This window comes from Arvicanthis niloticus, chromosome 2 (genome assembly GCF_011762505.2).
Source record: "Arvicanthis niloticus isolate mArvNil1 chromosome 2, mArvNil1.pat.X, whole genome shotgun sequence".
Taxonomy (NCBI): Eukaryota; Metazoa; Chordata; class Mammalia; order Rodentia; family Muridae; genus Arvicanthis; species Arvicanthis niloticus.
In genome coordinates this window covers 82,164,526-82,294,688 of record NC_047659.1, presented here as the reverse complement: position 1 = coordinate 82,294,688, position 130,163 = coordinate 82,164,526, and the positions used below count along the sequence as shown (strand labels likewise).

The following is a 130,163-nucleotide window of genomic DNA, read 5'->3' as shown; positions in this document are numbered from 1 at the left end:
GATTACGTGAAGAAAGTAAATATTCTTATCTCTTCTATTCATGACTCTGTAATTCTTTAATTAGAGAGCAAGCTTGTGATAGGCTGAATTTTTTATTGTACATTTTTGTATGCATGTTTAATTAAACCTACATCCTGTGTAAGTAGGAAACTGGTAGTGAGTCCTTAATATAACTTTGCATAATTGAGTTGGTTAATAAGTCAGAAGTGGAGGGTAGATTGTGCAAAAGGTGGAGTGAACTGAAGTAAATCCTTGTTCTCTTCTTTGGCCAGATAGCTATTTGAATTTATCAACTGTCATTGGTGAATGTCCCAGGGAAAAGGACTGAGGCAATGTGTTTTGAGCCCCACAGTTCAGTCTCTAATTAAAAGTTGGAGATGTCTGGGGCAAGGGGACAACATGAAAATGAGCCTTGGTCTTTTTTTTTTTTTTTTTAAGATTTATTTATTTATTTATTTATTTATTATGTATACAGCATCCTACCTGCATGTAAATCTGCAGGCCAAAAGAGGGCACCAGATCTCTTTACAGGGCTGTGAGCCACCATGTAGCTGCTGGGAACTGAACTCAGGACCTCTGGAAGAACAGCCAGTGCTCTTAACCACTGAGCCATCTCTCCAGCCCAAGCCTTGGCCTTCTAGTTGGAATAAGCACTATGGAAACCTTGCTTTGGTCTATGCTTTCAAGATGTTGAGTGTCTAGAGAAAAATGTAGAAGTGAGGCTATCATGAATATGCTACAAAAAGTCTGTGTGTGTGATTTCACATTAAAAATAGTCAATTGGGCTTTTCGTTGTCTTCTAGGAGTCTGGATTGCCTGTAAATACAATAAATAAATAAATAGGAGTAAAGACAAGTCTGACAACAGGGCTGTGTGCATCTGTATGAAAGCTATCCCTTGTGGTGCAGAGGGAGCCTCTTATAGAACAGTAGACACTCAGTGTGAGTGGCTCAGTTGCATTTCAAGGCAGAAATAGCGAATAGCTCTGGAAATAGAACCTTCCTGCTTACATATTCTTTCCTGTTTCTTTTCTTCACAATCCTGAAATTATTCAATATACAACAACGTATGCTTGTTTAATTTTACTTTAATTCCCCCTGCACTTCCCAGATTGAAAACTTTAGGAAAGGCGTAGTTTGTTTCTAGTTTTCTTCATTGTTGTAGGCCCAATACCAGAAACAGAACTTGGTGACTAATAAATGTTTAATAAATATTCGAATAAATGGAGGGCCTATCAAATGACTCAACTCATAAGTCAAAACCTAAAGTGGTCTTTTGGAAAAAAGACGAATTTGGAGGTTTTGTTTGTTTGTTTTTAGGATCAGTGTTCTTTTTACTGTTTCACATTTCAGGACACAAGAACAGCACTTAGGATACCACATGGAAGCTGAAATCACAAGTCCTTGATGTCCATCAGATCCTTCAGAGGAGAGCTGCACCCAAGGTCAGCACTGAAGCTCAGCTGACAACAGCAGTCCCATCACCTAGAGTTCAGAAGAACAGAAATACCTGTCGTCGTTTCCAAAAACAGAGCCGATAGATCACATGGCAGGTACTATGTCCAGGGTGGCTGTAAGCTCCCCTGTGGGACATACACTGGGTTACTCCATCATTGGTACTTTAGTGGCCATGGAAGTGCTGAGCCCACAAAACATTGGCATCACATATCAGAAGCCTAAAGAAACCCAGCAGGCACAGCAGCCATCTGGTGGCCCTTGCTTTTATGATACAAAACAGTTTGGGAAATATGCCCACGATCCAAGAGACAAACTCTATAAGGTTTCCCTGAGGCACTGAAATAGTATAGACTTACAAATGGGTTTGTTCAATCAAGAAGTACAAGCTGAAGAACTTGGCTGTGATAGACAAGTTATATGAGTATTAAAAAAAAAAGAAAAGAAAAGCGTTGACAGAGAATGTGTAGCGTATGAACCCACAACTTAAACACTAGTAGGAGCTTCGTTGCTTTGGACTGGCCATGGAACATGGTGTTCTGAGTATGTGTTTATGAAGATGTTATAGAACTGGCAACTAGACAGATGTTTGAGTGGCTTTTTAAAAACCAGCTGTGGTAATGTTACTATTTTGAATTAATTAAAATAAAAATATTTTCTTTTAAAACAGTACACTTTTTCAACTTTATTTTAACCCTTGTACCTTAATGGCTGAATAGAATCTAACTATGAGACAGTAACAATTTGCTTAATGTTCTAATTGTGGATAAATATTCCAGCCTTGTAAGTGTCTGACAGGAGGCCCCAGTAGCCAAATACTAGACAAAAGACTTAGTAAAGCTCACGGGGACGTTAGCTAATAGATTCCACAGAGGTCTCAGTTGTCCTCTTACTGATTAAACTGGAAACTTTTATTTTTATTAGTAACTATGCAGTATGAATATAAAAAATCAGTTATCTATATTTATTTTGTTTCAAAAGATTGATTTTTCAATAAACCTGAAAGCATTTCCAAACAAAACTATTTCCAATATTTCAAACTTTGTGTTTAAAAAATAACATTTTGAAAATGAGTAAAAATATATATATATTCACCCAGTATTTAAATGTCTGAAATGTCATTTCTCTGAATCAATCACCTCTTTTCCAAATATGCTGATAGCAGTTGGATTGTATATATATAACCATCCTCTACTATCCCTGTTCAACTTACGTCGTATTGTACAGGATCTCCTCTTTCAATCTTCAAAAAGATACCCTGTACCTTTAATAAGAGAACTGGTGAAAGTTTTCTTTCCAAACTTGTTCCCTGGCTTCCAAGTGACGAAATGAGCTGTAATTTGAGAGTCCTGCAATCCTCAGGATATCTTTAGCCAAGAGGAAAGAAAGCTCTGCATTCCCACCCAGTCCAGGGGTTGAAATAGTGTCAGAACAGTTTCCCTTAGCTACTAGCTCCATCTCTTTGGAGCCAGAGGGAACTCCGAAGGTGACCGCAGAGCCAGCGCCTGGAGCAACAGGTCCTCACTCTGTGGGTCTGGCTGTCCTGCTGGAAAAGCAAAGGATCAGGTCCAGGTAGAGAGAGGACTAGAAACGCTGAGGAGCCTGGTGCACACCGCTGCTGCGCAGAGCCACATGAAGCCTGTGGAGGAACCAGGATCACAGAGCAGCAAGCGCGCTGCGCCTGAGGAGGGCGCCTTCACCCGAAGCCGCTGACTCCCGAGTGACTTCTTTCCTTGTTCCTGGACTAAAACGCTTCTCCCGAATATCCAGAATGGTGTTCCTGAAGTTGATCTGGATGACTTTCTTCTGCCACCTGTGCCGAGGCTACTTTGATGGCCCCTTGTACCCAGAAATGTCTAATGGGACTCTGCATCATTACTTCGTGCCTGATGGAGACTACGAAGAGAATGATGATCCTGAGAAATGCCAGCTGCTCTTCAGGGTGAGTGATCGCCGGCGCTGCTCACAGGGGGAAGGGGGCCAAGCCAGTAGCTTATTGAGCCTCACTCTTCGAGAGGAGTTCACAGTACTGGGCCGCCAGGTGGAGGATGCTGGGCGAGTCCTGGAGGGCATCAGCAAAAGCATCTCCTATGACCTGGATGGGGAAGAGAGCTACGGCAAATACCTGAGGCGGGAGTCCCACCAGATCGGGGATGCCTACTCCAACTCTGACAAGTCCCTCACTGAGCTGGAAAGCAAGTTCAAGCAGGGCCAGGAGCAGGATAGCCGGCAGGAAAGCAGACTCAATGAGGACTTCCTGGGGATGCTGGTCCACACTAGGTCCTTGCTGAAGGAGACACTGGACATCTCTGTGGGGCTCAGAGACAAATATGAACTGCTGGCACATACCATCAGGAGCCATGGGACCCGCTTAGGTCGACTGAAAAGTGACTATCTGGAGGGTGGGGGACAGAAGACAGGCTAATATTTCCATTGTAACTGCTTTATTTTATCCAAATTTGCACTTTCAGAATGTGTCTGAAGTCATCTTTTTTTTTTTACAAAAGGAAAACTTTAATAAGTTTAGTTATTCTGAATTTGGTTTGGTTTTGTGCATTATTTATGTTATTATTAAGGATTTTTCATGTGCAAAAAGCAATTTTAAACTAATCCCTGGGTAATTTCTTAAAGGGTTTCATTGCTCTAACAGGATCACCTCTTTCGTCCCCATCTAAAGGATGCATTTGTATGGAAAGACTGATTGAACTTCCTCATCCTGATGATTGTCTGCACATACCTAGTGGGGACGAGGTGGATGGTTCCTTTGCATCAGCAATCTTCTCTTTGGTCTCTGGAGGCTCAGATGCCTGTTTTGCAGATAAGGTCCCAGGTGTGTCACATGCCTGCCAGCCAAGAAAGCTACTTGATTCTACTTTTGCTCTTATTTATTTACCATGGTCGTAGTTGTTGATGCTTTGTTGTAAGAGTGTTATTGGGAATTTGCATGCAAATCACCACCAGGAAAATATTCAAGGTTCCATTGGGGGTTTGTGTAAGTTGAAGATGCAGCATTTAAGATAGGAAAGCTTTGGGGCAGTTGTCCACTCTTGATGCAGTCTTACTGTGTCTTTCATTGCACCATCAAAGAAACAGATTGCTTAAACACTCCTCAAGTGTCTATGATTTAAGTTGCCAGCACATTTTTTCTTCTAGGGCTCGGGTAGTATTGCTTATTTTTGCTTATCGTAAACTTATATTTCAAGAAGGAGGATCTGACTCTAGAAACCCCTTACATAAGTTTTATTATTCAGCCAATAAATGTTTTCATATAATACTGGCTTGTTTTCTAATTTACAGTCATAACTCTCATATTTCAAAGAGGGACCAGTGCAAAGGAAAGAGGAGATAGGATTGAAGCCAATTTACCAGAATTTATGATATGGATGAGATTTTTAAAAGAAAGAAGGGGGAAAGGGTGCTATATTTTTGAGTACCTTACCCTGTCTGCTCACATACACCATCCGAATAAGGGGGTGGGGGTGGGGGTGGGATCTAGAACCTGTACCAGAACTGTACATTTGATTTCCACTCTTCTGATGGAAAAATCTTAAATTTCTCCCATTTTTCATAGACTCCATTGGAAATGTGTAAAAAAAATGGTCCATACCTTCTGTGCATTCATTCTAGAGAGGCACCACTACATACATTCTGTGTTAGTGATGTCAAACAATTTGAAAACTACTTCTGTGCTCTTAAAATAAATGAATTAAAATGTAAAAATGCATTTTATTTCAATCTTTTCCTGGGCTAATACTCATCAGCACCTTAAATATACTCTCTTTTCACATGCATCCATACACTAAGTATGTAAGAATTCACATTCTGTTCATCAGAGAGCCTATTTTTCTATCTTCTATATAATGAAAGGAACAACATTTATCAGCTGTGTACATTTTTTTCAGGGGAAAGGTAAACAGTTATTTTAAAAAGCTTCCTTTTTTATTCTGCAAAAAATGAGGAAAAACTTAATCAGAACAAATACAACATTTGGTATTTGCATGTACATAAAGTAACGTGGTTTCCTGCCTCAAAATGACAATATTGCCCCCAAAGCACTCAGCTACAGCATACAGACAGACAAATCAAATGGAATCTTCTTATTTTGCCAGTTGTAATAGGATATTGGAGTGTACTGAGGCTGGAAAATTGTTTTTCTTCTGCATGTCAGTCTCAATCAATTGGTAATGGCTGCCCACCAGATTATGTTAAGAATGATCACATAGGTACAAATGAGTGCTATTCAACTTTAGAGATATCCCCATGGGAGGAAGAAGAGGCACCATGGCATGTCTGCTACAGATCTGAAAACTGGAATAGACTTCAGACTTCAGACAAGCTTCTTTTTAGTGCTAATATTCTGTATTCAAACAAAACCAAAACATTCCATTAGGGGGTAGATAAACAGTCCATGATACCCTGAGTCTTATGGAGATGATCTCAGACAGAAAATGGTAATTTCCAGGTGAGAAAGAGGTGGTGATAAGAGACCTTGACAGACAGTCCAGAAGATGACATCACTAGGCACTGTCTGACCTTATGGCAGGGACCCCGGCTCACAGAGACCTCCCACCTACTTTGTCATTAGACATTTTACTTGATTACTCATACACTGATAAACATTTTCTGAAAGCATTGGGCTTTATTTCTTAGACAATGAAATGTTTGAGAATCAGGGATAAATCACATACTCTCTTCCCTGAGAAATCTACTTACAAACATATCCATGCAACCTAGAATATTTTTGTTTGTTTTGTTTGTTGCCAGTGTTTGTCAGCCACATATTCTGTTCCAGGTACTGAACTAGGTTGTGGGTAATTCTTGGAAATTACACAACCTCTGGACTCCATCTATGAATCAAACGTTTTTGGAAGTGTTATTTAAAACAGAAAGCAACCTCATTGTTGTTGTAGCTACTATTAGGCACAGTAAAAACAAAATAGCTAACATTTTCGAAAAGTCAAGATTGCTAGTAAGGGCCATCACTAAGAAGTAATTTATTTCTTTTCTTTGTAACAATAAATGATGTGAGGAATTGTATGCAGATAAACAGTTAAGTTAGTTGTGTTACATTGCTGTGATAAAATACCCTGAGAAAAACCACTGAGAAATGAAAGGCTTTAGATCAAGCTTTCAGAAGTATCATCCCATGATCCTCAGGCTCTGTTGCTTCTGGGCACTTGGTGAGGTGTAGAACAATGGCAGGGTGGAGATGGTTAAGTAAGGCTTCTGTCCTCACGATGGCCACAAACCCAAAAGAAAGAGCAAGAGAAGGACGTGGAGACTGTATATAACATCAAGCCCCCATGATCACATTTGCTAAGGCCCCTTCCCTTTAACTAGACCTCATCAAAGTTTTCATCATGTTCCAAGTTTTCTTCATGTTCTGAGTCCTCAAGATAAGCCTGTCAAAAATTTAATCTAAGGCTAGACTCCATAAGGTCCAATTACTTCCCCAGTCTACCTCTCATGACTCTTACATTACAGATGAATCCTTTAACCAGTGAGACTTTGATGGCTAGTTCAAATCTAAACCATAGCAGGAAATTATATACTGTATGAGAAGTTGTAATGCATTTCAAACAGTACCTGAGGTTGTTCCTATTTCAGCTATTATCAAACATTTTATAACTGAGGCCCAGAAATCCTAGGTACTTCCTTAAGTTAAAACTGTGATTTCATATAATCAAGTATGCTACTGCTTTCCATTGATGATTATGTAATTGAATATGTGATCAAGTACATGATCATCTAGCCATCTACTCCAAACACTGTCCTTAACAGTTCAAATAGTTGATGCCACATGATGTCAAATGATGCTAGGCTCCATTATATATCGAATCTCAATTCACTCATTGATAATTTTTTTGTGAGATGTATTGTCCCATACCACCAAGTCTCACGCTCCCAATCTGACCATTTAAACAGTTTCATATACTATTTTGAAGCATTGTGTAGGTGTTTATGAATCTGGGGTCTGATAATGAAAGAAAACAGGTATTTAGCTTCTGCAATTACCAAGCTAGACAGATAGAAGTAATCATGACCATTAGAAGTCATAGGGTACTTTGTGTGCACTGCCAAGATGTTCAACAGCTTACATGCTTAACCTTATCTTTTAAACTCTTTTTTATGGCCCACTAAGGAAACAGGCGCAACACTTTGTGACAGAAGCTTCAAAAATAAGATTATAAACTATTTTAATGTCATAAAGGCATTCATAAGATCTATCTGCAATATGAAATCACCTTACATGATTGTGTGGCCAAACTTCTTTGCAACATTTTCAGAAACTAAGTATTAAACTCCTCATGATAGAAAATGTTGCTTGGGTAGAAAATAGAAATGGTAAAAATGCTTTATAAATCTTTTAATGCAGTATAGAAAACTATGAGACGTATCAGAAGTCTTGGTTCTATATAGCATTCAAAAATGTGTAAGAATAATTCACCAAAACAGAGAACAGAATTCTGTAAATTATTTTTGTAATTTTGACATTGGGCTAATCTTTTGGGAATACTGTGTCGAAAGTGAAACTGTTCAAGGGTATGTTCCTTATCAAACTGTGCAACAGTGTGAGATAACCAGGATAGAAATTGCATAGATACAGGAGGAAAAGAATCCTTAAAGATTTACAGTGTAACGACAAGGGGAATGAAGAATGCACCAGGATGTAAGTCAAAATTATCTGTAAATATGAAACTTTGTGAACAAAATAAAGATTTGTCATAACTATACATTTAACAGATGCATGGATTTTATTATTGCTGTTAATGATTTTCTTTCATCTTTTATTATTTTTTTCTGATTTTGAGAAATCATATATTCTCAAGTTGATCAAAGACATAATAAACACAAAGAAGACAAAATCATTTTTACCCCCAACATTTCTCCACACACATAGTATTTGCATTATGCTGTATATCTCTTAGGTTTTCTCTGTACACAGGTATGAAACTTCAGCCTTATTGATCAGTGATTGTACTGCTGTAAAGTATTCTCTACACTACTAAAGGAGGAAGGTAATCATCAATATCTCTCAGTGCTAAACTGTACAACCTACCACAGTGACTTGTCTACATGATACACTGGTCAATAGTAGCCCAAATGTTATGGGAGTAACCAACCACTTTTTAAAAAACCATATATAAGACCCACATTATGAGATGGAAGCCATTCCTAACATTGCCATAGTGGCCAAGAGTCTGAGACTAGATAAGTCATAGTCCATGGGAAACCCTAATGCTATTATTCTGTTGATGGAATGTAACAATAAAGTGGCTCCTAATAATATACTGCTATACCCATAGATCAGTGGCTCAGCCAACCCACATCACAAAGACTTCATGCTTTGTTAGATGAGAGTTAACACAGAGGCCTAAAACTAATCAATGTGCAGAGTGAGGACTTTCAAACACTCACAAGACCCACATAAGTTCATGCCAGACAGGGTCCCATAACTGGAAAGAGGGAGTGAGCATTGAGTTCAACTCATAGCCAAGAAGCTGTCTGTAACTGATACCCCATGGATGAATGGATATATATATATATATATATATATATGCAAATGAGAAAAACTCAAACCCAATTTTTATCAGAGTTTTTTTTATTGTTTTGGAAGCTGGAGGCCTGGCTTGCATGATGATGATGATTCGTTTGTTGCTTGTTTGGTTGGGTTTTTTTTTTTTTTTTTTTTTTGGTCTGTTTGATTTTATAGTGGGTGACTGTACATTTCTTGCCTTTCCTGGAGTTACTCTGTGATGCTTACAATTGCATTAAATTTTACATTCTTCAAGGACTTGCATGTTTACACCCACAGTGTGACCATAGCATACTTTTATATATGTGGAACTGGCAAGGACACTCTATGAGCTTGTCCCAGTGGTGCTTGGGATTCCAACATGAATTTAAAAGGTTGCATTGCCTTGGACTCAGGACAGGCAGGGAACACTATCTGAACTTCAGTTCACATTTGCTTAGACGACTTATGTATCTTACCATCAGCCTTTTTTGAAATATTTCTTTGAAAACTGAAGGCTATTTTGTATGTCAACATTCTCCTGTTTATGGAAAGGAAGCTGACTGCTATGATTAATGAGGTGAAGTCTCCTTACCCTAGGGCTGTTGGCATGTCTTGCATTTTCCAGTTGTAAAAATCTCATCCTGCAAGCAGTTTTTTAAAAAAAAAAAATGTGTGTCCCTGTGTCATTTCTTGCTTTGATTTTGGCCCAGCTCTCATCTGAAGACCAAGAAATCTTTGAAAGTGTAAGTTTTGCCCTTGACCAAAGTCAACCATTGACATTTTCCATAAGAGTCTATGACAGTTTCCATCAAGAAGAGCATAAGATAAGCATTGTATTCCCTCTGAATTGTATTTTTCCTAAGCAACAGGTGTCACTTTGATCCCATCCCAGTTCGTTCTCCCCTTCCCTCCTTTCAGGGTCTTCTCCCTAGTTCCTCCTAACCTTGCATTACAGATTCATTCACCCTTAGAATCATGGGAAGTCATGGCACAGTTCACATTGCATCTCTGCAACATGTCAGCTGGGGAATCTAAGCAAATTAAGAAATCTTTTGAAGCCTTTTATTCCTCCACCACTAAGTGGACACTTTTTAGGTTCGTGTGAGGATTTGATAAGCCTGTCTGTGAAAAGCATTTGCAATAATACCAAGCAAACATGACACTATTCTCATACGATGTTGAAATGGATAGATCACTAAGAAAACTTGTTTTACGAAGTCACTTTGTGTTCTTCAGTTAAAATGAAAACATTTTAACTTCATTTAAAACATTTTGTGTGTTACAATCTATGAAACAGCCTTTAACTCCTCATTTTAAGGAAGATTCCCAGAAGTCAAAGACATCTTTATGCCCAAATACATGAGAGAAGTTTTCATACATGGGCTTACATTACACACATTCCTACCCCACTGGGCTACAGAGAATGGATGTACTGTAGGAAAGAGCAGTTGGAAAATTGCCTTGCCATCCACTTCCAGATGCTTTTTCTTTATGCTTCATTATGGCGACTCACATAGAAGAAATTCTTCAACTGCCCCCCTCGAAAAAATGCAGAGTTAGGAGAAGAAAATCCCAAGCCTGGAAATCATGACAACAAAGGGACAAGAATAAGAATCATAATATCCTGGCTATAAACAATATCCTGGCTACCCTAGAAAACTCGAGTTTTTGCCCCTCAAACCTGATCTCAACTGAGGTGACAGTCTCTATATGCTGTCAATATGAACAGCATTATGGTAACAATATGAACACCTTTCTAGAACTTTAGGCTCTCATGGTGGGATTTGATGCACCTCTGAGTCTTGCAGGCTTTGTGCCCTCCAGGCCTGACTCTGCCAGGACTTAGGTGACCAATTCAGCTTCATTTCAGCTCTGATGACAATGTTCTTCACTGAGAGGACCTGGACCAGTGGATCCCTGTTCCACACCAATGGCAATGATTTCTGATGAGGGCCTGGAGGTACTGATATGAAGTTATGCAGACTTCCTGCATTAGGAGGCTGTCCAGCAGATCTGAAAATTAGCTGTTTCTATTTGCACACCCTTTGGGCTGCAAGGAAAGAGGCCATGATTTAGTTAAACCAGGACTGGGGACAGACACATGGTTTCCCTAACATAAGCCCAGAAAATGTCTGAGCCTATACTGTGATTAACATAAGGGCACACAATTTGGCCCAGTGAAATCTAATATGCGCATATATTTAACTGCAAATACAAGGAATGGAGAAACATATTTCTTCTCTAAATTAAAGGCATTTGGGTCACTCGAAACACTTTCAAAATAGCACAATTTTTAACTGTTTGGCTAAAACAAAAACTCATTCAGGCTTAGAAATTGGAAAAGGCTATGCTATTATAAATGCTTATTCCATAATCACATTTTCCACAAACCCTCTAATTTTCAAGAGTTTCACCACAGAAAAAGCACAGTCCACAATCTGAACAGACAGCCCACAGTAGTAATACAACATTAACAGGCGGCCAGCCTTTAGAGGGTTTTCTCATTTCCTCTGTAAAAAGCTTACCATTACAAAAACATGCAATGCCACTTTTGCCTTTAAATTGTTGTGAAAAGATTATTTGTGAAAGAGGCTATTAATTCATTTCCATGTTCATTCAACAAACATTTACTGAGCACCTGGTACTGTAGTCATTGTGCTGCATACAGATGACAGTCACTATTAGTGAGGATAAAATAGTCCTTTTATGGTACATAGTATTTTGCAAGAGTGTTGCTCTAAGCATGCCACCCACATTAAATGCCAGCAGTCCGTATAACAGCAGTTTCCAAGAGTTGCTTATACATGGCCAGGCTATTCATGGAGAAGGTTACCAAAGCCTAGCTAACCCTTTAGTACTCAGTGATCTGCAGTCATGCAGTCTCATCACTGGCCTCTGCTAATATGGCTTATCCTATCCCCTAACAGAAACAGCTTCCCAAAATGACTGTACATCTTCAATTAGAATTCAGGAGTACATGGTTTGTCTTCAGTGGTCCCAGAAGCTAAATAAAACAAATATTGGGTTAAAATTAGAATGTGATAAGCTAGTTTTCAGTATTGACTCAATCAAACTTGGGGTGGAATGGAACATGAGCATTGAGATAACCCATGAGAGACCAAACCTCTCATAGAGATAAAACCATAAATGTGGAGATAGGAGAAAGGCAGGGGAGGGAGGGAGGAGAAACAAAGAAAAAACTTGTAGTGTTTACTTGCATTCCTTACTAGAAAGTCAGAAAGAATGACAAAGAGAGAAGCTGGAGCATAAGAATGAAGAGACTCATCTTAAATCATAGAAAAAAATCAAAGTAGGAAGGAGAAAGACACAATCACAGAATCAGACAGTGAACACACCCTGTCCTCAGTGCCTGGACCCTGTCTGGGTAGCACAGACTGCCACATGACCACAGCCCAGAAGTTCTTCAAGTTAGAAGACAATTTTCTCTAGGTTAGTCGACTCATTCATTGTTTAGGAAGTTCAACTCCTAAGGGGATATTTTACACTTTTACTAAAAACGTATTTTCATTGGTACATACAAATAAAAAAATTAAATATACTTATGAGATACAGCACAATGTTTTTATGTATATTATTTAACATTTAAATCACTTTAAACTTATCTATATCCTTGAATATATTTTCTTTTTGCCAAATAAACACATTTAGGACAGTTTTAGCTTTTCCAAGTGTATACCATCATATCTTCTATCCACTTCTGACTGCGCACACAGAACTTCTCACTCCTATGGAACACTACCTAGCAACCCCTGCTCAGCCTTTGCCCATCACTCCCTCTCTACTCATAACCACCACCACGCTCCTCTAACTTCTACAAAGTCAGCTGACCTTTTGTGGGTGTGGATCATGTGTAACACGTCATTCTGTTCTCTGCTTGGTTGACTTTATTTTATGAATTGACCTTCTGTTTCTTCCATGTTAAGGCAAATAAGAAGACACAGGTCTAATTCTTTTATGGCTGAATATTATTCCATGTATGTGTGGATGTATGTGGCCTACCTTCTCTTTATCCATTTGTCAACAATGAGCACCCAGAGTGTTTCCCATTTCCTATCTACTGTGAACGGTGCTGCAATAAGCATTAGAGCTGAGATGACCTTTCAACATTTAAAATTCATTTTCTTTGGGTTTATGCCAGTGGTGTGTCAGTTCACAGTTTAAAAAACCTATGTTTTTAAAGAACTGCCATTCTGTTTTGCAAGTGACTACATACATTTAAGTCACCATGAACCGTGTGCCAGAGTCCTCTTTTCTGCATCTCCTTAGCCTCCTTGTTACCAGTCGCTCCTCCTCGGAGGAGGTGAAATCCAGCTCTGATTAGCATGTCCAAGATCATCTGTGATTTGGGGCCGTGCATTTGCTTTTGTCATTTGACTATTTTCTTTTGAAAAGTGTCTGTTTAGGCCTCCTGGCTACTCCTTTGTTTCTCTCCATTTGAAGTTATTACTGTTTTTCCTTCTGTATTTTGCATGTTAGTCCATTTTCAGGTATGCCATTTGTAAATATTTTCTCCCGTGACCTGACCTTCGTTCAGATGTTTCTTTGTCCTCTATTTGATTGAAACCCCATTTATTTTCATTTTTGTTTCCCAAGCTTTGAAGGTCTTGCCAAAAAGAAAGAAAAAGCAAACAAATAAAAATAAGTTTACTCAAAGAAGAAACAATTCTTTGTTCCTTCTAGTAACTTCCTAGTTTGGGGGATTATATGAAAAGCCTTTAATCCATCCTGAGACAACTCTCTCTCTCTCTCTCTCTCTCTCTCTCTCCTCACTCTCGCTCTCTCTTCAGTTTTCTATATAGCTTGAGAGAGATCAGAGTCTGGCTGACTTATTTGGACATAAGCATTCAATATTCACAGAAGCACTTATTGAAAGACTCTCCTATCCCTGGGGATGCTACTGATGCCTTAGTCAAAAGTCACTTGGCTACAGATACACGAGTTTCTATCTGTATTCTGTACTCTATTCCATTAGTCAGTATTCTGCTTGTGTGTTAATTTCCTCAATATTAATTTGCTCAAAATTTCTTTGCCTGTTTCCTGGTTTTATACTTTTTTTCTAATATTGCAAAGAATATCATTGGAAAGTAAAGATGATAAAATTAGCTTATGGAAACTATGAATTGCTTTGAGCAGTACAGCCATTTTAGTAACATTGAATCTTCAAGAGTGTGTGGTGGCACACTGCTCTAATGCCAGCACTCAGGAGTCGGACACTTTCTGAGCTTTCTGAGTTCGAGGCCAGCCTGGTCTACACAGACCATGCTGTCATCTGGGGGGGTTGGGGGGAGACATTAAATCTTCAAAACCACAACTGTGTGTGTGTGTGTGTGTGTGTGTGTGTGTGTTCTTCTTAATTTCCTTGATTGTTTAATTGTCAATAGTAATATCTCTTCACATGTCTTTCACAACTCAGGGACCCTCAGCTCGCATTTATTCCTTTCCTGTAGGAACTTGATCAAATACCTGGTATCTCCTTCCCTGAGTGTGACAAGCGTAGTTCCTTCAAGCTTTTTTCATTATGTATGTTACATAAGCAATAACAGCCCACCAAGCTCTGGCTTACTGTCAGGATGAAAAGCTTTACCATGTGTGAGAGACTTACAGGTATAGTAACTCCTAGGCTCGGCATCTGTTCTGTGCTTATGTTGATGTCCACTATGGCCATATTTTGGGTTGCTTTACATAAATCAGCCATGATTTATGTTTAGAACTCTAACTCCTAGTTAGGCAATTTGTATAAACTCAGTAATAAGTGAATTTTTTAGGCTGAACCGAAAACATAGAAAAGACCCTGTGTGCTAGACCGGTAAGGAAATACCAAATGGGAAAAGGTCGGAATGAGAATCCAATGCTGTCACAACCAATGAGCTTTGCTTTTCAGAGTTTACCAGCTACCTAATGATCTCTGGGATGCAAACCTAGTGTTCTACTTGGACAGGAAAAACAACAGATTTCTAAGTGTATGTTGATTCAAGCTTACTAGGGACATTTTCATAAAGGTCTGTCCACATGCAAATTTAAAAGCTCAAACGCTGCTTTATTTTGGGAAACGGAGAAAAGGTACTATGTATCTTTTTTTTTCTCCCTCTACAAAAACAGCTGAATAGACTTTCCTAATGCATTCCCAAGTTTGAGCTGAGCCTGAGCCTGGTCAGGAGGGTCTGAGAAACTCATTAAAGGCAAGTAAGAGCTCTGGAGAGGAAATGCACAGAGACCGTGGAAATTCCATTGGCTTTTGGTCCCAGGTGATCCATCTTTCAATAACAGGAAGATGAGAGCAAGCGAACCACCTCAAGGTTGACAGCTAAATCAGGACAACTTTAAACTTAGTGGAAATCAGGGCTGAGGACTCAGACCATGGAGCCTTGAATGATGATTCCTCTCTTGACTTTCTGCATTGCAACATGTGAGTGACACTCCCAAGGCCTGTTTCCTACTCTGAAATCTAGAAATAACAATCATCAGTTTATATGCTCTTGAGGCCCAAATGATACAATCTAGCTTGTGGAACTCCTAGTACATATATTAAAACTGCTGCTCCATTTTTGACACAATGCATAACAAACAGTATCTGTCCCATTAATAAATCACTAATAAATTATAAACTCTTAAAGTCCACAATTTTTCCCGCCCCCTTCCTTGTTTAGTCTACTTCTCTTCCTCTCTCTCTCTCTCTCTCTCTCTCTCTCTCTCTCTCTCTCTCTTTCCTGGGCACTTGAGAGAAAGGGAGAGACCATATTAGCTACCCATCTCCTAAAGGGGGAAATGCTTATTCAAGAGGAAAAACCACATAACACAGAAAGGATAGAACATAATGTGAAAGTGAACGGAAGCCACCAGGAACACTGCTCAGTATCCTTTGGTGCATAAGAAAATCACCACCAGCAAAGAATTTGAAATCTGGTTTCAAATATATAAAAGACAAAGGTAGTTATACTGAGGATCTTGAATATCTATATGAAATTTATTCAAAAGATAATGAACACATTATACCATGAATGAAGAAAATAAAATCTGGGGAAGATAGATGTTACAAAGTGTCATTAACATGTTGAAATATGAAGGGCCAGGCATCTTCATGAAAACTCACATACCTAATATAGTAAAGCAGACATAGTGCACGAATATCTAGATTAAAACTGAAAGCTTCTACAAATGGGTTAATTTCATCTCCCTGACATCAACAAACGAAAAATCCAAACTTCCCATTGGTTAGGGCTTTCTGAACACTTCAGTAAGACAATTAAAGGGATGTAGGGAGTCAGTTTAGACTACATGATAGTTGCTCAAGATGCAGACAAAACATCTGGTTGGCTGGTACTTTCATTTTTCTCTTAGTGGTTTTGACATGGACAAACATAATTATTGCTATGTGCCGACTAGTCACCACTGTAAACCCAGCTGATGACATAGAAAATTTAACTGGTTCTGAAATTAAAAAATAGTTGTAGGTACCTATGTTCAACACAGAAGACCATTACTCAATGAAAAGGAGTTCTAAATTATAAATTATTAATATAAGCATATACTTCTTCTATGTCTCATTATAATGATACAAGATCAGCTTTTTTATTTTTATCAAAGCTGCCTAATGTCCCTAGAACTATGTGTTCTCGATACCTCATAGCATTTGCTCAAGTTATATCAGCAGACTGGACATATATCTTAAAGAAAGGGAAGTTCTGAATAGTCACAAATCCAACTATGTTAAAGAGATTGCATCTAACCTAAAAATGAAACTTTGTATTTTGCCTTTTAAATTTACCTGGCCACAGGTTGTCATATTTTTTAAAAATGTTGTAAAGGGACAATACCAGGCAATGAAAGTCTTGGCCTCCAACCTTTCAAATCCTACATATGTTTCTAAGCTTTCTTGTCTCATCAGCCCAGGGATACAGCCAACAGTGATATAATACAAGATAGCCTTAGTAAAATCTATTTGATTCTATGAAATAGAATCTTGAGCTCTTCATCACAGCTCCATGAGAAGGAGCTCGATAGTGCCTTAACACTGCTTTCCAGAAGAGTGACTCCATGAGAGGGTGCATGCGAACCAAGTATGAGCTTTCTTCACTCAATCTTGAGCTTTTACTGCATTTCCAGTCTTTAAAAGAAAACATTTTATATATTCATTGTACACAGTGACAGGTCACATAAAAAACATTTTTATACAAATGTATATTATACACTAAGCATGTCCCCCAAAACTCCTGCCACCCTTTCTCTTACCCCTCCCTGTCATCAGTCCATTTTGTTTCCCTAGATAGTTTTGTTTTTACTATTATGTCATATATTTATAAAGGATTTGTATATAAAGTATTGGAGAATCATATGAAAGAAAATATATGATGTTTACCTTCCTATGACTGTATAAATTCTGGAAGTATGACTGCCTACAGTTGCATCTATTTTCTGCAAACCACATAACCACATTATTCTTTATGGCTGAAAAACCTTGTGTGTATATATAACACATTTCACTTATCTCTCTCTTTGTTGTTGGACATCTACATTCCATACTTAGCTATTTGAATAGTCCTGCAATAGTGAATGTTTCTCTGTGCTGTGTTGACTTGGAGTCCTTTGGGAACTCAGGAATGCTACAACTGAGTCAATCTGACTGGGGCAAGATAAAATCTCACTTATTTTAGTTGCCAATTCTCTGATGAGCAGTAAAGCTGAACATTTGTTTAACTTGCTTATTGGTCATTTTGTTTCATCTTTGTATTTTCATTTAATTAGCACATTTATTAAATAGGTTGATTAATTTTTTGTATAGTTCTAGGGTTTCTTTTCATGTTTATATGTCAGTTCTCTCTCAGGTATATCGTTAAAAAAAAAAACATATTGGGGCTGGAGAGATGGCTCAGTGGTTAAGAGCAGTAGCTGCTCTTCCAGAGGTCCTGAGTTCAATTCCCAGCAACCACATGGTGGCTCATAACCATCTGTAGTGGGATCTGATGCCCTCTTCTGATGTGCCTGAAGATAGCTACAGTGTACTCAAGTAAATAAATAAATAAATAAATAAATCTTTTAAAAAAATATTCTCCCATTCTACAAGCTGTCTGTTCACTTAACCTATGCTGTCACTTAATTCAGATGTTTATTTGTATTTTGTTGGGATGAACTATCCATTGATGAAATGTTGAAGTCACACACTAACATTATACTGAGGTAATCTGGGACTTTATATCTAGCAACATTTGTTTATGAAATTAGATGCACCTGTGTTTCTGAATTTAAAATTGTAATGACCCTTTGGCATATTCTTTCTTTAATCAGTATGAAGTGATTTTCCTTGTCTTTTCTGACATCTTTGGTTTCAAAACAATGTGACAGATATTAAGACAGAAACTCATATTCACTTCCTAGTGCCATTTACTTGGGATGATTGTCCATCCTCTTAGCCTAACGTTGCCTTTATCTTTAATGAGGAGGAATGGTTGGTAAGTTTCTTAGAGGCAGCCAAATTGATGGTGCTCAGCTTTTTAACCAAATATGATAGTCTATGTCTTTTGATTAATAATTTAGATTGTTAATATTTAGAGTTATTATTGAAAGGTGACAGTTAATTTGTGTTGTGTTGCTGATTTTTTAGTGTTTGGTATTTCCCTCTTATTCTTCATTTGCTGAGCTCTTATTCCACTGGTAATTTTTGTAACCTCATGCTCATGTTTATCTTTCTCTTCAGTCCAAGGGATTCCACCAAGTACCTTCTGATGAGCGTTAGTCATGAGTCCATTAGCCTAGTGTTTATCTTGAAAGGTTTTTTTTTTTTTTTTAATTTTTCTATCTTTCAAGGGGGACACAGAGTTTTGCTGGGTCCAGGCTGGCAGTTGTGGTTTTTGAGAACCTGAAATAAAAAACTATATATTGCCAACCCCTCTGGATTTTAAAGTTCTCTTGAGAAATCTGTTATTATTCTTAAAGCTTTATATTTAAGTATGATTTGGTATTTCTTGCACTGTATACTTAGTGTTTTGATAATAACATGACCAAGGGAGGTTAGCCTAGTATCCTTGCTCTTTTATATGCCTCCTGTATCTGGATGATCTCTTTCTACAAATATGGCAAATTTTCTGCTATAATTTTATTGAAATTATATACCCAAGATTCATAGACTTAATCTTTTCAGTGCCATGTGGATTGTAACTGTTCTACTCCTACCTTCTTATTATCCATGTCAGTGTCTGAATGTTCCAATTCTTGTGCCTAATACTCATGCCCTGATAGTCTGCCCTCCTGTTGATACATTCAGTTAGTGAGGATTTCCATGAAAGCTGTTATTTGAATTACTGAAATTTTTCAGTGTTTTGGTTTAATTTCTTGTAGGGTTTCTATCTTTATTGAGATCAGTTTTCATGGGCTTACCTTATTCAACTGTGTTCTCTTAGAAGTCACTCAAGTTTATTTGCATCCTCTTTAATTTGAAGTTTTGCTTGAAATTTTGGGAAGGATTTTATCTATGTTCCCTGTCATTAGAGGTCATTACTGTGGGATGGTAATTTTTCCTGGAGATATTTCTTGTGGGTTTGCCTTGGTACTCAAGCATCTTTGGTTATTGACTTTGTAATCATCTTATTCTTTAATGTTTACTGTTTAAAAGGAACTGAATTATACTAGGTTGAGGAGACATTGTTCTCTGGTAAGCTAGTGTTCACAACACCAGGCTCAATCTTCAGTATCTTCTGAACGTAGACTACTGTCTGAATAATCACTGTCAAAGGGTAGGCCTGCTATGATCATACAATAATAGTTGAACCATCCTTTAAATTCCAGTCATTTATGAGGTAAGGAAATCACTGACTTATGCTGAGAAGTAACATTATTAGCTATTGGGAGTATGAATACACAAGGGAAAACAGTAGAACTGGTTAGCATTTGGTTGATAGTAAAAACATAGTAAGAGAAAGGAAATGAAAGAAGAAACAATAGAGACGGGAGCTGAGATGAGACAGTTTTAGCTAAAGATAGAATAAAAAGAGAGAACTAAAGAAATGCAGCTGGGTAACCTAAGATTTCCAGGTCTCAGGAAGATAAGCAAAGAGAGACACTGCAAGAAAGGCTATCAAAATAATAAAGAGAAGAAATGATAAAAAATAAAAGACACGACAAGAATGTAACAGGGCAGAGCTATCTTACAAAATTGACATTTGGGTAATGACAGAGAAATAAATCTGAAGGGGGCACTGAATGAAGGTAGAGAATCTGAGGGAAGCCATGTCTGCTTGATGGTTTCTGCCTCAACATTCAGTGTTTCTTCTTTGGCTCCCAGAGACTTGTAACACCCATAGATGGTCCTTTGTAGAGGGCCGGTCACAGATGCTGGTGAGAGCTCAAGGCAAGCCTTCAGGACTCTAGTTGTGGACACTGGTCCCTGAGTATCCTTCCAGATGTTAGATATACTGCATGAACCTGTCTCTATATTCTACTGAAGACACTGTCTCCCAGCACCTGCCTGAATATTGCACAGTTGTGATTTAAAGTGTCTATTCTAAAGACACTCTGCTGACCATGCTCAGAGTACAGCCACATGACACTCACTCTGAATTTCTCAAGAGAATGTATGGTTCCTGAGGAGTCTGGGTCACCAACCTACCAACTCAGCAAGCGTCATCACCTGCCTAGTACCCAGAAACATAATTCCTGGTCTTCCGTTCCTCTGTTGCTGCCACTATGACTTTGGACTACATTCATCACTATTTTTTTCTCTATAAACTATCTGTTTCTGAAATAATAGTCCTGAATTTTTAAGCTGTCTATCTTAAGAATGGCTTCAGTCACTCCCTCTAACTGGGACAGGGTTATATTCATGTGAACGAAAATGAGAACAGGGACTAGTAGAGACAATATCAGTTTCAATGTGTGTGTAGTATGTGTGGCATATGGGTGTGTATGAGTATTTGTGTGTGTGTGTGTGTGTGTGTGTGCATGTTTATTGTGTTCATATGTGTGGATGATGTGTGTTTTGATATGTGTGTGATTGTCAAAGAATAAATTAGTTGTTTAAAAAAATAGCAAGTTCTTTCCGCCAATCTCTCTGAAACAGGTGGCATATTCCTTGTTCTGCTTTTTTTTATTGCTCTATTTTGCTTTACTATTAGATTAAATTTTTCAAGCATTACCCATCTCTTCTAATAGTTGTTAATTGGGTTTCCCTAGTTTATTTATAGGAGATTCTAAGAGACTGCCTGTGTGCTGTCACTCTCCTGGATCATCCTATCATTTTTCGTTGTTGTTTCCAGTATATAACTATATAAAAATATCAAGAGGCAATAAATATACCTGCTTTCATAAAGCTTAATGTCTAGCGAAAAAGCTCATTAAGCAAATATCATATAATCTGAGATGAATTAAAACAGGCACTGACTGTTGCACCAATAAAGAGATGCCATGCGCTTTCTTTCCTGGAGTCTATATTACCTGTGGCTTGTCTAACAAATATAATGTTGGGAAAGTAACACTGGGTCAATTCTGAGCCCAACTTTAAAAGCCAAGAAGTTTCCATTTCTACTCCGTGGATGCTAGCCAGTAAGGTGTGAGGCATGTTGGTTTGGACCAGCGAATGGAAAGGTTCACATGCAGATAGACTCTGGAAAGACAGAAGCCATGTAGGACATGCCAGAGCCAACAAATCTACCCCAACATTGGCATGTAAGTGACCTTCATCTTCAGAATATGAAGTAGGGACATTAGCCAGCTGTACTAAACAAACCCAAGGAACTGGGGAAAATTTAAATTATAACTGTTTTAAGCCATAAAATACAGTGGTCCTTCATAAGTAACAGATATCCCCTGTTCGCCCTTTCTCTTATAGTATCCTGTTCTATCTTCTCCATAACATTCATAGTCCGACATTACTTAATTGTCTTTTGTCTATGCTGCCCAATAGGAGAACTTTTTTGAAAACAGGGACCTTACTGAGGAAGATTTCCTGTTGATATACCTTGCCTAGAGTAATGTCTGACATGAATAAGAAGAGATGAGTGGAGCAGAGGTAGCAAGTCAAAATTAGATGCTGCTGTAACAGTTCATCATGAAGAAGTTGTCAAGGAGAGCTGGAGGAAAATGTTTCTGTGGATGAAGGCTGTCTAACTCTTGGATAAATACAAAGAAAATGTTTCTTCTAATTACCACTCCATTGACTCTTCTCTTACAAATTACATTATTTTAAATTTTCTGTGGTTGTAGAACACAATTTATTTCAAAATCTTTTAAAATAATATACTAAGGATCTAACTATTAATTGATTATTTAAATAATTAACTGAATGCAGAATATCCAAAAATTTTAAACATTAGTCAAAAAAAAATTTTAGAAAGGAAAATATGGACTATTCTATGCTTCTGCCAGAACTCTACACCAGACAGATAATTCTTTCATCTCAATCTAAAAAAGTAACTCTTTGTATCAAAAAAAGAAAAAAGATATAGTATTTTGTATTTCCTAAGTACAAGATCCATTAAAGTTCTTAAGGGAATAAGCCACTGAGAGAGAAACCAAGTGGAGTAGGAATTACTTTCCAGCTCAGGCAAATCCTTTTTTTTTCTTAATGGGAAATAAAAAAGTAGAAAAGATTAACACAGGGAGACTAGCAGCTAGACACGTTATGAGGTTGTGAGAGTCACTAAGTAAACAACTGAGATTCTCCCTTTTAGCCAAAGCACGAAGATGAGAAAATGAGTGCTGGCAACGGGTAAAAATGAGAATGAGAACAGCAACTACCAGAGACAATATCAGTTTCGATGTGTGTGTGTGGTGTGTGTGGTATATGGGTATGTATGTGTAGTGTGTGTGTGTGTGTGTGTGTGTGTGTATTTGTTTTCATATTGTGTATGATGTGTTTATGTGTGTGTGATTGTCAAAGAATAAATAAATTTTAAGAAAGAGTAAGTTCTTTCTACTAATGTAAGAAACATTTAAGAAGCTTTTTTTCCTGCACTACGTAACTACCTGTAAAGTAAATTTTAAATGTACCTATAAAGTAAATTTTAAGTGAGTTTAAAAACCCCTAGAAAAATCCTTGATATGCAAAGATTCCTTTTAGCATTGTTACCATGAGCTTCTAAACCAATGCATATAAAATCCCAGGCTCTGTATTTGCACAGTAAGTGTGTAACAGATTGAAGTTTTCCAGTCCTTTGGCATTGTAGCAAACAGAAAATTAACACCCAATAAGTCCTGGATTTCAAAAGTTGCTACTGCGTCTGCTTACTCTCTTGCAGTTCTTGTGCTCACGTAGAGATACTGAATGCCTGAGTTGATCCCTCTTCGTGCTTTATTTCCAAATAAGAGCACAGCTTTCTAACACTGACTGCTCTTGAATGTCCAAGACAATGCCTCATCTTTTGCAATCTCATGAAGAGCAGAACAATGCTAAACAAAATATCAAAATGCCAACCAACCATAAAACTCCAGACTGCTATTAGAAAAGCACTGGCCACACACTTTCCCCCTGTAAATCACAAGATCCTAAATGTCAGAGTCCTTGTCATTAAATGGATTCTATAACCCTGCTTCCTTCAGAAAGTATTCACATGAGAGAGCTAAAAAAATGGAAATGCTCAAAAAATGATAAAATGCAACACAACTATAAAGAATAGTAAGACACTTCCATGTTGTAAGCTTCAGCCATCCAGTTTTATCCACAAATCTGTTCTCAAAGACTCCTCTCAAGAGTTACTTAAATATATCCTAAACAAAGCAGGCAAAGCACTTTGCTGCTAGAAAATCAGCCCCTTAACTATCAAGAGGCCTCTCTTTGCTATTTACTTTGGTGGCCCCAATAAAGTACTGACCCTTAACATAGCAGCCCCATAAACTAGAAAATAACAGTTTAACAATTTTACAGAATAAATTATACATGAGATGAGGATTCATGCTACTAAGGGTGTCTTATGTTTACAAAGAAGAAAAAGAGGAGGAGGAAGAAGAGGATGAAGGGGAGATAATGATGGAGAGGAAGAAGGAGAAGGAGAAGGAAGGAAGGAGGAGGAGGAGGAGGAGGAGGAGGAGGAGGAGGAGGAAGAGGAGGAGGAGGAGGAGGAGGAGGAGGAGGAGGAGGAGAGGAGAAGGAGAAGGAGAAGGAGAAGGAGAAGGAGAAGGAGAAGGAGAAGGAGAAGGAGAAGGAGAAGGAGAAGGAGAAGGAGAAGGAGAAGGAGAAGGAGAAGGAGAAGGAGAAGGAGAAGGAGAAGGAGAAGGAGAAGGAGAAGGAGAAGGAGAAGGAGAAGGAGAAGGAGAAGGAGAAGGAGAAGGAGAAGGAGAAGGAGAAGAAGAAGAAGAAGAAGAAGAAGAAGAAGAAGAAGAAGAAGAAGAAGAAGAAGAAGAAGAAGAAGAAGAAGAAGATATTAAGCTATTTCTCAGTTGTTCATTTTCTCCTAAGTAAAAGTGATGCAGAAACCAGAGGGCATTTCGATTTTCAGAGTCATGACAGGTTAAAAACTTGTATCTATGCTACTTAATTCTGGGGACTACAATACTCATTGAGTCTCATGCCCTCCTCTGTGGGATAAGAACAAGCTTCTGTCTGGGGGAAATGTGTGTTGACCTCTATCTATCAAGGCACTCCCTCTCCTGGCTTGTGTCTGTCTTCTTGTGCTAACCAAAGTAAATAGCAATTTTTTTCTTTTAGTAAGATAATACCCTGATTCTTGTTTTATCCCATCTTACTGACCTGGAGAACATTCTATCTTTCTTGAGATTTTCTTTCTTTCTGGGCTCTCTAACCTGAAGTGATCATTTATAGTTATAGCCATTGCTGTAAGGAGGATATTCTCCAGAATATCTGGGGAACCCTGGAAGCAGATGTCTGGTTCTGAAGCTACTCACTTTCCACTTTCTTATTTAGATCAGAATTCCAGACCATTGAGTGCTGTCTCCCAAATTCAAGATGAGTGTTTCATACTGAGTTAAACCTCTCTGGATAATCCATCCTAGACATCCCAGAGATGTGTCTTCTAAGACACATAAGATTCCAAATCCAGGCAAGTTGACAATGAAGATTGTATATATTACTTTTCTGCTAGTGTGTTACAATATCATTCGCAGAAGTGACCTATAGAGAAAGTTTATTCAGCTTACCTGTCCAGGCAAGAAGTCTGTAAGGGCAAGTAAGCATAGCTGTGAATGGATGTAACAGGAAGTGGCAAATCATATTTGCAAGTACAAGCAGAGCAGAGCAAGAATTAGCTTCTCTATAAAGCTATTACCTCTCAAAGACAAATCTAACTGTGTAGAAGTTGTATAGGCTTTGAGTCTGGATAATTATTCTGAATACTGTTACTATTTATTTGCAAGGTTTTTTTTAAGAGAAATGTTATTTGGGGGAAAAAAAAAAAAGCCTCAATGCTTACCTGCAGTGATGTACTTTCTCCAACACGGCTGTACTTTCCCATATCCTCCCAAATAGTACATCAGCTAGAGACCTTATACTCAAGTATGCAAGCTTATGCAAAACAGTCTCACTTAGATCATCATAAAGACAAATCGTAATGTGTCACTACTACCTTTTGATCCAGTTAGCCCCTGAAGTTCCACCATTAAAGCAAATTCCTTAACACAGTCAAGTTTAATGCCCATTATCAAGATTTTCCTTCCTAAGTAGATTGTAAGCAAAAAAAAAATTTAATTTCATCATCTCTTCTCAACTAGTACTTTATATATCGAGATGCTTTGTAAAGCCTGTATAACTGTACAATGAGACATTAAGTATTTACAATCTACAGTTGGGTTGAACTTAATTTACCTGAATGAACCAGAATTTTTTTTCCTACTCAAATAAATCTACAACATGTTTTCACCCTTCAAACAATTGTGGTCTCAAGATAAAATTCTGAATTCTTGACAAATAAGATTTCAGCAACTCCTTATTTAAATACATCCTAGAAAAATAATGTGTCACACTGTATTACTAGACATCTTGGCAGGTTTCTGCAAGTAAAATACTCAAAAACAATTGATTGCATTTGTAGGTGGTAAGTCATCAAGGAGGGGCTGGAATTGTTTGCAGTGTTGGGCCAAGCCACCGAGTTACCCAGAGCCAGCCAATCAGCAACCACACTGGTTTGCAGAGTAAAATGCAAGAATTCTTACTAAATAACATCTACAGACAATGCTGAAAGTTGGGATGTTTTTTCTTCTGGGGAACAAGAGGAAATCTGTTTTCTTGCTTTGTCTCTGGGTTCTACCACTTTCATTCTAAATTAGGTCAGTTCTATTTGGCAGTTATTGAAGTCTGTTAAGTAAAGTGAGACACTATAATTTGTGCTTCTGGGCAACTCTTCCTCTCTAGCAATCTATTGAATAAGATGATCCTTAAATAAGTAGGCTGAATTCTGATTTTAAGTAATAGCTGTATTTATGTGGCTTAAAGGGTTAACAAAACAGAAGTAAAGGCTTTGTCAAATAGTAAGCCTATCTGTGGGGAGGCACGCTATCGAAACCAGGAGTTACTGCTAACCACCGTAAGCATGGGTTTAATCGGTGAGCTCACAAACATCTACTGAGCAAACCTCTCGCGTGAAGAAAGGCCATTTCAGCAGTTTTTTCCATTGACAAAGTTTGCCCCACTCCACCATTGGAGAACACTCAATCCTGGATCATGTATGGCTTCCGATGGGGATACCATTCTGAGAAATGTGCTGATAGACGATTTCATCATTGCACAAATATCACAAATATACACTGACACAAACGGAATCACCTCAGCACAGGGCAGTGTCTGTAGGGGCCACTTTCTGATTTATATACAGCACTTTTTTGCCTCCTCACATGGTAAAATGCATAAAGGATATTCATCTTTATTTTCTATAAGGGCACTAACTACCCCAAACTGTCTGACTTTCTAATACCAACACACAGATTGCCAAGTTTCAACATATGAATTGTGAGGAATACAAATACAAGACTGTAGTGGTGCTGATTGCAACAAATAGCTCAGACAAGTGATGCAGTGTGTGCTGTACCACACAAGAACCTTCATCTAGGTGGAATACCAAACGTACATCCCAGAAATCCTTTGATATACAAACGAAATTGCTGTGAATTAATAATCTACACGGGGTAAAGTAAAAATTAATTTCCAGATGTTCTAAAAATAAATCAATTTGACACGAACTAGAGGCCTGATGTGAGAACAAAAGGTTCTAGTAGAAAATACAGGCAACTCTATTCTGACCTTATGATGCAAATAGATATTTTTAACTTTATACTGAGTTTATATAACGTGATACTTTGTCCTGTATCAGGAGAAAACAATTTGATTTTGTAACATATATACAATATATCTCTATAAATATATTTTAAAACTATAATATTTTTATCATACATTTTTGTTATAAGAGCATTAAAAATTATCAAAAAGCTATGCAATGTGAAACGTTCATGTGGATTCATTGTGCTGCAATCCCTGCTCATGAAAGAACTGAATAAAAAGCAGGGTTACGGGTTTTTTGTTTATTTTTTGAGATTGAATTTTAATTACATTTCTCCCTTCCATTTTTCTCCCTCTAAGCCCTCCCTCCTCTCCTTCAAATGTATGACCTCTTTTTTCATCAAGTGTAATGGACAAAAAGTGCTTGTGTACACAGAGAAGCACTGGAGAAACCAGGAAGGTTAAACTTTCAGGCACCCTTCAAAGGAAAGATGTATAGCCTGCCCTCCTCCTGGAATGCTGAGAATGGATGTAGTTTACAACCTAGTGATACTTTGCTGTCTTATGAGCTGGGTTCCACTGATAACTTCCAGAATTTATGTTTTACTTGTCCCAGACCCCTTCCCCCTTAAACTTTGAACATTATTTCTAGGCTATAAAACTCATCCTTGTGAGAGATGTCATCTGTATTTTACAACAGGCTAAGTGACTCTGTGTTACCTTGGTGTCAGAATACCTCCTGACCTTCACAGGGATTCTGTTTACCTCCATCACTCTTCCAAGACCCTTATCTTGAGCATTGTTTCTAAGTCAACAAGAACCATCTTAGGGATGAAGCCATATGTACTTTGTAAAGAGCTTCAGTGTAAACATGTCTTAAGCTTTGTTGAACTCATAGGGCTGAGTTGTTATCTGAAATTTTTTTTTCCAAAATTGTGCTGTGCTTAAATATGACAAAAATATATGATCTAATGTCAGATTCCAAGATGTCTTGGCCCAGCACAGGATACCTAAATCAGGGCAAACTGAGTTTCATTGCTCCATCACTGGAATCCCCTGCTAACTGTCCCCTACAGGGACCTACCACAATCAAGCAGTCTCTCAAAGGTGTACCAAAATCTTTCAGAAGAACATCACCAGCTGGAGACAAGAGTTGCAACCTGAGACCCTGTTGGAATAGTTCACTGTCAGGTCATAAAACCTCAAGAAAATCAATGGGAATTTTCTCCTGATTATGCTGACATCCATGAAAGCCCATCAACACCTCCATTATCCACACAGAGGTAACTATTCTTCAACTGGTAATCAAAGAAAAGAGGGATGTGATGGTGTAGTGTGTACTCATTAGGATGAAGAAAAGAGAACAAATTGTGGGAGCAACTACATCAAATATCAGCATATTTTGGATGTTGTCCAAAATATTTGCTGGGCCTTACCTCCCAAAATAGAACACTTTCTTTTACTTACTTTCTATTTTGATTAAACAGCTATAATCCAAAACATGAATTCCCTTACCAGATTCTCTGAAACTATGACTTATAAAAAGCAACAGTTATTCAAACAAAGAAGTTTCTGCAGAGTCTAGGTCAAAAATTGCAGTAAATATTTTCTAGCCAAGCATATTTATAACAGAATGACCCCCATAGACATACAGGTGTGGCCTTGTTGGGGTGGGCCTGGAGATTTTTAAAAGCCTATGCCAGGTCAAGTCTCTCTCTCTCTGTCTCTCTCTCTGTCTCTCTCTCTGTCTCTCTCTCTGTCTCTCTCTCTGTCTCTCTCTCTGTCTCTCTCTGTCTCTCTCTCTCTCTCTCTGTCTCTCTCTCTCTCTCTCTCTCTCTCTCTCCGCCCCCTCTGTCTCTCCTCGTACTCAGCCTCAGCTAATTCTCCACCACACCTGCCATGCTCCCAACCATGATGATAATGAACTAACCCTCTGAAACTGAAACTGTAAACAAGCCCCCTAGCTAAATGCTTTCTTTAATAAAAGTAGCCATGGTGTTTTTTCACAGAAAAAAATTATATGTGTATGTGTGTGTGTGTGTGTGTGTATGTGTGTGTATGTGTAAACTAAGACAAATAGCTATTGAACATCTACTATGTATTTGCTTAAAGATGGAAAATCATTTATATATTTATTTACAATGAGACTATAAATTAGTTATTGGGATTCTCAATTCTCAGATGAAAACATAGAAATTTGGAGCATTTAAACTGTCTATGGGCATGTACCTAGGAAGTAACAAAACAAATTCCTCTTCCATCAACACTTTTCCTCTATATTATTATGAGCATCAGAAGTCTATCCTAGAGTTAATACTATTATTTACAATGTCAATAAGAATGGAAATGTTCTGAATTTGACTAGAACATTACCCCGAGGAAGTCAGTCATCCCAATATTTAACCCAATTTTGGCTCACCACATCACAAGTGGCAGATAGCTGAAGTTGTAATACAGAGGATTAAGATTCTCTTAATTTAGTCACTGTAGACATATTCCTAGAATGCCACCTGTTTAAAACAACATAAGGGTGACCATTTTAACCAAGGCAGGCCACTTGCTTTACACCCTTTAAACATAACAGGTTTATTAGTAGTATGACTGGTCTTGGCTGGAAACTCTAGTTAACTACATACTATATAATACTGATCTAATCTGAAGCTCTATCTTATCCTCTTCAAGTTCACTCTTGTTATCTAATGCTAATGTGATTTGTTTTTGTGCTTGTTGTGTTTTAAAGGCAGAACAGCTGTGGGCCAGAATGTGACTGAAGCTTATTTAGAAGAAGTAGAACTGGATTTCGTGTCTTGTGAAATCATGTCTCAATAAGCTTATTTTCTTCCCCCGTCCCAATCTCTAATATATGTAAAGAGGAAGTTAGAGAACCAAAAGGGCCCTGGAGCGGTGTTCAGTGGTCCGGAAGACTTCTCTGCCTTTTCCTTAACCCCTGCTTCTTGTGAGAGGGAGAAAGATGCCCTTAACTCCAAGTCAAACACAATGAACAAAGACTCTCAGTGGCCACTTGAAGTTGTCAGAGCTGTCTGTACTAGCCTGGCACCTCCATTTCATTCCATAGTTCAACCTGTACTTAGGGAACACCAGCACTCATCTTCCTTTGATGACTACTGAAGCAGGAGGGAAGGGACTGGAGGAAGGAGGAGCAATGGCGAACATAGGCAAGGTGTTAGATTGTGCCATGAAACTGCAGAAGGTACTTAAACAGGAAAGGTCTTGTTAAGGACACACCCCAGAGGCTCTGAGTATACAGATATAAGTAACAGCATCAAGAGAGTATAGGATGGATAACTGAGAGTATAAGCTGACGGGATTCAAGAACATCAGGCTAGGAAGAATTTAGTATCGGTGAATCTGACAATAAAAAAATCTTACAGAGTCCTATTGTATCCTACAACAGATATAGCCTGTGCTAACATGTTAGTCATACAGTGACATGAGCAGTCAGTCCTAGTCTTCATGCACAGGCTGCCAAAAGACACGTGTAGAAATGTTGTGGCCAGCTAAAGTAGAGATGATTGGCTTAACGTTTTCATTTTCATAATAGAAAAAAAAAAAAAAAAACAAGGAAAAGAGTAGAGAGAAGAAAGAGCATATGTTTTTATGCTCTGTCTGAAGCCATGCCTCAAATCTGAAATTAGATGCAGGAGATTGGGATGTGAGCCGTAAAATAAGGATACAACTTTGAAACATTAAATTAGAATGGATGTTGGTGAAATGCTGATGGCTAAATGCCCTTATATTATTGACAAATGGTTATCCCTTCCAGTCAACCCTGAATTCCTCCATAAAGAAGAGTAAACTTCTTGCCTATTCCTGTTGACCCTGGTCATATGGTTTGTTTTGACACATAGGATATCAGGCCTGATGTAATCAGGGGTTTAATAGAACTTGTTGGGTTGGTGATCCCTCTGGCTGTCCTGACTTTCACCATGAAAGAAACATGATTCTTCCAACAGTCTCTGGCACAAGGAAGATAAAAGTTATGTGGAGTAAACATAAACCCAATTCACAAACTTCAGCCATGCCCAACCTAAAACAGCTGGATTCCAACCATTGCATCACATGTATCAAATGCACAGGCAGATGTAAACTAATTTAGTCATTCTGTCTTATTCATAAGTATTAGATTATCTTTTCCTTTTTGTAACAGTGCTATGGTGAACATATTTTTATCATATGCCGTTATGTACATGAAAAACTTACTTCTATTAGATTTTTAAAAAAAGAATTTCTGGACCAATGACATTGCACATTAAAACTGGACTAATGGCTTTTGTCTACTAGTGGATTCTCAGAAAACATTTCTGAGAGTATCCGTGAGGGTGCTTTTGAAAGAAATAAACATTTGAACCAGTGCACCTAATAAAGCTTCACCCTTGCCAGTGTATACTGGCATCCTCTGATGCTGTGGGAGCTCAAGAGGAGAGGATGCAGGACAGGAGTGAGTCATGTCTTACTTCTTGAGCTGGGTATCCACTATCTCCTGTACTCAGACATTAGAGTTTCTGGTTCTTAGAATTTTAGTCTCCAGACAGCGCAGTTACCTCACTTTAAAACCACCACCACCAATGTCCCAGATGTAGCCTCTTTGACAGTAAGTCCTGAACTATACTACAAGGTTTTCCTGGCTATGTAATTACAAACATCCTTTTGTGAAACTGCTCAGACACCATGATCACAGAACCAGTTCCAAGACAAATTTCTCATGCATTGTTTTGGCATCTTATTGGCTCTCTTAGGAAACCATGACTAACACACAGAGTCAATTCCCTATAAAGATCTTATAGCTGCTTATACCATGACTATTTATACCCCTTACTTTCTATATGTAGAGTTTGTTTCTCTTTGTCCTTTGAGAAATAAAACTAACAAATTTAAATTTTACCAAACAAATATTCATTGTTCTAATATCAACAGGTAAAAAAATAGTAAAGTAAAAAACTGTAGACAGGAAAAATAAGCTCTAATGCTAGACAGCATTCTAAGGTGACTATAGTTTGCACAGTAGGTACATTTCATCTATGAACATGTGTGTCTGCATCATTGTTTCTTGTGCTTTTTTTTTTCTTTTTTTTTGACTCTTATGCTTGGTTGGTTTTTCCTACTCAAATCTATTTGTTCACTTTTATCTTTGTTATTTAATTGCTATGCTCTAGATGCCTGTCTGTCTTGGGGAGAGAGAAAGGGTGTAGTTCCCAGTAGGAAGTGAGGTCATATGGATCTCAGAGGAGGTAGGAGAGGTGAGATCCGAATATATTGTATGAAAAAAATATTTTTTCAATTAAAAAAAAGAAGGATGAGTTGAGTCTATTGGAATGGGGCTGCCATCCCACAGTCAAAACCTCTGACCCATAATTGTTTCTGTCTGAAAGAACTATAGGGACACACATGGAGAAAAGCCTGAGGAAAAGGAGGTCCAGTGACAGGCCCAAATTGGGATCTAGCTCAAGGGGAGGCCCCGAGGCCTGACACTATTACTGAGGCTATGGTGTGCTCACAAAAAGGGGGCTAACATGCTTCCAAAAGGCCCAACAAGCAGCTGAAAGAGTCAGATGCAGGTACTAAGCACCCAATCAATGGACAGAAGCTGGTGACCCCTGTGGTTGAATTAAGGAAAAGCTCAGAGAAGCTGAGGAGTAGAGCAACACCATAGGAAGACTATCAGTCTCAACTAACATGGACCCCCCGAGATCTCTCAGACACTGAGTTACCAACCAGGAAGTATACACCAGCTGATATAAGGCCCCCAACACATATACAGCAGAGGATTGCTGGGTCTGGACTTAATCAGAGAAAATGCACCTAACTCTCAAGAGACTTGAGGACCCAGGGAGTGGGGAGGTCTGGTGGGGTAGGGGTAGGGGTGGGAACATCTTCTTGGAGACAGTGGCAGGAGAAGAGGATAAACAGGGCATGGGGAGAGAAGATATGGGATGTGAAATCGTCAGAGGGTGGACCCAGAAGAGGGATAAAGTCTGGACTATAAAAAAAGATTAAAGAATAAATTTTTTAAAAGAAGAAAAATATAGAAAGAAAAAATTAATAAAGACAAGTTCAAAGGCCCTTTGCACAAACCAACTACAAATGTTTGCTGAGAAACACTCATTACCATGATTTGATAATTGCATGTTATATATATATTTATCACACTGTACTATGTAAATATATATAGTTATTGTGTGTCAATTAAAATTTTAAACAGGAAGACTAATTCACCATTGAAATACAACTGGAATTGTAAATGCAAGAATATGTATAGTGCTCTCGTTTCTTTTATACAAACATATATGCTTCATGTATAAGTGTGTGTTTTTATGGGCTCACACCCTTGTGTAACCTTATATAAACATTAAAAGTCTCAGAATACACCTCCTAAACTGTTACCATAATTTTCTCAGACAAACTAGTTGACAGATATGATGAGAAGAACTTTATTTACTTCTTATGCCTCTGAGTTGTTTACATTTTTATGATCATGTAATAATTTATATTAGAAGAAAATGAAACAGATACAAAACATTTAGGTATAAATCAAAGATGTTTACTATCTCAACTTGTATCTACCTCTTGATATCTCACCTATATCTCCCTCTTAACTTTTTTCACTTCCAGTTTCATCAAAAATAATAAATTGATGTGATGTTTCATATTTTATATGTGTATAATACCATTACTGCTACTTAGTTCAGTAAAATCAAATATTATAAGTTAAAAATTAAAAAATTCAACATCATGGTAATAAGGCAGATGGTGATAGTGCCTCTTACTAATTAAAGAGAAAAGAAGAAAATGTTACCACCAAATATGTCCATCACTGGGTTCAGCGTCAGTGTTCTCTAAAACAAATGCACTCCAAGTTTTCATTAGCATTTCATGAGTTTCTCAGTCTTGGATGTCTATGCTTATCAATTTATCAGAGACATTAATAGGCCAGCCTAAACCCTCTTAAGTAATTTTTTAAGAGAACAAACAATTTTCCCACTGGGATAGTTTCTTAACTCCAGTTTCTCTCTAAGGAATCTCAACATTAAACTTTCCTATTGCAGGTCAAGTACAGACCTGGATGAACCATCTCTGAGTGGCTTCTCATTTTCTATATAGAGTGGTTGTTCATTTGGAAAAAATAAAGAATAATTTTGAGCAACTTAGATGTGGCTAGACAAATAATGAGCTCATGGATGAGCCTTTTTAAATTCTTTATATAAAGTGTGCCAGCATTTGTTCCCACTGTTAATGTTATGGGGTGAGGAGTGAGTTACTCTCTTTATGCCAAGAGCTCTGGGCACTTATTAGAAAAACGACCAAGAGAGAAAAAGGAGAAGGCTACAAAGCCCTTTAAAACTAAGAGCAAATAAAAAAAGAATTGTAAATCTATCTAGGAGAGGAAAGAATGTGAGATTTAGGATATAGCTTCTAATGAGCAAAAGGCATTAGCATGTTTCACAAATCTACTGCGTGCAATGAACCATGTTTGTGAGACTTCACTGTAGAGCATATTTTCTTGTCACTTTCTAAATTCAACTTCTACATCTTATCACCAAATCCTAAATATAAGTCTTTTTTGTTGTTGTTAATCCATTGGACCTTTGAACCTTTAAACTTTTGGACCTTTGCCTGAAGATACACAAGGAACTGATTCTTGACATGATCCCATATATGCCAGGCAAATATTCCAGAGCAGACTAAGAAACTCCTTAGAAGATTACAGGAGGCATCATGTCCTATAATTAATTCACAGATAACATTTTTTCTGCCTCGTTCCTCACATGCTGAGTTTCCTGGGCTACCAAATGGTAATTACATATCTTCCTGATGGTCAAAATTTTGTACACTGGCTTCTGGAGACATATGTGTGTTGGGTCTGCTAACGTCATCTGCTGCTGAGAAGGCATATCTGCCACAACTGCAGACTGTTTGACAAAGAATGGGTAACATTGTTGTCAAAGGGGCTAAAAAGAATGCAGTAGTTTTCATAACAAAAATTAAATCTGTATATCACCAGGTCTTGGAGAGAATAAAGGGTAGAGTAACTTGGGCAGAGAAAACTCGTGGAAAAAAGTTAGGAAGAAAAGTTTCGGTCTTTCAAAACTGTTTAATGCCCCAGCCTTCCATATATTTTTAAATTCAAGGATAGATGTCGGGGTTCCCTTTTCGTGTTCTACTAGACCTTAATTGATTTGATTTTTGTCTACGTTAATCTCTCTCCTTCATCCAATTGTCTTCATGGCCTGTATGTTCCTCACATATGGCAGGCTGACTTCTGTTCATTTTTGTTTGGCTCTACCTTGAAATGTTCTCACCCTCTCTCTAATCCTGCTGTTCTCTCTGCCTGGAATGTTTCCAAGATTCCAAGACACGGTCCTTCTCCATACTTATTTAGCTCAGCATTTTTATCATTTAAATTGATTTAAAAACCAGATTGTTCCATCCTGGAGCCTTATAATTTGTATAGCATCCTCTAATTGAATTATCCAGCTATATGCTCATTTTTTTCTCAATGTTAGTGACAGAACACTTTCTCTTTCTAGGGCAAGTACTCTAGCAGAGATATACTCTGTATTGTCTGTGACCCTCAGTGGCACAGAAGCACCATAAGGAGTGTCTCAAGGGTATGTAGTGTTCTCCTGTACATGTCCATTGTGTGTGTGCACATGGATATGATAGGTATTGTTGTCCTCTGTTGCATAATGGTGAAGGGGGCTCAGGTTTTGAAGCCAAAACTACCTTTGTATTCCAGCCCCATTTATTACTAGCTTTGAGAATTTGAGAAAGTTACCCAACAGCTCCAAATTTTAGTTTCCTTGATTTACATAATAGTATTTACCTCTGGGTTATATGAAAATTAAACATGAAAAAAACACACTACTGATTAAAATATGTGTCCCAAATAAATGCTCAAAAAAACAGGTGAAAGAAAATCCTGCTTCTCTGGAAGATTACATTTGAAACCATCTTAGGGAGAGACCAATCCTTTCCTTATCTGTTTTTCTTTTGTTTAGTGAGCACATAAAACAAGGAGCTCCTGATGGCATTTTTCATACACTTGTCATTATGATTTGCTCATATTCACCCATCACCATCTTCCCTTGGTTCATTTACCTCCTCTTACCAAATAATCTTCCTTTTCCTCTCATGTCAACTTTAAATCTAGGTTCCACAAATATCAGTACACTTTTGTCTTTTTCTTCAGATTATCCTCTTTTAAACTTACCCTTTCTTAGACAGATTTTTCTACTTTTATATGTACATAGTATCATACATACATAATCTAGATTCCACATATGGGAGAGAAATGCAGTATTCAAGTACTGCATTTGAGTACTCAAGTACTCAACTCTATGGCTCATTTCTCTTAGTATGCAATTTCCAGTCCAATTCATTTTTCTGTAGATAACATAGTATCATTCTTTGCTATGAATGAATAAACTATATGAGGGGAGTGTGTGTGTGTCTGTGTGTGTGCACATGTGCGGGTGTGTGGACATCACTGATTATCTCTATATATTTACATGTTGATGGTTATCTAGAATAATTTCAACAACGTGGCACTTATGCATACTATTGCAATGTACGTGAGTACACAAGCATCTCTATAGCACATTGTTGAAGACTCCTGGTAGATTCCTTCAGGTAGGTACCCAAAAGTGATACAGCTATTATCATAGAGTAGTATGTCTATTTTGGTTTGGTGGGTATTTGTTTGTTTGTTTGTTTGTTTGTTTGTTTAGCTTGTGTTATTGCTTCAATATCCATATTCATTTCCATAGTAGCCATACTGATTTACATTCCCAACAGCAGTATATATAAAGATTCTACTTTCTCTACAAACTCAATAGAGTTTGTTTTTTTTTTTTTTTCTTTTTTGATGATAGCCATTGGAATCAAGATGAGATGGAATCTCAGTGCAGTTTTAATTCTCATTTTTCTGATGTTTTATAAGTATTGAAGATTTTTCTTGTCTCTATTGTATATTTGTATTTCTTCTTCAGAAATCTAATCAGTTCACTCACCCATTTATTGATTTGATTATTCAAGTTTTCAGGGTATACTTTTTGAGCTCTCTGTATAGTCAAGAACTCATTCAAGAATTTATCTAGCAGTTGTGATTCTGATTTTTAAATTTAACTATACTAATGAAGAAGGAAAGCAATAAAGACCTTTGGCAGGGTGATAGAGGTCAAGGGTCACCAAGAGAAATTCCCCAAGCTGAAGAATGGAAGTACTTGTTCAGTAACCTTTCCTGGGTGAATTTATCACAATCAAGTACTGTCTATGCGAAGAATGGAAAATGTTTCTTTCCTGGAGTTGACGACATTTACTGGGGCTGCCTTACAATATCTGATTTAAAGTATATAAAGTTGAGAAAAGTGTATTCAATTGTGGTGATAATACTAATACACAAATGTCAAATAGTCATAGTAAGCTGGTGAGCTCACTTTTCCCTTTGATTTCACCATCAAATCCAAGTTGGATTTGAACTCAGTAATGGTATAGTCAAAACAAACTGCCATTTGGACCTGTCCTGTAAAGAATTCTTCCACCTGTACTGCAAGGTTCTTGCACGAATACAGCAGAAATGATGTTATATTCCTCCAACTCCTTTTTTGTTAAGTCAATGTTTTTGCAAAGCCTAACTGGACCTTTCCTTAGATATATAAATATTCTATGACAACATGGTTCTTACTAATTTAGCCACGTAATAATGTAGTCTCCAGGATAGGAGGAATATTTTTGACTACTCAGTTCTGATTCTGTAATGTATTTTCCATAATCAAATTATCTAACCAAATCATCAATATAACCTTAAAAATAATTCAATAGTTCATTAATTCTTTGAGAATTTCATACAAAGTGTAATGATTATAATCAACCACCCAACTCCCCCAAATCTACCTTCTCCTCTCTACTCCCCCCCCACTTTATGTCCTTTTGTTTTTAGAAGAAATAAGATGTTATTTCACAATCCTTCTAAGCCCTCTTGCATGATGTTTTCTGAGCCTTAGATGTAGGGGTTGCGTTAAAAAATGTATTAATTTGAGTGAGCATTCCATGATAAGTTGGTGACTGCACTTTGACAAGCTATATCTTTCAAATGATCAAAGCATCTTATTTTTAAGGTAAATCTTACTATATCTCACCGTGTTTCATGTTTCCTCTTGCTATCTATGACTTAACACACTTGAAGTCTGATCATGATTATATGATCAATAAGGGTTTTCAAATATTTGGACCATTTAAAAATATTCCAGTTTTCTCCCTTCTAAAAATACAAGGAAGAGTCTTAATCTCCTTCAAGAAAAGCATGATTAATTGAGGATGGATCTGTGATGGGTCACTTGCAAGTATGAGTCTGTAAATGTCATGCATAATTGTCGATGCTTACTTTCCAAGCTCTGTCACAGGTGCTGAGAGTTCATCAACCTTGGGTATCATGCAGGTTCTCCAGGCTTCCTGTGTTGGAAATGAGGCTTATGTGAACAAAGTCTTCATTGTGGTAAGCCCCTAAGCTGTTTCAGTATTACTGTTAGCATCGTATCCAACCTATTCTAAGTAGTATCAAAAATAGAAATGTCTTGATTTTCCCCTGATGGCATCTGGTTTTATGCTAGCTTGCAAGCGTCCCATGTTCACCATTTATAAGATCAGATCATTGAATCAGACAATGTCTTAAATTTTTCCAAGTCACAAATCATATTTGTGAACTTGCTGATGATTTCCCCTGACTCTGTCTTCAAAATGATGTTCATATTTACAAATCTGTTTTTCCATCCAGCCATCTATCCAAATGAGTTTTCAATACATTTATTTTTCTCACCATAGGTTCTCCTTTTTTGGAACTCTTTTAGAGAAATGACCAGTTTTTGCTAGCAAAGTAAGACTCACAGACAAGATCTTTGACATGTTTAGAAGCCATTCTTCTCCTAGATGTCAGGTAAAATATCGAGGATGAAGAAGCTGCCCCTATAAGGTTGTAAAAGTAGCCATGAGGCAGTAGTTTAGGAAGAAAAATCTCTCTGAGAGCTGGATACCTGCTGCCACAAACAACTAAAAAAACAGCAATGCTTATGAAAATCACCAACCAATGGGATACATTCATGAGATGCAGAAATTACACCTAGAAATTGCTCCTCACCAAGAAAGTTTTATGGAATTAGATAAATTGCTGCGAGCACTACTGAATCTTCTGTACTTCCTTGATTTGTACACATTCATATTCAAAACAGAAAACATTCCTCACTTAGGACGACATACGGAATAACTAAATCTCAAGTTTTAACTCAGAGCACTTTCTCTGTTACTGTCTTGGGATACAAAATACAGCTGAGAACAAAGTCAGAGCATAAAAACAAACTTTCCTTCCCTGGATTCGGATAACAGACACGTAGCCAAATGGAATTTTACCAATCTTTCTAAAAGGAGAAATGCAGTGTGAGCACTATTCCCTTGGGGACTTCATGAAAATGAGATGTCTACCACTGGAGTTCTCTAAGAAAAAGCTCCGACTTAAAGACAAATGCAGAAAATTGCAGACATCTAAGAACAGCTTAAATGGAAAAGCTTGAATTTTCCCCAAAGATGATAATAAAAAAAGAAATTAAAATTTATTGAATGCCTGTGATTCATTCTTTCAGCAACATTTATTGGTTATAAATAAAGTGCCAAGAATTGTGCTAGATGCCTTCACATGCTTTCTCTCCTTTAGTCAAGCAAGATGTGAAGTACAGATTAAATTGTAGATTGTTGATGTGCCCAGAGTCACACAGTTAACAGACCTTTTATACAAGAGGTATTTAAAAGAGTGTGCTGTGTGCTGGTACTTTCTATACACTAAGTGAGATCATTAGGAGCTCAGGATAGGAGTACTGATTAAGGTCATTATATCATATAGACAAAAGCTTACAATTATAAACATTAATGTTCTGGAGTCAATTCTTACATGCTTGAGAAAACTAATTACATACCAATCTTACCAAATTTCCATTTAGTAACATTACGTTAGTAGGCTGAAATAGGTCACCCTAGCTTCGTTTTGTCCTTTGATCACAATAAACAGCAAACACTACAGTGGAGTGAATGTTTGCTTTCATGTTTATTTTCCAAGAGACTCTCGTTAAGTGTTTACTAGTATAGCATTGCTTATATAACATGACTATTGAGTATGTTCCATCCTTTAAACTTGAAAATACCTTCGTTATAGCTTTTATCCCCAGATTCCTTTTTGTTCAGAGTGGTGAAGGAGTCACTCTCTGTAGATCTCAGTCCCCAGACTGCAGCCTGACATCCGAGATTCTTCCACATCTCTTCACATTCTAGTTTTCATCATACACTAGAAAGTTCAAATGAGGTCATATGGATGTTCTTGCATTTTCCTCTAACTTCATCCACATAACACATAAATATAGATGGGCCCTTGACCATCCACTTATACAAATCTACTAAAGGTACAGAACTTCAGTGGACAGAAGGAAGGGAATGAATTCTCACAGACTAGGGAAGCAGACACAAGTCTTTAGAAAACCAATGTTATCTTGTTCTGGATTCTATAACATTACCTAAAATAGAGGAATGGTGTAGACTCTGGATCAGGTCCTTTGGTTTGATAAATAAACCAGCCTTTCTTCTGTGGTGTGATGAAAGCCTGCTGAGGCACAAGGTCCACAGCACAGGTAGCTAGTGCTTAATGTAAGAAAAGTACCAAAGCTGCATTTCCAAGGCCCTTGTGGAAGTCCGAATCCACTGACAAATGATCTAGACAAACATTTTTTCATATAAATAATACTATTTTAAACATCAAATTGTCTATATTAATCATAATATTAATAATTTCATTTACTAGCAGCTTGCTTGGCTTTTTTTTTTTCTCACAGAATTCTTCAAGGTTAAGTGACTAAAATTTCAGAACTTGCCTATTAGTTTTAACTCTCAAAATAAGTACCAACAGTTATTGATCACAGAGTAATTATTATGAGAAAGACTCAAAGGTGTTTAAGGTAAGTGTTACAGCTCTGAGGCTTCCCTGGGAGAGCTCTACTCCAGCTGAGGAAGGTTTCCCCAAAGTATTACAACTCTAAAGGGAAAAGTATCCTACAATCACAAGCCAAGAAATACTACAAAGTCACACCACACACCAAACCTCATACAAAGGACTTGTTGGGAGAGAAGAACTCTGTAGGGTGGCTGTCTCTGCTTGGGCAAGAAGCAGCAGAGAACAGAACAAAAGGCAGGGTTTATATAGGGTTTCCTGGGTGTGGGGGATTTCCAGGGAGGGGATTAGTAAAATTTTAAGTTCAGACCTAGGGGCAAGCATAGGGATTGGTACAATTTCAAATCTTGAGTTTGGGCTTTTTACTCTATGGGGTGGGGGCTGGGTCCAGCCTTTAGGGCTGTTATTGTGTTCTGTGTGTGCAACCTGGTGGTCGGAGGTCTTCGGGGTTGTTAGGGGCTTATACTTTCCTTTTGGCAGAACTGCCTCTTCCACTGTCCCAGCAGAATCCTTCGGCAAATTCTGGATGGCCTTACACTTCACTTTTGTCCCATGGCAACTGAGACCCCCCCCCCCTCTATTTTCCTGGTAGAAGCCTGTGGATAACTCGGCAGCTGTGCTGCTGTGATTCCTATGGCAGCTTTTACAGGATAGTGTTCCTCCTTTAGATCAGGAACCCTGTGCTCGGTCTCTTCTTCTGAAATTCACAGCACTAACATCAGAAGAGAAACTCAAAGGCACATATGAAGTCAAGCTAAAGACTTAAAAGACTTAATGCAGAAAAGACCAAGTCCTTGAAAAGTAGGTTTTTTAATCCCAAAAACTACTAATTAACTTATCTTAGTTAACGTATTGGTTAGAATACAAATTGTGTGTGTGTGTGTGTGTGTGTGTGTGTGTGTGTGTGTGTGTGTGTGTGCGTGCGCTCTTGTGTTTGTTGTTGTCTTGCATATTGTTATATGCATATATACATATATATGTATATATATAGATATTGATATTGTGAAATTAAGCTATCTACTACCTACCATATCTACTTTTTACTTGTGAGAACATTTAAGGTTTACTGTCTAAGTTATCTTCAAGTAGATAATTTTATTAGCCCTTTATTAACTAGGGTTACCTATATGATAGTTGTCCTGAACTTACTCATGCCTCCTAAATATAACTCTGGTAAAGTCCTAACTACATTTTGTCTACTGGCAATCATTATTCTTTATGTTTCTATGGTCTTGGTCATTTGGGGCTCCAGACATGAAGATTCTGCATTATTTTTGTGTGCCCACATAACATCATTTAACACAAAATTCTACAAATTCATTGACAAAGATCTCATTTTATAGTATTCTCTGGTGTGCATGGTACATTTTCTTAATCTGGTCATCTGCTGACAAACATTTAGATTGATTTTCTATCTTACCCATTTTAAATAGTGCTGCAATGCTATATATACAATATTTTTTTGGTATAACACAGAAAACAGTCAACACAAACAAGAATATTCAATTGGGAGTATATCAAACTAAAAAATTTCTGCACAGCCAAGAAAACAACTTTTAAATATGAAGATATGACAAATGAAACAGGATAAAATATTTATAAGCAGGTCCTGGTTAGCTTTTATTGTCAAGTTTACACAACCTAAAACCTGAGAAAAAGAATCTCAACTGAATAACTGCTTGGACAGAAATGGCTAGTTCCCTCATGTCCCTGTTACTTTTCCGTCAACTTCATACAAGGTAGTCATCTGGAAAGAGGACTCTCAACTGAGATGTCCCCGTAAGATCCGTCTCTAGGCAAGTGTGAGTTTTCTTGATTAATGATTGACATAGGAATTAGTTTCCAGCCCAACTGTTTGAGAGGCCACCTCTAGACAGTTCTCCCTGGATTATATTAGAAAGCAGGCTGAGCAAGCCATAAAGGCAAGCCAGTAAGCAGTGTTCCTTGGGGGTCTCTGCTTCTGTGTCTCCCTGCAGGTGCCTGCCCTGCTTGAGTTTCTGCCTTGGTTCCCTTCAGTGACTGACTGTTGTTACCTGTCAGTAAAAAAAGGAACTAAACCTTTTCCTCCCTAAGTTGATTTTGGCTAGTGTTTTACCACAGCAATAGAAAGCAAACTAGAACAGTGTGTGTTTAAGAGATTATCCTGATTGATGAGTGATAAGCATAAGGCCCAGCCCACCATGGGGTGGGGCCATCCCAAGGCAGCTGGGCCTGGGATGCGTAGGAAAGTTGAGCATGAGCCACAGAAGGAGCCAGCAGGCTTCATTCCTCTGTGGTTTCTGCTTGAGCTCCTGCTCTCATTTCCCTCAATGAGGAACTTTTCCTGTAAGCGTACACTGAACTACACCAGGTTGCTTTTGATCATGGTATTTATCACAACAAAAGAAAACTAGACCAACATAGTCTACTTAAGGATTAATATCCAAATGTATATGAACCTCAACTCAAGTTCAACAGAGAAAAGGCTGAATAGATATGTCTATCAAAAGAGGACACACATGGACAATAGGCAGGTGAACACTGCTTCAAAAGTGTCTACTAATTAAAGATATAATAATTTAGCCACAATGGTATGTCACTTCTTGTTATTAGACGGGTTTGTCCAGAAGATTTAAAAGTAAGTGTTTGAGAGCCTGTTGGTAAAGGGGAGCTGTTGTACACTTTTAGAGAGGGTGTGAATAAGGTCAACTATTATGGAAAACAGGATAGAGGGGCTTTTAAGATTAAATAAAGAATTGTGGTGTGACTGAGCAATACCACTACTGGGTATATAGCCAACTAATAAGAAATCATTAAGTCTCAAAGACGTTTGGACTCTGGGTTCGTTTGGGAGAACTCCTTTAGGGAAGACTGATGTTTCATTTGCCTGCTTGTTTTTGCTCATCTGCCTATCTGCTTCTGGGAATTAATTCTTTACTTGATTTTTTTTTTAACTTTATCTATTGACAGATTTGTTGTTTCCTTTGTTTACTCATACTATTAGAAACCATGGTCATGTAACTTACTGGTTTTCAATAACTTTTTTCATATGTAAGTATTTTTATTGTCATAATTTTAAAATTATTTATGTTTTGAGATTGGTATCATTATATCATTTCTCCCTTTCCTTTCCTCCCTCTAAACTTCCCCATACTACTTCTTGATCATGGCCTAGTTTTGCATTGACAGCCTTTTTATTTTAAGCTAGGGCTGAATTTATCAAATTAATTCCAATAATAGTTACAGGAGATGAAAAAGTTGCTTGTGTCCATTTTTATTTGTGTCATGAATTATTAAAGTATAATTAGTTGGTTGTTTCTGGCATGTTATAACTTCTGTTCCTGCAGTTTTCAAGGCTAACAGCATGTAGTACTGCACCCCACAGTTATACCGTCCTGTGTATGAAAAACCAAACCTGCTGTTATTTCCCTGGACACTGGGGTTCAGTAATATAACTTGTAGACTTGAAGAAGGAAGTCAGTGGAGGAGGTGACACAGGGACACAGTTGATATTTTACTACTAAATCAGCTGACTGCATCCCTAGGGGATGTGAGTGACATTGCCATTCCATAGGTCACCTGGGAGCTGGGCAGCATGACCTTTCTCTTTGATAAGGCTTTTGTTTATTTTTGTTTCCCAGCACTGAGTCCTTGAGGCAAGAAGAAACAAGTTGCAAGCTGGGGTGTGCTGTATCTTCTTGGGAAGGGTGGTGTTGGTGGAAGGAGGCCAGCAGACTCCTGATCACTTTCTAGATTTCAGTTGCTACCCAAAGACTCTATTTTAACAAAATAACTACACTGTAAAGAACTGGGTTTTAGGAACTGCCCAACAAATTCTCCATGTACTAGGCTCTCCCGCAAGTGAAAAGCCTGTCAGCCAAGCTCAAGATCCTTGGCATGCAGCCTGCCCTGGTCTTTCCCTTTTGTTGCCCTAAGGCCTGTGTGTTTCGAGTCAAATCACTGGGCAACCGAGTATCTTCAGCAGAGCCCGAGGCTCTCTAGCAGCTACTGTTTATTCCAAACAAAACTGGAGAAAAGGGAGACTGTCTAGCAAAGGGGAGCCAATCCCAGCCTTCAGAAAAGACCCCTACAAGTAATCAAAAGCTCTCTAAAGACATTTCCGTTGGAATACTCAATATCTGAGTAGACGCCATTGCGCCTCTGCTCAGGTGAGAGCCGACAGCTCCTCCCTGCAGAATGCATAGGCTTCTTCAAGTGAGTTTTGCAATAGAAGAGCTGTCAGTGTGAACAGCTGGAAGAGAAGTAAAAGCTCTTGTCTCTTTGTTCCTGTTGCAGCAGCTGGCTCAGGCACAGGAGACAAGACAGGTGAGAAATGCTTTTCCTCCTCTCTATTGATTTGGAAATGGGACAAAGCAGTTGCTTGTGCCGTGGGGTTTTATGGTTTCCAGAAACCTATTAGAGTTAGAGTTCTCTTTCTTGCCGACTGCTTCCCCTGGGGTCCACGAGAGCTCTTTATTTTGCTTTAGTGTTGCTGTTATTGTTGTTGTTAAATGTCCAAACAAAGAAATAGCGTTACCTTCATATCCAGCCTCAACTGTGTATAGGGGCAGAGCTGCAGGAGCGTAGTGGCTTCCAAGGAAAGTGCATCAGCAGACTGGAAACTGGAGGCAGATCAGTCCGAAGATGTGTCTGGAACAAGAAGGTTTCTGCTCCAAAGAATATTCAGGACCAAAGAAAGCTGTGGTTTCCTCTATTTTGGTGTGTTTGTGTGGTTTGGTGCCCAGAGAATGTATGGTAACAGGAATGACTGAACTCAGTTCTCTTACCCCAGTGGCCCCTGGATTAAGTTCTGTGTACAGGGGAAGGAAAGAGCATCTACATCAAGCTCCAGACACATGTCATTCACAGCCCTGGGCTGCTGTAGGATGAACCATCAGGCATCTGGAGTAGGCTTGATTTCTGGAATGTAGTGGATCTGATTGCTTCTTGGCAGCTGGTCTTTTCCAATTATGTTTGGCTTAGTCTGATTGTCAAATTACTTTGCAATCCCCAAAGTGATCCAGAATGTCTGTAGAACGGATAGAGTCAGCTTTGTCTACAAAGCTGATTGCCCATGATGGAAGGAAAGTTCTAATGAGAATTTTTTTTAATGTTCTTTGAATAATCCACAACCCAGTCAAAAGGAAGGTGATACATATTATTCCTTGGCCTTTTGTTGAACCAAAAGAGCTGAAATTAGCAAGTGTCTCTAAAATGTTGGTCAATTCAGGCCAGCCTGCACAGTTTTATTGTGTTCCCTTGATACAGCTCAAAATATATTGTATGCAATTTAAGTAGATTTGAATAAAATTTTAAGTTTTTTTCATAATCGGTGTGTAATGTGGCTCAGAAAGTTTAGATTTTTTTTTTGTACTTATTTAATCAGTAAACAAGAGGCTTCATAATTCGGTTCTTACTGAAATATGGTAACTCCACTGTGGTAAAGTTAACATTTCCTTTTTACAAAGCATGAAGGAAATTTTTGAATGAAATCCAGCAGGCAAAATAGTGAACTTCAGGAACACCAAGTGGTTTTTCTAATGGTTCCATGGATTCATTATTTCTGTGGGAATACCTTCAGGGATGACCATATGCCTCAGCCACTTATTCAACCAAGTTAAAACTAAAAATGAATTTTAACAACTTTGAACTTAAGTTAAAAAAACAAAAGTCTACAGGTAGCAGATATCATGAGCTAGACAGAATGTGTTTTCTAAAATTATTAAGCTTTAATATTATTTAGGAACCATGAGCACAGCCCAGTCAGCGACAACCTTTCCAGATATAAACTGTAGGACTTAAAGTTTGAATTATAAGTAGGTAATATTTTTTTAAGACTCAGTATCATAAAGTTTAAGAAACCCACTTCTTCATACTCTTTTCTCCAAAAATAAAATGTGAGGATAATTAAGCAAAGACCTCGAGAACAAGTCGCTGTTTTAATAGTATCATGTTAATAAACTGAAATTATTCTCTGGAAGATGATAACAAAAATCTTCCATGATGCAATAGCATGTCAGAGCTACCATGAGGGTGAGCAGATGGAAATTAACAGAGATTGACATGTGATGCATCTATGATGCTCTCCACTGATGTTACTAAACTGATCTGTGGACTCAGCGGTCCACATTACTCCACTGTAGTTCTAATTTTGCGTATGGTTACTATGAAGTCCCTGTATCATTTTGTCAATCCTCTCTAAAAACTATTACTTAAATTAGTTATTCCAGAGTAAACATTTTTCACATAGTGTGTGTACATCCTGCTGATAATCACAGGTCTGAGGCAATCTCTCCCACTAACAAAGTGGGTGTGGACAAATCATACAGATGATCTCCGAGCCTCCATTTTCTTGTCTGTTTCTGTATCTAACAAGGACACTGAAAGCACAATGTTACAGATGGTTTCTCTCTGATTCTAAGAGTTCTAGCTCTAGCCTTCATTTTTAAGACCAGTACACAAACTAGATTTCACAGCTGTTTTCTTTTCTTATTGGTGATAAATTTCAACATGTAAAATTAAGAAACAAGAAAAATGACAAAACTCACATGTATGCCTGAAGTAGGATTGCATCAAAAGCAATCTAGTTGTGCCAAACAGAGTTCCCAGGTAAAGTCTGAAGAGGGAAACTTCAGCAGACAATTAAGAAGGGAACACACACAAGGTAACACTGTGGAGTAAAAAGAAAACTCGATCAGATAAAAGGCTGCCAAGACCCAAGGGCCGTTTTACCGGCCAGGCAGAACTGCTCTTTCCCACCACACCCAAAATAATGTTTCATGAGCTAATAATTCCTTTTAAAAAAACAAAATAACAATAAGCATAAAACAAATATTTTCACTTTCCAAGTGGGGTGTCTACTGTTTTCCTTTTCTTCCGGAAAACATAAAAATGTGTCACTTAAGTACATTCCCACAATACCTCACAACGTCCACTTGTGAGTTGGGTGAGTTAGAAATGGAGGTCAACAAATCCAAAATGTATAAGAAGTGTGTGACTTTTCCGGACATTTTCTTTCAATATTTATGATCCTTGATGGCTGTTTCTTTTAACTTTTTTTTTCTATTTGCCCCAGTAAAAACTTGACGTTAGCAAAGCAAAGTTAAAGTCAAGAACAAGTGTCCATTTCCCCATTGTCTCTGTTTAAATCGTCATTTACATTCACTGGGAAGCTAAGAAAGAAACTATGAAGAGTAGCCATGCCCCCAGCAAGTTCCTACATAGACATTCAAATTATTGTATTTAAGGGAAACCTAAGTCTTAGTGCCTCTTCCAGTGCTCCCCAGGTAGCCTCCTTTCTGCTCAGTACTGGCATCTGGGCCTCTTATCTCCCCAGGTTATGTCCTATTTAACCAGATGGGGTCTGGGGGAAAACCACTTCAGTCCAGATGATCTAAGGAGAGGAGAAGGAAAATGAATTTAGAAAGAGGTAAATGAAAAGCTCAAAATAGGCTGGAAGGAGATTACTGTGCAGTGGGCCAGATGTCTACAGGGATGATCACTTCTCCAGTAGGTTTTCTCTTTTTGTTGAAGTTGACAGCAGGGCACAATGCCATTTTCTAAGTACAGAAACCATGTTCATCATGATGGAAAAATCTGCCCTACATAAGTATCCATTAAGTAACAATGTTTCAAGTGCCAAGTGGAACACATAGCATTTCAATCAGAAAATTTTAAACAGAAGCTCCAGACAGGATTTGGCACATCAGATGGCTTACTGATCTATCTGAGGACAAGAGTTACATCCCAGGACATCAGACAACTCACAAAACACCTATAGCTCCAGATCCAGAGGATCTAAGGCTTTCTTCTGGCCTCCATGGTATCTATACATCCATGTACATAAAAATAAATCATTTTAAATAAAGATATTTTAAACAATCATATAATAGAGATGAACTGGGATTAGAATACATGCCAGCACACATAAAACCTAGATGATAAAACAAAATGAGAAAATTTTTGTTTCATTCTTAAGGCAGATTCCACTATCATGCAAGAGGGGCCAACCTTTTGCTACATGACGTGACATTTCAATCTGCTGGTTGTTTGTTTGTCAACTTAACACAAGCTAGCATCACCTGGGAAAATAGAACTTCAGTGGAGAAAAATGCCTGTGGGCAAGTCAATGAAGCATTTTCTTGATTAATCATTGACGTAGAAGGGCCCAACCTACCTAGGCAGCAAGTCCTGAGTTATACTTTTAAAAAGTAACCTGAGAAAATCATGGAGAACAAACCACTAATCACTGTTCTCCCATGGCTTCTGCTTCAGTTCTTGCCTCTGGGTTCCTGTCTTGAGTTCTTGCCCTAACTTCTCTTCATGATGGACTAATATGATAAAATAGACTTCTCTTTTTGATTCTCTGTTCTATGAGGTCTAAACACTTGAAGCAAGGCAGCTTGTCCCATCAGGGGTATAGGTAAGCAATGGTGGGTCGGGAACATATGTCCAATATGGCTTCCAAGTCCCTATTGTCAGGGCACTCAACAAGCTCACAGGTCAGCATCATTCTTTGTCCTGGCATCAGCATGTCTCACCTATCACTTTGGCAGCCACCATGCTCCTTCAGCATCCTGCAGGGGAAAAAAAATACCCTCTTCCCCATATTAAATACCTGATTGGGATCATGTCCTATGCCAGTAAGTGGACCCTTCCCTTTCACCTACACATAAGTATGCCTAGTTGTAGAGTGCCATGGACACTCAGAATAAAGTTCCTACAATTCTGAATGTGTTAGAGCTCCTGGGAGTCCAGCCTTCTCTGTGTTTGGGGAGATTGGGTGCAGAACTGATGCCCTAGGACTGCTCAAGGCACAGGCGCAGCTCCAATAAGCTTTTAAAGGGCTTTGGTATTTTGATTACATTACCCTTTAAGCAAATTAACTGCATAAATATTCCTTAGGTGGTCATTGTGAACCATGGAAGCAATTTTTGTTTCAAAAGCCAGGTGCCTCTGTCATTGGTTAAAACAGCAGAGACGTGAGCTAGGGCCGGAGCTCAACAGTAGAGTACCTGCACCTGTGTAAAGTCCTGGGCTCAGTCTTCAGCGCTGAAACACTGAAACAGAGAGGCAAACGTTACATTTCCTATTTGCATAGCGGTTTTCCCACCGTGTTTATGCAAACATGATTATATGAATGTGTGTGCCATTGTTTCTTATTTTATAATCTAAAACGTTTGTTAAAAGAACAAGAAGTTCTCTTGGTTTGGATTCGATGTGGCATTTTTATCTTACAGCTAGTCGCTGTACTTCTGTTTACAACATGTGAAATACTCTAACCAGAACAAAGGTCCCAGCATCGGTCGAACCGTAGGCTCACACTGCTGAGTGGTAGGCAGAAGCCAGAGTCCACTTGCAGTTTTGTAGAGGTCAGGCTCAGGTACAGTCTGCCAGTCTATTACTTTTAACACTGACTTGTCATAGCAGGTAGCTGGTAGGATTTATCACCAAAGACCAGAAACATGCACTGTGCCATCCTAAAGGCAGAAGCAGTGGACGGGGCTCACTTGCTGCAGATCTTTTGGCACAATGGAGCAGAGTCCCTCTACCCAGCGGTGTGGCTGAGAGACAACTGTCAGTGTTCGGACTGCTACCTACATTCTGCAAAAGCTCGGAAACTTCTCCTAGAAGCTCTCGATGTGAACATTAGAATCGACGACTTGACATTTGACCGGAAAAAGGTAAAAATGGTCTTTCCCTTCTCTGTTGAGTTAAATCAACGGGTTAGTCTATAGTAACGTAACTCTTCTTTAATGTGTCATATATAAAACGAACCTTCTCCATGGATATGTTTGTATAGTGTTTGGTAGAGCGGGCATATTCAGTGGAAGAATCTGCTGTTGTTATCACTACTGTTACATCTTTCTTTTCTTTTTCTTTTTAATCGATCTACTTTTTATTTTAACTGAAATTTAATCACATCACTTTTTCCTTCCTCCAACCCCTTTGATATCCTCCTCACTCCCTCCCAAACTGGCGATCTGCCTTTCTTTAGTATTGTTACATATACACTAATAAATATATAAATGTAGCCTGCTGATATTCTCTGGTTTCTCTTCAGAGAGGGTTTTTGGTTTTTTGTTTTTTTGTTTTTTGGTTTTTTTTGCCTTTTAAAACTATTTTAAATACCATTTTAATGAAGTATGCAAACTTTGCTTTTATATTCTTTTAGGGGGAAACAGCCTTGAAACACAGTCATGCAATTGACAGCATGAAGATGGAGCATCTGACACTCAGTTTACTGCTCTATCAAGCTAGGAACGTACAGAATTTGTTCATAGAAATGTCAGGGGTCAAGGAGATAATCCGGGTGGAAACATTTATCCTACTGCCTGGCATACAGCACTCGATCAAAAATCTTACTGATTAGTACTATTTATTCAAACTATTGAGTATGTGCATCCTAAAATCACATCCTAAAATCATCAATCTCAATGTCAACCTCATGGGCTATCTAACTTGTTTCTCTATTTCTTCTTTTCAAATCACCAGAAGGACAAACATGATAGAAAAGCCTGTCTTTCCCCATTCTTCTGTCCTCTCAGCTTGCTTCTCTAGTCTCAATTCTCACTCTTAGTAGTCAGACCTTCTCAGAGAAAGTTTGAGTATTACATATCTAGTGTATGTAATGCAGAGGTGCCATGGTAGTAAAAGTATATTTCTAATCGCTCTAATTCAGTAGCATTCAAAAGAAAAGCAATTGCTGAAGACAGAAATGTATAGCTGAGCAACATGCAAACAGATGGTAACTGTCTCGTATTTCTCTCTTATAAGGTTTATATAACATGGCCCAATGACCATTACAGTGAATTCGAAGCTAATTGGCTGAAGAAAAGATGCTTTTCTCAACAGGCCAGAGCAAGGCTCCAAGGAGAACTATTTTTACCAGGTAATATTGCAATGATTTTTAGTCCATTATACTTATAGTGAAAGTTTTTATACCAAAAACTTATAGTGAATATTGATTAAAGAGAATATTATTATTTAAATTGACTGTATTTGCAGGACATGGTTTATTGAGTTAACACACACACATATATATTAATTACAGAATGGTCAAATCAATGTAATCAATATTTATATCTCTTTCTCATTTTCTAAGGATGTGCTTAAAATAATGGTTAAAATAATATTATCCTTTGTGAGAAATGCTTAAGCTGCTAGCAACACAGATCGTTTGGTCAAAACTGAAATGGAGAACAGAGCAGATGCTGATATTCTAAAGAACTGGCAGAGAAAGATACAGCAGGCTTGAGCCTGTGTCATCTGAAGTAAAAGCTGAGAGTCCAAGATGTTCCCTCCACACTCTCTGCAAAGGAGTGGCATCCACCAGAGATAGCTCACCCTCCTTAATAATATCTAAAGTCAGAACAGAACAAAGCACAAATTCCTATGCTGGTATCAGATTATGTGAGTCTCCAGAGATTCTATGAACAGAAAAATCTTTAGAGATAACTAAAAGATTAATTCAGTGGCAAAAGGGGATGGTAACATCTCTCAGATAATAGGCAAAATAAATGGGCAATTAAAAATAAAAGTTCAAAGAAATACACAATAATACAGGCAAGTGTAAGCACTTGTGAGGGTGGGAAGGGCTCTGATTTGCTCTATATTGTTCTACAGGTTATAGTTGATTGTGTGGTCAAAGGCAAACTCTAACACACATGAATTTTGCCTGCTGATTAGAATCTTGACTCACACAAACCAGGCACATTTCCTGAACCTTTTTTTCCACGGTCAACCCCATCTATCAGACCACTACCCCTTTCAGGAAGTGGCTACTTGGCTAATCCCCTGCCACCTCTCTCAGGAACTCTGAGTCATATACTAAATAAGGTTCTACTTTACTCCTTCCAAACCTGAAACTCCCTCATGTGTAATAACTGTCTGGGATTTTCAAACTAGTCTTCCAGCAGCTCACTAGAGGTGGAGATATTACTCAGTAATCAACTTACCAGGCAGCTTTCCTGTGGATATCAATCACAAGGTACCAGAGTTTCCCCTTCTCTTTAAGTGCAGGCCAGTCTTGTCAAGAATTCAATTCCTCTAAGTGTATGGTGTCACCACTGTGACAGCTGATAGGGTTTGTTCCATGGCTGTGTCTGAATCCCTTTATCTCTCTGCTAGGTGGTTGGAAATAGATAAGTATATTGGGAAACCATTCACCCACATTCCTTCAATATGTTTCTTAATTCTTTGAGGGGGCAGTCTACAATAACATAATTTCATAGCCATTATCTGGGTCAAATAGTAGTATCTTGAATTTTTTAATTTTAGATTTCTTCTGGTATTTAGGATTTCTTTCTTTAACTCTGCCCTAGTTTTGCAATCCATTTGGATTTTGCTCTCATTGCCTCTAAGTTCTTCTCTGTGTCATTTCAGGAAGTAAAAGTCAACATTTTTATGATCACAGCTTAGGCTTCTAAATGCTAAAGGAGGAACAGCCACATCTCCTCCATTAATATTTCCTGACAAGTGAAGCTTTTTCTTTTTTATAGCTTACATTCCTCAGTACTATCAAGTAGTAGCAAAATGGAAACGATAGTACACTCCATTGAGTAGTGGAAAAAGCTGGTCATAATGACGGACTGCACACATGAGTAACATAAGTAACATAAGAACTGGCTGCTAGGTAGACACAGGAAAGTATTTTAATGCTTTAAAACAAGGTTCATTTTTAAATATATTTCCAAGCTGTGCAGTTGATGGGCAAAAGAAGAAATTGTGCAATTTTTGGAGTATTGGTTGGATGATTTTTTTCCCTATAGAATTTGATACCCTAGTCCAATGCGAGTTTTCAAGTATTAGTTCTCTAAAGCCTGTAAACAAAGTGAGCTCCACTGGTAAAAAGCTCTTTGCATTTTTAGCCCCAGTAGTGGTCTTCCTCCTCTGCATCTCCCTTGGAATGAGGGCTACGGGGCTTAGAAAATCTGGAGTCCAGATGCACACCACTTTCCTTCTCTTGGCACAGGCTGCCAAACACAAAATGAAAAGATAAATGACAATCAGCTGTGCACAGGACCAGACTGTCCCTCGGAGCTGAAAGAAAGATGTGGAGAATATCATTTCTTTCATGCATGTCCATTCAGCTGCACAGAGGTCTGGCTTCTATTTTGTACAGAGAACTACGTAAGGAAATACCAAGGTGAAAAAGAAGGCCAGGACACGTAATGCATTAAGTACATTGAGCTGAAGATGGATGATGATGTAAAGCAAAGAATATGAAAAAACTGAGAGGTTGATATCCACACTGAATTTTAAGGGATAGTTTGTCAGGAGGAGATAAAAAAGAAGGAAATCCTCACAGAGAGAAGGACATGCAGGGAAACCACAGATGTGGAAAATAGAAGGTTGAATTTCAGAAAGTACCATGAGCTAGATATTGGGAGGTTAAAATTGCTAAGAAACAGAGGAGACTCAAAGGCCAAGGCAAGAAGTATTTTGCATATGCTGCTTGGTAGACTACAGGCAGGGATGAGGTTTTTTTTCAACATAAAATTTCAGTATAGCATTTCCCTCATCTCTTGGCTTATTCTCTATTGGCAAACCAAAAGAAAATGTTCAAAACCTTTACGGGTTTGAGATCATTGTTATAAGTTTTTTCTCTGGGTTGTATATTTTTGGGGTTTTCTGGCTGGTTTTGATTGAATGAATATATTATCATAAGTGCCTCTAAATCCATGAACACCTCCTACATACCCTTTGACTTTTCTTTTACTGTAACTTGCCTCCTCTACAAAGAGAAGTAGAAAGGTCAAATTTATCCTGTAGAATGTCCTTGGTCATGGATGTGTTGACTCTTTATTGAGTGGACCATATGGGAAGGGAGTCCCCACTAAGTGGGTCACATGGGAAGGGAGGGGAAGAAAGATGGCCATAAGATGCTCTATAAAAATTGTATGGAAGACAATGGGGGCTTATGAGACAGAAAAGATGGGGATAGAATTTGCATTTAAGAAAAGTATATTATGTCTTAGTAAGATAATCGACAGCAGGCCATATTCTCTGATCTCTGTCATTTTTAAAACTTGACTTTCAGGGCCTGGGATGTGGCTTTCGCAGATAAATAAATGACAAATTTTGAAACAAAGTTTAATATTTATTAACATCAAGGTTGGGCCAGTAAGATAGATCAGTGGATAAAAGCACTTGTTTCAAGATCTGAGTGCAGACCCCAGCACCCAGATGAAGGTGGAGAAACACCTGAGTCCACAAGTTGTCCTTTCACCTCCTCCACAAGGGTGCTGTGCTGTACACATTGACATACACACTGTGTGCACAGAAAATATTAATAAATTTAACTTTTAACTTTTCTTGAATAAAATGTGAAGTTTTGTGTAATCATATCTTAATTTACAAGTGAAATTTTGCATAATTATACGCTCATTTTTATTTTTGTAGATTGCAAAATTTTCAGTTGACTGAGATAAAATGGAAAAAACACTACATAGTACAAGCATATATAGTAACCTAGTATTTCTTAATTTTACAATTAGTTTCAGCGTAAATGAATCCTTGCTTTTTCTATCTCTTTGTTGCTAAAATATTTTATATTACTCTCTAAATTTAATGACTTTGGTAATTAAAAACTGATTTAAAAAAACGAGAGAATATAAAGAAATTCTAGCCATTGAGCCAGTTTATTCACTTTTCAACAATGAAAACTGAGAACGTTGCACACCCAAAATAATTTACTCTCAACTACATGTGCCCCTTTAGTAGCAGAACCATTCTTTGCCATGCACTTCATCAGATTGTGACTTCTCTGCTCATAGCTAGAATCCCCACTTTGTTTGCAAAGCACATGCCTCAAGAAGTGAAAACTCACGGGTAACTGTCAGAGTCTCACAAATCTATTTGCCTTTCATATAGAAAGAGATTTGTACAGAACTGGTTTTCTCAAGGAGAACTGTGTGTTTACTCAACTTTCTTATAATCCTGGAAAGCTAGTTTAGTGTAGAGAATATATTTACAAACCCTTGTCAAAAAGCAAGAAGCATGTATGTGTGATTTTCTTTTTCATTAGCAAAAAAATGCTCATAGTACAGTTGCCTAATTCATGTGATACAAGCCAAATCCATTCTCGACCAGATGTGAGAGTCTGTGATGAAATATAGGTATTTGAACCATTGAATTTGCTTCATCATCAAAATAAGACATAATGGCCACATCTTACCAGATCTACTATCAACCCTATATGGACTCTACTGCCACCATATTTCCCTTTTCCTGTACCTCACCTCCCACTCTCAGGCTTCTCTTTTATCTCCTTGTGTTTAAGCATTTACCATATGAATCACTGAGATTGTTTATTAAGCATTGACCTATTTAATCTCAGCAATAAATGAGGTTGATAAAAATTTAAAACTAGTTCAAAGAGTAACAAAGTGCAACAGAGCCAAGAGTTAATTTAAGAGTATCTGCATTAATGAACACCTTCCCCCTCTTTCTGTGCCCTCTGTGATCCATGTGTGTGCACCCGTCTGCCACTACAAATGTTGCCTTGACTGGTCATTATCTACTCCACTAGACAATTAAATCCTGATAAATAACCATTTTGGTCACAGACTTAGCTGATTGCGTATCTACCATACATTGGGCATTCATTCATTCATTCATTCATTATCCTGATGGGTAACTATTGAATAACAGCCACCATATACTAGGGTTGAAAATGCAATAGAGAGAAAAGCAGGAAAAGAATTGAAGCCCTTAGGAGTTATTGTGGTGAAAGAGGCCCCCAAAATGTACTGACTTACCTGCAGTTCCTTGGAGTGATAAACACACAAACATAAGCAAGTTGTTGAAGGTGAGAGTGGATGGTTCTTGCTATTTTTTTTTTTTACACTGAAATAAGTAAAATCATTTTTTGACATGAAAACAGAGGAGGCTGTGTGGAAACTTGAGACTAAAGACTGTGATAAAGAGCTAGAAGAGTCTGTCTATTTTTAACTATAAATGCATGGCCTTGGAGTGAGACCAGTTACTCTGGTCTCTTTTCATCTAGACATATTCGGTACTTGCAGCACAAAGGCAGATTTATTTAGGCAGTGGAGCCGCTGCATTCTTCACTTGTGTTATCTCATTCTAGTTCCACAGCTTGGTTGCTTATTTTTACACCATGTTATTTAGACAGAGGCCAAACATAAAGTTTCTTGCTTCCCAAAGTCTACGCAGATGGAAAGCATTGGATCCAAAAACGACTGTTCAAATCTCAAGTCATTGGCTTTGAAACAATGTCCCTATCAGGTGGGACCTGCATCCTCATGTCTAGGTGAACTTGTGGACTTTTCAGTGAACCTTTTACAGAAATAAAGTATGTATGTAACGGGAGAATACTCAGAGAACACTCAATTCTTATCTTTCTTCTTAACAGGAGAGCAAAGGTGAACCAATAAGGTTAAAGCTGCCAAAAAGATTTATTTTATTAAAAAAATTTTATTAAAAAATTTATCTTATTAGTAAATATATAGCAGTGAGCTCACTGTAGGGGCTTGGACCAGAACAGTTATAATTGCATTCCACTGAAGAAATCATGGGACTTTTGGCACACTAAAACATAACACCTGAAGGAAAACAGATAATGCTGCAGATAGGGTCTCACAAACCATGAAGTTGTATGAGGAGAAAGGAATTTAGTCACATTAGAAAAATAGCACAGCAGCTAACCTTATGACATGTCCATGATGTCTGTATTCAGTGTGATTCTAAATATACAACTGGAGTCCTTAAAGAAAGATGGCAGCACTGAAGAGATGACATAGAAGTTAAGTGTGCATCCTACTCTTCCAGAGAACTTAAGTTCAGTTCCCAGCTCCGAAATTGAGCAGCTCTCAACTGTAACTCCTGCTCAAAGGATTCAGCCACTCACTTGTTGTCTCTGTGGGAAGTCATACCTCTCTCTCTCTCTCTCTCTCTCTCTCTCTCTCTCTCTCTCTCTCTCTCTCTCTCACACACACACACACACACACACACACACAGAGAGAGAGAGAGATGAAAACATATACACATACATGCATGCATGATTAAAAAATAAATCTTTTTTTAAAAGGTGACAAACAGATTGTACCTCTGCATAAGGATGAAGTTTGTGAAATTTGGTATTATCTTCAGTTAGCTGCTCTATGCGTATGTGCATGCCAGACAATTAAGATCAAGAAGAACAGTGTTCAGTAACCTTATTTTGGATATCTTCCAAGGTAGGCACAGAAAGGGCATAGAGTAAAATGGAATTACCTGTTTTCTCTGTCTACTTTAAATCTTGGATAACCATCCCATTTCCTAAAATTCTTCTGAGCAGATTTCTCTTTAGTATACAACTCTCTCTTCTCAATGTCTGCAGTCTGAGGGGCCAGCTGCTCCAGTTTGGACAAAAAAAGTTATCTGTGTGATGTTGGGCACTTATCTAGTGTTCATGTCTTCATCTCTAAACTGAAGAAATGATATGGAGTTGTTGTAAAGGTGTCATGAATTGATTGATTTCTAGTGCTTAGAAGAGAGTATGGAATCCTAAGCGCTCCTTCATCTTGAGAGATCCTACACATGCCATTTGTATGTTTTATGTGTTGCATTCTCCAGACAGATAGCCATTCTTGTCACAGAGCTATGATACACAATATTCCAGTATCATAAAAAAAATTAAAATATGTTTCTCTTCTTCCAGAAAGATTAGATTTGTTTAGAAGCCACATTTATATATTCACATGCAATCCACTCTAGACTTTAGAGTTGGGCTGGAGAGATGGCTCTATGCTTCTGTTCTTCCAGAGAATCAGGGTTTGATTCCCAGAGCCCATATGGTGGCTCACAACCTTCTCTAACTCCTGTTCTAGGGAATCTGATACCATCATCTGACCTCTGCAGACACTGCCAACATATGATACACTTACATACATGGAGATAAAACATCTGTATACATAAAATAAAAATAAATAAATTTTTAAAATAAAAAAACTGAGATGTGCCCTGAGTCGAATTCAAGTGAAGAAAGATTAAAGGTACAGAGCACCATTTGTTTTGTAAAATCTACTTGATACTTTGCCTGGCATGCCTATTAGGCAGAAGGAGAGGGAAAGGCATTATTAGTAGGGAAATAAAGACAAATAGCATGGTCTCTATTGTTTGTGAGGCTCTTGCTATCTAGTGGAAAAGGCAGAGATGAAGTACTGTGTCTGAACTAGTTCACACTCCACTCCCAGCAGCTGCTTACCATTATTACAAACTTCATAAGCACTTGGCACAATAGTATTATTATTATTATTATTATTATTATTATTATTATTATTATTATATATTTATATTTGTTTCTTTACCTATCTACCCAATTTTCCAAAAAGGAAACTCAATTGTAATACTTATTCATTCTTACAAAGACTATATACATGTTATCTTTATGCATGAGTGAAATATTTATTAACTGATATTAAGTAAGATTTCAACATGAAGAGATAAGCACTGTGGTATGTACCAAACTTGAGCCAAGAAGAAAACACCTCACCCTTGCTTAGCAGACCCAGCACGTTTCCAGAAGCAAGCCATTTCAGAGGCTATTGCTACATTTCAATCTGTAAATGCCATCATTGTCTTACTATGAAACTACAGTCTCTTTCCTGAAAGGATATTCCTATCTGGAAAGACCCAGAAGTGGATGCCAGGAAGAGAAGCTGTCAGCCAACCAAGAGTGCTATGATATTTGCTCCATGGCCAGGACATTACAGAGGTATACAGAAGTGTCTCCACAAGGTCCCACACTGGTGGACACTGATGCCAGCAGCAGAGAGCCACGGACTCGTTATCAGTCCCTCCAGAGGCTTCCCTCTCTCTTAGTACTTCCAGGGTTTCTACCACATTACCTTCTTTCTTCAAATCTCCATCTCAATCTGAATGTTGAGAGGACAAGTGAGAAGAATCCTGAAAACCATCTAGAGTTCACTGGACAAGAATAGAAAAGTACACCATTCATCCAGTGAAGGAAAGAGACTCAATTCCCGTTTCTTTCCTCTGACTTCTCTACTCTTTTAGGGCTCAGAATTGTGTTTTAGGGGAACCCTTAAAAGTTATTCATAAGAAAAAAAGCCCTGAAATATAATAAAATGATTGTTATATTATTTTATTATACATTATTATAAAATTAAATATAGTTAACATACCATGAAGATATTAAGAAAAGAGTAAAAATTTAACTGATGCTGTGTACATTATAGAGGCCATGTCAGAGCCAAAAGCCCAGCATGGTGCAGGTGGACAGGAGGTCCGAAATTTTTGAAATAACATTCGAAAACCAGCTTTCTGTGCTCATGAATCTTTAACTAAAGACCTTCTTTGTGTCTTTTCCTTTCTAAAACATAACTCAGGGCCCAGGAATGTGATGTTTAGCCCTCAGTAGGAACGCTTACACAAACAGTTCCTTGAAACCCGGCATGGAGCCCGATCATAAATTTTATGATGTGTGAAGCGCATGTTCAAGGAAGTATTCATTAGTAAGGCCATAAGTTAAATGAGGAAGGGTGGCCCATACCTTATGTATTCCATCATCTCTGTTCTGTTTATGTATGCAGACCCAAGTGTGAAACTTACATTTGTTGTTAATGTATTCTCCAGACAAATGTTTGACTCTAGTCAAATGTATTTTCTTTTGCATCCCCTGACAGTTCTCCATTGCAATTGGAGGAAAATGGGAACATGTTTTGAAATCACTCTCTGGATGTTGATGTTTAATATTCTGTGAGGACATCACAGAATGCACTGTAAGGCACATTTAGTGAAACACAGAATTACTCTTCTCTGATAATTAAATTAATCTATATTCAAGACCATAGGTGGGATTTGGCAACAAGCTACTCATAGCGCTATCTCTGCAAATCATATTTTAAACAGTGAAGCGTGTTAGTGGCTTATATTCTCTTACCAGTTTGCGGTTCCCTTTGGCCTTTGGTCTCTGATTTCAGCAAGGCATTTATAGATTCTTCAAAATGAGAGATCTGATTTTAAACTTTTAAACTTAAAAGTTAGATGAAGCATTTGCCTGTCCTACAAGAGCTCTTTACTTCATTGCAACACCACAGGAAAAATGAAGAAACATAATCATCACACTTTGATAGTAAATGTAATTATAACCTCAAAAAAAAGTTCATGATGAACATTTCGAAGCATCAAGTTATATGTTCAAGTCACCACTGGGATCTGTCACGTGGGTTTAAGCAACTAGCACTGAAAATTGTTAGCTGCATCCCTTGGGCTGTTCTTCCTCCCTTTGAATTCAGCAGTACTAAAAGTATCTACCCCACATGTTTGTTATGGAAATTAGGAGTAATAAAACTGTAAAACATCAAGCTCCATGTATGACTCCTAGAAATCATTAGCAAATGTTAGCTGCTGCATTATAATTATGAATCACTATGTGTCATTCGCTATAATAGAGTCTCTCTATGGTCTCATGCCACAGTTACAAATGGGCTGCAGAGAAGATGTAAGAATTTCTGTTTAGGAAGGTAAGCTGAAACTCCAACTCATAGTAACAAGCTGGTAAAAGGCAGAACAATGATTCAAAGCCAGGACATTCTCTGCTTTTCCTCCTCAGATGCCCTAAGACAACACCAGTTGTATACAAGGGTTCAAATTTTAGCTAAAAATTAAAAGCAAATAAATGAAAAAAGTATTTCTTTATCCTATTGTCCATATATCAAGTGTCAATATGTTGCTAGTAGCTGTGGTTCAGGACCACACAGACATTTCCATAGCTTTGGAAAGTTCTACTGAACATTATCATGCTAAGCATCGACTTTTGCTGCTTTAGTAACAATACAAAACACATTAACTCTAACCCCAACCCCAACCCCAACCCCTACCCCAACTCTAACTATAACCCCAACCCCAACCCCTACCCCAACTCTAACTATAACCCCAACCCCAACCCCAATCCCAACCCCAACCCCAACCCCAACCCCAACCCCAACCCTAACCCTAACCCTAACTAGCACAGTAAGTGGCTCTCTACATTGGTATGTATCTTCTCACTGCTAAATCTACTAACCCCTAAAAAAGGTTTCTGTTACAATAGAAATAGCCATGTTGACATTGAAAAGAAAAAGTACCACTGACCCATTCTTCATTCTTAAACTAAAGGCTTTGGGGATGGATTCCGTAAATAACACGTTTTCTAGTTGGAGAAATAGCATTGCTCAGAATGATAGTAAGACTCTGAGTTTGTTCTCATCCTTTTACTTGCTCAGAAAGATTGCTATGCTAAGGCTGTTTCCTTCCCAGTAAAGAAAGAGCACTAGTGGGTCGAGCAAGCATGCCCTTTGAGTTCCACTTCCCTTAGGAGACTATGGTTTGCACAGTCATAATTTTTATGACTATTTTCTCAAGTAAACATATTTATGAGCACTTCATCATCACAAATGATAGAACAAAAGAAAGACATCCCAGCCTTATCTGCTTTGGCACTGCCACCCAAGGGTCTGTGTATCCCAGGGACACACTTTCATCATGCTTACCCTAAGGAACAGCTTGATCACAGAGACAGTTTCCAAGAAGAAAAACTCAAGAAGAAAAAGAATCTTTACCTACTCTCTCACCAGAATAGTAATAATCTTGTTCTAGTGCAGAAGCCTAATTTTATCACTATTTGGAGTCAGATAATATAACTTGCCTATTGTGCACACAGTATCTCATGGTTGCTTTTAGACAGTGACTGGGTTGAGAAGTCTTAAGGATACAGGTATCAAGGGCCATCGTGTAATCAGCTAATCGATACTTTTTGAATACATGGGATATACTGAATACCATGGAAGGCCAGATACATAGTAGGCAAGAGTCATATAATAGGCACACTGTCAAGGAAGAATAACTTGGTGACCAACATTAGCAAACACTGCAAGTCAAACATCAACTTCAATGAACTCTTTACTGTTAGTGTCTTATGTAAAAACAACATAATCTAGGGTTTGTTTTTTTTTTTTTCACTTTTTTAATCCACAGAATGTCAGTACTGGGGCTCAGAGCTCCAGCTGCCTACCCTGAATTTTGAAGATGTATTAAATGATGATGACCATGCATACAAATGGCTTTCCAGTCTCAAGAAAGTAGGCATTGTGAGACTCACCGGAGCAGCTGACAAACGTGGTGAGATCGTAAAACTTGGGAAAAGGATTGGCTTCCTGTACCTTACATTTTATGGGTGAGTTTTTAGGTGGTTTGCTCTCTGCCATGACAAATACAGCTGGATCTATTTCAAGAGGGGGTACGCTTTGATTGCAAGATAAATAAAATTATTTTGAGCTTATATTGTAGAGAGTGTTACAAGTGAAAGAGATCTTCACAAGCTGAAGTTTACACACTAGTAGCACACAGGCATATTTAGATGTAGTTGGTTTGGCCCACAAGGTGTCGAAATAAAATAGAATTAGTTGTCAACACTTTAAAATTCAGAGGTTTGAAATTTATGTGGCCTTATCTTTTCTTGGAAAACCAAATCTATCACGACTAAGCCTAAACCTAGCATGCCAACAATCTACTGAGCAGAAACAGGCTGGCTGCACCTTCAATCATTTGCTGAAGTCTCCCTCCTCAGACCTGCAAGGCTGTGATAACATAGAAGGTTGTCCCTAATGTAGAGTAAGATGTACAAATGATCGAGAACATTAAATCATCTACCTTTAATCATTTCAGTGAGTTTATTCAAAGCAAAAGTCTGTCATGTTTGAACATAGACAACCTATTCCCAACCATTAGCATATGAATTTACTTACACTGGTAGTAAGTTTCCCTTATATAAAATGTATATAATAGTTCTGTCTGCACGAATTAGCACTTCTATAGATTTTGCAATAATAGTAGACCAATAAATGGGAATAAAATATTTGAAATTATTAAGAGCCTTAAGTTCATATTTTTTAATTCTTTTAAAGTCTCTAAAACAGAGATTATCTTTCGGCTTATGAGTAGATAATATGAAGCACAAAGAATCGATTTGTAATCCAAATTCACACAAGTAATAATAAAGGAGACAAAGTATAAACCTATGTTGCCTCTTTATGATCTAACTCTACTTCACTGTTAACATGAGAAGGTACTTTTGAGACTGAACCAAACAGAACTACTCAAAATAAATTTTTATAGGCTGTATTGCTTAGTTTCCATTTACAAATAACAAACATTTGAGTTTATTCCAATGCACTGCACATTTTCATAACAATTACCAGTTTTGTGTTTTTTGGAGTTTCCTAGAAGAGCCCAAACCATATATCCATCTAATTGAGGGTCAGAATCTTAATCCCAATTTATACTTTGACATATGTTTCAGTTTGTTTCTGCAGTTCCTATAATCGGGCTTAACAACTTGGCCACTGATCTAATATTGTGGAAATTTTTGAAATAAAAAGTAAAGGACCATAGTCAAAACAAATCAGACCTGCTACTCCTCCTGATTCCATTTATCCAAGTCTTTACACTCAGCCAGAGTGGCTGATGCTATCCCAACACATTTTCCCCAGATGATGGAGACTTGCCAGGATCCCTCACAGTGTACACGTGTTAATATATTCCTTTCTTACCACCTCACCTCAACAGTCCCCATGTAGTACCAGAGTTTCTGCCACCTTTTCTGCAGTTTTTAATTCTATAAGCTGCATAACTAGCAGAGGGTTTTGCTGCCATGCTGGTTTTGTTTTGCTTGCCTATTTTGGACATGGCTATTACTGTTGGTGTTAGGGAGAATGAAATAAACTGAATAACTTCTTTGAAATTAGCCTTCTTTTCTACTCTCCATCTCCAAAATGTTGATATATTGAAATTCAGGTTACATGAGATTTTTTTTTTAAATATTCGGGGATTTTATTAGTGTTGTAAGAACACCTAAAATAGCATATCACCACCAACAACATGTTGAAATAGGCCACGGAACAACTACAGGTGTCTGGGGCCTAACTTCAGAGTGTTTCTTCATCAAGAGTGACATTTAACCTCTGCATTGGGTCTTTAAGAACTCAGCAGAGGATTCTCATGTGCAACCACAGTTGAGAAGTTCTGGTTGAGAGGATAGGACCCTGCCAGACACACAGGTCTCCAGAGCAGCAGAATTTCAGGTGCTATATAAGCTCTGAATTCTCACAACTGTCTGTCACAAACATCTGTTATACTCCTAGGAAACAAATATCCACTTGTTATTTTCCATTTAAATATAGTTACAAGCTTGGAGAATTTTAAATGCTTGAGATGTCAGAATAGCTATATTTAGTTCTTGGCTAGCACCTCAATGGTTGATTGGTTTGTAAAATTAAAGAGAGAGAGAGAGAGAGAGAGAGAGAGAGAGAGAGAGAGAGAGACCAGATTTTCAAGCATTTTTCATATATAATAGGAAGAGATAAATGCTTACTGAACAAATGCATGCCTAGATGTGTTTAGAAGGTTACCAAATAGAATATGAGTACAGGAATTAACAGAGTATTCTATAATTATTAATTTATGTTCAACTAAATCAAAATGGTAATTAGAGGACAAAGTACACTTCAGTTTCCATATCTGTACTTTCTCAGTTACTTGTCATTATTCTGCCAACCCATCTGCCAGGACATCTTCTGTACAATATTATTTTATGCAATTCAACAATTCTAATGTCCCAGTGATGAAAGCTCTACTGTAATAAGGACTAAGAGCTTGGAAAAACTCCCACTCTCAGTTTTATCAATTATATATGGATATGGAAAGAAGAATTCAAAAATTGTAATTTTTCAGGATTTAAATCTTGATTTAGAGCAATGAACTTTATAGAGAATGGAGAAAAAGACTCATTCCTACCCACCAACAAAAACAAAATAATGAATTTTCAGAAGCCCCATGGAGATATTGTTAGAGAGGAAATTATTTTAACTTCATGATATAATTTAACAAAATCATTCTAAGCTACTCTTTTCCTCAATGGTGCCATTTCCATGATTACAAATTAGATTAAATTAGAATAAATCATAAAGAAACAATTGCTGTCAATGAAACAAAATGTTTTCACATTCTGTTACACATATTAATATGTGTAAGGAACTGTGCTTTGCATTTTGTTCTTAACTGGGCTTGAGTTTGTATCTTATAGAACGTGAGGCTTGCTGCTTAATATAAACATTGATTTGGCTTTCTCTAAATTATCTAAAGAAATTAGATCCCACAAAGATCAGACTGTAAAGAATCCAGGGACATTTCACATTGCAAATGAGGTAATATTTTAGTTCAGAAATGCCAATAGAAGTTTGAAGTTGAGGGGTCAAATTCTCCCTCAACATAGTGCAAAGTAGGGTCAAAAGGGTGCAGTATTTAACTAACAAGATGGTCTTTAAAGAAACTACATTAAGGAACAGAAAGATGGCTCAATAGTTAAGAACATATACTGTTCTTGAAAGGACCAGAATTCAGCTCCTGGAACCTTTGTTGTTAGGCAGCTCACAACCATCTCTAACTCCAGAAGATCCAACAGCCATTTCTACTGATATACACAAACCCACAGACACACACACACAAGTATGCATAATTTTATTTTTAAATGAAAAAATGTGTATGATATATATATATGTATATGTGTGTGTGTTTATGTGTGACATCATAAATATCTATTTAATTGACCATGCTATGTTAGAGGCATCTCTTCCTTACCCCTATGTTAATTTAACTCAGACATACACCATTACCTCTCATGCCTGTCATAGACTAGTAAAACTGAGACATCCGTATCTCATTACCACTGTCATTCAGAAGTCCTGACTGCTGAAAATGTTGGGTAATCAAGTTATGGTTTTAGGACCAGCTTAGTGCCTTTGATGGAGTCAGCATGGAAGAGATGATGGTAGTCATAGCCGTTCCTTCGTTGTTTGCTCAGAATTGCTTCATTCTCTTCTTTCTAAATTCTCTCTTCACAGGACACATGGTGCATGCTGTCCATCCCTTGCCATATTTTCTTTTGACAGACAAGTCATGCCAAGCCTATTTAGGACTGGTTTTATTTTTGTTTTGGTTTGGTTTTTTGTTTGTTTGTTTGTTAATTTTAGTCAGCTTTTGGGTTGGGTTGGTTGGTTGGTTGGTTGGTTGGTCAGGAAGTTGTTTTGTGTGTGTGTGTGTGTGTGGTTTTGGTTCTCTTTTCCAACAACTGTTCTTGGTGTATGAGCCTTCATCTGGAAGCCTTTTTAGCTGCTGGAAAGGAATCTCCCTCAGCCAACCCTACTTTATGAGATTAGAATCTGTACTTTCTTCTAAAGTCCAGGCATTATGATAGAAAATAACATCTCATTACTTCTCACAAATATAAACAAATTTTGTATTCTCCGTGGCCAAAGAGGAAAAAAGAAATGTAAATTCTCCTCTCCCCCATTAGTTTATAACATAAAATAGTTACTTCTTTTTTGTTGAATATTCTGACTTTATTTATAATAAGTTCAGTATATTAAAACACTAACACAGCTGTAAGCTATTCCTACTGATTATTTGCTAGTTTGTGCAGTGTTTAAAACTATAATTTTATTAAGACAATATTGAGAAATCTTGAATGATCTCAAATAAGGAAAAATATCAAACCCTCAAATTTTCCTTTTTTTACTAATTGTGTGACTTCATAAACTAGCTTGCTATGCCAGGGCAGAATTATTTACATAAATTCACTTGTGTGTCACAAAGTGAGAGAGAAGAATTAGGAGGAAAGTGGTCCAGTTTAAGCAATTAACCAGTCACCCTGCTGTAATCCTTGAAATGCATAGATATCACTGTCATATTCATATTGAGCCTTTCTAGTCAAAGTGGGGACCTGATCAGAATCATACCATCAGTATCAACTAAATAATCCACACACAAGTTCCTGCTAAGTGAGTTTTGAAGCCTAAGGACCTCCATCAAGTGAAGACTTTAAAAACTTCTTTCTTAGTATTACTAACAACTGTCTTGATTTCAAAAATTAACCTCATGATGAACTCGTAGCAATTCTTCATCAGAAAATTAAGCACAAAAGGCAAAGGCTTGCAAGCACAACTGCCTAGTTTACTTTTTTTTCTAGACTAAAACTAGAAATGCAGCTTTATATTTTGGGTTTTTTGTTGTTGTTGTTGTTTCTCTAAAAATGTTTTCTTCACTGAGGTAAGCATACTGCACAGGTACACAGCCTGAGGGTTAGACTATGTGAGGAATGAACTGAAAGTTAAAGCATTCCGAAATTAACTTCAGAAATAAAATTAAGAAGATGAGGCACAGAGAGAAAAGTGGTTAAAGAAAATAAACACGGTCTTGATGTTTATCCGATGCTACCTATTGCCAAGTAACACTTACATGGACCCCATCAAAATTAAAATATATCAATTCTTTGGCATACTTTTTCTAAAGACTTTTGAAACAAACTAAGATCTGAACACTGTAGGGCATCCATATTAAATTAGTCCCCAGAACAGAGAGTTTAATCATAGATTTGCTCTGGGCTACTTGTAAGTGAGATGTCCAGCTAAGCCTGTTGTATAATTTCCCATAGCTCTGTTTCTCCTCAGCTGAGGGCTTGGCCTCACTCTTCTGGAGTGTTTTAATCCCTACCATGCCTTCTGAGATCCTAGGATGAAAGTTTGCTGGAAAGAGAATAAAACACTGCTAGCCCTGCCCTGTTTCACATCTGTACAAGTGCCTTGCATGCAGACCTCATCAGATGAATAAAATCAAACAAAATTAGATGTTTCTAGTGGGCTATCTGTCAAGTACACTAGCCAGAGAGCTAAGAACTAGAATACTGAAATAGCATCTAGGGATTAAGACTGGATAGCCTTCCCATCAGCCATTGGACTTGTGATGGTCCTTCTAAAGCTGTCTGTAAACCAGGCCAGCAACATGTCATACACTAAGTTGTCTTAGAGATGTGGATGGATGAGTGAAATAGTCACAGTCCCTGGCATCCATCCCGTCAGAAATTGTTCCCACCGTTAGCACTCCCTTCAAGTCTGACTTTGAAACACCTACTTGTTTGACATGCATATTACCAGAAAATATTGCTGAAGTGTGGGGACAAAACGGGAAAAGAAAAAACAAGCTAACCCGTTTTGTTGAAATGTCTAGCCAAGAACCAGCTTGGGAGGGGTTGGGGGGACTGGACTACATAGCCTGTCTTGAAGAAAAATTGTTTGTGGAGTATGGAAACCAACCTAGAAGTGGTTCAGACTTGAGAGAAAAACAAAGAAGACTTGTCTGAGTTCTGAATTTGGTCGTAATCTTAACCTATGTTGAAAAGACTGAACCACTGAAACTTCATAATGAGTTGTTTTAAATGCACCACTGACTGTAGAGTTTGAGGTGGAGGAAAGCCTTAAAAATGAATATTCAAGTAAATACTGGGGTTTCCTGGGCAGTGTAACGTGGAGTTTTGTTCCTACAGCCATTGTTCATGTTATCTGCCAAGAGCCAGTCCCTGGGGTTCTTTTTGTGGTATTACGTTTCAAAGTAATTAATGCTGCTGCCAGTAAAAGCATGTGACTATGAGATCATTTCATGAATGGAAGAAAAAGTGATTGTTGTGCCTCATTCTCCCTAGAAATCATTTGAGAAAATAAATGAAGTATTCTGTTTAGGCAGCAACTTCTCCAAAAGTTCTCTGGTGCCCATGGCAAGCCATTGTCTCTAAGACAAGAGAAGTGATTTTGATAAGACATCTTTTATGGCTTAAATATTAAACTCAGAGTCTCTGCAATCAGTATTATGAATCTTCACAAACCCAATAGTAGTCATTATCCACATTTTGCAGGTATGAATCTGAGCCAAACAGGGTTACTTGCCTCAATATCCCACCCTGTTTTCTTTGCAACACTTTAGTTTGGGTTATTTCCTGTATAGTTTATAATGCTGAAATTTTGGACTGTCAAGTCTGCTTTCTGAGAGATAGCTCATAAGTAAAACTTTTGCCGAACAAGCATGAAGAGCTCAGTTCAGATCCCAGAATCCACATAAAAATTCAAAGATGAAAGCATACACCTATAATCCTAGCATTGGGAAGGCAGAGACACAAAGATGTCCTGAAGCTTGCTTGCTCACACATACATGCTCATAGACACACACTCACAGATACACACATACCACATTTTTTTGGAGGAGTTATCAAAAGTTACTCCTTTTTTGCAGTCCATTGAATTCTTAATCTTCGATAATGAAGGCCTTTCGGAATTCTTTTAGAGCAATATTTTGTAATTCATTGTGATGGTTTGTATATGGTTGGCCCAGGGAGTGGCACTATTAGGATGATGTATCCTTGTTGGAGTAGGTATGTCACTGTAGGTGTAGGCTTTAATACCCTAGTTCTAGCTGCCTGAAAGTCTTCTCATAGAGGCCTGAAAATGAAGATGTAGAACTCTCAGCTTCTCCTGTACCATGCCTGCCTAGATGTTGCCATGTTCCCTCCTTGATGATAATAGGCTGAACCTCTGAACCTGTAAGCCAGCCCCAGTTAAATATCACCCATATAAGAGTTGCCTTGGCCATGGCATCTGTTCACAGCAGTAAAACCTAACTAAGACAGAAGTTGGTACAGGACTAGAGTATTGCTGTGATAGCCTGACCATGCTTTTGTGTAGAAGAATGTGGATTTGGGAACTTTGGATTTGGAAAGCTGTGTCATGCTTTAAGTGTAGCTTAATGGGCTATCCTAGTAAGAATATGGAAGACTTTACAGCTGAGAGTGATTTGAACTGTACAGAGCTGGCCCAAGAGGCTTCAGGAGAGAATTTCAGTACATGGCCTAGAGACTATTTTTGTGGTATTTTTGGTAAAGAATGTGGCTGCTTTTTCCCCTTCTCTGAAGAGTCTACCTGAGGCTAAGGTAAAGAGATTTATATTAATTGCACTGGCAAAGAAAGAAGTCTCAGCAAAGCCCAATAAAGACCTTCTTCTCTTATTAAGTCTCATGAAGAACATTTTGAACAAGCCTAGCAAGCTGAGAAAGAAAAAATACAAAATTTATGGTTTAAGTATTAAAGGGGCACCAGGAGGTAAAATGAAACGGAATCCTATGTTCTAGGAGATAACAGATTAAGAAAGTGAGACTTTGGGGCAAGAACCTACCCAGCTAAGTTTAGATTCAGGCATGGTGGTACACACCTTTAATTCCAGGAGGTAAAGCCTGAGTTCAAGACTAGCCTAGGAGAGAGCAAGTTCTAGGTAAAGAAAAGCTTACATACAAGTGTGATGGTACACACTTTAATCCCAGGAGACAGTTATGCAAATCTCTGAGTTCAAGGTCAATCTACAGAGCAAGTTCCAGGACAGCCAAGCTTACACAGTGAGAGAGTAGGAAAACAGAAAGCTGGTCAGATAATAAGGGAGATCATGCTCCAGCCATAGAAAGCAGAACTCAGAAGCTTTGGTTATGTGGCTCTGGAGTTCAACTTCAGAATAGAAGAGACAACTGGAACAATTGATGCTGGTTAGATAACGATAAGAAATTAGTGGTGATTAAGAAGGGACAAGCATCACTGCAGTCAAATCTTCTGGAAAGTATTTCTGAGAATGCAAAGAAGCTGTATTCCAGTGATAGCCAAGGTTGTACCTCATGCTGCAGCTGGACTTGGTCATGTTTAAGAGTCATCCAGGTGGTACTGGTTTTGAAGGCATGAAGGGGTCATGAAGAGCAATTGAGAGAGGCCATGGAAGGCCATTGGTGCAGCCTCAATTGCAGTTGATGGCCCAGAACTGGAGAGGTCATGCCAAGGAGTTGAGGCTTGGCACCATAAAGAGAGCCTATGAGAGGCTATTGGTGAAAGCATACTTGCAGCAGAAGACCCCAGAGTACTGGAGATGCCAGTACCATGGATGACCATCAAGAACAGCGGCAGCAGTGGAATAGATCAACCTGAGCTTAGAGTGCTACAGAGGGCATAGCTGGAGAAGTGACAGCAGCCCTTTGTAGGAGCCCAGAAGATCATGTATGTATCCCAGACATTGTGACAAGAAAGAAGCTGTGATGCTGAAGTTAACTAGGTGACCCCAAGATGTCAAAGATGCAAGAGCCATGGGATAGCTGCCTAAAAAAGCTGCTACCAGGGAGTGGAACCAGCCCAGGAGAAAGAACTTTGTTGCAGTCAACAAAGATTAGAAAAAAAGAGTTGGAGATCTAAAGACTGCTTTGACATCAGACTAGGGGATAGAGTTTAGAAGTTGCCCAGCTGGTTTCCTGTCTTGCTTTGGAGATTACAGTTAAGTGATTGGATGAATCTCAGTGGAGACTTTAAACTTTGGACTCTTATCATTGTTGAGACTGCTATAGATTATGAGGATTTTAGAAGTTGGAAATGCATTTTTTTATTATACCATGGCTAGGTATGGTCCCCATAAACTCCTGTGTTTGAACAAGCCTATGGAGACTGGGGAGTGGAGTGTGATGGTTTGTATATGCTTGGCCCAGGGAGTGGCACTTTTAGGAGGTGTGGCCCTGTTGAAGAGTAGGTGTGGCCTTGTTGGAGTAGGTGTGTCACTGTAGACATGGCTTTAAGATCCTCATCCTAACTGCCTAGAAGCAAGTCTTCTAAAGGCCTTTAGAAGAAGACATAGAAGACATAGTAGTTCCTCCTACACCTACACCATGCTTATCCCAACACTGCCAACCTCTCACCTTGATAATAATAGTCTGAACCTCTGAACCTATAAACTAGCCCCAATTAAATGATATCCTTATAAGAGTTGCCTTGGTCATAATGACTGTTCACAGCAGTAAAACCCTCATGAAGATATGCATATTGGCAGAGCTATAAAAATCTGCAGGTGATAAGGAGCTTTCTATTTCTAACTATCTTCACTAAACAATTTTGTTAAATTTTCCATGAAATTTTTTCAACTTTATTGCAGTATGATTTTGAAAATGTATAAAATTAGTAGTATACAATGTAATACATTAAGAAATGGTTAATAAAAAGCTAAGTTACATATTTACCACCTTTTAGATATGAAGGGGTCTGTGTGCATGCAAACTGAATACACTTGATAATTTATGCCCCTGCAAATTTCATATATACCATACATGAACTGTAGTGAAAATACTGAAGAGTTATGCTTTATTTTTAGATTAATTGGCATATATTTACGTGAACAAAGTTTTACCTATGTGTACATGTGTACACTATACATATGCCTAGAGGCCAGAAGGGAGAATCAGATCCTCTGGAATTAGAGTTATAGACCACTATTAGATACCATGTGGGTGCTAGGAACCAAACGGGGTTCTGTAAGTAGTTTTGTACTTTTAACCAATGTCTTCCACTTCCATCCCTAACTCATAGTAATCATCACATGTTCCCCATTACTGAGTTCTTTTGGTATAATATAACATAAAGTCACATAAAATAAAAGCACAGATAAATTATTATCAGACAAATGCTCTTAAACAAGGTCCATGTCAACAAGTAGACCATTGTAGCCACCACAAACCCCAACCACGTGTCTTAAGCAAAACCAAACTTTTAGGACCACAACGTTTGTTTCTTTGCTGTCTTGGTTTAGTGTCATCAGCCCTCATGTGCTTTCTTTGGCGTGACTACTCAAATTCTCAATTGTCTGGATGTGTTTGTTTGTTTGTTTTTATCTTTTTTATGCGCTGTCAGAGTTTGAGTAAGCATAAATTTGCTGTTTGTCCCAAGTCTTATGTCACTGGGTCTGTATTTATTTTGCCTGTCTGAAACCCAGCCTCTTATAAATTTCTCAGGAAAGACCCAAGGGAACAATATCCTCTGGATTCTTGAATGTTGACAGCAGCTTAAGACTTTTCCTTCCACTTGAAAATTGCCCTGGCTAAATAAAGAATTCTTGGTTCACATCATGTTTAACAAGTCAGGAGAGTTTTATTGGTAATCAAATTTTATTTTCCTTATGAGTAATGTAATATCTCTACCTGGACAGTGGATTTTTTTTCCTTTGAAGTCTAGTCATTTTACATGCCATGTTTTGGTGTGGGTTATTCTGGGGTCAGTTCTTCAATGAGCAGTTACAAGTTTTCCTTTAAAATCTCAGGTTTTTTTCTTGAAATTTTTCTATGTATTCTGTTTCTTTGTTTTGAGTTTCATCTTATGGAAGTCCCATCAAGCGTGTGTTCCGTCTTCCTTAATGCCTTCCTATTTGCTTTTTTTCTCTTGCCTTACCTCATTCTTTCTTTAATGTTCTTTATTCATTTATTTATTGTGTGTGTGTGTGTGTTCGTGCATACACATGTGAGCACCTACTTATCTCCAGATACAACACAAGCCCTTGAGGACCAAATAAGAACATCTGATGTCCTGGAACAGGAGGTGTTAACCACTAGATGTTGGTGTTGGGAGCTGAACCCAGGTCCTCTGCAAGATTAAATCCTCTTAACCATTGAGGAGCCACCTCTCTAGCCCTCTTTACTTAATTTCAAAGTCATTTCCTTTTCAATCCCTTAGCCACCTAAACACATTGTCTGTTGTATATATTTCATTTCTCATGGCTTCTAGTTTGGTCTTCAGAATTTTTTTTTTCCTATGTATACCATTCTGTATTTGAGTCTCTATTTCTGAGAGAGGTTTTTTTTTGTCACATATTGAACCACTTCATTAAAGACTACTAGACTCATTAGAAGTGATTTTAAATAGGAAAAATATACAAAATTGTGGGTCTGGGAAAATGGCTCGGTGATTAAGAGCTCTTGCTCCTCTTCTAAAGGAGCAGTGTTCAGTTCCCAGCACCTACCTCACATAGCTCACTAGTACATGTAACTCCAACTCCAGAGAATGTCACATCCTTTTTGGTCTCTTCAGGTTACTGCACACACATGCACACACACACACACACACACACACACACATGCACAAAGATAATAAAGAAATCTTTTTTTCTTTCTGAGAAATGGTCTCACTATGTAGAACAAGCTGGCCTTGAACTCATAGATTTTAATTTTAAAGTCCTGGGACTAACAATGTATGCCACCATGCCTGGCTAAAATAAAGTTTTTGAAAAAATAGGAAAATATGATACTTTCTGGCTGTGGGAGGCCATACATACCTAGAGGGCAATGTCAGTGTTCTGTTATCTTATGACTTGTACTGTTTTCTTCATAAGAAACCTCAGAATACTCTGTTGCTAGTTTCATATGAGATTAACTTGAAAATAAAAATAACAATGAAAAGGAAAGATGCTCTAGAAACCTCGGCTTAGGATTTCAAAGCTCAGTTTCAACACTATAACTCATAGCTTTCTAAAGGAGCTTGTTCTTCTCCTGAACTGTCACCTGCACAACCTTCTTCACTCTGTTGTGGGTGATGTAAGCTCAATGTGGAGACTGTTCTTCAGAAGAAGTTATGTCATGGAATGGAGACTTACTAGGTCAATTTCTAAGATTCATGATAATTGATAACACACCATGCCGTGGATCTCTTAAACTCAAATATTCTGAAATGAGGAGCCCCCTCCCTGCACATTGTCATCCCCCACTGTCTCACTGAACTAAGAGTGAGTATCCACTGATGATCTATGCAGACTAAGCTGGACCCCAAAGAAACCTGAATACTACGTGTCTTGCCATATGTTTCCTAGGTCAATCTATGCTTTTGCCTTAGATCCTAAGCCTCTGCATTTAGTCATTAGCTTTCTAGTGGTATAAAAAGCAGCAAAATGTGTTGAATGGCAGCATGAAACCCAAGTACAAACTGGAATGCTTTTTAGGTCAAAAATCCCATATTTCTTCAAACACTAAATTGAGAGAACAGTTTGAAGAGGAGGTCCTTGGTCATGTAAAGGCTGGATGCCCCAGTGTGGGGGAATTCGAAAGTGGAGAAGTGGAAGTGTGTGGGTGGGTGGGGGCACACCCTCATAAAAGCAGGAGGAGGGGAGATGGGTTTCTGGGGAAAGGAGAAATGGGGAAGGGGATAACATCTGAAATGTAAATAAAAAATATCCAATTTTTAAAAATTTTAAAAAGGGTCAAGGATGGCAGCTCTGTATATAAAGCACTTGCTGTGTAAGCACAAAGACAAGAGTGCAGATTCCAGCACCCAGGAAAATGTTGGGTGGGCATAGTGGCTTGTGTGCAATTCTAGTGCTCAGAAGGTGAAGACAGGGATTTCCCTGAACATGCTGTCTAACTAGAATAGCCAGATTAATGCGCTATGGGTTTAACTGTGAAACTATTCCACAATAAAAAAAGTGAAAAGTTATTAGGAAGTCTCCCAGTGTCAACCTCTTGCTTCTACACATGTACAGTATGTGTCCCCACATGCATTTGAACATGTATACACACATACACTAATGATAATCATGCACAAAATGAAAAATGGTTCTTGTTACTTTACAAAGAAGAAAAATGATTGTGACTATGACAGGGTATGTGTAATAGTTTCAAGTTTTATATCATGACCAATAGTAATAGTGATTCCAATAGTGTAATACATACACACACATACATACATACATACATATATACATACATACATACTGATAGATGATAAAAGATAGGTAGTTAAATTATAGATAAGCATGTAAATCCATAATAGATAGTTATACATAGAACAGAAAGATAGATTATAGGAAGGTAAATAATTAGATGATGGATATATGGATGGATAGATAGATAGATAGATAGATACATAGATAGATAGATAGATAGATAGATAGATAGATAGATATAGATAAGAGAAAGAAAGAAAGAAAAAAAAGAAAGAAAGAAAGAAAGAAAGAGAAAGGAAGAAAAGGAAATCTATAAAAACTGCTACCACAACTAGTAATTGAGAGCAGCAAAGACGCAGTGTGCAAGATGAACAAATAAAGCTTAATTTTATCTACATATAGAAGCAATAAGCAATCTGAAAAGTAAATTAAGTCAACTGAATTTGGGATAGAATCCAGATGAATAAAATATCTAATAGAATGAACCAAGGAGGTAAAAAAAAATCAAACAATTAAAATATAAAAATCCCTAAAATAAATTGTCTTAATGAATGAAAAAAACATTAGATGTTTTTATTGAAACATGTAATATCAGTAAGACGTTAATTCTACACAAGGCAATCTATAGTCATTGAAGTCTCCACCAAAATTACCTTTTCTTTCACAAATGGAAAAAACAATTTCAAGGGGCTACAAATAGGCAAAACTAATTTGTGATAATCACTATTGGTGCTACTGGAATAAAGCAGCGAAGATATTTAGTTCAGAAATAAATCTATTCTTTATGGCCAACTGACTATCAGAAAAGATATCAAAGACATTCAGTATGGAAATAATTGTGTCTTCAATAAATGGTGCTGGGACAACTGAACATCCATGGGTAAGTGAATAAAGCTGGATTCTCTAACTCAAACTCTATACAACAAAAAAATATTGCAATGGATCAATGAGTTAAAAATAAGCTATAAATCTTAAAATTCTTAGAAAAGAACACATAGGTAAATTTGAATGATCATGGCTTGAGTAATGGGTTTGTAGCTATTACACTGAAATATGGTCAACAAAGAAAAGGTGGATAAGTTGGATTTCACAAAAATGAAAAACCTATGAGCAACAAAAAGCATTCATTCACATTGGGGCTGGAGAGATGGCTCGTCAGGTAAGAACACTGGCTGTTCTTGCCAAGGATCCAGGTTCAGTTCTCAGCAATCATACCAGAAGATTCTCAACCACCTATAATTCTAGTTCTGTTACTGTTACTCAGTAGCATCTGTTCCAGGGAACCTAATGCACTCCTCTGAAGGCACTGAATACATACACATGGTGCACATGCTCATAAATACATGTATATGCATATACATATACATAATAGAAACAAGTCCTCTTTAAAATTACAAGAAAATGGAAAAGGCCTATAGAATACATACAAGTTTTCACAAATCAGGTTAATCAATAGTCTAGTATCCTAGCTATATAATAAACTACTTTGATTCAACAAAAAATATGTCAACCTAAAAATAGAAGATTTGCATAGATTATTCTAACAAAGACACAAAAGTGTCCAGAAAGTACATTGTAAGATACTCATTATAATTGGTCATTAGGAAGATACAAATCAAAACCACAATAACAACATTAACTAAATAGACTATAATAACAATATTCAAAAATTAGGCACTGTAAAATGTATGTATAGCTGGGCAGTGGTGGCGCACGCCTTTAATCCCAGCACTTGGGAGGCAGAGGCAGGCAGATTTCTGAGTTCGAGGCCAGCCTGGTCTACAAAGTGAGTTCCAGGACAGCCAGGACTACACAGAGAAACCCTGTCTCAAAAAACAAAACAAAAAAAAAAAAGTATGTATAGATGTGAATGTCTTGAAAATCTGAAACATTGATAGTTAGAATTAAAATGATATGTCTGTTATGGAAAATAGTTTGGCCATTCCTCAAACAGTATAGCACAGAACAATTATTTGATCTTCTATGTACTCTTATGAATATATTTTAAAAATTAGAAACAGGTGCTCAAATAAATACATGAACACATACATCCAGATCTGCATTATTTGTAACAACCAAAAAGTAGAAACAACCTTACTGGACAAACTAATGAAAAATAGAGAGACACACTGTATTCTCTCCATTTAAGCAGTGCAGAATTCAGCCACCCAGACCACACAGCAGAATGTTATCAGCTGTAAAGGGAAGTGATCTAAAAACATGTGCTTTAACACTGTGAATGAATCTTGAAAACATTAAGCAGCATGAAAAAAAGTCGAGCACAGAAGGACAAACAATATTCAAGCTCATGTGTAGTAAATATTAAAATAGGTAAACATATAAGATCAGTTATTGTCAAAGATCTAGAGGAGAACAAAATGAGAAGAAACTATAGATAAGAACTTTAAACTGCTACATTTCTATCACCGTGATAAAATATCATGACCAAAGCAACTTATAGAAAGAGAGGTTTATTTAGGCATACAGTTCTAGAGAGACAAGAATTCAGTGTGACAGCATCAGCAGGCATGCGGGCAGGAACAGGAACATGAGAGCTTGCACCTTCAGCTGTGAGCGTAGAGAGAAAATCTGCAAGTATAGAAAGCTAAAAGCTCTCACAATCTACCTCAGTAACGTCTTTCCTTTCATGAGGCCATACCTCCTAAGCCTCCCCAAACAATATCATCTACTGGAGACCAATTGTTTTGATATCTGTGTGCTTTAACACTGTAGAGGAATCTTGATGACATTATGCAGAGTGAAAAAAGTCAGGCACAAAATGACAAACAATATACAATGTCATGTGTAGTTTCTATGAGAAACATTCTCACTGAAGCCTCTACACGGCTTTAGCTACTCATGAGCATATGTTTTTAGAATAACTATGCTCAGAGGTGTTGCTCCCGTTTCGATGTACTAAATGCCACTACCTTGTTCACTTTTCAATTGTTCGTTTTATATTGTATGGATTTTCTGTAGCAAATCAAATGGATTAAACTTGTAAAAAAAAAAAAAAAAAGACTCATAATCCCAATATGTACCTCTCTACCAATCCTATGGGATAGTCTAGCATGTATGTTATACTTTGGTATCTTGACAGAAGTACAGAAATGCCAGTTCAGAAGGAGTCACTTAAAAGAATGAAAGGTTAAGCTTTTTCTGGCTGTTAGTCATTATGTTAATTATTTCATAAAATGGAAACTTTCCATTTCCCCTCTCATAGCAAATGCATTGAAACACATTTCCTCTGGCTTAGCGTCAACCTTTTAAACCACATGTTTCTTGTATTTTGCAGACACACTTGGCAAGTGCAGGACAAGATTGATGCCAACAATGTGGCTTATACAACTGGGAAGCTCAGCTTCCACACTGACTACCCAGCCCTCCATCATCCACCTGGGGTAAGGTGAGCTTCAACTCATTTTCCACAAGTCAGGCCAAGAAAAAATGTTCTCCTGGACTGAGTCTAGATTATATATCTTATTGCTGGATATGTCTTATGTCCATCTTCTTTTCTGAGACAGACTCTGAACTCACAGACATCTTATGCCTAAGTTCTGAATGTCCTCACTTTTTTAAAGGGAAAAGGACATTTTTACTCATCTTTCTTCTTGGATGTAAGTATTGGAGCATTTTGCTTTGCCAAGACAGATTTTAAGACAACGATATATCCTGAGTCTTTCTGCACATATATCACTCCCACAAGAGCTAAGCGAGAATGAAATGTGGAAACAAAGTGTGCAGTCACATGGTGATCTCTTGTATCAGCAAATGATTTAAAAACTTTCCAAATTGGGGATGTTGGAGCTGGCTCAATTGCTGCACAACCGTAAGGACCTGTGTTCAGATACCTGTCACTCAGGTAGAAAGGCATGGGGTGTGTGTATGTGTCTATAAACCCAGCTCTGGGAAGGCAGAAAAAAGCTCTCCGGGGCATGCTAGTCAGCTAGTGCAATCAATTGTTGAGCTCTGGGTTCAGTGATAAACCCTGTTCCTAAAATACAATGGAGAGTAATTGAGGAAATGTTGACCTGCTGCTTACACACACACACACACACACACACACATCTCTCATTAATTTAACAGCTTATAAGAACAATCAGTACAGAAAGACCACTTGACGTTCTGCCCTATCCTAATCATGCATTCACATGCGCATGCGCACACTTTCACATTCACATGAATGCATCAAACACACAAGGTTGAGCTGATGGGCAGTACATGTGAAATGAAAAGCTTAACAGAACACTTCCAGATAATGTAGCTCAATGGTAAGAGTGCTTGACAAGCATGTATTAGGCTGCTCAAATCCTGATAATGATAATCATAATGAATATTAATAATATTAATAAACAGTTAGATACTCTGCACATGTGTTTTTATTATTTGAGCTGTGCTCAGCTAAGCGGTTATTGTTTTCAGTCATCTGGCTCTTGTCAGCTGCTAAGTTGGCCAGGAAACAGCTCACTTCAGATGGTGCTGAGATGGTTTGCCTCTGCTCCCCCTAGTTTATTATCCTCCAACAGGCTAGCCTAGTCTTTCTCACATGACAACTGGCAACATTTTCAATGAGCAAGCCAAAGCATGTGTGAGTTCTCGGGACCTGGGTCAGTAATCAGCATAAGGTCTCTTCAGTGATGTTTTATTTGTCTACGCAATTAATGAGACTAGCCCAGACTGAGGAGATAAGAAAGTGGATTGCTCTCGTGAAAAGCTGGAAACTGCATTATAAAGTGATGGCATCATAAGGAACAGAATAACCATGCTCTTATTGGATGCTCTCTCCTATCACACCCACAAGATTGCTTGCCAGGGAAGCAGCATCGTGGATAGCAGCTTTACCCACGAGAATCTTGACTTTCCCTCCTCATCTTTACAAATCATCATCTTCCTAAACCAAACTCATTTTTTACAAAATCATTATTTTCTTGAGCCAAAAAAACAGAAAACTAAAGACAGTGGTAGCCCTCAGTTTTTAGCTAAAGTGAACTGAACTGAAACAACCACATACAAATCCATATCTTCAGAATAGATAAAAAGCTGGGCAATTCTTGAATTAATTAAGAATGAATGGGCCAAAATCAAAATGAATTCTTTTTGGCCATCATCATAACTGAACGTGTTTTCCCTGTGCCCTGGTTCTTACCCATTGTTCTTGCCAGAATTAGTTAGCTAAGCTAGCCTAGTATTTAGCTTCATATGTTTTAAATTATTATGTTGATTGTAAAACACCACATGATTTCTATGAACCAAACGACAACCGAGACATGACTCCTCTGATCACCTTTTGGGACAAGACCTGGAGAAGGAAAGGAATAGTGACGCTTGTTCTGAATGTGGTACAGAGACACTAAACTGCTCAGTGAATTCTGTCTGCTAACAGTTGCTTGGAGATGTTGAACGTAGAACAACTTAAAAGAACGAATCTCGATAACCAAAAGTCCTACTTGAACTATTTTTTTCTTTTTTTTATTGGATATTTTATTTATTTACATTTCAAATGTTATCCCTTTTCCTGGTTTCCCCTCCAGAAACCACCTATCCCATCTTCCCTCCTCCTGCTTCTATGAGGGTGCTCACCCACCTGAACACCCATTCCTACCTCCCCGCTTTGGCATTCACCTACACTGGGGCATGAAGCCTTTCCAGGACCAAGGGCCTCTCCTCCCATTGATGTCTGACAAGGTCATCCTTTGCTATATTTAACTTTTAAGTTATGTTTTGCTTTTTGTGAATTTAAGTTTGTTTCTAAGTTAAAACTGAAATCCTAAGGGGTGGGGAGGGATGATCCAACGGCTTCTAAAATATACCTCAAATATAACACAATGCTTGGTGTCTTCTCAGTATTTTATGCTTTCTCAGAGTTCTCAGTTCCTTTACATGACTTCTCTTAGAAATCCTTTAGGGTAGACAAACTTGATCATGCCTTGCTGTATTCGACAGGAACATGAAGCATAAGGTTTTCTAAGACAATCACTAATGGATGAAGAACCTGGACTTGAACCTACATCTCTGCCTATATGTTTAACACACCATTATGATTCAGAGCTGGAGTTACTAACTTCCACAATATATAATGCAATAGGTTATTTATAGATATTGTCATATTTTATAAACTCTTCAAGAACGGTAACTGAATCTTATACTTCTTTATAGCTCAAAACTTAAGACATCTTGTGCATGATAGAAACATGAGCAATCTTCCCTAGAGAAACCATGAAGTGTGCAGTAAGCCAAAGGAGGCATCCAAAGCCAATGGCTTTCCATAGTTTTTAAATAATGAATTCCTGGCTTGTTTTCATTCTAGCAGATAAACATATATAGGCTGTCTGTGTCATTGTGAATCTTCCACTTTGAATTATGAAGAATCTGTTAATACCAAAGTTTGATCTTTTCTTTAACAAATAGAAAAGGTAAATGTTCTTTTCAGTATATTTGAAATTATATGGAAAATTACTTTCCTCATAAGGGTTCAACTTGATCAGGATGAGAAGACACATCTTAAATGACACACAGATGTGGCTTTGCTTACTTTTTTCTCTGGGCCAAAAGTCACATGCTTCCATAAGGAAATATTTAGAAAGGAATTTTTTTATTTTGAATGATTTATGTGAAATGAAATTGGGTTTTATATATGACAGGCATATATTTAGCTTTTGGATTAGTGGTGAAAATATTGTCAGACTCTATAATCTATTTTCTTTTTATAAGATTGTGTTAAAACATACCTACACAAAAGAAGATATTATTTGGCCTACTCATATGTAAAAGATATCAACTGGCCTTTTTTAAACTAGTATTTGAGTCAGTGGGTCCATTTTTGGCAAAATTCAAAAGAATTTAACCATTGTGATTCTCTTGAGAACAACGTTGTGTTCTTGTTGTATCTTTTAGAGCTCTGTAAACTTGTAGCTGACGTAGTTATTTCTCCTTTGTGTCACTGTGTTGCCTAGTTTCCCCTTGACCTGCTGAGATAACTTTTCTAAAATGACTTGTTCTGTTTATGCACATACTTTTCAAGGTTAAAATGTTTTCCATTTAAAGAGCAAATCATTACTAATTTGAGTTATCTTCCAACATTGGGAAATAAGAATTGACCTTTTGCGTATGTAGCTACATAAACACCTAAGACTGAGTTTCTATGATTGCTATAAACGGATCCCCTGAAATGTGGGGGACATTTTGTGTTTTGGATTTGTGACAAATGAGCCAAAGATTGAGCACCATCTTTATCACATATTAACTGAATTCTGTTATATATTTTGATATCTTTATATTTCAGTCTCTCCATCTTCAAACTGAAGACAAGTTTATAAAATTCTAAGTGCTGTCACAGAAAGTAATATACAGAAAATAATTATTATTTGAGAACAGTTTATATATAAAATCATAAGAACTGATATAAAACCTGTGGCTCAGTGGATAAACACCTACCAAGAATATGTGAAGACCAGAGTTTGGATCCCCACATTGTATCTCTCCTGTAATTTCAGCACTGATAAAACATACAGGACATCCTCCAATCAACCTATTTTGCTAGCTAGCCTATTTGGCTAGCTCTAGCTTTAACCAAAAAAAAAAAAAAATTCTGCCTCAATAAATAAAGTGAAGAGTAATGAAGAGAAACCATTAATGCTAGCTTTAGGGCTCTATACATATGTACATATGTTCACATACACTTATACATAACACTACCCACATACATGCAAACATGAACATGCATACAACCATATGAAGACATGTGGAGAAAAGAAATATGGAGTATAATTTTAAATTGAATTCTTTTGCCATAATAATTATATTTCATGTGTACAATAACCATGTGGAACAAAAAACGTGTTTATCACTGCAGAAAGCCTTAATAGACACTGTTCTAAACCATCTATAGAGAAAACCAAGCTAAGTGAATATTTTTCTCACTAAAACTGATATCCACCCAAGTATGGATATTTGGTCACATTTTCTTCTTTCATTCTATAAGAAACCAGTGAGATAATAATCTAAAATATATTGGCATCTGTAAAAGCAAAGTTTTCCCAAAAGAATGTCATTAGTTCCTTCAAGCAGAAAACCAGGCTCTAAACTTAGATACTCAGAATCAACCAACCTAAACTGACTTACAAAGAGGCATCACAAAAATTAATTAAAAACTCTATTAACAAAAACAAAATTAATTTTTGTTTTGCCTCTCAAATTGTAATATGTTTACCATGTTCTCTTAAAACACGGAACAATTAGTACTTTCCTTGTTTGGTTTACCATTTTCTCCCATAGTACCACACTAATTCATTGCCTTAACATCTTCATGTATGAGCTGTCTCATTAGAGTTGCAAGTAGCTATGGCTTGGCATGTTCCCATCTTAAAATTAGTGTGTCTGTGCAACACCACTATATAGTATTCTTTAGTTTGGTCCATATTACCTCAAAGTGAATGACCCTTATGGACAACAAGTACAGAAATCCTTCATCTGACATTTAAGATTGTTGGTGACAAAAGTCAATTCTCCTTCCACCTGGCCTACCTCTCCCGCTATGACTATCTGCTATAGCCAAATTTTTATTAGCCAGTAAACTATACATTTTTCAGACCTATCAGCTCAGTCATGTATTTGAATCCTCATTCTATTTAATGTCATCCAAGTCCTATTCATAAGCCACGACCCAGTTTAAACTTGCCTCTGCCATTGGTTTCTCTGCCTTCAGCAGCATCCTGTGCTTCCTGTCTAGAACTGCTTGCTGTGATCTGTGCCCTACTAGTGAGCATTATTCTTATGCCCATGTCTTCAACTGCAGTAGGCTTGAAATATATCAATTATAAGCAACTTTTCATCCCTAATTTCTCTCAATACTTACATAAGAGAATAAAAAATTTTAAGTTTAAGTTCATCTTTCACTCTCTTTCTCTCATTTTTTCTTACAGGTTCAGCTGCTGCACTGTATCAAGCAAACAGCCACAGGAGGTGACTCTAAAGTCGTAGATGGGTTTAATGTGTGCCAAAAGCTCAAGGAGAATAACCCCCAGGCTTTCGATATTCTCTCCTCCACCTTTGTGGATTTTACAGACATCGGAGTGGATTACTGCGATTTTTCTGTGCAATCTAAACACAAGATTATAGAGTAAGCAGTCCTATAAGTTCCCTGTCATTGGAACAATGAGCCTAAAGGTTAAACAGCAGAAATCTTTTATTACATTCAAAGCTGTGACTTAATAAGTTGCTAGAAGAAAAAAGGAAGTTTATTTTGTCATTAAAAAAAAGTTACAAAGTGACATAAAATTTGTTCCCCATCAATGTTAGACTTTTTGGTAACTAAGAATTCATGCGTGCTTCATTTTTTAAGTATAAATTCTGCCTTGTCATAATCAATGTTATTACAAGTGTTAGCACTTTTAAAGCAGGAAGTGACAGAATATAACTAAAAATGAATCCAGGAGCTGTTGTTTTTTCTTCTTACCTTTGCCATTTTGTTTTGGCCTCAGTTTAAAAGATACTTCTCACAAGCCCCAAATTTTTTAACATCCTTCATGCTAGCAAAGATAGCTTTGTTTTGCTAAAATTGTGTCCAAGCTGGATGACTCCCTGCTCAGACAAGTCTAGGTTCATTCCTTAGATCATTACTACAAGGACCAGACTAGAAGACTGCACAGTGCTACTTAGCAATAGCTGGATCCCATGTGCATCACTGGAGAGGAATCATTTTAGCCACATGGATAGATAGATAGATAGATAGATAGATAGATAGATAGATAGATAGAGATAGAGATAGAGATAGAGATAGAGATAGAGATAGAGATAGAGATATAGATATAGATATATGTCATTCCTCCAGTCAGCAAGGGTTTATTTGTTTATCGGAACCAAGGCACTGCTTAGTATTTGGGATCCATCAAAGAAAAAAAGAAAAATCCCTACACTTACAGGGCTTAGATTTAGTAGAGGGGTGTGTTTAAATTTTTCAGCCAAATTATAATGAATTTAAAAAGAATATTGCATGTTCTAAACAGAAAACAGAGTTGATGATAAAGGGGACTTGTTGCTCTAGAGACTTGTTAAGGATGAAACTTGCATTGTGAACCTCCCAGAATGAGAATTCAGCAAGCCACTGAACAGATATAATTTATGGGTAGAAATAGAAGATTTTCTGGATAGGTTGGATGGGAAGGATGGAGAAAAGATAAGTTTCAGGGTAAATTCTAGATAACAATAAATCTAAACTGCTCTCTTTTAACTGTGATGTGAGGAGTTTTCTCCTTTGGAGATGGATCTCTATACAACTCACATTGTGTTCACCCCTAAGATCCTCATGCCTTGCCCTTCTGACAAGCATGTACCATTGCACCTAGCAGATCAAAACTCTTAATTATGGCTTGGCAGTTAAATTCAAACACTACTTTTTTAAAATGCTATTTGGGATTTTAGCTTGATATAAGCAGGCACAATATGCATAATGTGAACCACAGCACCCTGTTATGTTTAATTTGTATGTTTTTATGTATCCTATATTTCAAATATATCTTCCAAAAGAAATTGACACTTATTAGATGTAAATTTTGCCTCTTAAATAAAATAGGTTGGATGATAAAGGCCAAGTGGTTCGCATCAACTTCAACAATGCAACCAGAGATACAGTCTTCGATGTCCCCATCGAAAGAGTTCAGCCTTTCTACGCTGCTCTGAAAGAGTTTGTTGACCTCATGAACAGCAAAGAATACAAGTACACCTTCAAGATGAATCCAGGTCAGTGGAGTAAGATGACATCCAGATTGGTACTACAGCAGACTACTAATGAGCAGCTGATTTGCCTGAATAGCAGGCTCTTACAACCCCACTTCTAGGCTGCTGACTTCCCAGACTTAAAAATAGTCCTTTTTTTCAAACTCTCATGGAAATCCTAGCACATGAAATTGTAAGTTCTCTCCATCTAAGAATCATTCAAGCAAGGCCAGCTGAAACCTATGTTTGATATTAAAACTGTTTTACATTTTCTGCCCTGATAGCTTTTTGAAACTGTTCTATGTCACCTGTGTGATTTTCCTTATTTTTATTAACTAAAGCCACCCTGGCTCAAATACAAGAAAGAATGCTATCTTTCCTCACACCAAATGTTGTATTAAATTAAAGTTTCATGAGCACAACCTAAATTCTAAGAAACGGTATAGAAATTACAACATGAAGATTCCCCACACTCATAAAAAGACATCACTTCTCAAAATAGTGAAAATTTGGAGTACAAATGAAATTGATTATAAACTTCTCTCTTGCTAAACAAAATTATCTTTGTAACTTCCACTTCAAAATACATAAGTAATGTTTATTGATAAAACTTAACTAGCAAAGATACTAATAATAAAATAAAGCAAGACTGCCTATTCTAGTGACTTGAAGTGAGTAAGGAAGGAAGTATTGATATTTTTTTCTAGACAAACTCTGCTGATTAAAATATCACCAAACTTGGACCATTTTTTATTTATTTTTTCAATTCACAATAAAATTGTGAATGTTTATTGTGTATATATTTTGAAATATATATTATGAAATAGTGAAATTGAGTTAATTAAATATGAGCATTATTTTAAATAATTATCAGTTTTCACGAAGGGACCATATAAGATCTCCCTTCTTAGTGACTACAGCATATCTTTATTGATTATGGACACCATGTTGAAAAATGCATCTGAGCATAAAGATTTGCATGTTATTTGCAAATAAAGAGAATTATTTGCATAATTTCTCTTTGTTGTTGGTTTGGCCAATCTGAACATTTTTTATTGTTTTATTTTTAAGATTTTATTTACCTTTTCATGTGTCTGTTTATCTGATGCATTTCTGTGCACTACACCTTATATAATGCCCACAGAGTCCAGAAAAGGACATCAAATCTTCAAGGAGTGGAGTTACAGACAGTTATGAGGCACAGTGTGAGTGCTAGGTATTGAATAAGATCCCCTGGAAAAGCAATACTCTTAATTGCTGCGACATCTCTTCAGTCCCTGAACCTCTTCATCTCTTCCTCCTCTCCTTTCTTCTTCTCTCCTTGCTGTATTATGAAACCTCATCTTTAGCTCCTGAGCTCGGCTTCAGTAATACTCCTACCTCATTCACCTGAGTAAATAGGACTACAGACACACACATACCAAGCCTAATTGAGTTGTTTTTAGAAATTTTCTTTGACATAAAAAAAGTCCATAAATAGAACTAGATAACTTCATAAAGCCTTTGGCATGCAGTTAAAGCAGATTTATTTTAGAAATAACACCATATAAAATAGAAACATTGTGGGAAAAATACATACAAAAAAAATAGGAGTTGGAATCCAAACTGGGTATATGCCTCGATTTAAGTTTTCTCACATATGAGGAGATGAAATGCTGCTTTCTTCACAGTATTTCCTTTTTGGAAAAAAATGTATATAAAAAAAGACTATAAGCTATCAGCCAAAAATTTAACTGTCCTTACAGTTACTTAAAGCTCTTAAACTGGGATAGAATGTCTATTATTGATAAATTTGCAAAAATAGAATACAAAAGCCTTACACAAAGAAAAACATTTTATAGACCCATGTCCATAAAAGTCCATCAAACTAGGAAGTTTAAAAGGTATCATGTATGTGGGGAACCATTGCCTATGGTTGTGCTCCACAGATGATCCTGACAAGTTCAATGGAGAATTTCAACCCAATAGTCACACACAGCCTTGGTAAAACTTAGGTTACAAAAAAAATCAAAGGTTAAGAATGTTGGAAACGAACTGTCATGTGAGTAGCCAATGGTAAGGATAGGAAGGAGATATGAGAAAGGGTGGGGTGGAGAGGAGGGTAATTAGAATGTATTATCTACATGTAAAAACTGTCCAAGAACAAAATTAGTTAAAAAAGAAATTGTGTAGTTATGTTTACAAAGAAAACATTCTGTTTTTTTAATGTGAACTGAGTAATGGTGGCATCTTGTATATTGCATTTTCTTGTTGTTTGGTTTCTTAGTGAATATAGTTCATTCTTATGTTGGGTAACAGAGTTGAACATGAAAATTTTGTTATTTGCAACCAGAGGTACAATTTCTACTTTGTAAATAATAATTTCTGTCTTTGTATATTATATAAATACAAATTATTCATGTCAAAAAATTCTCCTACTTAGGTGATGTGATTACCTTCGACAACTGGCGCTTGCTTCATGGACGTCGTAGCTATGAGGCAGGAACTGAGATATCCCGCCATCTGGAAGGAGCTTATGCTGACTGGGATGTAGTGATGTCAAGACTTCGTATTCTGAGACAGAGAGTCACCAGTGGGAACTGAATCTCCTGGCCTTAAACTTTAGTGCAATTTCAATGATTGAATGTTATTATCTATAGCCTGGTTATTCTCATATCATGATCAACATCATTCACATAATAATTTCTTTAAAACTGAACATGCAGCTTCTCTTATCAGAGTATTCTTCCTTGCAATCATATTCAATATCTCTTCTTAAATGTCATGGTAAGGGGCAGTCTCAAAGCATTCCTTCCATGCCACGAGCTCTCTGACTTTACATTAGTATTAACAAAACCCCTACAAATACTTTTGTATCTATCTTTCTGGCAAATAAATTTTTTTACACATGAATAAAGCTTATGTTTCAAATAAAAGATCCTAAAATATGTTTATGCTCTGTTGTCTACATGGTCTAAGTTTTCATGGCTGCATCTCTTTAGCATGCTTGGAAAAGTCTTCATATTTTTAGAGATCTGTTTTGTTTTGTTTTATATTGCAAAATTTTGTTGCCCATGCTTAGAAACCTCATGAGAGAATGCATGGGCTTTTTCTAACTCTATTAAGATGACCATGTGATTTCTGCCATAACTTATTTGTGTGCTGTATTAACATTTATCAAATTGTATATGTTGAAAGCATCCTGGTACCCACAATAAAACCAATTTCATCCTCATGTATAACCTTTTTTAAAGTTCTTGAATTCAGTTTACAAAAAAAAATATTAATAAGTTACATATATGTTCACCAGAAAATTAAGTTTATAGTTTTTTATTGCTGGTTTGTCTATTCTTATAGGGTTCTTATCTGGGTTTGGTATCAGGATAATACTGACTTAGCAAGAGTTTGTTAGCATGCCTTCCTTTTCTAATTTGTCTACAGTCTAAGAAGTACTAGTGTTTGCCTCTTTCAGTGGTTTGGTAGAATTCAGCAGAGCCTCCTTCTATCCCTAGACCCATCTTTACAGGGATACTTATTGCCAGTTCATCCTTTTACTTTCTGTCTATCAGTTTAAGGTCTTCCTATTCTCTTGGTTTAATTTTGATAAGTCTTATGTGTCTCAGAAATCATCAATTTCTTTTAGACCTTCCAGGTATTTTTGGATTGCAAAGTATCAGAGATTTCACTAGGATCCTAAAATTCATATGAAAGCAAAAAAGATCACGAATGTCTGACACAATGCTAAAGATGTTGCAATATTTTATTTCATTAAAACCTATTTTAGCATTCTTCTTGTCATTCCTATTTTTATTAACCTGTGTCCCCAATTCATCAATTTCTACCCTGCTCTTTTTCTTTTTTCTGGTGTGTATCTGTGAATCTATGTACATATAGGTACATGTATGTATGTACCTTTGGAATCCAGAAGAGGAAGTTAGATACACTGGAGCTGGAGTTATAGGCACCTGTGTACCAAATAACACCAATTAGAGAGTAGAATTAGTTGTTTTACAGCCCCTTTTCAATTGCTTTTTAAATTTCACTTCTCTTTTCCTTTCTAGAGCCTTAAGATACATCATTACATTGTTAATTTCTAAATATAATCACTTAAATCTGTAAAGTTTTTTCTTAGAAGGCCTTAGCTATATCTTAAATGTTCTGGTAAGTTATACTTTTTTGCTTCTAAAATTAATTTTTAATTTCTCCTCCAATTTCTTCAATGGCACAGTGGACATTCAAATTGCATTTTTCAATTTTTGAGTATGTGTATAGCTTTTATAGATTTTCTTTTATCAATTTCTATTTTTATTTTCCTATAATCTATTAAATTATAAGAAATTATTTAAATTATTAGGTATTTGTTAAGACCTGTGGCCTAGGATGTGTTCTGTTTTAGAGGTCTGGATAATGTGTGTGCATAGAGAGAGAACAGCTGCAGCCTCTGAAGCACTGGCCAGCCTACAGTGCAATGGCTCTGCTATCTGAGATAAGCGTGCATTCAGAGCAGCCTGAGAATCCTACTATGTGTAGACATGTGCAAATTAGTTGTAAAATCATCATCTGGAGTGCATGTGCTTAGTGACATCACAATCGCTGTCTGGAGCATAAGAGGAGTGACTGATGGCAATCCTGATCACGGGACATTTCTGTGTGTAGGGGGATCAATAACATCTCCTGGGGGGGGGGGTCTACAGAAGTGGTTTACTAGTAAAAGCTCCCAGTAGTTTTTCTAGGGCAAGCTCTAGAGTAAACAATGATGAACAGAACACTATAAACAGTAGGGGGCCTGCAAGCAGTTTATGGAACTATTTAAATCCCAGTGCAGTAATCGCCTTTTTCCACAGAGCAGGCTATATGTGACCATGATGGCCCTCCACATGACATGGGCAGACAGCCCCTGGCATTCTTGTTCTTTCTGTCCATTTCCAAACCTCTGCTAAGTGAGTGTTCCAGTGGTCCTTTGTCTGCAGTGGTCCTTTGTTAATTTTTCTAAGTTTTAGAAAAGATGTCAAAAATACTGATATCTCCTACTAATCTTCACTGTGACATAACTACTACACTGCTTTTTAAAAGCTACATAATTAATGGTAACTGACAAGTGAATGCAAATATTTAATACTGTCTTAGCTAAGAAAATGGGATTATGATTCTGTTTCTTTAGTATATAATTGCTATGGAAATTCCTATCACTATGGGTATATCTTCTTCAAGATGGATATCAGGCCTTGCTTTGATTCTTGGAAAGAAGAAGGATTAATCTCCACCATCAATACTTTGGATTGTGACCAGAAATAAAGTCAGGACTGTTTAAACATCAGTAACTGATAACTATCACAAGCAATTTCAATGTCATTCTACTGCAGCCAACATATTAAATACACAGCCTGAAATCTGAAAACAAATTTGTACATGGGGTAGAATAGAAATGGGAAAATATATTCTCTTCTCATGTGCATATTTAGATCCATTGAATTCTTTTCTTCATCTGCCTTTACCCAACCAGTGTACTGGGTGTGAGATCTTTCCTTGTATAACGTATTTCAAATCAACTATGGTGGTAAGAATTGCAAATTGTTATAGGTGTGTTAAACATGTAATAAGACTCATGTGCCCTAAAATAAAATAGTATGTTCATGTTTATTGACTCTTCTGCACCTGGGGACCCACCATCAAAAAAAATGTGTATTTCTGTATCACTAACCCAGAGCAATTCTTGCAATAAAGTTGACTAATCAACATGAACCTACTGAATGGCAAACCTTGTGATTTATACCTGTACAAACATACAAATCCTCTGCAGCTAGACCAGCACACTGACTTTCTTGGGAAAACCAGAGTGATAATTGCATTCATCAAGCATCTGTGACAATGATGATTTTTCAGTGTGGCTTCCTGAGAACGGAAAGTTTAACTCAGGCTCTCATTTATCCTATACATAAATACACCCTGAGTACACTTTTGTCCTTACTGCTAATGTCTTCTCACTAAACTCATTTCAATTATCTGAGAACATTTACAATCAGTATCTTTCTGGCCACATCATGGAATGAACACTTGGAAACATCACTTTCTTCAAGAATAGAAAGATGAGAAAATTCATCCTCTTCTACTTAGCAACTACAAATTTTGCATAATTCCTAAATGAAAAAATCTGCATCCAAAAATGGTGCTTTGCTTGTTTAGCTGGTGACTCCTTGGTGAATGTTGGCTGTGTATCATTTACACCATGAATTGTGACTATAATGTTTCAAATGCCCATATGTTTGGCCCGGGGTGGAGAGGACAGAGAATTAATTATGCAGAAATCTTTTGAATACAATTGTGCCCAGTGCCTCCTAGAAATATTTAGTTTATAAGGTAAACATGTAATAGGCAAGAGGCTGACACAACATCTGACACAGAGTCCTTTACCAGGACTGACACAACAATCTGTTTGCCATCCCTGGTTATACAGAATAAGGTAGACTCTCTGGGTCTTCTCTTCAATACTGAAGGAAAGGACCACAGAAAAACAAGATAAATCTAGCTGAATGAAGCAAGAGTGGATACTACATGTGTGTTAAACATTTCTGAGATGTTTCAGGCAGGAGAGAATAGTTCCTTTGGACCAAGGTATCAGACCACAGTGTGGTTTGTGGACCACCTATAAGCAAAAATTGTACCATAAGTTACAAATATAAGGTATATAACATTTTAGAACATCTAGGTATATAACATCTCAGAAGCTCTAAAATAATCTCATCTGCTGTTAATGATATTGCTATTTATACTTCAGGAAATAGTGAATTGAATGTGGTTTAAGACAACTTTTTAAAAAATAAATTGCAGTGTTTGTTGGAGTGCTTTAAGGAAACATCAAACAAATCCAGACTTATAAGGCAGTTCCTGGAAACGCGACCTTTGGTGATTATCAGGCAAAACTCCTATCATAACAATTGTAAAATAATTTGGGATTTTTCTCCCAAAAATTATCCTTTACTGGTACTAAACAGTTTAGTTAAATGCTTCTAATATGTATACCATCTAAAGTAATAGATATCGTTCTCTCTTAATGATATCTGACAGTCCTATCTGCTCATTTTTTCCAAACCTTTAAAACTAAATTAGAATTAGGCAAAATATTACAATTTTAGTATAATTGAAATTCCCTGTCAGCTCATATTACACACATTGTGCATTGGCTCCCGGCCATTGGTATTGGAGAAATGTTGGGAAGTGGGTGTGTAGTGAATAATTCCATAGCAGTTTCTCCTAGAAGAGCTTTCTAATTTGGGGCTTCTGTCTGGGTCTTGGGCTGTTTTAGGCACAAGGCTTACCTCTGAAGAAAAATGAGAACAGTTTCTGCCAAGGCTAGCCACAGTGGTTCTCAGCAGCAGAATATGCTGTGCTTCCATGTACAGAATAGGAAAATAATTGGTTCATTCATGGTGAGGGTATTAAAACTAGCTAACATAAAGAACCACTCCTGCTGTGTAAATGATTTATTTCCTTGTTTACCAGGAGTATTGCAGATGAATAAAAGTCCTTTCTTATTGAGATAAAGTGTTCTACACACAGGATGAAAACAGTGTCTCTTCTACTGGGTTGGTTGAACAAAATTTGGCTTTTTCAGACATGTGTTATAAAAATAAGGAACATTTCCAATAAAACTTTGGAAGTTTTAAGGGTTTGGGAGAGGGGTGCTGCTTGTGTTTCCTTTGAATCAGGCATTTCACTGCATAGCCCTGGCTGTCCTGGCACTTTCTTTGTACACTAGGCTGGCCTTGAACTCACAGAGATCACCCTGAATCTGTCTCCCAAGTGCTGGGCTTAAAGGGGTGTGATAAATTATTTCTCCACTGCTGGTGAAATGAGCCAATTTAATGAAGATTAGACTATATTAAACTCAAGTTTATTGGGAAGCTGCTCTCAGGGGAGTTCACTGGCCCCAAAGAAGGAGGCCAGGGAAGTCACCATGGGAAGGAAGAGAGAGGAAAGGGAGAAGAGAAAGAGAGAAAGAATGTAAAGGAGAGAGAAAGAGAGAACAGAGAACGTGTGTGTAAAGGAGCAAGAAGGAGAGAGAGAGGAGAGGAGAGCTATGAGACCAAAATGTCTGAATTATATATGGAAGATCCTCTAGGGGAAGAACAGCCCAGCCTCTGGACTGGAAAGTTCATGGTTAAGGGCAGGATATGCTAGGAAGGGACTGAAGGATACTGGGAGAACCTAGAGGCCAGGTCAGCTTTAGTGTGTAAGATATACACCTTAGTCTTTGTCACATGGGTCTGAAACTAAACAACGTGACCCACAACACCCAGTGGATTGGAAGATTTTTTTTTTTTAAGCTGTAAAAAGGAACCTATCCTTTGGGCCTATTTTTTCTGTCAGATCTTGCTCTGATTCATCACTTTGTCTACTACTCAATTAGATATCACTATCAAACGTGGATACTTCTACAAACTAATTTTAACTTCATTACTGAGATTTGAAGTTTCCATACTAGAAGCCTTTCACATCATTTGTTAGGTTTATCCCAAAGATATTTTATTGTATTTGAGACTATTGCACACAGGGATGTGTCCACAATCTTTCAGTGCGTGTTTATTGTTGGTATATAGACAGACTACTGATCTTTTAGTTGGTTTGTATCTTCCCTCTCTGCTGAAATGATTGATGATTGTTTCTGTACTGGATGAAGAGGGAAATAAGTAAGAAAACTGCTTCAGGACTGACTATGGGACTGAAGTGAGCAAGTCTACACCCAGGGGTGGAGCAAGTGTGTTTCCTGTTCTGTCATTCCGTAGGAAAAGATGCCCCTGGACTTTAACTGAAGTTACATCTGAAGCCATTTCAGAATCCTCGTGGGGGTTCAAGCTTGACAGACTTACTTACAGCATGAGCGGGAAAGAAATGAAACATTCTGGATCCAGCGGCAAATAATACTCATGGCAGGATCAAGATCGTAAGTGCTAATATTCGAGTCTACGAGGTGATGTTTTGTTATGCTTTGTTTTCTGGGTCTATGACTAGAGCCATAGTTGGTGCTACCTGGTATATATCTGCCTTCTCAAAATAGTTCTATTAGGTCTTGATCTTCATTAGGAATTTGTAATCTTCTACATAGTTTCTAAAGTTCTTAGAAAAGCACTTTGGTCTATGACGGTCATCAAAAGATAGAACATTGATGGAAATTAATGGAAGACCTTATAACTCATCTAGTTGGCCAGTTTTGAACTAAATTCTGAAAAAAAAAAACCAGGAATTTATAGACATAAAAATTGTATTTCAGATAGCTGAAAAAATGCGCAGAGACTCAGAGGTATGCACTAATCCATAAAGTCCAACCACATAATATTTTCATTGTAAGAATGTTTTGTTCAAATTTGCTCCTCCAAACAAGGTTTAACACAGGGAATATTTTAGTTTATAAATATATTTTTTATAGTCTCACAAAGAGACACTTCTTTCAATGATGCTTTCCTTTGTATAGAATTTCTTTCTCTTAAATTTCCTTTCTCACTATTCACTGATTTCATCTCTTAGTGACTAGCTGGAAGAAGAAATAGAGATGGATGAGGGAACCATGTGTTATGTCACTTTGGTGACCTGTGGACTTATTTCAAATAACTAGCCAAGCAGTTAACATTGTCCAAATCAAAGAAGAGAAATGGAATATAGTGAGTATCCCTATTGCCAATAAGTGAAGCCTAATCCAAGTTACATCAAGTCTATTAAGAGTTTGGAGGGAAGTCAATTCTTTGGATGATTATATTCAGGAAACTTATTTGTCTTTACTCAGAACCATCTGGTATAGCCCATAATATGTCTTTTTGTATATATCACTGAAAATACTAGCAACTGCATCCAATCTCTTTATCCCTCCTTTCCAGAGCAGGAACATTTAGCCTGCAGGGAATCACAAGACTATGGAAGGATAGCTTAGGAAATTGTCTCCTGGAGAAACAATACAATACATAAGATGTCTGTCTGTCTGTCTGTCTGTCTGCCTGTCTGTCTGTCTTTTTAATATGAGCCCACAATGAACAGTCTCTTCCTTTAACTCACTTCATAAACTCAGCCAATAGCATCAGTTTATTGTCAAATCATTTTGACTTTGGTCACACCACTGAATGTCATGAGGAAAACTGATGATTTCAACTGCCATCTAACCTATATGTTTTCTGCATGTAGATCTCCTACTCAAAGCTCTGTCCCACAGTTACATGTGTTTAATCTCCGACTGCCAAATGGACTCAGTCAGAAATGACTTAAGCTCAACTTGTTCAAAATTATTTCTCACTGGACAACCATAATTTTTCTATTTGGATTCTTTCCTGCACAATCCCTTTCTCATAACCTGATCTGAGGGAGAGCCTCAGTGCGCCAGGTCTCCATTTAGACTTTAAGTATCTCTCCATTTCATTTCACAGCATTTGAATTCAACCCTTGATATTTTTTTTCATCTGGCTTCTGAAGCAACTTCTGAAGTCTTAGTATCGCTCATTTACAATCTCCTGTTTAATGAAGACAGATGGATCTTTTAAAATGAGTGTCAGGTCAGGGCACTTTAAGGCTATCAACCTTTAAATGACTTCTCCTTGCTTTTAAGATGAAATAGCAATTCTAAAACATGGAATACATTTAGTGTTTGCAGGGCCTGGCCCTGTCTCCATCTCTAGTCTCATATACCCCTCTCACCCTCATACATTTCTTTCCTCTATAACCTCTGGCATTATAAGTATTTTGAGTACTTACCCTGAACCTGGAACTCTGCTAATGTTATGTATCAGCATTTTTCCAAACTTTACTAACGAGGAATATCACCTGGTGTTCTTGCTATAAATATAAAGCCTGGTCCTAATCTCAAACTTATTGAATTATAGTCTTCAGGGAAATATCTAGGAAGCTATATGTTTTCTAAGTTCTGTGGATGCAACTTATCATCTGCGAGATTTGAGGAAACACTGCCAGTTGTTTACACTTTCATTTAATAGTCATAAAGTTGGGTGAAATAAGAACTGTTATGAGTCTCATTTATTGAGGTCAATAAGACAAAATAGGAAACTTATTTGTCCAAATACAAAAGGATGATGTTATTTTAGTGATTTAAACCCAGGCATTCAACCTCAGAACTTATATCACAGCCAAAGTCTGCTTTCTTCACTTAGAAGTCAGAACTTGCGTTGGTGTCCATGCCTCTTCTATTCTTTTAATTACAGAGTTATTTTCCAGTCTTTTCTTGCAAAACTACTCTTAGCCTCATAACCTAACTCAAAGTGCAGCTTCCTTAGCCTCTTCACTCAGCTGTAGTTGCCTTCTGTGAGTGAAATTAGCATGGCTCATCAATATACACATTCTTCCCCTAAGAGTCTATAAGGAGACATGATTTCAAGTCCTTATGACTCTTTCCTCTAGCAGAATTTCTCAGTTGTACCAGATATACTATGCATGTCTTTCAAATAAATAAAAAATATATTGCTTTTGCTTAGAAATTACATGAACTTTACATTGTATGATATGATCCAGTGTCACTCCAGCAACAACAAATTATTTTGACATAGTGAATGTTCTGCTTATCAAACTGACCTATTTTCATTCCTGCAACATTTTAGAAGAGTAAGAAATCATCTTATTCCTTTCTATATCCTAAGTAATCATAGATATACCCTGACATAGAATAAAGGTACTTCGGATCCAAACTCTCAGGAACATAGACATATTGTGGAAATTGAAGTGAGAAATAAAATATAAAAGACAAATGGAAATCATGTTTGCATGTCATCTTAAACCAGGAGGCAGAACCCTGCAATGTTGGCCGTGATTCATGTTGAACAGGTAAAGATGAGGAATAGGAAGTTGTCCTCATGTAACCCAGTGAAAAACATTCAGAATAAGAAAAAAACAGACTATCCCAAAAAGAGTAGAAAGGAACTTTACAAATGCAGAAAGGTTATGGCAAGATGCCTGAAAAAGACAGAGAAAAGACAGATGCAGACAACAAGTAAATCAAGCCAAACACAACTCTGGCCAAAAGGCTGCCAAGCAAGAGAAAGGAAAGCAGAAGAGTCATTGAAAATATAAACTGACCAATGCAGATGTGGATGCTGGGAGCCAACCATCAGACTGAGCTCAGGGAACCTGGTGGGGGAGCTGGAAGGACTGGAGGAGTGGAGGGGAACTGCAGCCTCATTGGAAGAACAACATAGGCTGGCCTGACCACACAGTTCTCCCAAAGTTTAGACCACCAACCAAGGAGTGTACCTGCAGGGATCCATGGCTCCAGATACAAATGTAGCAGAGATGGCCTTGCCTGACACCAACAGGAAGGGAGGCCCTTAGTCCTGGGGAGGTTTGATGCCCTAGCATAGAGGAATGCTAGAGCAGTGGGGCAGGAGAGTATGGGTGGGTGGGGGAGCACTCTCATACAGGCAAAGGAGATGGGGGGTGGATTTGGGATGAGGTAGTTGGTAGAGGGGTAACTGAGAAATGGGATATCATGGGATGGGGGTTAATGGAGAGTAACCAGGAAGTAGGATAATATAAACCATGTAGGGGCTGGAGAGATAGCTCAGCAGCTAAGAGCACTGGTTGCTCTTCCAGAGGTCCTGAGTTCAATCCCCAGCAACCACATGGTGGTTCACAAGATCCAATGCCCTTTTCTGGTGTGCAGGTGTACATTCAGATAGAGCAGTCATATATATATATATCAATATATATATATATATATTGATATATATAACAACATATATATCAATATATCATGTAGTCAGATATTATATATATATATATATCATGTAGTCCCTGTAAAGACACACTGCTGTCTATCCCTCAATAAGCCACAAGCTTCAAATCTATTTGTGGATCTTAGTGAAACAGTGATTCCTCCAGCATAGGACAACTGGAGACAAGAATCTACTTTGTCAATCTTTAGGAGATGAACAGGTAAGCTGAATTTAACTAGCTATAGCCCTGAGAGGCAGTAATGGATAGTTGGAAAGCAGGAAGCTAAGAAGCTGAAAACCACCATAAGGAATCTCCTTGGCAGTGAAGTGCACACAGAAGGCAGCCTGTCAACTGATAATCACCCAGGAGTTTTACAGAGCTGAGCCTGAGGTTAGCGTTGGATCAACCACCTATCTGCAGTCACTGTTGCAGAGTCCCAGAACTCTGATGCTCCAGAGGATTATTTGACATCCACACCTGCATCTGTCTGTAGTATGAGCAATACTTACAGAGAGTAGAAAGTGTGTCAATGTAAGGAAGGTCTTGAGAGGGTGAGAGACACCTTCTAGCTAGACTACTGCCCTGCCCCAACCCCACTCCAGGGAGATGCATATTGTGACAAAGTCGTAAAAGGGTAGAAGAACCTATCCAATCCACAGACTGCAAAGTTAAGAATGACCAGCAGTTGCCTCTGCTTGTACAAAGAAAGGAAGCTACTAACGAGGAAGCAACTCTGGTAGACATCTACCATTTGCCCAGTACAGGCTCAGTATCAGTGTAATCCATAGGCAATGCAGATGACCTCTCTACTGCTCCAGCTTGTAGTCTCCTGCCCCAAGATTTCCAAGTACCCAGAAAAGACATGGTCCAACAACTCATCCTTTAGTTTTCTGTCACTTCTTTTCCAATTTTTACCCTTTTATTTGATACATGTTCTTGAATGTTATATAATTTTAACAATATTTTTGCATTTTGTAGTTAATTTTTTCTTCTTTATTCACTTTCATGCATTCCTCTAATTTTTCGTGTGCAACTTTTATTAACAGTTTTTTCTTCCTCTCTTTCTTTCTTTCTCTTCCTTTGTGTCTCATGTGTTTTCTCTTTTTTCCCTTGATGTTATTTTTAACATCCTTGTCTAGCCTTAATATGAGGTGAGGTGCCTACTCTTATTGAAACTTGATATGTCACATTCGCTTGCTATCCCTGGGAGGCCTGCCCTTTTCTGAAGAAAAGTGGAAGAGGAGGAGATGTGGGAGAGAGAAGTGTTGTGGTGGGAAAGGACTGGGAGAAGAGGAGGGAGGGGGAGCTGCATTTGGGATGCAATATAAGAGAGAAGAATAAAGCTAGCCCTAATTAAATGTTGTCCTTATAAAAGTTGCCTTGGTCATGGTGTCCAAAGCAGTAAAAACCTAAGAGATAGATAGATAGATAGATAGATAGATAGATAGATAGATAGATAGATAGATAGATGGAACTCTTGTTTGTGAGAAAAAAAAGATGACAAAGAGAGATAAACACCTCTCTTCTACAGCACCAAGAATCTGAAAGAATCCATTTGCTCTTTAAATCCAAACAGAGGGGAGAGGCAGGGAAAGGTGAATGACGGTCTGGGAAATTAGAGGATACATAAAAACTGAATACTATGTTTGAAAGAAAAACAACAAACTATCCCAGAGTACTAAACAAAATCACAGGAGGTTAGGACAATCTTGCCTCAAATTGCTCAAAGTTTGTTAGACAAAAAAGAAATGGAAACTCTAGAAGCAAAGACGGAGGGGGGAAAATTAAATAATTAAATAAATTAAAATGTATCTAGAAACATCCCCGAGCTCCATAAAGTGTGTGGATGTGAGGAAATTACCCAGGGGCAGCTCTCCTGCGTCATTACTGAAGCTACTGTGGTTCAAAAGGAGTAACACCCAAGAGAAACTGCTGGGAAGGGAGTTGAGAGGGGAGAAACTCACTACAACCACACAAAGCCCTAAGCTCATCCTCCACCCACAAGATCAGAATGTGGTTCTCTTGAGAGACCCACAGAACTGTGTGAACACCTCGAATGAACTGACCTGAACTGGAACTGCACGAACAAACCTACATGGAAGCAAACCGGCAGCTTGAGTAGGGTCCACTGATTTTACCCAGCAAAAAGGTAAACAAAGGGGGAGTGGCCATGTGAGGGTCTTGGAGATCAACATTCAAGTGAAGGAAAGGCAATCGTCCCATCAGACACACAGGGAAACAACTGAAACATCCAGTTCCCTAGAGTGCTAGGAAACTCCTTAGAGGTTCTGACTCCTGCTGATGTCTGAATTCAGCCTAACCAGCAGCCTGTGGGAGCTCCACAGAGACTCTGCAAATCTGTCTGATGTGTTTGATCTAGAGAACAAACAAAAGAGTAGCAGGTCACCAAGGTTTGCTCTTCAAGATCTTTCAGGAAGGGAAAAAATATCAAACCAGGTTCCCACAAGGAAGAAATAGAAGCTGACACAATAATACTTTTTATTTTAGTTTTCTTTTGTGTTACATTAACTTTCAATTTTCTATTCATTCATTCAATTATCTGGGTTTTTTTGTTTTATTTTGGGGTTTTTTGTTTTTGTTTTTGTTTATGTTTATGTTTTTTTTGAAACAGGGCTTCTCTTTGTAGCCTTGTCTGTCCTAGAACTCACTCTGTAGACCAAGCTGGCTTCATACAGAGGCAGGCATCAGAATTCAGAGATCAGCCTGCCTCTGTCTCCTGATTACTGGGATTAAAGGCACAAACCACCATGCCTAACTTTCAGATTTTAAAAAAACACTGAAGCACAAATATTTCTTACCTTCATTTTATATTGCTTGTTTGGATTTGAAGATTTTTCTCTCTGTTTCTACACCTATTCTATTCTGTTCTGTCCACTATTTTTCTTACCTACCTCACTTTGTCTGTCTCATGCCCTATGCTTTCTTGTAACTACTTCTTACCTATATTTCCTATAGCATAAGTGATCAACTTTTCTTCAAAATCCATCTAACTTCACAGATATGTAGAAAGGAGTTTGGACTTGGTGTTTTTTCTAAGGGACCATCTACTCTGCCTTAAATAGTTAGGCCTAAGATGATACATTATGAAAAATAGACTTGAGCTGGTTCTCACTGTTTATATCATAGCCCTGCAAGCTTCTGCACTGTTGGACTAACCAGCCAGACAGTGGCATAATGTCTTCTTCTAGTCTTTGACAGGATGAACAAAGATTCCCAGAAATAAGATGCACCTTACGTTGAGACGTCTACAGGTTGACTGACTATTAGAAACTCAGGAATTATGGGGTTCGAAATGTTACAGATCCAGCGCCTAATTATAATTTATCTGGGACTATCTTTAACCCCCTTAGTAGCCAATCTTTACCCAATTCTATGTCTGTGTCTGGTAGGTGAAACTCTTTGAGGCTTACTAACTTCACAGATCACTAGCTTCCACCAAAAGTCTAAGAATATGTTCAAATGGCCATTGCAACCTCTAGCAGAGATATCTGTCAATGCATTTAAAATGTGTCTTATTTTATAGTTGTTGCTGTTGTGTTAACTATAGAACTTCACAAAACTGTTGTCATATGGAATTTGAAGTGAATTAAGTCTGCATTTCTGGCCTGCATCCACTCATATTTGGCTCTAGATTAAACTTTCTCCTACCCTTTGAGGTAAGAGTGTGTTTTGGGGTGTACGATAGCATATGGCCAAGATGGTAGACTGTTCTCTGTCAGATGAAAGAGGTGCAGAAACAAAGGAAAACTAAACATCATTGGCAGGAACCCTAACCTTGTGCTGAGGACACCATAGAGAAAACTCACTGATTTTTCTTCAGCCCTCTTGACCTTCACCAGTCCAAAAATGAGCAGCCAGAGGCTGTTCAGTGCCTAGGTGTCTCAAGGCTAACATAAACTGTCTCAGTGTTCCATGTAGCTGAGCTGGAAAACAAATCATTCTTTGTCCAATGCAAAGCTATTGCTTTTGTACAAACAAAAAAAAAAAAAAAAATGGGCCAAGTAAAACCTGCAAATGATTAGTCAGCCTATATATCTCGAGTTTGAGACTGAATTTGATGCAAATAAATAGGTGTAAGTTTATAGTTCATTAAATTGATCTACATTACATTAATAAATGGTCTTTTATTTGTATAGTAAGGAATCCATTAATCCTCAGAATAAATATACTACCTGATCCAGTATGTATTTATTAGCCAGAAAAACAACCCCATCTCCAAAAAGAAAGGCTAGCTAGTTTTAGGCTGCCTGCTTACGTTCAAAATCCCATATCACCAGCAACACATGTATATTTGCAAGATTCCCTTGCATATTTTATTCATAGTAGTCTATAATAAATTATTAAGACAGAGACATATTCTAAATTATAAACCATAGCATTAAATTTATGACTTTTCAAAAGCACTTGTTTATAGTTTATAATGAATTATTGCAACGAAAAATAAAATCCTATCAAGGAGCAAACAACTCTTCAAAGAACAGACAACACGAAAAAGCTGGAGAAATGGAAGATAATGAGGAAACTGAGCATTCTGGCATTCGGCAGGAACGTATATTGGGAGGAAAAAAGTCCATTGTGGAGGCAGTCCCTGAGTAAGAAAAATGGAAATTGCTGACGTTACGTGTCCCCAGCAAAACCAGTTTACAGGTTTTTTTGCGTAGACTGGGGTCGGGTTTGTCTGGAGCCCAAGTGGTGTTTGCTTTGGCAGAGAAACCAACTGACTGGAAAGGACGAGCCTTTCAGCATCTTCTTTAGGCAGGGTCGCCATCTAGTGGCTAGTATAGAATATTAGCCCACAGCCTTTATTAAGTTTCCTTTTCACAAACTCAGATAGTAAGGACCAAAAAGAACAAACCTACTGGTGTTCTCTCTTTTTCTCTCTGTGAGGTGTGTGTGTGTGTGTGTGTGTGTGTGTGTGTACACCAAGAAAGCTCAGTGGTGAAATACAGGCGACAGTGGAAAATGGATATGGACATAAGGAAAACAGGAAATGAATGAATGCTACCGGGAAACTCCTAAAAAGGTAACAACATAGAAGCTTCCAGGACCAGGGACAAGAGTGTGGACAAAAGGCCACAGATAAAGTCTACTGCACATAATTTACAGTCCTGAATGAGTGACACCAAGTTGCCAGAGTCCTGCTTGCTTACACCAGCACGTAGGCATGTAGCTTTGAGCCAGTTTTCCAGAACCAGAAGGATCGTTAGAATGTGTCTAACAGGGGTCCTTTGGTCACATGACCCACTGCAGGTCTGGCAATGCTATGGCCACCCCTATTATATGTACTTTCAGTGATTTGAGGGTACCTTTAGCCCATCCCCAAGTCTAAATCCCCTGCTCTGTAACCTCTCACACCAGCGAAGCTCCTCATTCTCTTTCCTCATATCTCCCCTTAAACATTCTCCAGTCTTACCTGTGCGCTCTCCCACACTCAGTACCCCTGGCTGTTTTCCCACCTTTGTCCATTTGTCATCCATCGTGCTCTCAGATGTTCACTCTTTTCCTCCATCCTATTCTTTCTTTACTTGGAATGTTTTAATCATACTAAATGCAAGCAGCACTTTTTTGAGCATTTTGTTTTGAGACAGGCTTTCACTATGTTGCACTGGGTAGCCTAGAGCTTGATATGTAGACTAGGCTGGCCTCGAACTCATAGAGATCTACTTGCCTCTGCCTCCCAGGTGCTTGAGTTTAAAGATCTGTGTCAAAATCCATCTGTGAATCAATAGAGAACAAAAAGCATGACAAAGAAGCAGAGAAATGTCTTCAGTAGAAAAGGAACAGAGAATGAAAATAGAGACAGCAGGAGGGCAGATAGCAGTTGTTTACTTTTAGGGCTGTGGCTTTTAGCCTTTATGAGTCTAAGAAGCACAAACGCATATGTTTTGGAGGCATGGGTGAGCTTGAGACAGAACTTTTCCCCCAGAGATGACTAAAACAAGATTATCCAACTTCCTCAATTGTAAGACGGCGTTCCACCAACTGATAGGTGAGTCTGTGCCTTCTCTCTGTGCTTTTCAGCCATCTCTGACTCACTTTTAACCAACAGATTCCTATACAATTACCTTCCAAAACTAGGTCAGAAAAGGTGGGCATTCCCTCCTGCTTTGCCCAGTGGGAGGCCTGCACTGAGACCTTTAGTTACTAATAAACTGACCAAATGTTCTGAGGCTGCCATGTGATGAGGAAGTCAACTAGTCCACAGAAAGGGAACACATGGAGAAGCCCTAGGACTCTAGGCAGGCAGGAAATGCGGGGGAACGTTATCTAACTGGGTCCTACTGTACCCAGCAGTGCCTAAAACACCATGAAAGATGCTAGAACCATCTAGTAGAGTCTTTCCCCACATCATTAACCCACTCTAAATAAGAGTGATAACCAATTATATCCTTGGGGGCTCCACAGGAAGACTAACAGAGTCAACTAACCTGAATCCTTGGAAAATCACAGAGACCATCAACTGGATGTTGGGGGTCTGTCCCTGAACCTGTTGCCTGCCTGTAGATCCTGTTCCCCTGGCTACGCTGCCTTGTCTGACCTCCGTGTGGGAGGGCATACCTGGTCCTGCGGCAATCTGATGTGCCAGGGTGGTGCTTTGTGGGGGATGTCCCCTTTCCTGGAGGAGAAGGGGAGGGGGAAATAGGGAAGGTAGCTGTGGAGTAGGGGCGGGGACGGAGAGGAGAGGGAACTGATATTGGGATGTGGAGTGAATAAATTAAATGAAAAAATGAATTATCATCGTCAGTTCTGGAACAATTTGTTTCATAGCAGTAAGTAGAAACACAATGAAAGACTTTAAACAATTCTAAACAATCAAGAAATCATCTGCTTGTTAATATAAAGTCTTTGTCTTACACTATCTATACAAATACCCTCCATCTTTTCCACTGATTACCCTCTACAGGGCTTCCTTTGCTTGACTGAAGCTTGATGCAATTATTCTATACCTTGTCTGGTGGTGCCTCCCAGACCAGCGATTCATTCAGCAAATGCTGATATCTCTGAAACAAGTAAGATCATCCAGAACTTATGCCTTGATCTCCAACTGTATTCTTTGTAGAGGAAAGCAAGACATCTTCCAAAAAGTGGTGACTTGAGATCCAGGGCAGAGGAAATACAAGGTGAGTCTAAAGCTATGTTTGATGCAAAAAGTAAGGGAGAACACAGAAAGGAAAGCAATTTGTATAATATGCAGCAGTCACCCTGGAGGGGCATGGAACAGCCAAAGCTCACACCCTTTTATAGATGATAGCTAAAACCAAATTATAGCTCAAAACAATAGTTGCTTACATGCATTACTGGGTGATGGGTTCTGCTACAAATTTTTTGTATATGTCAATTATTCATAGCACACTGGGAGGAAAATATTATTGTTATCATCATTCTATTGATGCAGAACACAAGACTTATGTCAAGGTACAAGTAGAAAAGGATATCATTATGTACATATTACTATTACTAGCGTAGAAAATCATGGGAGATGGAGTTACTGGCCATTCCAGGTACTGTCCGGATACCCGAAAGTTGAGGGCACTGGTGAACTGTTTCAAGGCACATTTAAAACTTCTAATATAATTGTCTCAATTCTCCACAGTTTGATATTAAACTATTAATTTTCTGGGCACCAAAATTGGACTTCTTGGGATTTCTTGCTGAAAACCAACACTATAATAATTATTATGCTATAACTATGCAACCATACCAGGGTTTCATTTAGAGTCTTGGAAGTTATACAAAGACTTTTGGCACCCTGAGGGAAATGTATTTGTTAACCTATTAACAATAAGTTAAGTATCTACCCATGCAAGAGACCTGGGACAAACCTGCTCAATGGAGAGATACAGTTCAACCTCTCAAGCAGAACATTGCTAAGCTGAACAGTCTGTTCTAAGAATTTGAGCTGCGTCTGCTTCTGAGAAAATAAACATATGAGGGAACAAGGTGAATTTATTTCCCTTGACCTAAAACAAAGACTGAAACAACAACATCCAGGGGGTTTCTGGGACCAGAACAAACTCAAAAGTCCAGCCTCCACCCCCTATCACCACTCCTGTTATTAAAACAAAGAATAAAGGCAGCATTGACCTTGGCAAAGAAGATAGTTCACGGGGTGGAATCCACTACAATACACTGTTAGGACCTGAGGATCATGAGAAGCATCCCCCAGCAACACCTTGTTTTCAAGCCTTTTAAATAGAGTACTAAGAACTCCCTTTCATATGTGAATGCAAGATTTGCAGAGGCAGAATGATTTACTTAGGATCAAACCCAATAAATGATTAAGGCAATATTTGATTCCCACCTATGCCTGGCACTAAAGACCATATCACTTCTTTGTTCATTCACAGTCTAGGAGTGGTAATTAGGGCAAACTCCTGAGCTCAAGTGAAGGCTAGCCCATAAAGCCAGGGATGTAGAAAGAACATCATTATCCTACAAAAACACACATCCTGTGGGACATTAAAATCACGCCAGGAAATTTGGTAAGGTAGAGCAGGTTAAGACCCCAGAGACTCCGTGTGCACACACCTGAGGCTTAGGTGACTCCTAGCTCCCTGCCAGACTCCTGACGTGGAACACATGCTATGCTTCTCACATAAAAGAAATGTGTCCTATGGTCACATAGGCCCAAAATAAGAGTCTTCCATGCTAATGAGGCATCCAGAGGCCTGGAGGGTTTAACCAATAAGCTTCCCTTCTCAGACATTCCTCCCTGCAAAAGGTATTTAATCTCAGGCTCACCCTGAGAAGTGGGTTATGGTTTTATAAATCCATTTTCCACCATGACAATAAAGTCTTTAGAACTGTATATTTTCATCAAGATCCTCAGTGGAGAGTCATAAAGAAGGCCTTTGCCTACAAAGTTGCAGCCTCATCTCCTGTAGAAGGCCTCGCTGCACTCCCAGTCACAACGGCCACCAAGCCTGCCCTACCAATCATCCTGCTGCAACAAGCAGGAACTCCCCTTCCTCCACCCTCCCTGCCCTAGGCTAGACACTATCCCCAGACTATGTTCTCTACTCTTCCACGATTCCCAAGAGTCTGAGAACTTCACTGACCCGGCCTTGTTACAGACCTGGGGAATCCTGAACCAGCTCAGGCTTCCCCACACCTAAGACTGAACTTTCCCACCCCAGGAACAGTGCTTCAACAATTCCCTATAGCCAAGCACCTGTCAGGAATAAAGGCAGTCAAACTCCCCACATTCAGCCTCTCTAAGCTGCAGTGCCCTGTGGAAGAGCAGACAAGGGCTAACAAAACACCGAACTCTGTTTGTACGTACAGATCAAACTAAAAGTGAAAATTGATCATGCAGTCTTCTACTTAAAGATGGCTGAACAGCAGGAGATAGAGAGATCAAAGAATCAATCTGAAAATGCTGAGGCAGGCCTCCTGCCTCAGAAAGACAAGGACCTTCACTGACATTGACTCCAATCTCTCCAACTGTAAACTATTATCTGCGGAGTGCTGCTGCTATGTTCCCAATGTGTGCCACAAATACATTTGAAACTTAATCGCTCAAAACAAGTGTTGGGCGGTAGGGCCTTTTGGAGATGTTAGACAATGAGAACTCTGATTACATTAATGAGGAATTCACTACAACAGGGAGTTGTGGGGATGAGCTCTTTCTTCTGCCATGTGAAAGACAGCAACCAGAGGCCAGACCTGGCAGTCTCTTGACATTGAATTTTTTAGGGTCTTATAACAGTGAGAAAAAAAAATCTATTCTTAATAAACAAACCAGTATCAGGTCTGTTATAGCAACACTAAAGAGAGTAGGGTGAGTATATTACTTTGTGCACACTACTTTTCTGTATTTTCTCTGCAGTCCTACAAGGTAGAGATACCACTACTTTGGTGGTTTGAATAGGAATAGCCCCCATAGACTCTTAGGTTTGAATGCCTGGTGATGGGGAAAATGGCACTATTTAGAGGTGTGACCTTGTTGGAGTAGGTGTGGCTTTGTTAGAGAAAGTGTGTCACGGGGATTGGGCTTTGAAGTTTCAGATGCTGAAGTCAGGCCTAGTATCACTCTGTCTTCCTGCTCTTTCTTCCTGCTGCCTTGCAGTCCAGATGTAGACCTCTCAATGTCATGGTTTGTATGTGCTTGGCTTAGGGAGCGGCACTATTAGAAGGTGTGGTCTTGTTGGAGTAGGTGTGTCACTGTGGGTGTGGGCTTTAAGACACTCATCCTAGCTGCCTGGAAGCCAATATTCTGTTAGCAGCCTTCAAATGAAGATATAGAACTCTCAGCTCCAGCTGTACTATGCCTGCCTGGTGTGCCTCCATGTTCCTGCCTTGATGATAATGGACTGAACCTCTGAATCTGTAAGCCAGCCCCAATTAAATGTTGTCCTTATAAGAGTTGCCTTGGTCATGGTGCCTGTTCACAGCAGTAAAACCCTAACTAAGCCACTCAGCTATCTCTTCATCACCATGTCTGCCTATATGCCACCATACTGCCCACCACAGACTATGGTGAACAATGGACTAAACCCTTGAACCTGGAAGCAAGCCCCAACCAAATAAAGGCCTTCCCATTGTAAGAGTTACCATGGTTATGGTGTCTCTTCACAGCAATAGAAACCCAACTAAGGCAACTATGGACTTTAATTTGCAAGGAGAAATAAACTAACCTGGTATCATTTGGATTCTAATAGAGCCAGATAATCTAAAGCCTGAGTAAGTTCTTAGCTACTAAGAGGAAATGAACTAAACTCAAATACTGCTATGTACTACATAACAAAAACTCAAATATTATTATGTCCAATTAGAATGTTAACTTTTATTGTCATCAATATGAATTTTATTTTGCCCAAGTGATAAATTTTAGCATTGATTTTTATTATCTTAGCATTAAGCTTTAGCATATAGTATTTATTTTATGAATAATATAGCATACACATTATTTAGTGTTGGGCCTTGGACGAGGTAACTCCATTTAACTTGTTACTTTCAGTCACGTAGGACAGGTAAAGGGCGTGATTAACAAGTCTCTACCTCCAGAGATTTAAATATTAATGAATTATCAAAAGGCCAGGGGCGTAGCTAATTAAGTTATTCCCTCCCCTTTCTCCCTTCCCTATAAGACTGGTCTCCCCTGGCCTTTGGGGGGGTGGGGGGGAGCGCACAACACCTGCATCTATTCACCATGTCATGAACAATAAAAGCTTTGAAAAACCGGACTCCACGTGTCCATGGTCTCTCCGCCTGATTCCCAGCTTTTGGAACCCTGGAACCTTGCCGATGTAGCCTCCGGCCAGCCCACCAACAGCTGCGTGAATGTGGGATCCTCCGCTGGCGGCGCGGGAAGCCCTGGTGCGGGACCGCCCTGAGACTCTGTCGCCGGACTCCCTCCCTTCCCACCCCCCCCCCCCGCCCGCGAGATTTCTGCCCCGCAATTTAGTGCTAGGGTTTGTGGTGCTATTTATTGCTATTATAGTTTTAGACATTTTATATCTATTTTGTCAGTGTATAAGCAACTATTTTTAAGTTTTGTTAAGAAATGGAAAAAATGATCATCACTCAATGAAATTAATTTCATGTGCCAAATGAAGATAGGGCAATATAGCATCCACTGCTACAAATTGATCTACCCACTACCTGTTCAAATATCTATCTCAGGCTAGGGTTGTGGCTTAGTGATACAAGACTTGCCTAGAATCTGTGAGGCCTGTATTTTATCTCCTATATTGAAACACAGGTAGATAGATGGATGGATGGATAGATAGATAGATAGATAGATAGATAGATAGATAGATAGATAGACAAATGTCTATAAAAGGGGGGACTAGATTTCCCAGAATTTTTTACAGGTAGCACTGTCCATTCTTGTAGTCTGAAAAGATGTGTTCACTCAAATTTTAAAAAGCAGGAAGGATGCAAAGCTGTGTGGAACAGTGTAGAAGCCATGTTCTTGAGACAAGAACCAGGCTCTTGTTTCTTCTGGGCAGCTAGTAGTAAGACTCAACCAACACAGGAAGTACAGGGTGGGCATTATTAGCAGTAGGACTTCCTGTAGCTGATCCACACTTCTGTTGGAAGTTCTTCTGACTATGCAACTCCATCACTGCATCAAAACAAGCTCCATGGCTATTTTCCGGGACTGGAGAGAGGAAGTGTCCTGCTCTCTTAAATGTGGCTGTCTTTTAATACATCCTTTTCTTTCAATAGATTCTGCTATTATAACTAAGGATCTTGACTAATTGCATCTGTTCACCAACTAACAGGCTTAACCTGACCTTTTCTTTAGTAGAAGACCTCTAAAAAATGTGACTGCTGCCACTAAACATACTTCCTTTGGATGGTGCTGCCTTAATGAATAATGCTCATTTCTAGCTTGAGATAAGTCAGCGAAGATGCTGTTTGGAAACCAAAAGGCCTTTGACCACATCAAACAATATCACAGCAAAAGCCATTAATTTTCAAATGTTGAGATGATTCATGTTTTCCAACATCCCCAGTCCAGGGAGAAAAAAAAACAACTATGGATCATCTGAGATACATCATCTGAGATTGTTGTTCCCCTGATGTTTCAACTGTCTACAGTGGCAACACAAAGCATCCCTAAACCTTCACCTTGACAACCATTAACATAACATCTTACAGTTCTGCAGCCTAGAATTCAGGTGAGGCTCAACTGAGAGGCCCACACTGTATAGGGTAGAGTCACTTGCTGGCTATATTCAGTTAGATGATTCAAAAAGGCTTCACTCATGCATGGGGCACTTCCCACATCCATTTCTATAAGGCTTTCTCTCTAAGTCTAATTTAGGCTTCTCAACACTGTAGTATCAGGATGATCAGACTTTTTTTTAACTTTTTATTGATTCTTTTTGAAATTTACATCATACACCCCAATCCCACTCGTTTCCCTGTCTCCCTGTATCTACCCTCTGTCCCTGAAGCCTCCTCTCCAAACAGTAAATAAAGTAAGATAAAACAAAAATAAATTAAAACATAAAAATCTCATCATGGAAGCTGTAGAGTGTCACAGTATGTCTCACGGCATATACCCTTTACTTGCCCACACATCTTTACTTGCAAATGTTCATTAGACGACAAATGAGTCATTAGCCTGTTTCATGACCTCTGACTTCTACACTATCTATACTAGATCCTCACTGGACTATTCTCTCAGCTTTCCTGTTTTTTCTCTGTGTCATAGAGATCCTGCAGCTTTGGATCTGCAGGATCAGCCCTTTCACACACATCTATCACATATGTGGTAGATGATAAGGTGAGCCAACTCAAAGCCCTGTTTCTGAGCCTGGGAGGTAGCTAAGTTAGTCAGCCCACCAGCTCTTCTGTGTCTGCACTGTCAGGTGCGCACTCCATCACAGCCCCAGCTAGCTCACCCAATGGTGCAGCTACCATGGGGCAGGGGCAGGTCTGCTGCTCTCATGCCCTCAGAGCTGGCTCACTGGAACTTTTGCCACCAAGGCCAGCTCTACTGTACTGCCCAAGCAAGGTGCAAGGCCCAGTTTCCCAAGTACTGCAGCAGGTGAGGGGCAAGGCCAGCTCTCCTGAGTGCTACAAGTAGCAAAAGAATCAGGAGAGGAAGAGCTTGGCTGTTAAATCTGCCAGAGGACCTGAGTTCAGTTCCCATTAACCAAGTCAGGTGACTCATAACTGCCTGTAACTCCAGACCCAGATGATTTTATCTGCTTTTCTGGACTCTTTGAATAACTATATTCACACATGGACATTCTTCCTACAGACACGCATACATACAGATAATTTTTTTAAATCCCTAAAAACAAAAGAACCACAAAAATAGTGTAGAAGTTCTATACATATACCATTCAAACTTCACTAATATTAATAACTTGATACTTCAATACCTACCTCATCACAGGATAGGAGGACTATACAGTACTGTTAGCTAAATTGTGGATGTTATTAAATTTCACTGGTTTATCTACTAGTGAGCATTTAGTCCAAGGTTCCATTCAAGGTCACATATTGCATTTAGTAATTCTCCTTTATTTCCTACAATTTCCAATAGTTCATCTACTTAGTCCTTTGTGGTTTTAAAATTGACAAACACTAGTAAGTTATTTTTTATAATTCTTCTGCCTTAACAACTTTGATATTGCTGTTATAAGCTGCCATGACCAAGGAAACTTATAGAAGACTTTATTTGATCTTACAATTTCTTAGGGTTAGTCAGAATCCATGATCATCTCCAGGGAACATGGCAGCAGGCAGGGAGGCACCGTGCTGCTGTGGAGGACCCACAAACACGAGACTGAGAAAAAATACCAGGAATGGCATAGGCATTTGAAACTTGGAAGCCCATCCCCAGGACACATCTCCTAATCCTTGCTTAAAACACTTTCACCAACTAGGGTCCAAGTCTTCAAATATGAGGGGACCTATGGCCCTATGAGGACCCTTCTCATTCACACCACCACAGCTTCTAAACTTGATTCTGTCTGATGATTTTCACAGTTGAGATGTCAGAGGGAAGCATAGACGTTGCCTCAACTATTAAAGATGATACTTCAGCTGACTCATATTGGTCCAAGTAAACCATGGAGCTAGCTTGATTCCAGAAGAGCATCAATAAGTAACCACATTGACCCAAAGCAAAGGAAGGGATGGAGGCTACCCACCTTTGAATTACCATCACCAGTGGTTTTTCAACACCTCAAACACTACATTAAAAGACAACTGAAGCTGGGCGTGGTGACACACACCTTTAATCCCAACATTTGGGATAAAGAAGCTGATTTCTCTGCATCCAAGGCAAGCCTGGTCTACATAGTAAGTTCCAGGCCACCTAGAGTTCACAAGGAGACTTGTATGGGGGGGGGGGACTAAGAAAGCTAAAATATGTCACTATAACTACTATATCACATAATAGAGCCTTCTCTGAGTCATGACATATGATGGGTAAGGATAACTCTGGATAAAAAATCTCTCTTAAATCTCCCAGGAGGAGAGGTTTCCTCCACACTTCACACATTTTAAGGATTTATTTATCTGTATATTTTTTTCTGCTGTTGTTATAAAACAATGACCAAATGCAGCTTAGGGAGGGAAAGGGTTTATTTCCACTTACAGTTTATAGTCCACCATCAAGGGAAGCCAACACAGGAAACGGGAAGCAAAAACTAAAGTAGAGGGAGTGGGGGAAGGCGGCTTACTGGCTTGTTCAACCTGCTTTCATATAGCACCCAAGACCATCTGTCAAGAAGTGGCATCCAGAGTGATCCAAGCATTCCCACAATTATTAATCAAAACGATGTTCCACAGACTTGCTTACAGGACAATTCAATGGAGGCAAACCTTCAATTAAGATTTCTTCTTCCCAGATGACTCTAGATTGGATAGGAATGACTAAATAAATCCTGGCCAGCACATTAATCATCTCTTTATGGACACTTCTGTTGTTTTCCAATCTTGACTATTGTCAATAGTGAAGAAATCCCTTCAACATACCAGCTTCAATTCTGTTGGTGAGAATAATGGATCATGTAGTAATTCTAAGGGTTTTGAGGAATCTTCATACTGGTTTCTATGATTGTACCTATATACAAGTCAAAAAAAGTAGTGCATGGCTTTCCTTTTCTCCAGGTCCTCATCTTTGTTTGTGAACACATGTGTGCACATGCATGTGGAGGTCAAAGGTCAGCCTTAGGTAGCATTCCTTAAGTGCCATCTACATGGCATTTTGAGACAGTGTTTCTCACTAAGAACTGGGGCTCACTGATGAGGCTGGCTGGCTGGGAGGTCCCACAGATCTTCCTGGCACTATTTTCCCGGTGCTGGGATTACACAATTACGTCTGTGAGCCACCACACCTGGCTTCTTCTGCAGGGTCTGTGGATTGAACTTGGGTCCTCATGCTTTCTGACTGAGCTACCACTTCAACCCAAATCTCATTTTTTGGACAGAGATCAAGCTAAAAGGTATGAAGTAGTATTTTATTATGACTTTGGTTGCCTTTCTCTGATGTGTAAAAATGTTGATTTTGGGGGGGCGGGGCATGGGGCTGGTTTAGGGCATAGGTAGCCCTGTGTAGCCCTGGCTGTCCTGGAACTCACCAGGTTGGTGGCTAACTCACAGAAATCTGCCTGCCTCTGTCTCCCAAGTCCTTGGATTAAGGTGTATGCCACCACTACCCCATTGCTGATGACATTTTTAATACATCTTCCTCTTAGCTACATACAGTTGATGGCTTCTAAAGGGAGAAGATCAGTTATCTTTAAAGGTGTATCCCATGGTGCTTTACCACTCTTCAGTACATGATGGCCCCACTCACTGAATTGTATGGACAGCACAAATTAGAGTCTAGAGGATATTTTAAATTAAAAAGAAATATCACACAAAGTTGGGTGTTAAGAGTGGATCTGAGAACAATTAGGAGGAGGACTTTGAGGTGAATATGATCAAGATACATGTATAAAATTCTCAAAGAAATAATATATACATCATTTTGTATATTACATATTATTTATATAATAAATTATCAAAGAAATGATGAGATGTGTGTGTGTGTGTGTGTGTGTGTGTGTGTGTGTACTCTTTATCTTTAGCAGGCATTTCCCTCAATAAATTTATTGTACATTTTGTATATTACATATTATTTATATAATAAATTATCAAAGAAATGATGAAATGTGTGTGTGTGTGTGTGTGTGTGTGTGTGTGTGTGTGTGTGTGTGTACTCTTTATCTTTAGCAGGCATTTCCCTCAATAAATTTATTGTACTTCTTGTACTTTTCATTTTATCTCAGCATTTCCTTCATGGAGAGGGCTGCCATGATGCACAGGGTGCTATGAGAACACAATAGAATCAGAAAGATATAAACATCCTTTGAAAATCAGAGGATGAGAAATCTACACGGTTTCACCTTTTAAAACTACAAGTGCAGCTTTTAAGCCATTCAATAATAACCCTATGAAAATCATCACATCACTACCCAGCTCTTTTGATTAAGTCTGATAACATTAACATAGACCTCAGTTTAAAAAACATATATAACAGCCTTCAATGTAAGAAGATATGTACATTTGCATAAAGTTGTTAGTTATCATCATCAGAAAGACAATTCAGTTGAGTATCAGTTATATGAAATATTTATTTACAGTAAAAAGCTTGTCTGTGTTCAATCATCTCCCTGGGGCATCATGTTTTCCTAGAAACCAGGGCAGAGCTAGCTGCCCAAGATTGAAATCTTTATGGAAAATCTACCTGTAAAGTAGGAGTCCTCTCTAGCCTATCTCTTTCTTGAAGTCCTAAACCTCATCTAGCTCCCATCCAATCTCTTCCATCCTTACTATGGACGGTTATCCATAGCAGCAAAAGCTAACCTTCATCTGACTGGCATTCTTACTAGCTTAATTGACACCTTTAAGAAGTAAAGAAAACAAGGTCTTAAGGTGTTTAATCTGACAATGGACAGTGACTTGTTCACCCACCCCTGTCCCCTTGCAATGCACACACACACACACACACACACACACACAGCTAAGCTGTGCATCATCATTACTCAAGATGCACATTTTGTTTGCTTTGCTCTGGTTAGCTTTCAGAAATAGAATCTTGTTTTGTAACTAATACTGGCTTCAGACTCCCAGCAATCCTCCTGCCTCAACCTCTGTCTGGTGCTGGAATTACAGGCCTGTACCAACATGAATGGATGATGCACATTTTGTTTTGAACGTCATGATAAATTCTGAGATTGCAACTCACCTGACAACCACTGTAGAATAGGCAATGATTTCACCTCATTGTTTTGACTTTGAATATATAACTAGAATGGGGAACAGCTTCCAAACTACCAGAATAGGTGTCATCTAGGAATAAAACCCAAGCTGTCTTAGTTTTTGAGCAGAGCATAGACAAGGGCATTTAGCATCACAGAAGTGAGATTGGAAAGTAAGCTAATTCCACATGCTTACAAGCCAGGCTCCATAACCCAATTCCAATGTTTTCCTATTGTGAGTAATTTTCACAGATGCTTCTTCTTCGATGCTCACACATTCACACAGTGTGAAGATGCATGGTGTCATTACTACTGAATCAAAAACAAAAGGCCTTTCAGGAGAATTTACCTCTAAGTAGAACAAATAGAGCAGAACACCTTTATTATCTGGCTCTCTTTGACACCTGAACTTCAAGTCTCTATTTTCCCTTCATAGAACACTTTCCCCTGTCGTCTTTGCCTGGTTAATGCTTACTTGTCCTCTGGGTTTTAGCTTAATCATCACTGTTAATAAGTGGTTTTTAACCTTCACACTCTAAAAACCATGTGAATTACCCCTGCTTTGTACTCACACAGTACCCTATACTCAACTATCTTAACAATTAACATTTACTGTAACTGCTTGTTTAATTTTCTGTCTCCCACACATGCTGTAAACTCCTTAAAAACAGTAAGCCTATCATGGCTGGTATGGTTGACACTCAGTGTATCGTCACTCTTTCTGAAATGGTAAATGAGCATCTCCTGTGCACAGCACATAAATAATCTCATATGATTTTGAATGGCAAAACCATAAGAATGTTTTCTCACAGATGAGTAAAGTGAAGCAGAAACCAGTGGGAGGCTAGTTAGTTGTAGAACCAAGCCTGAAGTTCTTCAGGGTCTCCACGTAACAGCAATGCCATCTGATATACAGTCAAGATTTACTAACCACAGTCCATAGACAGTCTGCTTAGGATACCCATTTTGTAAAGAGGTGGAGTAGCTGAGATACAAACCCAGGACACTGCAGAGTTTACACCATCAATCTCATTGTACACTGAGTCCAAATATTTAGTGACACTATTTGTCATTAGTGGACCCATTCTTAAGTTGTATTTGCCAGCTGATCCAAAACAAACAGCTCAGTTTGCTGGATACTAATGTGAACAAAAACAGAATTACGATGAATATTGTTGACTCACTACAATGCAAGTTACATAAATTCAAAGTAACCCTGTTGTTTCCCTAGTCCTGCCTCTTTACTAGACTTAAAAAAAAAAAAAAAAAAAAAAAAAGGAGGTGAATTCTTAAAATACTTTGACTGTGTCTCTCACTTCATCTCAAAGCAATTAACAAGTACATCAAGTGGGAGAAATCACCTTTGCCAAATATTGAATGTGGGATGTAACTTAAACTCCAGTGTTTGTTCTACAAAATTCAAATAATGTTTGGCAAAGTGAAGGGCTCTTGATCCTCCACCTAAAAGCAGAGGTTTTCAAATCGCGACTATCAACTGTTTTTTTCTTTTTCTTCTATTGACAATATTTGCATTAGTGGGGAGAGGGAAGCCCAGACTTGTGTTGAGAGTTTGACTGTTGGAGAAAAGTACACACCTGGAGGGGAATGGTGTTTAACAAGACACAGGCATCAGTCTCTGCCCGACTCCTTCCAAGCTGGGCCTCCCCCACTATCGCTTTGTTCCAACACTAGAACAGAGGCTCATGTGGAAACTTGCTTAAGTCAAATACTATCACAAAACTCCAGCCCAGCTATGCTGGAAGGAAAACAAGATTCTTGCCAGATAAATGTTGGAGCCAGACGTACTGGAAGAGCTGGAAATTCACACCAGGGCTCCATGGAGTGACCATCCTCTAGCACTGGCCCAAAACTGTCCTCCATTCCTGAGGTAGAAGGGATGCTGAAACTATTCTTACCTGCCCAAACCTTTTGAGACTCAATTTTCTAATAAGCAGTGGTACATATGTTCTTCACTTGGTATCACAGGAAGGGAAGAGCTCCAAGATAATTCTAAGCTGTGGCTCCAAAGCTCTAAGACTAGCAGTCCAACCATCAAATGTTGCCAGAGTTCATGGTTGCATTTAGAACTAGACACATTTGCATAAAAGGCTTAACCATCTAAAGGTTAAGTTCCCTCCACCATAAAATTAGAATAATTATGCCCCCACTTAAGGGTTCAGCGAGATAACACCTGACACACACCACTTGCTTAATAAAAGGAAATGCTTATTATTTCATTCACAAGGGACACCTAAGGACATTTCTTTTAGATCTTCTGAAACCAATCAAATGCTTAGAGAAACTTCATTAAGTGTTCTCTAGAAGGTTTTTTTTTATTGGTTTAGAACAATTCTCCACATGATTTTGTGAGGTGGAGGCTGTAATCTAGCATGCTTCCCTAGCATTTAAGAAACCTTGCATTTGATCCACACACAACATACTCTGGACACCAATGCACATGCCTGTAATGCCAGCACTTGGGATATGGAAGCAACAAAATCAAAGGTTCAAAGTCATCTTCAGTGGTACAGTGATTCTGAATGATTTTCAGTGAGAAACAAAAGTGTCTTATAAGATATATGTATGTAAGTACATATATAACATTCAATTTAACAAATTGTGACTAGTAATCATTAGAATTACTCAAATACTGTCATTGAAGGTCATATAACTAGACTTGAAATTAAACTTGCTTGCTGGTTTCATTACACTATTTTTTTTTTTTCATACAACGAGTTTTCAAAGGGCTGGAAAGTTGGCTCAGTGGTTAAGAGCATTTAATGCTTTTCCAGAGGGCCCAGATTCCGTTCTCAGCACCCAGGTGGCAGGTCAGAATCATCTGCAATTTCAGTTCCAGAGGATTGGATTCAACTTTCCCCTTCTGCCTATACAGGCAATGTGCACATGTAATGCTCATGAATTCACTGGAGCACACACACATACATCTACACAAAAATAAAGAGTTTTTCAACAGCTCAAAACATCAAAACCCTTCTTTAAAAGGCATAATCTACTTGGTTGGTTGGCTGGTTGACTGGTTGGTTGGTTGGTTGTGGCAATCCAGGCTGGATTACAATCAAGTGCTACCATGCCTGTCAAATAAACAATAGCACATAAGACGGCAAAACAGTCTTGCTACTAATAAGAGTTGGGAGCAGGAAAACCTGAAAGTTCTCTTCCCACTCTACTTCCAACAGTTGCAGATATATCTCTTCCCAAACTTACATTCTGGTTACTACCAGAGCTGCTGCATATAAGCATCATTGCCTGACGTTCACCAGGCATGTGATCTCAAGACAGCACTCAGAAAACCTTGCTTGCATTTGCCTTGTCTGCTCTATAGGTTCCTTCTACCATCTTTCCTCATTCCTATTTCCCACTAACTTTTTGGCCCTGTAACCAGTTATTGTTTTTTGCCTCACAAACCCTGCTAACCTTATTAGATACAGACTTTGCTATAAGCTGTGGTTCTTGGACCTGCTTCTAGATTACAGTACACTGTTGCCTATAAAGGCAGGAAGCTTCCAACCCCTTCTGATGCCATGAAAACCTCTACCATCCCTTCCACAGCACCCTTTGTAGTTACTCAAATTTCTGGACCACTGTTCATGTCACATTTTCTTTGGTGTCAGTTGGCTATGTCACAGGTACCTGTGTTTCTGTCCCTTTAACATCTGCACACAGCTAGGATTGTAATCCAAGAGGAATATCCATATGCATATATTTCCATATGCATGCCTGAGCAAGCTATTCCTTGCCTATGTACAGAACTGAGCTTGTCGAAAAGATTAAGATTCAAGCACTGTTGTACAATTTAAAAACCAAGTTAGTCTTTGATCTTGTCAGCATTTGTCGTAGACCTCTGCTGAGGGTTACTAGGTACTCAGAGATCTAATTAATTTCCCAATTTGCTTCAATTCAACTCTATTCCCATTAAGAACTCAGTGAAAAGAATTGAGTAATAGGATAGAGCCAACTCCTCCCTTGTTCTTGAACATAAACTCATGGAAGTCACTTCTCCATTGTTCCTTGTGCCTGGCCCTCTCTTGGCTCCAGCTGATCACAGCTTGCTCACCCTACCATGGTCCCCTAATAAACTAGAACATACGAAGTAAGCCTGTGATCTCTAGGCCTTGAGCCCAGAAGTTTCCCCCTGCTCTCTTCCAGCTAAATTCCACTGTCCTTCGAGGCCTGCCATAAATCTCTTCCCACCTGAAGCTTCCATTATCCCTGTTGGAAAGAGTTCTCTGGCCGCTGGCTCACAAGGATCTTACTTTTTCCCTCAGTTATGGTGCTTACTTCATTCTGCCTCATGTTCCAAGAAGTTGTTTACCAGAACAGTCTTTCCCATGAGACCAGAAGCAAATCAAAAGCAGGGAGCCTACTATATTCGTTTCTGCTTCTGTTCCTCTTAGCCCCCCTCTACCCCAGTACTTTGCATACTACAGTCCACAGTCTGTTGAACTGTTCAATGAACCCACTGTTAGAGCGTCCAGGAGCATTGGACATCTTGAGCGCCTTCTAAGGCATGAATGGTAACTACTTTGCCAAGAGCAGGAAGGAACTCATCCAAGCAACACCATATTTGGCCTGCCTGTGAGGCCATTTGTTTTCCTGTTTTCCACTCATTCTTAATTACAATCGAGCTGCCTCATGCATTTCCTCTTTCTGCTACTGGAACACGCTATCAGTTAGCTCTTTGTGTCAATTCAGTATTGATGCAGGAAGTTCCAGTCAGTAAGTTTCCTTCTTGTTTCCAGACATACCGAAGGAGTCCAACAACCCAAGGTCAACAGTCAGATTTCATTAGAGTCCCTGCCTCTCCCAGATGGCCTGGGCTAGGTAGAGAGGGAAAAGCTGGATAGAGACTGAAGACTGCACTCAAGCTTTGACCCTGCCTCTTGCATTTTGTAACTCAGTTTCTTCATCTGTGAAATAAGACAAGGCAGGCTTGGGTGAAAGGATGAATAGGGGTGGTGGTTTTTTTTAGACCCTGAATGTAAAGCAAGCAAAATGCTGGGCCATCTACTAGAGTAGTTTGTCCACTAACTCTGTCCCAGGAATAAAAGTGGCACAGCCCAGTTTAGGCGATAAATTCTATCAAATGTCACCTAGGGGGTAAAAAATGATTAGTTATTATCTCATCATGGGTTCATCATAGACAGACAGACTCAGTGATTGGCAGTTAGGGTCTCAGTATGACTTTCTTCCCATTCATCTCCAAGACTCTTATCATCAAGTTGGCTTAAAGATCCAGGCAAGTTGGTCCTGCTTCTCATACCACTAAAGAGACCGCCATGTTGCTAGTGGCTCTCCTACCAAGAGCATTCCCGCAAAATTCATTTAAGAAAGCCCAATGTACCCAGCATTTCTTCACTTGCCTGTGCAAGCAGGCCAGCTGGGTTTATAGTACCCTATCATTCTTCATTAAGAAATAAATTCTGGGTATGTTGCTCAGTCCGAATAAGCTTCTAAGGCACAAGATGGCTACAACTTATGCCTTCAAGATCACAGCATCAAGGCACTGTATTGTCACAATCTAGAATTGTAGAGAAGGTTGACTGGGACTATAAGGCATTCATCTTTCACAAGGATAACCATTGCCTTTGATAACCATTGTCTTTGCTAACTCTGTAGAGATTAATCAAGTTTAAAACCTCTCTCATTGTCAGTATGCAAGCATTTGAATGCATCAGTCCCAAAGTACTAGTAAGCCACATCTCAGATACAAAAACCATAGAGTGTCCCTGAGAAGGTGAACTAAAATCCTAACCACATCTACATAACCAAATACTACCTATTCTTGATTTGTAAAACGCCCAACAAACGTGATCAAAGGGTACAGAAGCAGCCACCAACTTTCACGGAAATTCCAAAAATGCAGAGGTTGTCCTGTGTTCTAACAAATCCTACTTCATAGCAGATTCTGTTCTTGGAAAGACTCAAAATGGGAAACAGGAAATGAATTTGGCCCTTATTGTTTTATGCTCTAGGGGGGAAAAAAAGTTCTATTCATCTACTGGCAGATGAATTACATCATCAAACCAGGATGCTGTGTATATGTGGAGTTTAAAAAAGAAAAAGAAAAGAAATGTTCATAATTGTTTTAAATTTTATCCTGATCTTAAAAATCTTTTTTTTCCCCATAAAAGATTAGCCCTACCTTTTGGGAACCATTGGGTCTAATGAAATCCTTCTGTTTAATGACCATAATAGAACTCAAAGTTTGATGTCATTATCAGCTAGCTGTGTAACTGGCTGTTGCTTCCCCTCTAACTCTGACTTTCTACATTTACAGAGTAATAGGAGGGAAGAAGGGCCTGGCTCTCTCAGTACTCAGGCCTGTTGGTCATAAAGACATAAAGTTTTCAAAGATTTGGTATTTCTATTCATAAGAGGACACACACACACACACACACACACACACACACACACCTGAGTCTGGTGGCATAAGCTTGTACTCCCAGATGCTCAGGAGGCTGAAGCAGAAAAATAATAAATTCAAGACCTCCCTAGGTTACAGAGAAAGTTCAAGGCCAATCTGGACAACTTAGTGAAACTGTATCTAAGTAACAGAGGAAGTTCAAGACCAGGCTGAATAACTAACTGAAACCCTGTCTCAAAATTAAATGCAAGGGGTGGGAGGTAGATCAATTACCATTAAACTATTTGTTTTGAGCACACATGAGGACCTGGAGTTTGATCTCTGGAATCCATGTAAAAGGGGACAAAGCTAAGCATGGAGATCCATAGTTGTAACCTCAGGACAGAGGAAGCAGAGACAGGCTGTGTCCAGGGACTTGCAGGCCAGTCAGTCTCTCCAACTTTGTAAGTAACAAACCATTGAGAGACTTTGTCTCAAAATAAAAGCATCTAAGAATAGCACCTAAGGAATGGCCCCTAAGGAACATATCCCAAAGTTGTTTTTCGTGTTTTATGAGATAATGCACACATGTGTACCCATGTACACATAAGCATGCAGCACACACATGTATCTACAAAAATAATAAGTTAAACGTGTGGAACGGTGTGAGTCCTATGCCTATAATCTGAGCACTTGGGAGATAAAAGCAGAGGATCTGGAAGTCAGTACACTTCAGCTACTATGCACCTCATGAGACCCTGCCTCCAAGAACAGCACCCACCCCCCCCAAAAAAAAAAAAAACATTCCAAAATGCCAGGTATGGTAGCTCACACGTGTAACCCCTGTTGAAAAGCAGAGAGGCACAAATATCACTGTAAGCTGTAGGCTAGCCTGGTCTACATAGCAAGATCCTACCTCAAAGAGAGAGACGGGAGGGAAACCACTACAGCCCAGTGGCAGAGCGCTTAAATAACCTGTGTTCTGCCCTAGCTTCTCTCAAGCCCCTGAGGTAATGGGGCACACTTCGTGAGCACCCACACAGAACTTCGTTTTAAAAGACAGTTTTTAAAATATATATTTAATCTTGTTCCACTGTGTGTTTGGTATATTAAAGCAAGTACTTAAAAGTCCCGTCAACTCTGAGTTGCCAAGTTAATTAAAGGAATATCATCCTCTAAAAACAATTACTTAAAATGAGAAGAAAAAAAAAAAGTCAGCCTCCAAGTGTATAGGAATCGGTGTCTTATGAAGTAGAGCCAATACCAAATGACAGTTTAACAGGGCACCAAGTTGAATTCCTGGTAGGTGCATGGAGTTTTCAGCTCTCTGCAATGGAGCACACACACCTGAAGCATTGCATGGACCTGTTCCTAGAATAACTAACTCAGTCTTTAGGAGTAAAATCACCATCTTTCTACTGAGTTGCAGAATCTTACTGTGTGGTTTTCCTTCACAGCTGAGAAACAAGCAACAGCACAGTAAAAGTATGTTGTGAGTGGCATTATGCTGAGTGAAAGACCAAAGTTACAAGAGGTTGTCCATTGACAACCCAGATATCCAAAACGTATTGTTACAAGAAAGACAAGCTACGGAAAGGAATAGAGTGAGAAACGGTAGGTGAAGGCCGCAGCGTCAGCCCATTGAACTCGCATATCTTTGTAGTTACAACTTTTTTAAATTTGACAAGTTATTTGACAGCTTAGAGATCCAATACACTGTTAACACTACAAAAACCTCCTGGGTAGCTTTTCAACATTTGAAAAAACGATGGATCTGGAATCCCAAACTACCAAACAAGGCAAAAGAAAAAGCATAGTCAGGGATCGCTCGCCCGAGTTACTAGTGTGCCACCACTAGAGGGCGCGTGCTGCTCGCCTGTCAAAATACCTCAGTGGGTTTTTGTGTCCTTGCTCCTAAATTTCAAACAACTGACTGCAAATCGCAGAAAAAGCAAAGCCCCTTAGTTCATTTGGCGAAGTTAATCTCTGAGAAGCTGCAGCCTTGATAAATAACTTGAGCGGGCATTCTCTTAATCTGCCTCGTGCCGTTTCTGTGGCCTTTAATCCCGCTCTAACATTGTCCTTACTCAGACCTTGGGGCAGCAGCATCTTGCATCCCTAGTCCCATCTCCCTCCTCTTCACTTCTGCAAAAGGCTTTTCTGAGTTCTCTTGTTTTTTCACAAGCTTCCAGAATAAAGTAGGACCCAGTCTTTGCATATACGAACCTAGCATGCTGAATGGGCTTAGAACATAACAGTTTGATCTGTTGGATTCTAGATCTGAGATATGGTTACATGGAGGGAAAAAAAAAGTGCCTTTCAGCCAGTTTTTACTGACAGTCTAGTGTCCATTGGCTTTGAGACATGACAATTTGTGGGTCAGTGTAAATGAGACATTCTTTTAGAAAGCTCTCACAAAATAATTAAAGTAACTTTGAATGTAAAATGAACAGGAAGGGTCAGAAAGGGTGAACAAATTTAGACTTTAAAGATGAAGCATTGAGGACACAGACTTACCGGCTTTTGTTGTCTTTAATCCATTGCCAAAACAGATCTGTTCAAAACAGATCTTCTAATTTATAGAGAATACATAGATGATTGATTGTTCATGTCTGCTGTAAGCACAGAATGTGGTTCAGGCATCCTTTCTTTTTCCTTTTGAATTGGCAAAACTAAAGCTCACCCAAGGGAAATAACCTGGTCAAGGTCACTTAGCATAGGGAAGAGGGGTAGAGAGGGAGAATTTTCAGAGCATCATAACCCTGAGGCAGGTCAGTGCCCTGTGAAACATAGAAGCATATGTTTCCTGTTCTGAAGGTCACAATGACTCCCACATCAGACAATTGGAACAGAGAACAATCCAGGACAACTGGAATGCCTTGAAAAAAAAATTCTTCTTTTAAAAATATTTCATGGTTTCCTTTCCTTTTTTATTTTTTTCTTGAGAAATCATTGCATGTTTTAAATATGTATACATAAAAAATAAAGCATAGCAGTAGAATTTACATAAATAGATGATTTGTGTTCCCTGTCCTGATTCCTCCAGCTGCGAAAATATATTTGAAATGTGACTCCCCCACTCCTCTCACTCCCTTGGTTTCTCTTTTAAGCGTCCTTTTATATCTTTGTATCTTCAGACATTGCAATTCCACTGGTTTGGGGGTATTATAAAAAATGTGAAATTTTAAAATTATATTTAAAAAATTGAATCATGCAGGTTGCTATTTGATTCTTCACTAAAAAAAAAAAAATGCATCTCAAAGGTTTCTAAAAATCCCAGTTTCTGCTGTAAGAAACATTATGGCAATTGCATGATGGGAGGTGAAACCTTGCCACTTCAGGAGAGTGTTGACAAGGGACTACCTTGTAAGCTGCCTGGGGCCTGTGACATAGAGTGTTCTTCAGCTAAGGCAATGTGCAAGTTGAAGCTGGAGCTGAACTGTTATGACAAGGGAGGAGAGAGACCCCGCTTTGTGTGTTAGGCTCCCCTTTCTTATAGGTGTGGTTCTCTCATCTCTCAGTAGGTAGCAAGTAAAGATTGTTTGTTTCCTCCAGCCCTATTAGAGAAACAGTGAGGCACAGCACAGGCTCTGCTGCCGTGAACTGCAACAAGGTGCTGCCCCAGAAACCTCGGCTTCACTACCACATTGAAATGTTACCTTCTTCCAAGACTCTATTGGAGTGCCTTCCTAGCCTAAGCCACCCCAGTTTCTTTCTTGCCTAGACCCCTGCTCTGTCAACTTCTGTGCTTTGAATCCTGTCATTATCCCAGTTCTCCTCAGCATGCTCAACTCTCCTTCATTCAGAGTCTTCAAGGGCTTTCAAGCTGCTCTTAGAACAAAATCCAAGAGCTGTATGAAAATGGTTGCCAAGCCCGTCATGGCTCTCCTCTTCCCTGTTTTTCTGTACATCTACTCTCCTCTGCCCTTTCAATCACAAGAGCGTTCCTGTCCTTTTCCAAGCTTGTTGCATTTGGGGGTAGCAGCCTTGTGAGACAGGTTCATTTGTTCCCTCCGTCGGTATATGATGGTTACCTTCTTATCTGAGTACAAAAGTCACCTTCCCAGAAACACTGCCCGATTACCAGGAACAGCCCACAGACCCACGCCCTAGGAAGGCCCTTCTAACAAACATTCTTTTATTACTTTCCCACTTCTTATCACTGACTGAAATTGTTTTTCTGTTCCTTTGTTCATTAATTTTTACTAAGATCTCTTTGTCAGGAACTCTGGCTTCTGCCTCCTCTGTTCTAATATTTGTCTCGAACGTTTGGTACAATGCTTACCGTCCACTGGAAAATCACTGTATAGTTGTACAAATGAATGAATTCTGTGTTGTTGGTGCAATGTCCTGATGTTTGCCAGCAGTGACAGAGTCCAGTCAGCACTAACAAGGTTGCTCACACCACCTATAATTTCTTACTGTCCTTGTCTTCCACGAGAAGGATCGTCTTTATTATGTATATTTATTGAAATATATTACTCTCCCCTTCCAGACTGGCTTCAGAGACGCAAAGAAACCCAATTACCTTGCACTTCAAATAAAGCTATTTGTGCCTTTAACTTTTCCTTGCCATGTGTATGACGTCCAATGTCTGGGAACTGGGAAAAAAATCTAAGACCTAATCAGAAGCTGCAGTCCGGTCACTGGTCCTTCCAATGTGTTAATTACATGAAGCAGCCAGCTTGGGTGATCTTAAAACCACACATCCAATCCTGTCACTCTGTGGCCTTAAACTCCTTAATGGCTTTCTTTTGCCTTGTCAAATGATCCCTGCACTTGTATGGGACCAAAAGAAAGCAAACTATGCCCTGGTCCTGCCACCACCCCAACCCCATGCCCCTCCACTCTTCTGAGCTCACTATGTTTCTACTCTGAAATATAGCAGATCAAGAGACAAACCAAAACACTTTTCTTAATCTAGAAACAAGCAAAACAACTTCATGAGTTTCTTTTTTTTTTTTTTTTTTTAAAAGAGTTTTTGATGCTGATTTTTTGGAGGTCAAAATTAAAAAAAAAAAAAAAAAAAAGTTAGTAATGTTCTTTAAGAACGGAAAGCCTGACGGAGCCTTGGCCCATGTGCTGGCTAACAGCATCCCCAGGTGTTAATGTTCAAAGTAACAGGTGAAAATAAAAAGAATCCTAAGATTGAATCTTTCCTGTTCTCATAACATTCGGTATAGCCAATTTGGGGTATCAGTGTCACTGCCTTTTTAAAGGAAAAGTTGTATTTACTTATGTATCTATTAACTGTCTCTTGCTCCAGCTGTGGAAAATGAAGAGAGATTTCTCTTGACTTCAGTATACAATATACTGATCTAGTTAGTGTAGACAGTCTTCATATATGTCTGTGTGTGTTTTTATGTGCATTTCCATGTCACAGACAAGTTATTTAAATTATCTAGTCCTGGAGTGTTCCCACACAAGTAGACCTTTGGAACACATTTTGTAATTGAAGATTCTTATGTTGATATTGTAACTAAGAACAGAAGTTTCTTGAGTAAATTTCCTTGTTTCCATTTGCCTACTTTTTCCATACCTAACAGTGATCTCATTCTGCTGTTACCAATTGTTAAGACTTCAGTTCCTAAATACTTACATAAATCTCCTTTTCTCAATCACATCCTTGTCTCCAACACTGGCAGTTGAGGTTGGGCCATGGTTGACAAGACCCCACTTGTCCACAGTGGTCATGCTTTGTGTCTTCTCTAAATTCTTCTTTGTGGACAGAAAGGCATGGTTTTTCTAAAGCTTGTTTTTAATCTAGATGTCGGGAACCTGAACTTTGAATAGGCGGGGACTTTCCAGCAACTTCCATTCTACTCATGGTAAACATCACCTCTCATGCTCATTCAGTCCACACAAATTGCGTTTTCAAACAGAAAGCCCCTGACACTTCCATTAAGAAGGATGGCTTGGGGTGGGGGTTGAGTGGTTGGAGTCCTCATATTTCACTGAATTTGAAATGAAGGGTCAACTTGAGCAATTTAAGTCCTCCACCAACAATATCATGTGGGACAGAATCATCAGCTCTGAACTAAGACTGGTGTGATCATAGCACTGAGGCAGAGCCAGTGGCCTTGGATGAGCTGCTGTCACTAGCCAGCTTATCCTCAAAAGATATCATAGACCTGTTCTGAGGCAGCAAGAGTTAAG

General features: G+C 38.4%; 2 protein-coding genes and 1 long non-coding RNA gene across 3 annotated transcripts; 2 read left to right on the top strand and 1 right to left on the bottom strand.

Annotated features, from left to right (window-relative positions):
* Window positions 1-2,830: 2,830 nt before the first annotated feature.
* On the top strand, window positions 2,831-8,195 carry Fibin (fin bud initiation factor homolog). Its single transcript, XM_034496000.2, has one exon. The coding sequence runs from the start codon at window positions 3,226-3,228 to the stop codon at window positions 3,877-3,879; it is 654 nt and encodes a 217-aa protein (XP_034351891.1). The 5' UTR covers window positions 2,831-3,225; the 3' UTR covers window positions 3,880-8,195.
* A 32,165-nt stretch (window positions 8,196-40,360) lies between these two features.
* Window positions 40,361-53,266, bottom strand: LOC143441393 (uncharacterized). Its single transcript, XR_013108740.1, has 4 exons — window positions 53,084-53,266; window positions 47,675-47,796; window positions 45,664-45,776; window positions 40,361-40,490 (listed from the first exon to the last, which is right to left on the bottom strand). It is a non-coding gene; the product is annotated as an uncharacterized LOC143441393 (long non-coding RNA).
* Bbox1 (gamma-butyrobetaine hydroxylase 1) lies at window positions 50,450-92,945 on the top strand. The gene is made up of 7 exons (XM_034496219.2): window positions 50,450-50,809; window positions 51,903-52,017; window positions 63,111-63,309; window positions 79,807-79,912; window positions 85,433-85,629; window positions 87,082-87,248; window positions 89,647-92,945. The coding sequence occupies exons 1-7, from the start codon at window positions 50,591-50,593 to the stop codon at window positions 89,805-89,807; spliced, it is 1,164 nt and encodes a 387-aa protein (XP_034352110.1). The 5' UTR covers window positions 50,450-50,590; the 3' UTR covers window positions 89,808-92,945.
* The last annotated feature ends 37,218 nt before the right edge of the window (window positions 92,946-130,163 follow it).

What these genes read in the sequence shown, in the direction of transcription:
- Fibin (XM_034496000.2), top strand. Translation starts at nt 3,226, where the DNA reads ATGGTGTTCCTGAAGTTGATCTGGATGACTTTCTTCTGCCACCTGTGC.
- Bbox1 (XM_034496219.2), top strand. Translation starts at nt 50,591, where the DNA reads ATGCACTGTGCCATCCTAAAGGCAGAAGCAGTGGACGGGGCTCACTTG. An exon ending in AGGAGAACTATTTTTACCAG is followed by an intron (nt 52,018 to 63,110) that starts GTAATATTGCAA and finishes TTTAATCCACAG; the next exon opens with AATGTCAGTACTGGGGCTCA. An exon ending in TCTAAACACAAGATTATAGA is followed by an intron (nt 85,630 to 87,081) that starts GTAAGCAGTCCT and finishes TAAATAAAATAG; the next exon opens with GTTGGATGATAAAGGCCAAG.